Source organism: Opisthocomus hoazin, chromosome 18, assembly GCF_030867145.1.
Source record: "Opisthocomus hoazin isolate bOpiHoa1 chromosome 18, bOpiHoa1.hap1, whole genome shotgun sequence".
NCBI classification, from domain to species: Eukaryota; Metazoa; Chordata; class Aves; order Opisthocomiformes; family Opisthocomidae; genus Opisthocomus; species Opisthocomus hoazin.
In genome coordinates, this window is record NC_134431.1 from 897,788 (window position 1) to 1,028,247 (window position 130,460).

A 130,460-nucleotide genomic window follows, 5' to 3' on the forward strand; every position below is an offset into this window, starting at 1 on the left:
CGTCGGGGTGTGTTTGAGTTTCTGATGTTGCAAAACCAGCTTCCGCGGTGGCCGAAACTGGGCTGCTGCGGCTGGAGTTCGGGACGGGCTGGTGTGGGCTGGGAGCAGAGGTGCTGGGGAAGCAGCCGAGCTCCTGAGGGCAACGCTGTGGGGAGCGGCACCTCTCCCCGCGCCCCGTGCGCTGAGCCGGCTGCGTCAGACCTGCCTGGTGATGTATGTGTGCAGTTACCTAAAAACCCAGGAATTAGGTGCATCTCCCGGCATCAGCTGAGGAAGCCAGCCTCGTGCTCCAGGCGTGACTTTGATCCCAAAAAAGACCCCGCTGCCGCAGGCAAGGCTGCTTCCTGGCAGCTCGGACCTGCCACCGGCGCCGGGGCTGCCAGGACTCGCTCCGGCTGCAGTTCGTGAACCGCAAGGGCTTCAGAGGATCTTGGACCTTTTTCAAGGAGAATTTCCTATCTCGTTTCAAACAAACAGCAAGGCTTGGCCCTATCAGACACATTTTATGAGCTTCCTTCTGCCTTTGTCTCAGTTCTCATGATCAGGGGAGGGTTTTATTTAATCCCAGGAGCCGGTGACCAAAACTCACTGAATCTCAGAAGCACGCAGAGCTGCTGGAACCGCTTTGGTGCCCACCCAGAGCTCTGGAGACCTTCTCCTGGGAGAGCCTGGGGACCACCCGCGTGGGCGAAATTCCCTTCCTCCCCTCCTTCTGCCCACCGGTGCTCACCTCTGCTCCTCCCGGCCGTGCTTGTCCTCCGTGGCGACTTCTGTGCCCGAACGGCTCGGTCGCTCCCGCACCCCCGTGGGCCAGGAGATGGGGAAGCGGCATCCGCGTCGGGGTACGATGTCGGGGCTCTGGCAGGCTGCGGGAGGAAAAAGTGCCTCCGGGACCCGGCTCTAAAGCCCCAGGCAAGCAGAGAGCCACTGGGGACAACGCGACTGCAAAGTGCCTACGGCTGCAGAACGCTGGTGCAGATCCTCTGTGGAAACCTCTGGCACGGGGGACGTGTTCCCCAGCGCCCGCGGGTGCCCGTCGCCGGCTGGCTGCCTCTGCTCGGCGGGCGGGGTGCTCACCAGCAGCGTCTGCGGGGTGCTGATCCTGGTCACCCCGAGTGCCCGGAGAGCCGCGGCGGAGCGGTGCGGGGCTACGTCCAGCCGAGGTCTGACACGAACCGGCTCCGAGCGCGTCAGCTGGGACAGACACAGACCCGTCAAAAGCCCCTCTGTCTGCGAGCGGCACTTCGCCGCGCGCCGGGCTGGCCAGCGCTGCAGCCGGGGGCCAGCGCTTTTTTTGTCTATATTTAGTGCATTTTTCAGATAACCCTCGCATACTATTTTTGGGCCGTGTGCTGACTTAGGGGCCCTGCTTCCTCTTGTGCTCAGCTGTGTCACAGGTTCAAAGCCTTTCTGTTTTCGGGGTCCTCAGGTACCCAGCTGTTTAGGAGGGGTTTGAAGACAAGGCAGGCAAATGGGCTTTTTGGCTTCTTTATTAATATTCAGAAAAGGTGAGAATATTATTTTTTAAGCATTTTGACAGAGCAGCTAATGCTGGAAACCGTGAAAGGCCTTTGCCACCTCTCCCTCCTTCCGATGAGACTTTCAGAGGAGCAGAAACCTGGGCTTCACGTGTGAGAGAAGGGGCGAAGGTCATGGGGGCACCTTCTGCCTTGGGTGGGTTTCAAAAGCTTCGTCTCCGTCTGCATCACGGAGAGAGCAGAGGATCCGAGCCCGGTGTCAGTGACGGGTCCCTGTAGGGCTGCTGTGGCCGGGCTCGGTGGGAGCCACCGTCCCGGTGGGAAAGCGTGACCGGCAGGACCAGGGCACCTGCCGAGACCCGATGGAAATGCCCGAGAGCAGAAACCTTCACAGCAGCCCGTGTTCTGCTCTTTTTAAGGTCAGCTCCTTGGAAAGCGCCGTGCTCGGGCCGGCCAGCGTCCGAGGAGCAGACTGACAGGCACACGTGTCCCCAGCAGCCCGGTGCCGGCGCGACAGCCCAGCGCAGCGTCTCGACCCGAGTGCTGGGATCGCTTCACCCCTCTCCCCGTTACGCCAGAGCTCTCTAAGGTTTCCAGAAGCAGCGACGGCTCCTGAGGTCATGGGGAGCGGAGCCGCCGTGCTGTGATGTGGGGTCGGGCACAGCCAGTGCAGCGATCCCGCGAGACAAACCAGACCAGTGCCACCGCCGCGCGCGAGCCGTGTGTTGCTGCGTCCCCCACCGCGCTCCGCGTTCGATCTGCGACCAGGACCCGGACGGTGCGACCCAGAGGCACCAGGTGACCGGGTACTGTGTGTATTTTAAAACTCCTCTGTGTGTCCGAGGTCTTGGGATGAAGCCCAAAGAGCAAAGGAAAAACTTTCCCCTTGTCCTCCCCTGTCCTCAAATTTGGAGTCCCTTCTCCAACGTCGCCGTGGCCCTGCCTCCCCTCCCTGCTCCCGGGCAGGGTGACGGTTCCTCAGCGAGGTGCCAAGGTGCGCGCGGCGGGGCTCTGCCTTCCCTCTGTTGTCTGGAGGAGGATTTTCAAAATGCCGTGGAGTCTGTGGAGGCTTTCGGTCCCCCGTCACAGCTGCATGTGGTGTGGCCGGCTGTGCCCACAGAAGGGCAGAGCCACCATCTCTCGCCTGGCTTGGGGGTCACCTCGGTCCCAGCCTGCAGCTCACACAGCGTGGGCAGAACCCAGCTCATCCAGCACCCAGCTGTGGTGGGACCCCCTTCCTGGCCCCCCACGCTGGGGGGGCTCTGCCAGCACAACAGGGTGCAGGGCAGCACCTGGAGCAAACATGGCCATCAATGCTGCCCGTCCATGACTGCAGGCAAGGGGAGGTGGCTTCTCCTCAGGCTTCTGGGAGCCTGCTGCGGAGGGGCTTGGGGCTGCAAGGCAGTGGTGGCTGGGTGCCTGGGCAGGGGTGCAGCAGGAGGAGAACCAGAGCCAGGAGGAGACCAGGACTCCAGCCCTTCTGCTGCCCTGAACATCCTTGTCCCAGTCCACCTGGGACCTGTCAGCACCGCAGCCCGACGCCTATCAACTCATCTCGTGTCGGGCGCCAGACACCACGGTGGGGTGGGCAGATTCTCCACGATGGCCCTGACGTGGCTGCGCCCCGCGGTGCTGCCTGCCCCGGTCCCACGCACGTGGCCGCAGCTCGGACCGAGGGACGAACCAGAAACCCCGAACGTCCCCAGGAGCACCGAAAACGGAGCGTGGGTGCTCACAGCCCCTCTCTCCAGACACCCATCCCACGCCCGGCTCTCTGGAGCCGTGGTCCCAGATTTCACACCGCTCCCGTGTGGGAGCCGTGCTCCTTCCCCGGGCTGGGGCTGCGGCCGCGGCTCGGTCGCCGGTGCTGCCGCCACGCCGGGCTGCTGGCCTGGCTGAAAATAGCCCAGAGCTCGTTTCGACCTCGGCCGTGCGATGTTTTTCAGGTCGTTGGGGTGAGTGGTGGGGAGGACGGGGCCGGGGCAGGCTGGGGGCATGGTGTGCGCAGGGATGTGCGCACGCGGGCGTCTGCACAGGCGTTAAAACTCGGGGGAGGCACCCCAGGAATGGCAACCGGGGTTCTGTTCCCGTCGTCTCAGCACAAAACCAGACTGGGATTAGGAGAAGACTTTAGTGTTCCCTTCGTCCCCTCAATATAGCGGTTCTCGTGCAGGGCAGGACATTTATAGCTGCCCTCCCTTTTCGGGAGCTCTCTTGGGTTTCTCTGCTGGGTGACACCCATCAGCGTGCTCGGGTGCTGCTGCAGGCAGCGCAGAGGAGGTTGCAGCGTCCTCCTGCCCTGCGCAGGCTGCACAGCCCATGGTCCCTGCGCTCTGGAGCCGGTGCTGGGCAAAGCTGGGGGCGTAGCCGTGGCGTGGGGCATCTGCAGCACCCACCTCGTGCTCCTTGGAGCCACCCGCTGCCCTGAGCAGCTGGTCTCTTGGCCTGGTACCGTGCTATTTCTGTGGGCATCTGCTCCAAAGACTTTGCTCAGTGCTACTGTAGCCTTCGCCGCAGCACAGGAGCTCACAGGATCACGGAATGGCAGGGGGTTGGAAGGAACCTCTGGAGATCATCCAGTCCAACCCCTGCCGAAGCAGGGTCACCCAGAGCAGGCTGCACAGCACCGCGTCCAGGTGGGTCTGGAATATCTCCAGAGAAGGAGACTCCACAACCTCCCTGCGCAGCCTGGGCCAGGGCTCCGTCACCCGCAGAGTGAAGAAGTTCTTCCTCGTGTTCGGGTGGAACTTCACATGCTTTAGTTTGTGCCCGTTGCCCCCTTGTTTGGCAAGGAGGAAGATCCCTCCTTTGGAAAGATGCCACATGCAAACTGGTCAACCTCTTCCAGGCTCTCCATCAGCTCCCCGGGTCCCTCCTCTCCATTCTTCACACCTGGCTTTACAATCTTGGTTCAAAGTAGGAGATAAAGGGCTGCTCAACAGGGTCTTGAGAGAAAGGGACTCTTCAAGGAGAGACTCAAAGCCAAAATGCCAGATGGGCAGGGGGTTCTTGGGGGGGGCAGGAACCTTCCCAGCGTCATGGACAGCACTTGAGAAAAACTGCAGGCAGCGAGTCCCCATCACCCAGAGAGAGCCAGGCCGGGGCTTGGGGCTGCAGCAGCAGCGAGGTCTCCACTCGCTCTGGGTCAGCTGCAGAGAGAAGGTCCCTGCCTGGCTGCCCTCTAACCCCCCGGGGACAAGGAGTCGGGGGGCTGAGACTCCGTAGTGGGAGCTGCCCTCTCTCCTGGCCGGCACGTTGTAGTCTGAAGACACCTTAAAAAGTCAAGGTGACTCACTGCAAGGACAGCCATCAGCACAGCTGAGACACTGCCTGGAACAGATCCTCCAAGACTTATTTAAGGCTGAGGGTCACGCTGAGGGCTGGAAAAACCTATCTGTGTCCCAGGGATCCTACTCCAGCACGAAATCCTTAGATTCCTAAGAAGTCTAGGGAAAATGTGGGCTGTCTCTGGAAGGAAAGAGGGGACCTGGTAACCCAGGATATGGGGAAGGCTGAGGTACTCAATGACTTTTTTGCCTCAGTCTTCACTGTGAAGTGCTCCAGCCACACCACCCAAGTTGCAGAAGACAAAGGCAGGGGCTGGGAGAATGAAGAACCTCCCGCTGCAGGAGAAGATCAGGTTTGAGACCATCTAAGGAGCCTGAAAGTGCACAAGTCCATGGGACCTGATGAGATGCTTCCACAGGTCCTGAGGGAACTCGCTGATGAAGTTGCGAAGCCACCATCCATCATATCTGAGAGGTCGTGGCAGTCCAGTGAAGTTCCCACTGACTGGAAATGGGGAAACATAACGCCCGTTTTTGACAGGGGTGAAAAGAAAGACCCAGGGAACTACAGGCTGGTCAGCCTCTGTGTCTGGCAGGATCATGGAGCAGACCCTCCTGGAAACCCTGCTAAGGCACATGGAAAATGAGGAGGTGACTGGTGACAGCCAGCATGGCTTCACTAAGGGCAAATTGTGCCTGATAGATTTGGTGGCCTTCTTTGATGGGGTTACAGCGTTGGTGAACGGAAGAACAGCTGATGTCATTTATCTGGACTTGTGCAAAGCATTTGACACTGTCCCATACGACAGCCTTGTCTCTAAATTGGAGAGATATGGATTTGATGGATGGACCACTCGGTGGATAAGGAATTGGCTGGATGGTCGCACTCAAAAAGTTGTGGTCAATGGCTTGATGTCCAAGTGGAGACCAGTGATGAGTGGCGTTCCTCAGGGGTCAGTGTTGGGACCAGCACTGTTTAACATCTTTGTTGGCAACATGGTCGGTGGGATTGAGTGCATCTTCAGCTAGTTTGCAGATGACACCAAGCTCTGTGGTGCAGTTGACATGCTGGAGGGAAGGGTCACATGGGCTTGAGAGATGGGCCCACGTGAACTTCATGAAGTTCAACAAGGGCAAGTGTAAGGTCCTGCACATGGGTTGGGGCAATCCCAAGCACAAACACAGGCTGGGCAGAGAATGGATTGAGAGCAGCCCTGAGGAGAAGGCCTTGGGGCTGTTGGCTGATGAGAAGCTCAACATGAGCCAGCAATGTGCGCTGGCAGCCCAGCAGGCCAACCGAGGGAGCAGCTTTGTCTCTGTGCTAGAACTGGACCATGTCACTATGTCACCACGTTGCCGTGTCACCACGGTGGTGGCCAACAGTGATGTCCCCTGCAGACACCAGCTGCTGGGAAGGGTGTGGTGTGGCCCTGCACCATGAGGTACGGGGACCAAAGGGAAGGGGCATGGCTGGGTGGCACCAGCAAAGCGCAGGAGAACCAGTCCATCTGGGACATACCACCCTGACCACCCTCGGAAGAGCCTTGGCCGAGCAAGCAGGGCCGGGCACCAAGAGAAGAGTGACCTCCTCCCTTCTAATTTTCCCATCCCCTAAAACGGAAGACCCAGGCTTAGTTTTATTTGCTCATAATTGTCCTGGGTTTAATTTGAGTGTAAGAAGTTCCTGCCTCTTCTCCTGGGGAGTTATTTAAAATAAATTGCTACAGATAAATGGGACCGCGAGCAGAGGTAGCTGATGCAGGGTGAAGGCCAGCATGACCCCAGGCTCCACGACCACCGCTGCTGTGTGCCTCGGCCCAGCTGTAGTCACGCTGGAAAGTGTGCACTCCCAGGGCTCCAGCTCCAACAGGCAAGTGAGAAACAAATCCATGTCTCCACGGTCCTCGTCCAGACTGGCTGGAGTCAGGGGGACCATAGGAGGAGCAACCTTGAGCTGGGGTCCATTCCTCGCCTCCGCACCACGATGTGTCCTCTGGGGCACGACCCCTGCTGCACACTGACCCTATGGAGCACTCACACCCCATGGAGCACTCCCACCCCATGGAGAACACCCCATGGAGCACAGCCCCATGGAGCACATCCAACCCATGGAGAACACCCGCCCCATGGAGCACATCCACCCAACGGAGCACACCCAACCCTATGGAGCACACCCACCCCATGGAGCACACCCCATGGAGCACAGCCCTATGGAGCACAGCCCTATGGAGAACACCCCATGGAGAACACCCCATGGAGCACACCCCATGGAGCACACCCCATGGAGCACACCCCACCCCTGTGGCTCTTGGTGCGGGCCCTGCTGGGGGTGAGGCCGGGGGCCTGGGAGGTAACTGCTGCTGCTGGAAGCTACGCGTGGAGCCCATGCGGGGAAGGGCGAGCCCCGGGAGGTGCGAGGGCTGAGCTGCTGAGGGAGGAGGAAGGCCCAGCCTTGCCCCAGCAGCGGAGGGGCGCAGGGAGGCAGGGTGGACAGGCTCCTTCTTTCGGCGCCATGATGAAGGTGGAAGCTGGGTTTCAGCCGCATTTGAGGGAACCCCTCACTGAGACACCACCAAGGGTGAGATGACCCATGACCAGCGGCTGTTAGTGGGGCAGCAGATGGGTTCCCCCCTCCCTTGCTCTGCAGCGCAGGCAGGGAGAGGGCAAAGCCTCGCCTGCTCTCCTTGCCCGTGAAAGCTGCCTGCTCCTGGCTCTGGCAGAGGTGCTGAGGCTGCCGGGGAGGGGACGGTGGCAGGGGGTGACCGTCCTGCGCCAGCCCCTCGCTGCATGGGCAGTGACCCTGGCTGCCTGCACCCAAGGGTGCTCCACGCTGAGATGCACGCCCCAAAACCGCCCTGGGTCGGATTCCTGGGCTCATCTCGCCAGCTGCTGTTTCCTTCTGTCCCAAAGCCAAGCGAGAAGCTTGCAGAAAACAAGAACGTGTCAGTCAAAGGACAGACTGAGTCAGAGCGCTCCGGGGCTCGGGTCACGTGCGGCTGCGGAGGGCAGTGGGCTCTCGGCAGCGTCCCCGGCTGGGAGGGACACCCCACCCCGGCCGGGTGCTGCGGCCAGCTTCTCCCCTGATGGCTCCCCCCAAGCATCTGCCTCCCTGGGCAGCCTTCCCGACGGGACACCGCTGCCTGGCCGAAAGCCAGTTTGCAGCCCTGGTTTCAGAAGATGTTTTGGTATCTCCCGGCAGAAAGCTGCTGGTGACCCAAATTCTAAATATAGAAGCAAGTTCATTTTTTTTTGTAACGAAGGCAAAACATCCGCACCACGTTCATCTTTGGGAAACAGGTCTTTCTGTCAGAGAAGCGTAACTGTAACACCCAGATGTCTTTAAAGTGAGGTCACCTCCTGGCTGTGGCCATTCTCGGGGTGCTCTCATGGTTACTTGCTCTAGGTGAACTCTTTGGTGGCTCCTTCGCCGCTGGAAAGCCACGCTCAGAGCCTCTGGCAGATGCCAGGGCTGCAGCTCTTCATCTGATGGACCATGCCCATCTCGGTTGATGGGCAGATCCTCCAGGACGGAAGCATGGTGTGAAGCCTGCCCCGAGCCAGCCCCCCGCTCTCCCCAGCACCCTCGGGTGCCCTGCGGGCTGTGGGCATCTCTTGGTGGTACAATGAGGTGTCCTGAGCCTGGAGGGCTGTGGTTGCCCTGTCGGTGTGGTCAGCACCCATCAGGATGGTGTCTCTGGTCCAGCCCCAGCAGCAGAGCGCGTCGCTGGCCCTGTCCCGCAGCCACACGCGGTGTCCCCAGGGGAGGATCTGTCCCCTGAAATAATCACAGGTTGCCTGAGTGCCCGGCTGCCCGCTGAGCCCGAGGATCCTCACAGCTCTTCTCCAGCGTGGGCTGGCCGGGTGGGCAGAGGTCCCCGCGCCCGCTGGGCGCTGGGAGCTGGTGCCAGCAGCAGAGCAAGGGCAGGACCAGGCTGCAAAGCCCCGTGCTGGGAGCAGTGGGGTCCCAGCCACCAGGCAGCAAGTGACCAAGGGTCGTAACAGCTCCGATGTAACGAGCACCGGAGCCGCACCGTGCCCACACAGGCCTGGCTCGAGCAGGGGCTGGCTCGAAGCCTTCACCTCTGCGTGCGTGGCTGGCCAAGCACCGCTGGGTTCCCTGCCAGCGTCCCTGCAAGGCCGGCAGAGAGGAGAAGGGGGAGGCAGGAGGCACTGCCGTGGAGCCCCGTGGAGCTGGGACAGAGCCCACCCCTGCCAACCACGTCTTGGGCACCTCTGAGGGAGCAGGGCGGTGGGAGAGACCATGCTGGGCTTGTTACTGATGGGTCTTTCTCTGGCCACTAAACCCCAGCAAGGCTCCACTGGGATTTCTCAGGGTCTGGTAGTTTTGCCCAGTTTAAGTGAATTTTGAGAAGAGCAAGCGGAGGCAGAGCTGACACCCCTGGGTGCACCTCCTGTCCCTGGTGCCACCGCTGCAGGAGCCAGAGCTGCCACCCCCGGGCACACCTCCTGTCCCTGGTGCCACTGCTCCAGGAGCCAGAGCTGCCACCCCCGAGCACACCTCCTGTCCCTGGTGCCACCGCTGCAGGAGCCAGAGCTGCTCACAAGGAGAGCAATGAGGATTTTTAACGATGTAGAACAACGTGTGGTGCCTTTTCTTGATCTCGGACACAGAAAACCACCTTCAGGCAGGAGGTCCCAGGCGAATCCATCCCAAGGGGCAGGCAGCACCGAAACAGCCGCCTGGGGAGCTGAAGCACGGCAGACACCTGGAGATGCGGGTGGTGGGTGGCACCTCCCAGTCCACTTCACTGGGGCTGGACGGGTGTCAGGGTTTCTGGGCACACCCCCAGGTCCCAGAGTCGGTGCCCCAAGGGCTGGCAGTGGGATGGGGGTGGCAGGGACAGGGTGTCCTTCTGGGGAAGGAGAAGGAGCAGCTTCTGCTCCCCTCGTTTTCCTGTTCTCCATCGCTTCGTGCAGAGCGTGTGTTTGAGTCTCTGTACACCGTGCCCGTACCTCGCCCTTAACCGCCCTTCCCAGCCCCAACTGGTGAGCGCGCAGCTCACGAGATGGCACCAAGCCACGGGGCTCGGGTGGAGCATGGTCCCTGAAGACCTGAGACCTGCGAGGGCTTCAGCCTGCTGCAGACCCACAGCCCCAGGACATACAGGGCCACGGTTGTGAGACGCTGCTTCACGGTGCTCAGCAGCCACCTGTGTGACCCTGGCATCTCCAGGAGACACGACCGGGGCAGCGCTCCCCGGGCTCGGGGAACAACTCAGGCCGGGTGTGCCAGGACCAGCACCTGGTTGGGATGCAGCGAGGTGACCTTGGATGATGCAGGGAACCCGAAGCAGAGAGCTGGGGCTGGAGGGCCGCCCTGGGCCGTGCTTGCTCAGACAGAATCACAGAATCACAGAATGGTCGGGGTTGGCAGGGCCCTCTGTGGGTCACCCAGCCCAGCCCCCTGCCCAAGCAGGGTCACCCAGAGCAGGCTGCACAGCACCGCGGCCAGGCGGGGCTGGAATATCTCCAGAGAAGGAGACTCCACAGCCTCCCTGGGCAGCCTGGGCCAGGGCTCCGGCACCCTCAGAGGGAAGAAGTTCTTCCTCGGGTTCAGCTGGAGCTTCCTCTGCTTCAGTTTGTGCCCGTTGCCCCTTGTCCTGTCGCTGGGCACCACTGGAAAGAGTCTGGCCCCGTCCTCCTGACCCCCACCCTGCAGATATTTGGAGGCATTGATAAGGTCCCCTCTCAGCCTTCTCTTCTCCAGGCTGAACAAGCCCAGCTCCCTCAGCCTCTCCTTGCAGGAGAGATGCTCCCGTCCCCTCCTCATCCTCGCAGCCCTCCGCTGGACTCTCTCCAGTAGCTCCTCATCTTTCCCAAAGGCTGGGGACGTGTTCTTGGAGGGCTGCGCAAAGATCCGCTCATACCGTCATTTCCTGATCCCTTATTTTTGTAGAAGATTTGGGGAGCTGAATCCAGCATCCTTTGTTTTTTCCGGTAAAGGACGGTTAAATCGCGCGAGCCCTGGCTGATTTGCGCGCCATTTGTTGGGTTACGCGAAGCACGCGCGCTGCGTGCCAGCCCCGCGCCCTGCCGGGAGGTACCAGCACCACTCTCCAGCACCCCTTGGGTGAAGCAGCAGCCAGCGCTCCCACCATCCCGTTGTCAGCCGTCGCCCACAGACGCAGAGAGCCCCTGGCTACGCGCGGCAGAGCCCGAGGTGCCTGCCGGTGCAGCCTCACGCCGTGACGCACCGGGGCTGCCGCCAGCTCTCCATCACCCGCGGGCTGGCGACGTGCCGGCAGCCGCCTGCTCGCCCTCGCCCGGCGCAGCGCCCTGCAGCGTGACTTTCCTCGGCGACCCGATGGCCAGGGCCACCCGGGACCCTCTTTGCTAGGGTGGGTGTCCCTGCACCCCACCCCAGACGCCGCAGAGAAGTCGCTCTGGTTTTCTCTCCCTTATTGAGCGTCGAGAGCCACCGCTGTCCCCGGGGACCGAGCAGCCACTCCAGCACCCGCAGGCTCTCTGTGCTGGCCCCGCGGCCCAGCCAGCAGGCAGAACGACACGGGGCCCAGCTTGGCGTGGCAGCTCGGTCACCGCAGGCTTGTCGGCACACGAGGGCCCGGTGACCGCAGCTTCCTGACCGCTGCTCCCTGCGCTGGCGAGATTAAAGTCACCAGTTCCCACTGCCGCGCAGGCACGGCTGTCGATGGTCACTGGTGCCCACTGACCGCAGCGCCCAGCGCCGCTGCCGGCAGCCTCTGCCGACTGCTCCGGGCTGGGGCAGAGCTCGCTCCTCTGCGTTCTCGTGCTGGCAGCAGCTTCCCCCCAGCAATGCATCGCTGGAGGGGGGCTGTCTCCCTTCTTTTTGCAGCAAAAGGCCAGGGCAGGGTGCAGCAGAGACGGAAGCGCGACCCATCCCGGTTGGGAGAGAGGGTCATCCCCTTACAGCAGCCCTCCCGGGGACACGCCAGCAGGATGGGACAATTCACCCTGCGAGATTTTTAACCCTAGCCATGTTCTGATGCATTTCTTTCTATCCCCTGCTGCATGGCACTGGAGGTTACCTCTGCACGCCTGGTGCAGCATCGAGAGCCGCGCCGTAACCACTCCGTGCGGAACAAGCGCTAAGAAACGCAGCGAAACAAACCCCGCCGGGTGACAGGAGCTGTTGTCTTCGCACCGGGCCCGGGTTGGGGGTCAGGCGGGAGTTACGCCGTACCTTCGGGGGGTCTCCTGCAGACCCCTCCGCCGCTGCGCCCGGCCGCGCGGGGCACCGCCAGCTCCTCGGGGCATCCATCGGCCCTCCGCTGGGCGGCCCGAAGGAGCGGATTTTCTGCTTCAAAAGGTTTTCCGAGCTTCTGCTCCCCTCCCGGCGAAGCGGGGTGAGAGCTCTGCCAGGCGGCCGCTCTCCTCCTGCGGCGGTTTGCACCCCGCAGCAAGGTCCTGCAATTAGAGAAGACGAAGCGTTGTTTAATTTGCGACGGCGCGTTGAATAACTCAATTAAATTCTGCCTCTTGTGAATTTGCGACGGGGAATTCTCACCGGGGATGCCGGGTGAGTCCTCGCCGCACCGCGCGTGACTCGGGCCCTCCGGCTGCTCTGCTAATGAGTGGTTTTTAATAAATGTTCCATCTTTATGCAGACAATTTCCTGCCGTGTGACGAGCCTGGCGCGGTGACGAACCCAATCTCGGTCCCCTGATCGACGCGTGCTGAGGGTGAAGGTGGCATCTTGGGGCACCGGGTACCCCAACCTCGGGCTCCCATTCCTTCAGCCCCGCTCCTCTCCCCAGCCTCCCGCCGCCATCCCGGTACCCCAGCCCCGGGGGAAGCCACCCGGGGTGACCCCGCCTTGGCCACTCGTGTCCCGGGGGGGGGCTTGACGGGTCGCACGGGGCAGGACAGCCCCCCCCAACCCAGCGCTGTCCGCCCCTCCGGGGCCCGGAGCCGGTGTCCCGACCCCGGGGCTGAGCCCCCATCCCGTCCCCGTCCCCGTCCCCGGGAGCCGCCGTCTCTCCCCATCCCGGAGCCCCGCCCCCAACCCCGTAGCCCCGCCCCCTCCCGCGACCCCGCCCCCTCAAGTGGGCATCTCCCTCCCTTCCCTCCCCGCCCCCGCCCTCCCGGCTCCTCCTCCTATTGGCCGCTTCTCCCGCCGGCGGGCGGGGCCCGCCGCGGTGACGTCACGATCAGCTGTCGGGAAAGGGCCCCCCGATTTGTGCGGGGGAGCGGCGAGTCCTGGGCACAACCCGGCCATCGCCACCGGCCGCCGCTGCCGCTCCCGACGGGACCGGACCGGACGGGTGAGTCTCCCGCCCGCGGGCTTCGGGGGGTGCGAGGCGGGGGGGATGTCATCCTCACGGGGTCCTTCCGCGGGGGGGGGATGGGGGGGCCCGGCGGCGGGGGGGCCCCTCCGGGGCCCCCCCGCCGCCGGGCCCCCCCCCCCCCCCCCCGCCTGTTGTTTGTTTCTTCATCACCGGATTAAGATTCGAGGTTGATCTCCGCTCCCATTGGCTCCGCTACAGTGACGTCTGCGCTATTTGCATATGACATTGAGACGTCAGAAGCCCCCCTCCCCCGCTGTGTCCCCCCCCCCGCCGCGTTCCGGTCGCGTTGTCCTGCCGTGACCCGGCGGAGGGGGCTGCCGTTTGGGTGGGAAAAGGGGCTTTTTGGGAGGGGGGGTGTGAGGAATTAATGGGGAATGGGTGGAATGGAAGTGGGGGGATAGGTGGAATGAGCGGGGAAAGAAGTGGAATGAGTAGTGGGGGGGGGGGACTAGGTGGGCTAAAAGTGGGGGGATAGGTGGAATTAATGGGGAAATAGGGGGACAAAAAGTGTGGGGGGAGTAGGTGGACAAAGAGTAGGGGGGAATAGGTGGACAAAAAGTGGGGAGGATAGGTGGAATTAATGGGTAAATAGGTGGACTAAAAGTGGGGGGGGGGATAGGTGGAATTAATGGGGAAACACGTGGACTGAAAGTGGGGGGAGCAGATGGACTAAAAGTCAGGGGGGACTAGGTGGACTAAAAGTGGGGGGACTAGGTGGAAGTGGGGGGGATAGGTGGAATTGGGGGGACTAGGTGGACTAAAAGTGGGGGGACTAGGTGGAATTGGGGGGGGACTAGGTGGACTAAAAGTGGGGGGGAATAGGTGGAATTGGGGGGATAGGTGGAATTGGGGGGGACTAGGTGGACTAAAAGTGGGGAGGAACAGGTGGAATTAGTGGGGGACTAGGTGGACTAAAAGTGGGGGGATAGGTGGAATTAGTGGGGGACTAGGTGGACTAAAAGTGGGGGGGAATAGGTGGAATTAGTGGGGGACTAGGTGGACTAAAAGTGGGGGGGAATAGGTGGAATTAGTGTGGGACTAGGTGGACTAAAAGTGGGGGGGATAGGTGGAATTGGGGGGGACTAGGTGGACTAACAGCGGGGGGGGTAGGTGGAATTAATGTGGAAACAGGTGGACTAAAAGTGGGAGGGGGACAGGTGGACTAAAGAAATGTTATCGAGAAATGGCTCCACCAGTATTTCCTCCGTGCCCGACCGCTTCCCAGCGAGCCCTCGCTGCCGTCGGGTGCCTCCCACCCCTGGGTCCCGGGTTCCTTTGCCAGTCCCAGCCGTTTCGTGAGGTTTCGGGCGCGTGCCGAGGTGTTTGTAGGGAGGTTAGCGGCGACGGCCGGGAAGGAGCCGCGGGGCTGTCTGGAGGGTGCTGGCTGAGGCGCGTGCCGCGGCGTCGTGCCGTGCCGCCGGTGTGGCACCCGCGTGCCCCGGGATGCTGAGCCTGTGAGCGTGCCGGGCGTCGCGGCCGCTCTCGCTGCTCCTGCGCCGGGGCAGCTCGGGAATGTCCGAGGAGGTCGCGTTCCTCACGGGTCTCGTGCCTGTCGCCTCGGGACCTGGGCGGCTCGGCTGAGCCCGGGCACCAAACCCGCTCCCGTCTGAGCGGCTGCCAGCTGGGAAACTTGGGCTCCGCGGGGAGTAACTGTAGAAACATGTTTGAAAAGGGCATTATTGCTTTTGTAATTTTTTTTTTTTTATACATATATCGATATATTTCTGTCTCTTGTGCGCGGGGAAGCTGCAGCCCTGCTCAGGGAGCCCGAGCAAAGGCACCGTCGCCCCGGGGTCCCAAGCTGCTGGCTGCAGGTGCCACGCTCAGGCCCAGTAAGGCCCAGTGCTGGCAGCGGCACCGTCGAGGGCTGCGCTGGGTGGGTGCCAGGCGCTGGTTTGGCCAAGGCTTTGCTGGGGTGGGAAACCATCCCAGGCACAGGTGCTGGGCTCCGGCGCGGGGCTGCCCTGTGCCGCCTTTCCCCCCATGCTTAGCCAACAAAGTGCCAGGAACATTTTTTTTTTTTTTTTTTTTTTCCCCTCTAAGATAAACTTTTCCTCTCCTTTTAATTTGTTTTTCCCTCCCCCCAAAAAGTGACAACAGCTGTCTGCTGTGGCTCACTGTCACCATCAGGAACCCGCCGCGTCAAAGCGGCGCTGAGCTGGCTGAGCACGAAAGGAAAAACATCTCGGGAGTTTTTTTCCCCCTTGAGAATAAACCTGCTCGTAGCGAGACGGGGAAGACCCGAGGCGTGAACCCTTACCCAAGCGCTTTGCAGTGCTGACTGCAGTGGGCACGCTTCGCCCCAGCTCCGGGCTCCGGCGGTCTCGGAGCCCCGCGCCCGCGGAGGGTGCGACGCCGGGCAGCCCTCCCTCGCTGCGCCCGCTGCTCGGGCTGTTCCGCCGAGCGCCTCCCGGAGAGGGGGCTTGGAACATTTCACGAGACAGCTCGTGGCAAATCGAACGGTTTCCCACTTGCTCCGACCCTGCCGGCCACCGACAGATTTTTTGTGGCGATGTCAAATCGGAGAAGGTCGGGGTCGTCCTTGGGGCGAGGTCCTCCCTGCGGCGGTTGCCCGAGGGAACTGGTGCGGATGGGGACACCGGCTCCGGGAAGAGCACCCCCCTTTCTGCCACCCCCATGTCCTCCTCCCTGAGGTGGGGTCCGGAGGAGCACGTGGGGACTCCAGCCCACGCTGAGCCCCTCGGCTGGCTGAGGGACGCGCTGGCTTGCTCTGCCATTAAGAAGAGTCTCATGGTAAAGAGTTTTTTGGGGGATTTGTCTAACTACTAACTAGTACTTCCCCCCGCCCCCCTTCCCCACTCTGCAGCGGAAGAGGCTCTGGGTTGCCGCAGTCGGTCTGTCCGTGCCAGCAGCAGCCTTGGGGTGCAGCCCCCCGCGGGAAGCCCGTGAACGGGGCTGCGGGCGAAGCAGAGGGGTCAGCGGGAGCCGCGGTGCCGTTGTCGAGTGACCACATGCATTCATCCAGCCCGGGCAAGCGCTGCCCGCGCTGGGCCCTGCTGCCGTGGGGAGGGACGGGAGGACGGCGTGGGGATGAGCAGGGGCCCCCGGCCCGCGCTGCCAGGCTGACGGACCCCCTCTCCCCCGCTCTGCGTTTCCACACGAGGTTTAGGATTTTGGTACGTACAAGCGCGGCGAGAGCAGCCCGCGAAATGCATGTCTAATTTAGGTAAAATGAGTTGAAAATAACATTTCCCGAGTGGGTCGGAGGAAGGCACCTGATTCGTACCTCCAACGCCTGCCGTGATGACTGCGTGGGGTATTCTTAGCTCTGCCGAGGAAGGACGGCTTGTCAGCGGCGTCCCCCCCGCCGCCGGGTATTTATGGAAGGTTTCACGGAGCCCGTTGCCGTTTCCCAGCGGAGTGGCTGCTCTTCTTGTGCCTGGGCCTTTCGGGAGCTGCCAGCCCTGCGAGGCTGCGGCTCCCGCCCCGGCGAGCTCCTGGCACATCCCGGGGCTTTGCTGCCGACCCGTTGGCCTATTCTTAGCTCCCGGGGTTATTTGCAGTGATGGTGACTCAGAAAACTGATTATTGTCTCGAGGTTTCTGAAACGGGGAAAAAAAACCACCCAAACCCTCGATGCATTATGGCTTCCTTACTCCTTGCTTTAACTTTTAATATTTAATATGCTCCAGCTAGTTTCAGAAGGACTTTCTGGAAGGATGCTGATAAACTTCAGCCGTTCAGAAATGCGTCTCTCCCCAGATGAGTGTCGCCTGCGGGCTGTCCCCTCGTGCTGGCCGTGCCCGGGGACGGGGTTGGCGTGCCCACTAAGGGGCTGGTGGAGGCCTGGGAAGGGTGGCAGCTTCCCCTCCGTGGTGGCACCGGCTCTGGCAGGGGACAGGGGACGGGCACCGCGGTGTGCGCAGATGTGCATGTGGCTCCCGGGGCAGCTCAGCCCCGAGGTCGTGGTGCGCGGGCAGCCCCCTCGTGCCCCAGCGCTGGCCGTCCCTCTCCTCCTCCTCGGCTGTGGGACAGCTGGCAGATACGGCGGGCTGGCGGAGGGCACCAGAGGGGCAGAGAAGCCACCTCCCAGTCCGAACTGCTTCTGTGGGCACCGTCTCTGCCTGGTGACACAGCGCTGCTTGGGCAGCAGTGACTTAAATCCATTCCCAGGGACACCTTTGGGTGACCAGCCTGGCCTTGAACACTGCCAGGGAGGGGACAGCCACAGTTTCTCTGGGCAGCCTGGGCCAGTGTCTCAGCACCCTTACAGTAAAAAATTTCTTCCTTATATCCAGTCTAAATCTGCCCTCCCTTAGTTTAAAGCCGTTACCCCTTGTCCTATCACAACAAGCCCTGCTGAAAAGATTTTCCCCATCTTTCTTGTAATCCCTCTCCAGGCACTGGCAGCTGCTCTGAGGTCCCCCCGCAGCCTTCTCCTCCCCAGGCTGCCCAGCCCCAGCTCTCCCAGCCTTTCCTCCCAGCAGAGGGGTTCCAGCCCTCGGGTCATTGCTGGGGCCTCCTCTGGCCCCGCTCCCACAGCTCCAGCTCTGTCCTGTGCTGAGGGCTCCAGAGCTGGACGCAGGGCTCCCGGGGGGTCTCAGCAGAGCGGGGCAGAGGGGCAGAACCCCCTCCCTCGCCCTGTGCCCACGCTGCTGGGGATGCAGCCCAGGGCACGGTTGGCCTGCTGGGCTGCCAGCACACACTGCTGGGTCGTGTCCAGCTTTTCATCCCCCAGCACCCCCAGGTCCTTCTTGGCAGGGCTGCTCCCAACCCATCCCTCCCCCAGTTTGTGCTGGTACTGGGGATTGCCCAGACCCAGGTGCAGGACCTGGCACTGGCCCTTGTTGAACTTCATGAGGTTCACGTGGGCTCGCTCCTCCAGCCTGCCCTGGTCCCTCTGGGTGGCATCCCGTCCCTCTGGCTGGCATCCCGTCCCTGGGGCGAGGCAGCTTGGTGTCCTTCACAAACCCACTGAGAGGGCATCTCGAGATAGGGAGCTTGGTCCCGCCGCTGTACCACAGTGTTGCCAAGGATTTCAGAGCAGGCAGCGTAAAGCGAGGGTGAGGATTAAAGCTCGGTTTGGTCCTTGCTTGCCAGGCTCTAGCTCCTGCTGCCACCCTGCAGGTTTGGTCCCGAAGGCTTGGCCAGATGCGCTTGGCAGGATCTTCCCTGCAGCTCCCCGAGCACTGCCGGGCTGCTGCGACTCTCGGGAAGCCATGCTCTCTCCCCACGAGGCCTGTCCGATGGCGCTGCCTGTCCCTCTGCCCGGCTCCTGCTCCGGCCGGGACGGGCGGCCGAGGCAGAGTCTGGCCAAGCAGCGAGGATCAGGGCACGGCGCTGCGCCCCGGCTTTGCCGGCTCCGTCCGCGCTGCTGCCAGCCCATGGCTGCTCTCGCAGGTTTTCCCAGTGAACCGACCTCCCCAAGGTCCTCTCTAGGATCGTGGTGTCCCCAGGCAGCGGGAGCTCCTGGGGAGAGGCAGGCTGGCTGTGTGCGAGGGGCTGATCTGGGCAGCTCTGCCCTGCCCGCAGCCCCCCGCGGTGCAGCGCAGACCCCTCGCGCCAACGGGGGGCTCGGGGCCACCCCACGCTCCCTGGCGTGGAGCCCGGGACAGCTGGTGGGCTGTTAAAATTCTCTGGGGAGCGACTCTTTAAAACGATCCCTCTCCACTTTTGCTCTTGGGGGAGCTTTTAGCTCTTTCCTGCTGCCTGCGAGCCCCCCTTGCCCTGCCTGCGAGCCCCTTGCCCGTTGCCCCAGCCCTCCTGGCACGCCATGGGTTTGTCCTGGCGCAGGACGGCCCCTGGCAGCCCGTCATCCCGGGGCTGGCTGCGTGTGATGGGAGTGTGCTCATCCCAGGGCCTTTATTTATAGAGCTAAGGAAAATGATGTTAAATTCGGGAGAGTGGGCGACTGAAACAAATAGTGTCTGCTGTGTCTCGTGCCTTCAGGGAAGGAGAGTTCCCTTCGGGTTAGGGTGGGCGCCCGTGGGGTCCGGACCCTTCAGCTGCTGCCCTTCCCGTTGATGCACCCTGTGCTTGGCTGGGGACCTGTCTCTGAGCAGGCGGGCGCGGGGGGAACGAGTGCTGCTCCCGTGGCGGGGGCAGAGGGAGACTGGCTTTGCTACTGTCCGCTGAAAGCCACTGCCAAGCTTTCACAAAATAAACATAAAAGGTTTTCTGCTCTCTGTTTCGACTGTGTAATTTCTCACTTGGCTTTAGACTCGCTGGAGGATGGGCTCCGTGCTGGCGGCTCTCCCAGCCCAGCCCGCAGAGCGGGGGGCTCCGGTGCCGTCCGGGCACGGAGCGTCGGCAGCGCCGTCCAGCACCAAGCTCCTGGCAGCGGGGAAGGTCTCTGCCTTGGCTTGCGGGAGCTGCTTGGGTGCTTTTCTGGGCGAGGGCCACGGTGGGCTGGGGAGAGCGGAGCCCCCCGTGCCTGCCACGGGCTGCCGGGAGCCCCGAGACGTCACCAGTGGGTGCCTGGGAGCAGCGGGGCTTCTGCCGCCATTAGATACTTAATAAATGTACTAAATAATGTAATGTTCAGATAGATGTAATAAATAGGGAAGTGCTCCCGGCAGCTGCCAGATTTGCGGCTGCAGGCGGGGAGAGCTGGGGTGTCCCACAGCCCTCGGGGGTGTCCTCTGTGCCGGTCGGCCCCGGGGAGCCTGGGAGCGCACGCGGGTCCCGCGGGAGCGAAAGAATAGATTATCTGATCTTTCCTGACCTTGACCGCCCGGGAAGGGTCGGCCTTGCCATGGAAGAGAACGTTATCAGTGGGGTTCTGCTCCTTCATTCCATAATCCATATTGATAACCTTTGGGTGAGACAAAGAAAACGGCATTTGTTACGTTTGTCTTTAGTTTTCTCACAAGAAGCACAGAAGGATGCACACTGTACTTCTTTAAACGACGCTAATTGAACAGAACAATAATTAACAAAGGATTACTTAATAGAACAATCTGGTATTTGCATCAGCACGGAGCACACGGGAGGGCCCAGTGGGCCCCTTTCCATCCATCGCCCAGCTCGACGTCAGCCCCTCTCCACGTTGTTTCCCTAATTTATATTTTTATACTTTAAAGCTCCAGGAGAGGGAGGGGGTCTGGGTGGTCCAGTGGTGAGCGGATGGAGGATGACGGAAAGGCTGCGGCGCGGTGATGGGGGGCTGGGAGGCGAGAGCTGCCTTGGCTGAGGAGACGACTCTGTCACCTCTCGGTGCCCCAGAGCCCTCCGCGCCTTTCCAAGGTGCCGTCCCAGCTGGGCCCCAGCTCCTTCATCGGCAGCGTCTGCCCCCGGGCGCGGGGGGCGAGGGGAGGGGGTGAAGTGCTGGGGGGGAGCAGACCCCTGAGCAGCGGGGTCCGCAGCCAGGTGCCCTGCACCTCGGTGAAGTCGCTGGGGGCTTCGGCCCTGCTCACGGGGACAGGCGGTGGCGGGGAGGGAGGGCTGGGTGCTGGGGGGCCGCTTCGTGCTCCGGCATTCCCATCGGCGGGCGGCGGGGACCGGGACGAGCCCCCGCAGCCCGGGGGATCCCACCCAGGGGCGAAGGCTCCCTGTGATTTTTCATCCTCTGCCCTGCAGAGCGGACGTTGTCCCTCCCGAGGCACCGACGGGAAGGCGGAAGGCACGGCGATCCCACGAGCGTGCCTGAGCCCCGGGACCGCGGCGGGTGCCCAGGCCAGCTGCCCTGCCCAGGGGCCGCTGCGTTCGAGTGGGGTCTGAGCTGGAACTCGTTGGGGGACTGGGGGGTGTGTGGCCCAAGGCTCACGTTCTTGGCACCCTTCCCGTGCCGCGCCGCCCAGAGCTGACGGAGCTTCCCCAGGGTCCAGAACCCCTCGCAGGCTCCGCCAGGGTCCAGAACCCCTCGCAGGCTCCGCCAGGGTCCAGAACCCCTCGCAGGCTCCACCAAGGTCCAGAACCCCTCGCAGGCTCCGCCAGGGTCCAGAACCCCTCGCAGGCTCCGCCAGGGTCCAGAACCCCTTGCAGGCTCCGCCAGGGTCCAGAACCCCTTGCAGGCTCCGCCAGGGTCCAGAACCCCTTGCAGGCTCCGCCAGGGTCCAGAACCCCTTGCAGGCTCCACCAGGGTCCAGAACCCCTCGCAGGCTCCACCAAGGTCCAGAACCCCTCGCAGGCTCCGCCAGGGTCCAGAACCCCTCGCAGGCTGCACCAGGGTCCAGAACCCCTTGCAGGCTCCGCCAGGGTCCAGAACCCCTTGCAGGCTCCGCCAGGGTCCAGAACCCCTTGCAGGCTCCGCCAGGGTCCAGAACCCCTCGCAGGCTGCACCAGGGTCCAGAACCCCTTGCAGGCTCCGCACCGCCTTGGTTGACGGAGCCCTGCCCCGGGGGTTTGCCCTCGGGGACCACCCGCGGCGATGCGCCGAGCGAGGCAGCGCGCAGCTGTCCCTGCGCCCCACACCTCGCTCTTGAGGGCTTTTTAATGCCCTTGAAAGTCTCTGGACCGAAAAAGCGTCTTCTCTGTGCGAATATCGCTCTGCGCCTTGCGGCCGCCGGCCGTCTGCGCTGCTCCGAGAGCTTCGCGGTCATTCCTGAAACTGGGGAGTCCTAAGCTCCCCCCGAGCCGTGGGGAATTTACCCCCCGGGGGTAAACCAGCGGTGAGCCCGGCCGGAGCAGAGACTCGCCCAGGGCTGGGGTGACGCCGTCGTCACCCTGTCACTGGCTCCCGCGCGCTCAGGGCCGAGACACAGCCCGTAGCCGAGCGCGTCATCCTGTGGCTCCTGGTCAAGCGGCAGGGGTGACACGTGTGACAGTGTCATCTTCTGGGGCTGGAGGGCGGCAGTGAAACAGAGCCACGTTGGAAGAGCATCCCTGCAGATACACAGGGTGACAGTAACGACTTCCAAAATTCCACCAAGCTCAAGCAGGTATCGGCGTGGGCAGGGCCTGAGCAGGACACCAGCGAGGGCTTCTCGGGACCCAGCTCGAGGAGGGGTGGGCGGGCTCGCTGGCATGGCCGTCAGTGGATCAGCGGTGGGTTTTGGGGACAGCTCGTGCCGTCGGTCCTCGGATAGGACAGCAGCGTCGCACCCCGTGCTTGGTGCCACCCGCTGCGCTCGACGCTCGTTCAGTGCCAGGCAGGCAGGTCCCAGCCTGTCTTGGGGACAGTGTTCGGCTCTGTCCCTGCCAGCTCCGGCAGCTGGCTCCCCGGGACACGCCGCCTGTGAGGAAGGGGACACGACGTGGGGCTCGGTGTGGGCGGGGGGCTGCGGAGCACGGGCACCCAGCCCTTCCCTGCTGCCTTCAGACACCGTGCCAGATGCCCTTGGAGATACCAGCAGCTGGGACAGCCCATGGCAGAAACCAGCGCCAAGACCACCTTTCCACCAGCCCCTCCGGCCTGTCGGAGCCCCCGGGACGCGGGAGGCCCACGCTGCCCACCAGTCCGACCGCGTTATTCCTTGTTCTTTCCCTCTTACAGGCTTTTGCACTGAAGCCAAGTGAGGAACCTCAGGACTGCACTACAGCCGTTTAGCTCGGCTGCGATTTCGCTAGCAGCGAAGCACCTCGGCCGCCACCGAGACCTCGAGTGCTGGGTTTTTCCCCTCGCTGCCCATCGCTCTCACCTCCGCGTCTGGAAGCCGGTGCTCAGCGGTAGCCCCAACTCACGACCTGTCCCGCTGGACCACTCCCCACCATGTTTCAGCGTCTCACCAGCCTCTTCTTCAGCGACAGCAGCACACCGGAGGGCTTGGAGGAGCCCAAACCCATTGTCGAGGAGGAGGAGGAGGAGGATGGCTGGCTCATCATTGATCTCGCAGGTGAGCAAAGCAGAGGGGACTGGTTTCCCGCGGCCTCGGCTGCACCTTGTCTCTCCAGAGCTGGGCAAACCCCTTGAGATGACAGGAGATGAGCTTCTGCCACGTGTGAGCAGCTCTGCCCTTCACCCCTCCACCCCTGGTCCCCTCGCCCTGCCCGCGTCGCCCAGCCCCGTGGTCACTGCGGTGGCCCCCGACCAGCTCCTCTTTTGTCCCTTTCCTCTCCCGATGGTGGTTCCCAACTTTCCGCCAGCGTGGAAGCAGCAGCGGCAGCGTCCCCAGCCAGGGCGGCTACTGCCCGGGACCCCCCGGGTGCCACCGTGTCAGGACAGGACCCTGGCACGGCACCAGCCCAGGGGGGTCACCCAGGGTTTCGGTGGCTTGGTGGGGGATGCCAGCCCACGAGGGCTGCGAGCTGCGGCAGTGCCGTGGCCTCGGCTGAGCTGTGCCGTGGGCAGCGCCTTGCCCGGAGGAGCTGGGCTCGGCCGCTCCCCGCGATGCCCCTGCCGAAAGCAAGCCAGGACCCCGTCCCCCTGGGGGACCCCCTGTTTCCCTGGGGGAACCCCCAGTCCCTGGGTGCTGGTGGGGGCCGGGGCTTGCCCCAGGCGAGGGCAGGCAGCTGGGGCTGTGCTGCCAGCGGTCTGGCCGTGTCGGGGTCGTCCGAGTCCATCAAACCTCCATTCCAGAGGGGTCTTCCCAAACCGTTCCCAGTGCCCGTGCCCGCAGCGCTCAGACAAGGTGGGTTTGGCGCAAGGTCCCCGTACCCAGAGGTCCCTTGAGGGCTCTCCGTTCCCCGGGACGGCGACAACCATCCGGAGCCCCGTTTGACACGGAGCAGGCGGGTCAAATTCCTCGTGTGCCGAGAGCTTCTCCGGCCCCATGAAGACCTTGGCGTTGCTATTGTAGGGTCGATGACTCACCCAACTGCAACGATGATTTTATGACCTTTTGCTTGCAAAGAGAGCAGCCAGCGCAGACAAACGAGCCTCCCCGTGCCGGAGCTGCTGGGCGGCCGTGGTCTGCTTTCGCAGCCGCTCCTTAGCTGTGCTGCCCCAGCCCAGCAGGTCTGGGGTGCCCCAGCCCAGATGCTCCCTGCAGCTTTGGGAGGAGGGCTCCGTCCTCCCTCCTGCAGCCGTCTCTTCTCGGAGCAGATGCTCCCTGCCTGTCCCCCACGCCCTGAGCGAGTCGTTCATTAGGTTTTTCCCCCCGACACGGAGAGCTGGAGAGGGGCCCGGCGCGTGGCCAAGCCTGGGACGGGGCACTGGGACAGCCCCGTGCCTGGGGGGAGAGCTGGCAGAGGTGGGTGGGTGACGTGGGCAGGGGCAGCCGTGGCGGATTCCCTGTCCTCTGGGCTCTCTGGTGGCTGTCCCCGGGGTCACAGAGGTCCCGGGAGCAGCGGGCACGCAGCTGCCACGTGTTGGGGCCGGCTGGCAGCGGCCGCAGCACGCCTGAAGCACGCCCGGGGAGCCAGGAGTTTCCCCAGCAGAGAAACGCCGCGCTGTGCCCTGATCCCCCGGGTCTGAGACTGCAGCCGGCTCCAAGGGCACCCAGGGATGACTTGGGTGCAAAAGGCTCCCATTTTTTTTCCAGTCCAAGGGCCGGGCTTTTGGTGCCGAGCCGGCTTTCAGCAGCGTGTCTGCTTGCAAGCTGCCACCCCACTGCTGATCCCCCCTGGTGCTGCCTTTTCCCGTAGCATTCCCCGCCCAGTGAGGGCCCAATTTATTTCAGTCAGATTTCTCAGATTTCACAGAATCACAGACTGGCAGGGGTTGGCAGGGCCCTCTGTGGTCACCCAGCCCCACCCCCTGCCCAAGCAGGGTCACCCAGAGCAGGCTGCACAGCACCGCGGCCAGGCGGGGCTGGAATATCTCCAGAGAAGGAGACTCCACAGCCTCCCTGGGCAGCCTGGGCCAGGGCTCCGGCACCCTCAGAGGGAAGAAGTTCTTCCTCGGGTTCAGCTGGAGCTTCCTCTGCTTCAGTTTGTGCCCGTTGCCCCTTGTCCTGCCGCTGGGCACCACTGGAAAGAGTCTGGCCCCATCCTCCTGACCCCCACCCTGCAGATATTTGTAGGCATTTCTAAGGTCCCCTCTCAGCCTTCTCTTCTCCAGGCTGAACAAGCCCAGCTCCCTCAGCCTCTCCTCATAGGAGAGATGCTCCAGTCCCCTCTTCATCCTCGTAGCCCTCTGCTGGACTCTCTCCAGTAGCTCCTCATCTTTCTTGGACTGGGGAGCCCAGCACTGGACGCAGCGCTCCAGATGGGGCCTCACCAGGGCAGAGCAGAGGGGGAGGAGAACCTCCCTCGTCCTGCTGCCCACACTCCTCTTGATGCACCCCAGGATCCCATTGGCCTTCTTGGCACCCAGGGCACACTGCTGGCTCATGGTCACCCTGTCGTCCCCCAGCACTCCCAGTCCCTCTCCGCAGAGCTGCTCTCCAGCAGGTCAGCCCCAGCCTGTACTGGTGCCTGGGGTTGTTCCTCCCCAGGGGCAGGACCCTGCACTTGCCCTGGTTGAACCTCATCAGGTTCCTCTCTGCCCAACTCTCCAGCCTGTCCAGGTCACACTGAATGGCAGCACAGCCTGCCGGTGTGTCCACCACTCCTCCCAGTTTGGTGTCATCAGCAGACTTGCTGAGGGTACATTCTAACTCTTCATCCAGGTCATTGATGAAGAAGTTAAACAAGACTGGGCCGAGTCTGACCCCTGGGGGACACCACTAGGCTGGGCTTATGCAAATCTTATGCAAAACACTTTAAAAACTGAACCCACTGGCTCCAGCCCCCACCCTTCACCTTCGAGCCGCAGCAAGCATCCCAGAGCCTGGCTGCCTGCCGGCCGCGGGGCAGCCTGACGAGCCTCCAGGTCCACTCCGTCTCAGCCAGCTCTTTGACCCACAGGTTGCAAAATGCGCTGGGCTTCACCAGTTCGCCCCGGGGCGTTTCAGGTGCCGCTCTCGCCCCGCCGCCCCGCCTGCCTCCGCTCCGCACCCGCTGAGGGAGCAAAGAGCGTTTCCCAGTGCTTAGCTCTACGGCCACGAGTCACCCGAGGATTCGGGGACCCCGAAATATTCCTTGTGACGTTAAAACCCACCTTGGCGAAGGGTGGGGACAGGTAGCCGTGGGTGGCCGGGGCAGGGGTCAGGCACCCTGAGTCCCCTGCTCACCGTGCTGCCGGACCGGGAATGCTCCAGCCGGGCTCAGTGGCTGTCTCCAGGCTGACAAATCATCTCCAGCCCGGCATGGCAGCAGCTATTAATAGCTTGATCTCCACTGACCTGAAGAAAGACGCTCTCGTGTGCGCAAGGCCAAGTGTGGGCTGCCCTGAGCGCCGAGCTGGGGCACTGTCTGCCGGAGGAGCCGGGGATGCGCCGGGGGGCAAACGCCAGCCCCGTGCTTCGTGGGCTGCGTTCCTCCACTGCAAGACCGCGTTCACGTCTGATCTCTGCTTCACCCTCACGCAGCCGCGGGGTCACCATCCGGCACCGCATCCCCCCCGAGACCCGAATCCCGCCGACGGGGCCGGGAAGGGGTCTGGGTATCCCGACGAGCCCGCCGTTAGGCGCAGGCTCCCTTCCCGTCAGACAAGCGGTAATTCCCAGTACGGGCAGCCCGGAAAAGCCCCGGCCCAAGCGCTTGGCCGGGTGGAGGTGAGGAAGGGAGGGCAAGGAAGGCTGGGGTGTCGGAGGGGTGCGGGGGGCAGCTCCTGGATCAGCCTCCCAAAACTCGGCCGCTAACGGACTGAAGCTGAAGGCGTGGCGAAAACCGCCGCTGAAGAATTTATTCCCCTGGTTTCTTCCAGAAAAAAAGGTGTGAACTGGGTTTTTCCCCCTGTGCGTGCTTGGTTTCGATGTCAGCAAAGTGCCGACGGCGTCTGCAGGCGCGCGGGGCCGGCGTTCCCCCGGCGCGGCACGGCTCGGGCGCCGTAAGACCAGGCAAAAGCAGCATTCCTTGCTGGCTGACCGTCTTCCTTCGATTTGGGAAGGAAAAAAAAGAATTGCCGTGGTCAACCCTGCCGGTCCCCCCCCACTTTTTGGTCCAACTGCCTGACCAGAACCATTTCCATTGCTTTTTGGCTCAGTGAAGCAGCCCCCGTGGCACCGGCAGCCGCCCCGGAGCGGCCGGCGCTGGCGGGGCTGCGGCGCGGGGCACGGCCGGCGTCTCCCTCCCCACGCGGTCCCCTCGACGCCGGGCCCGTCGCTAGCGGTGCTGACGGTGGTGGGGTGTCTCTTGCACTAACGATGCCCCTTTCTCTCCCCCCTCCCCTCCCCACTGTACATGGTCTGTGTGTGTGTCCCCGCTGCGCCCCGCATGGCTCTGCACCCCCGCCACCCCAGGCAGCCGGGCCCGAGCCGGCGCAGCCCGGCGAGCGGCTGCCGGCGGGACCGGGCGCTCGGCACGATCCCGCCCGGCACCCCCCGGTCCGCCGCCGCTGCCGGACGCTTCCCCGGCTCCGGCCGGTCCCTGCTTGATGGACGAGAGTTGGTTTGTCACCCCTCCCCCCTGTTTTACTGCAGAGGAGCCCGGCCCCGGCGGCATGGGGAGCAGCCCCATGGAGGACCTGCTCATCGAGCACCCCAGCATGTCCGTCTACGTCACCAGCACCCTCGAGGTGGACGGGGAGGGCCCCGAGGACGATGCTGCAGGGTGAGTGCGGCTGGAGGGTGCTCGCCGGGCGCTGGCAGCCCCAGCACCCGCTGCGGGACCGGGGTGGATGGTCAGTCCCGGCGTCCCGGATCACCGCGTACGCCCGGGAGCGTTTCGCCCGCGCTGCCCACGGACGGAGCGGGGCTGTGAGGGACCTTGGTCTCCCCCCAGAATGTTCGGGGTTGGCAGGGCCCTCTGTGGGTCCCCCAGCCCAGCCCCCTGCCCAAGCAGGGTCACCCAGAGCAGGCTGCACAGCACCGCGGCCAGGGGGGGCTGGAATATCTCCAGAGAAGGAGACTCCAGAACCTCCCCGTCCTGCCTCAGGGTGCCCCGGCCAGCACCGCGCAAGACGGCAGCTTCCACGTCCCGGAATACGCTGCTGAGAGGATCTCAGCGCCGTGTTGGGGTGGCCATGGGTGCAGCACTGAGCTTGCCCCTGGGCTGTGGCGGGAGGGGGCTGCGTCCCGCTCCCCTGCCCTGAGCAGAGTCTCCTGGCACGGCCGCCCATGCCGACGCTGCCTGTCCCCCCACCGCCCAGCCAGCGGGGTTTGCCAGGCTGGGCTTACACGTGGGGTTTTGCACAGGTATGGCAGGAGCAAAGCAAACCCAACGGTACAAGGTGGCCTTTGGGTGCAGTGGTCCCCCCAAGACCCCCGGCTCCCCCAGGCAGGAAGGGGCTACACCCCCCCCGACCCCGTGCTGGCCTGGCACAGGGCTGTCCCACTGCCGCGGGGGAGCGGGGTGCCACCAGCCATGGGTGCAGGCGTTTCTCCCTGCCCCAAAGTCCGGCTTAGCGGGGGGGGAAGGTTAGACAGAGACGCCTCAGATGGCCCCACCGCCCTCTTCTGCCCCATGAGCCATGGGCTGGAGCCCCCCAACCTCGCTGCAGACCCTGCGAGCTCTGCCCTTGCCCCGTAGCTGCCCTCCATGGCACCAGGGAACCTCTGACCATGGGCCCGGGGTCCCAGCTGCCCCTCAGCCTTCCAGTGTCTCCCCCGGGAGCCCCTCGCCAGGGCCGGGGTGGAGGACTCCTGTGGCACAGGGATTCGGGATGAACCCCCACCCGGGCTGGGGGACGCCGTTCCCCCAGGGCTGCTCCCTCTGCAGACCCTCCCTGAGGGCCACAGCTGGATCTCAGTAGCTTCCGAGGAACCTCAGCGTGGAGGGTATGGAAGGGGTGGCCAAGGGGCTCAAGATGGGCCAGGAGACCAACCGAGTCGCAGGCGGGATGAGACAGAATCCCAGCATGGCAGGGGTTGGCAGGGCCCTCTGTGGGTCACCCAGCCCCACCCCCTGCCCAAGCAGGGTCACCCAGAGCAGGCTGCACAGGACCCCGTCCAGGCGGGGCTGGAATATCTCCAGAGAAGGAGACTCCACAGCCTCCCTGGGCAGCCTGGGCCAGGGCTCTGTCACCCTCAGAGGGAAGAAGTTCTTCCTCGGGTTCAGCTGGAGCTTCCTCTGCTTCAGTTTGTGCCCGTTGCCCCTTGTCCTGTCGCTGGGCACCGCTGGAAAGAGTCTGGCCCCATCCTCCTGACCCCCACCCTGCAGATATTTAGAGGCATTTCTAAGGTCCCCTCTCAGCCTTCTCTTCTCCAGGCTGAACAAGCCCAGCTCCCTCAGCCTCTCCTCGTAGGAGAGATGTTCCAGTCCCCTCATCATCCTCGTAGCCCTCCACTGGACTCTCTCCAGTAGCTCCTCATCTTTCTTGAAGTGGGGAGCCCAGCACTGGACGCAGTGCTCCAGATGGGGCCTCACCAGGGCAGAGTAGAGGGGGAGGAGAACCTGCCTGACCTGCTGGGCCTCCCTCCACAGGGTGAAGGGACTCAGCCGCTGTGGGGACGTTCCTGGTGGCGTCTGGGTTCACCCGGGGTGTCCCAGCGCCGGGGGCACGGCATGTCGGGGAGGGGGTTGGAGACCCCGCTCTCCTTCTTGCCGGGGTGGCGAGGGCCGGGTGCCGGCAGCCGCTGACGGCCCCTTTCTCCGCAGGGAGGTGCCGGAGCGGCGGCTGGAGCGGCACGTGCCGCGCCACAGCGGGTCCCTCGCGGTGACGGCCGCCATCTTGGAGAAGGTTGGGCAGGCGCGGCGGGTGCAGCGGGCCAGGCAGCTGGCGGAGAAGCAGCGGCTCAGCCAGAAGGCCCTGCAGCGGCAGAACCGCGCCCGCCAGCGCCCGCCGGGCCGGGCCGAGCGGCGCGCCGGGACCTTCCTCCATCAGCCCTGCCAGCGCCGCTGCAACTACTGACATCGCCGGGACGCCCGCGCCGCCGCCGTCACCCCCGCCCCGATGCCAGCCGCCCCGGGGACGAACACCGGCGACGCCGGGCTGCGGTTTCACCCCACACCCCCCCGCACGCCGGACCCCCGCTCCTCGTCTTCCTCCCGCCGCCCTCCGCCGCTCCCCTCGCCCTTCGCCCCGACGCCGGCCCGCGGCCGCCGGCATGGAGGGCTGCGCCGCCCCTCTCCCCTCGCAGCCACGCCAGCCTGCACGCCGGAAATTCCCGGTGGAATCACCCGTTCCCAAACTCCGCGGCGCAGCCCGTTTGTCCTGACGAGCCCGGGACGTCAGTGCCTTCTCCGTGATGTCCTGGCTCCGCGTGGAGCCGGGCTGGGCTGTCACAAGCCGAGACAGCGAGCGGGAGCGAAAAGAGCAACAAAGGAACAAGATTTGGGATTTTTTAGGAAATTCTCATCAATGACGCTAATTAATGCTTCCTCCCCCCAGACCAGCAAATACCCCCCCGCCCTCCTGGATTTCTTAATTACGTTTTTACCGTGACAAAACCCCACTGCCAGTCCCCCAAGGGCTTGTTGTGGGGAAGAGCTGGTGGAAACCTTCGTGGCGGGGTCGGCCGGGCAGCTCGTGGTGTTTTTTTATTTAAAGACAACCTTAAAAGCAATCTCAGGAAACCTCGCCGGAGCCTTGGCCGCCGCGCTGGGACGGGGTGTCCAGCCCGGGGCCAGCGGCGGCATCGCCATGACCGGTGGTCCCGCCGCGCTGCTGGCCACCTCGTCCCAGCGAGCCCCCTCCGGCTGGCCCCGCTCGGCTGCCCACGGCGCGCCCGGACACACACGTGTACACATACGTGTGTCTGCGCGTACCGGTACACGTGGAGGAGGCACCGCGTGAACCAAGCAGCCCCACGGCGTGAAGCCCCGGGAGGGGAGCGGAGGCAGGGACCCGCGCGGCGTCCCCGAGGTGGCAACAGCACGTCGAAGCTGGTGGTGAGCGGATGCCGAAGAGGAGGCCGAGGGGAAGAGGCTGAAGTCAGGGCAGAGATGGAGCTGGGAGCAGCTGCGGAGGAACAGGATGGGGCCGGGCGAGGGGGTTGCTGCAGGGCAGCCGGAACGGGAACGCCGCCTCCCCCCGCTGAAAACTGCGTCCTTGCCCGCGAAGGGCCAGGTTCTGTCATGGGCAACACCTCCCCGCGCCGGGCTCGTTCTGCCACGCGAAGGACCCGGGCCAGGCTTGTCACCGGCTCCAGCGCCAGCGGAGATGGCTCCAAGCCCAGCAGACGTTTACTGACCCCCCCTCTCCCAGCTTCCCTCCCTTTAGGGACTGGTTTTGCACCCTGTGCCCCGGGGAAGGTCTGGCCATCGCGTCCTGCCTGTGGTCAGCTCACAGCCTGGATTCCCACCCTCTGAGATGAGAAATACCCCCACGACCCACCCCCCAAAATGTGGATTTCACAAGCGTTTCTTCCATTCACCGGGTTCCATCACTCAGTGTCAGCGTGGGACCTAGGCTGAAGGACTTGTGGTAAGCCCAAACTCAGACAGCTGAAATTTATTAATTTTTTTTAATGAGACAATTGAAAAACACACGAACCCTCTTAGAAGGAGCAGCCCCCGCTCTGCCCGTGGGAGCCTGGACGGCGGGTGACCCGGCCGATACCTGCAGCGTCATCTTCTGCTCCGACAACACGGCGTTCCCAAAAGCACAGAAAGAACAAAAAACATCACTTCAAGTCTCTTTTCATCCTTCCAGTTCTTCCAGGCCAGTTTCTTGTTTCAAGTCCTCCCGAGCCCCGGCACTCTCGTCACACGAGTGAGGTGATGGTGCTGCGCCGGCGGAGAGGCCGGGCCGTGTTGTGGTTTGGTCCGCTGCGGTGTCAGCCCCTCCGGTACGCACAGCAGCGCCGGAGCCGATTGTCACAGCCAGTGGTTTATCAGCAGAGGAGGAGCGGGCTGGGGAACCCGGCGTCGCCCCCGGCCCTCGCCATCGCCCGCCGCTCCTTGGGCCTTGCCGCCATCACCATCCCTTGCCATCGACCCTAAGGCCACGCCGGAGGTGTTGCTGGTGTCATCTCTGGCGTCTTCTCAGTGAAGAGACGGGCAGATGCTTGGCTTGAGGACAACGTTTACAGCCTTTGGCTTCCTGGGCTTCACACTAAAGGCCTTTTTTTAATTTTTTCCCCCTCCTGAAGGGGGTCATGCCTGGCATGACCCAGGAGCGTGGCCCTCGTGGGGATGCCAGCACAGGTGCTCATGGGGACAAGCAAGGGCTGCGCCCGATCTCTCGGGTGGCCGGCGTGTGTCCGACAAGGTGCGGCCGTCCCCGCGCCGCTCTTCCCCGCGTCGCTGGGTGAGGTGCTCAACAGCGGTAGAAGCAGCGTTTTCTCTGTAAGCCCAACTACACCTCCAGAAGCGGATGAGCCAAGGGCTGTCCTGCCCGTCCTCCACGGCAGATTGTCCGAGCTCAGCGGCCGGCGGCGACTCCGTCACCCGGGGCGGCCGGGCTGGGGCAGCGAGGCTGGCTGGGAGCGGCGTCCCGGGGCGCATCCCGCCACGTCTGCCCTCCAGGCCGGTGCAAGCGGTACCCCGGCGGATGGAACCCCCCACCGAAACCTTCCTCTGCGTCGTGAGCCAGAGGCCCCTGGCCGTGCTCCCGGGGGGCTCGGCGCGGCGGTGGCGGCCGGCTCCCAGCACCCATTTCACACGGCCGACGCCGTTACTCCGTCCTGCTTTTCAGAAGCGAATGCAAACCGTTGTCTTTTCCCTTCTTCTTTCCGTGCCAGTCTGAGACATCCTTCGTCACACTGTGCCCAGCCAGCACAGGAAACGAAGCAGAACTATTATCACACTTTATATCAAGAGTATGTTTATAAGGGATTAATAAATTATTAATAATGTTTTCATGAAGAGGTGAATCCGGAGTCCTAGCATCCTGCAGGCCGACGGAGCGCGCTTACCACGGCATCTACGGGCTCCTGCACCCCCCGCCCCGTCGTTTGCACACTTGCTGGTGTGTCAACACCTAACGATCACCTCCTAACCCCTGCGAGGTGACCCTCGATCCAGCGGTGTGACCAGCCCTGCTTACACCGCGGCGAAGCTCTGTCCAAACCGCGCTCCGCAGAAGCCCTGCGCTGCTCCTCTCCGCCGCAGCGCCGAGCACGAGCCTGGCCCTGGTACCGCAGCTCCTGCCCGGTGCTGCCGGGGCAAGAAAACCCCCGGACACTGAGGTCACGGCACGGGTCTCCTCGACTCTTCAAACAAACGAAAGGTGCTTAAAAACTGCGAACTCCTCCACGTGCGCTGTAGATGGCTCACAGCACGGCGTGGGCGCGCGGTGGGTTGTTGTGGGTTTTAGTTTTTTAGAGGTTTGTTGGTTGTTTGGGTCGTGTTTTGTTTTTTTTTTTGCACCCGGTATTTTCGATTTGTGCCCAGCTGCGCGACGCTCCCGACGGGGCGGCGAAGCCAGCGCGGCGCTGGCCGGCGGGGAGGACGAGTCTGCCTTGCTTTTCTTCACTCGCGTGGCGAGAAACTACAGCATGGCCTCAGGGACGAACAAATACGCTGGGGTCTCCAGAATGGTGGGTTTTCCGGGCTGCTCTGCTCAGACACGGTGCTGGTGTCTGCCCACGAGGCCTTTGGCTGCGCGGTCGCTGCGGGGACGCTGCGGGGACGCTGCGGGGATGCGGCCGAAGCCTTTGGCGGCAGGCGTCGGGGCGAGGCGGCGCTGCCCGCCGCGCCTTGGAAGAGCTGCGGGGTTTGGTGCTCCGGCGTCGTGCCTGCGTGGAAAAGGAGCTGTGGCCACTGGTGGCGAAACCATCCCTGAGCAGCAGCCCCGCTTCGTTCACCCACGTCCCCAGAGCTGACCTGGCAGCTGCTGGAACGCGGCCGGTCCCTCCCGGGGCTCGTCTGGGGACAGCCGGGTGCGGATTCGAAGCAAGGAGCCCGCGAGGATTCGGGGAGTGAAGCGGAGCCGTGCCTTCTGCGTCCGCTGCAGCTGGCCCGGCTCCCACCGCGTCCCGGGGATCCGAAGGAGCGATCCCGTGGAGGAACGCTGAGGCAGGCAGCGGGCAGGTTGGCGGGAAGAAATTTTTGCATTTCTTGCAACGAAAGCAGAAAAAAAAGAAAATTCCCTGGTGGAGGGTCCCGGGCAGATCTCTGCTCAGGAGCTGCGGCTTTGCCGGGCTGCAGGGCTCCGGTGGGCGAGCTGGCTCTGGCTCCCAGCCAGCGCCGGCATCACAGCGAGGAGCGGGCACGGACGGGCAGGCTGGGAGCATCGGGACGCGGTGGACGGATCCCTTCCACCACTCTAAGTCCCTGTGGAAGGGATGTTCTCCACGCCAGGCAGGAGAGATTCACATCTCAGTTGCCTTCTTTCGGTACGGGGCAGGGCACCCTGCCTCCAGACCAGCGCAGCGGGTGGACGAATCCCCCGAAGCGAGCGGCGAGGCTCCCGCAGCCATCAGGACACGGCCGGGAGAAGCAGCTCTCCTGGAGGAACCCAGGTCACACCAGGACACATCTGAACCCCTGCACCGCTCCTGGAGGAACCCAGGCCACACCAGGACACGTCTGAACCCCTGCACCGCTCCTGGAGGAACCCAGGTCACGCCAGGACACGTCTGAACCCCCGCACCTCTCCTGGAGGAACCCAGGTCACGCCAGGACACGTCTGAACCCCCGCACCCCTCCTGGAGGAACCCAGGTCACGCCAGGACACGTCTGAACCCCTGCACCCCTCCTGGAGGAACCCAGGTCATGCCAGGACACGTCTGAACCCCCACACCCCTCCTGGAGGAACCCAGGTCACACCAGGACACGTCTGAACCCCCGCACCCCTCCTAGAGGAACCCAGGTCACACCAGGACACGTCTGAACCCCTGCACCCCTCCTGGAGGAACCCAGGTCACGCCAGGACACGTCTGAACCCCTGCACCCCTCCTGGAGGAACCCAGGTCACGCCAGGAGACTTCTGAACCCCTGCACCCCTCCTGGAGGAACCCAGGTCACACCAGGACACGTCTGAACCCCTGCACCGCTCCTGGAGGAACCCAGGTCACGCCAGGACACGTCTGAACCCCTGCACCCCTCCTGGAGGAACCCAGGTCACACCAGGACACGTCTGAACCCCTGCACCCCTCCTGGAGGAACCCAGGTCACGCCAGGAGACTTCTGAACCCCTGCACCCCTCCTGGAGGAACCCAGGTCACACCAGGACACGTCTGAACCCCTGCACCGCTCCTGGAGGAACCCAGGTCACGCCAGGACACGTCTGAACCCCTGCACCCCTCCTGGAGGAACCCAGGTCACGCCAGGACACGTCTGAACCCCTGCACCCCTCCTGGAGGAACCCAGGTCACACCAGGACACGTCTGAACCCCTGCACCGCTCCTGGAGGAACCCAGGTCACGCCAGGACACGTCTGAACCCCCGCACCTCTCCTGGAGGAACCCAGGTCACGCCAGGACACGTCTGAACCCCCGCACCCCTCCTGGAGGAACCCAGGTCACGCCAGGACACGTCTGAACCCCTGCACCCCTCCTGGAGGAACCCAGGTCATGCCAGGACACGTCTGAACCCCCACACCCCTCCTGGAGGAACCCAGGTCACACCAGGACACGTCTGAACCCCCGCACCCCTCCTAGAGGAACCCAGGTCACACCAGGACACGTCTGAACCCCTGCACCCCTCCTGGAGGAACCCAGGTCACGCCAGGACACGTCTGAACCCCTGCACCCCTCCTGGAGGAACCCAGGTCACGCCAGGAGACTTCTGAACCCCTGCACCCCTCCTGGAGGAACCCAGGTCACACCAGGACACGTCTGAACCCCTGCACCGCTCCTGGAGGAACCCAGGTCACGCCAGGACACGTCTGAACCCCTGCACCCCTCCTGGAGGAACCCAGGTCACACCAGGACACGTCTGAACCCCTGCACCCCTCCTGGAGGAACCCAGGTCACGCCAGGAGACTTCTGAACCCCTGCACCCCTCCTGGAGGAACCCAGGTCACACCAGGACACGTCTGAACCCCTGCACCGCTCCTGGAGGAACCCAGGTCACGCCAGGACACGTCTGAACCCCTGCACCCCTCCTGGAGGAACCCAGGTCACACCAGGACACGTCTGAACCCCTGCACCCCTCCTGGAGGAACCCAGGTCACGCCAGGCCACGTCTGAACCCCTGCACCCCTCCTGGAGGAACCCAGGTCACGCCAGGAGACTTCTGAACCCCTGCACCCCTCCTGGAGGAACCCAGGTCACACCAGGACACGTCTGAACCCCTGCACCGCTCCTGGAGGAACCCAGGTCACGCCAGGACACGTCTGAACCCCTGCACCCCTCCTGGAGGAACCCAGGTCACACCAGGACACGTCTGAACCCCTGCACCCCTCCTGGAGGAACCCAGGTCACGCCAGGCCACGTCTGAACCCCTGCACCCCTCCTGGAGGAACCCAGGTCACGCCAGGCCACGTCTGAACCCCTGCACCCCTCCTGGAGGAACCCAGGTCACGCCAGGCCACGTCTGAACCCCTGCACCCCTCCTGGAGGAACCCAGGTCAGGCCAGGACACGTCTGAACCCGCGCCCGCCCCGTGCGTCCCACCTCCCGGGGCAGCTCCCCGTGTGGCTCCACGTACTGCGGCGTGCGAAGGCAGGCGAGTGGCCACGGCACGGCCACGGCACACGCCGGGCACCTCGCCGGCAGCCACAGCAGCTGCCACGAAGTCCTCTCACCCCCTTCGGGCTCTCAGCTGAGCTCCAAGGCTGGGGGGAGCTGCTGGAGGCCGTGGGGCAAAAGTCCTCGTCACTCGATGCTCTGAAACTTGCACTCGGAAACGCGCTTTCCAAAATACTCCGCTGTGAAAGCCCAGTCTGGGAGGAAAACGATTCTTTCCACGGGAATCAGTGTTTCTTCATCATGGATCACGTAAATGCGTGGCTCATCCCGAAGATCCACTGCTGGGCGGAGCTTCACCCTTCCTTTCGTCACGCTTCTTGTCAATAGATAATTTTACATCTTACCGATAGCTTTTCCGCTTCCATCCAGCCCCACTGGGGAGGAGAAAACCCACCAGATGTCTTGTCGTACCAGTCAGAACAAAGAAAAAGATGAAAAAATACCCCCGTGAGGTTCTAGACTTAGAATCACAGAATCACAGAATCGTAGGGGTTGGAAGGGACCTCTGTGGGTCATCTAGCCCAACCCTCCTGCCGAAGCAGGGTCACCCAGAGCAGGCTGCACAGGACCTTGTCCAGGCGGGGCTGGAATATCTCCAGAGAAGGAGACTCCACAGCCTCCCTGGGCAGCCTGGGCCAGGGCTCCGTCACCCTCAGAGGGAAGAAGTTCTTCCTCGGGTTCAGCTGGAGCTTCCTCTGCTTCAGTTTGTGCCCGTTGCCCCTTGTCCTGTCGCTGGGCACCACTGGAAAGAGTCTGGCCCCATCCTCCTGACCCCCACCCTTCAGATATTTGTAGGCATTTCTAAGGTCCCCTCGCAGCCTTCTCTTCTTCAGGCTGAACAAGCCCAGCTCCCTCAGCCTCTCCTCGTAGCAGAGATGCTCCAGTCCCCTCCTCATCCTTGTAGCCCTCCGCTGGACTCTCTCCAGTAGCTCCTCATCTTTCTTGAACTGGGGAGCCCAGAACTGGACACAGGACTCCAGATGAGGCCTCACTAGGGCAGTGTAGAGGGGAAGGAGAACCTCCCTCGTCCTGCTGGCCACACTGCTCTTGATGCAATCGAATCACACAGCTTTGCAGTCGCTCCCGTAGAGCACAAATATCAGTTCCAGTGCTCTGTAAATTAAATTTCAGGTGAATTTACTGAAAAGCAAGCAAGCCCCCAAAGATTAAACCCTATAATAATTAGCAAACAGCCAGTAAAATGCGACAGGACACCTCAAGGCAAGGAGAATGGTTCTCAGCCCCTGCCTGTTGTGCCTGCCAGAAGGCAGCGCCGAGCCCCGCTCCCTGTGCTGGGGTGACGGCCGTCCCCGCGCCATCCCCCATCTCCGGGTTTAAAGCAAGAGGCCACCGGTGCCCAGCTGGTGCTGCGGGGACTCCCTGGCCACCGGGGATTGCCACCAGCCGCCGTTGCCACCCGTGGCACGGACGTGCCTCCAGCTCGCTGCACCGCCTTCGCTGCCTGCACTCAGAAGTAGCTGCTGGTGGTGGGAGGGACGCGCCGCACCCCAGCATCCCCCCAGTCCTCCCAGCTTCCCCCAGGTCCTTCTCCAGCACGGGACTGCACCTGGTGACCTCCTCGGCACAGCTGCTTGCAGGGACCCGGGCTCGAGGGCAGACACCCAGCATGCTCACAGCCTCTCCATCCCAGGGGACTCCCACCGCCAGACCAGCTGGGGACATGCAAGGGCCTCCAGTGGGGCTGAGCGCCTCAGGGCTCGTCTTCTTCAAGGTGGAGCTTTCCATCTCCACCCACCTCTCTCAGATCTGCTCAATACAATGTCAAAGAAGTCACGAACAGTTTCCCGGCGTCCTCAAGGGCTCAGTCCTCGTCCTGTTACCGTGACCAGAGCGGCAGTCACAGGTTGCGTGAACGTGGCTGCAGAAGCTGGATGAGGTGGTGGGAGCGGCTCTGCGTGGTTGGCAGGAGAGGTGTCCTCAAACCCACCGGAGATGCTGCCTTCTCCGCTCAACTCCAGGATGCCAGCAGCGGTGGGGGCTCTCGTCGCCCACAGGCTTGGACAAGCAGACACGCTCGGGCAGGCGGTCTCCCCATGGCCTCCCGTTTCACGCCGTTCATCGATCCTCGTCAAACAGCCTTTCTTTTTGGTTCCGAAAAGAGCTCTGCAGCTCCATTTATTACAGAGTCGGCTCTCACGTGTGGTCCTGGTTTAAATTCCGTTCCCCGGAGAGCTGTCCCCCGCTTACGCCCGCTCTGAGCTAACAGCTCCTGGGCTGGCTGGGCGTTGCTGCTCCAGCCCCGGGCTCCGGGCCCGCGCAGAGCTCCGTTAGAGGGATGCTACCGCCCGCCCCGGAGCGGGAAAACGCTGCCGCAGAGCGTTGGCTCCGGTACAGCTAACCACGAAAACCCGCTCTGACTGCGTTTTGTCGCCTGGGGGGAGAGGAAGTTTTTATTCCTTGCAAACGGAGGGGAAACCAGCAGAGTAAATTGTCAGTGTAGCTGAAAAATGGGTTGCACAGGGGAGCCCAAAGCTCCTCGGCTCTGTCACGTTCACCTCGTGTATCCACGTCAGGGAAGCCGGGAGCAGCTGTGCCCGAGTCTCACTGAAATCTTATCCTCAGCTTTGTACCGACACAATTACGCTTCGGGAAACCTGGGGGTGAGGGAACAGCACAAGGCACAACAGTAAAGCAGTAATAATTTCTCTTGTATCATGAATATATCCGCACAGAGCCACTGAGCACTGCAGTGTTTTATTTGTACGTATCCACCCCGGTATCCGCCTGTAGAACTCATCGTCCATCTCCACGCCGGGCTGACCGTACCTGTGCCTTTCACCCTTTGTCATTGTTTGTCACCTTTTTTTAACACAACTGCAGAACTTGAATCAATCGGTGAACTACAGCTAAAAGTCCTATGCAAGAGATGACTGGGGAGTCCGTTTTCGATATTTCTGTGTTTCTATGGTGTTTTAAAAGCTGGGATTTTCAGAGCAGCCGAACAGAATTAACGCCCTAAAAAGCATTTAGCTTTTTTTTTTTTTTAGCTAAAAAGCATTTAGCATTTTGGAAGCTCAGTCTCTCCGGCGGCTTTGAAAATCTCAGCCTGACCCCCAGTTCCTCACGGGTCTGTGCGTGGAGAGCGAGCGGCAGCGGCAGCAAGCACCAGCGCTTCGCCGGGCCGGCGCGTGCAGTAGCCAGCGTTTCCTTCCAAGGGGAAGGAGAAGAAAGCGCTGTTTGCTTGGAAAAGGTTGCCTTAAGCCTTCCCGGAAACGCGTCGGGAGCATTCCCGTCCCCGCCGGGGCACAGCGGCTGGGTCGAGCCGGGCCGGGGGCCGCAGTGGAGCCGTGCTCTGCCAGCCCCGCGCTGCCCGGTGCCTTACAACTGCGCGACGGCTTCCGCACCGGGATCCTGAGAAGAGGAGCTAAAAAAAAAAAAGCCCCACGTTTTTCTACATCACCTGTGCTGTAGGACTGAAACCTCGTCCAAAACTCGAAGCTAACAACATACGTCCTCTTTGTGCGTTACGTGTTAGACCGGTGTAAGCAAGGTTCGTAGAGGAAGGGAGGGTGTCTGCTTCTCGTAGGACACTGCTGAAATATTCGCCGTGTGTCAGCGGAGTGGAGGACACGGCTGCCTGGGGTCCGTGACATGGTGTGCCTGCGTGTGTGTAACCGGATTTGGGTTGTTAGGTTGTAGCGCTGTCTTTTGACTGAACAAAAAAAATCTAATATAAAGAAAAAACACAAGAAATAAAAAAAATATATATTTAAACTCTATTTTATGTGCATTCCTCTAAAGCCTGCAAGTAAACCTGCTTGCAAAAAGCTTTGGTCTTTAAAATGAGCTTTTAAAAGTCGCTGCCGCAGCTACCAGAGACAGGTCGATGGAAAAGCGTCCCCGTGGAAGACACGGCTGCGCGGGGGCAGGGCTGGCGCAGGCCGCGTCACCCCAGGGGGGGTTCCCCTCCCCGCTAACGAACCCCGGGGCTCGGCAGATGGTCGCAAGGGCTCAAGCAGACGCTGGTTGCCCTCAGAAAGAGTCCTGCACCAGCCCAGCTCCGCGGCATCGGCTGCTCCTCCGAGCACTCAACGTGTCGGAGTTCCCACCTCGAGCACTCAGCGTGTCGGAGTTCCCACCTCGAGCACTCAACGTGTCGGAGTTCCCACCTCGAGCACTCAACGTGTCGGAGTTCCCACCTCGAGCACTCAGCGTGTCGGAGTTCCCACCTCGAGCACTCAACGTGTCGGAGTTCCCACCTCCTGCCGTAGGACCGAGAGGCAGCGAGGTGCCTCCGAGGCGATGCGGCTTGGGGCGCCCGGCGGCTGAGGAGAGGCCGAGAGCCGCAGGGAAGGCTCAGGGGGTTCCCACCACACCTGCAGATACCTGATGGGGGGAGGACAGACGCCAGCGCCACGCTCTGCTCAGCCCAGGGCCAGGAGGAGAGACAAAAAATGAAATGAAAGAGAAATTCCACTTAAACATAAGAAAACCGTTTCTTACTGCAAGGGCGGTTGTCCACAGGAGCGGGTTGCCCCGTGAGGTTGAGGAGACTCCATCCTCGGAGATACCCAAAATGGCCCCGAGCGACCTGCCCGCGCCGGCTGGGACGGGGCTCTCCGAGCCCGGAGCCCGGCCGCTCGGCCGGCACAGCACAGCCATGGGCTGCCCCGGTCTGGCAGCCGCCAGCCCCCAGCTGCTGTGAGCAGCCCTTCGGGGAACTCTGTGCTTCAGTGTCGGGGGTGAAAAAATAGGTAAGAGCGAGCTTGGGTAAACCTGCACGTGGGAAAACCGCATCTGGCAGTGGGAGACGCAGCACAGGGTCGCTGGGGCTGGGCTGGGCTCGGGAGGTCTCGGTCCAACCTCCTGCTCGCGGCAGGGTAAATTCTGAGCTCACCTTGTGCGGAGCCTTGTCCAGCTGATTGGTGACAACCTCCAAAGAGAGAGACCCTGACACCTCTCGCAGCCCTGGCCCAGTGCCCAGCTGTCCCCAGGGAGAATTCTTTGCTCCATCCAGCCAGAACCTCCTCTCTTTCCTCTTATTCTGGTGGTGACCCCTCCTCCCGGCAGCCACCTCCGGAAGAGCCTGACTCCATCTTCTTCTCCAGTACAGGAAAGGGTGACACAGCCCATCTCCACCTCTCCTCTTTGGCCAGGTGTTCCCAGCCCCGGCCATCTCGGTGGCCCTCTGTTGTGTCCCCTCTACATTACCACCATCTTCCTTGGGTGTGTGTGGCGGGGGGGTGGTGGAAACCGGGTGATAATATTCCAGATGTGGTCCAACAAGTGCCCAGAACAGGGGAACCATCGCTCCACTTACCCACTGGCTACACTTCTGCTAGCACAGCCTGAAGACGACCTTCCATTTTGTGGACCTTCTCCAGCTCCTCATTCTCCAAAACACGTGTATGTATGGATCTGTGAGGCTGAAGGAGTAGATACTCGTTGTGGAAACCAACTTCAGTGTCCCATGTCCCCGCCTCAATGCAGGAGGAGGGCGAGCCCCTCGGGGACAGCGGGGTACGCAGAGCGGGGGCTCTCGGGGCGCGGGGGCAGGCAGCCCTCCCATACCCGCACCCAACATTTCCCACCCAAAAGACACAGAGCATCCCGACTCAAGAGCGAGGACCGGAGACGTTATCCTCGCTCGGTGTCCATGCCCTTGTGCACAAATAGGTAATTTCTGTCGATATAAAAGGTGACAAGTTACATTGAATGATAATTTATATTTAATCGGCCTTTTGATATATATACATCTATTTTCAAAATTCTTTAAAAGAAAAAAGGTGAAAGTATCCATTTGTGCACAAAGCAACAGGCAGCGTGGAAAGCCTGGCTTCTCCGTTTCTCCCCCGAGCGGGTCCCGGCGCGGAGGCTGACCTGCTTGCTGCGGCAGCGCCTACAAGCGCGTCACCCCTGACGGCAGCACGGGGATCCAGAGAGCTCGGCTGCCGCCGCTCCGACAGCTGCCGACCCTTTCACACGGCGCCGTGCTGGGCCGCGTCTTCCTGCCCAGCAGCTTCACTGGTGGGGAGCGCTGTCCTCTGGGTCTCCTCGCGTGGCCTCACCACGCACGTCCCGGGGCGGGGGGGGGGGGCGGAACAGCTGCAGCAGTTAATTCGCTTGTGGTTAAAAAAATTCCTTTCTAAATCTCCATATAAGGAGCTTGCAGGCCTGGAGCTCTACATAATCCCTTCAGTCTTCCTGGGTGGAACGATGCTGCCGCTGCTGCTAACAATAATACAGCCCAAATGATAGGACAATAACATTTATTTAGAGCATGAGGGATTCCACATTGTACAAACCCTTAAATTTACTTTTTTGTCTCACTGGTCCATTTCTACAACAAATACATCAGATCTACTATATAATAAAATTATTTACATTTCCAAACAAGATCGGGTTTGTTTATAAACCCTCTTACTGCTATTCACATACAGTACTTAAACAACAGCACAATACATTATTTTAATACCTAAAAATGACAACCCTGTATTCTAATTCGCTTATGAAAAGTGGAAACAAATAAATTTACAGTTGTCTTCCCCTCCCCTTCCATTTCATACAAACACGTTAACCTAATGTGCTAACCCTGGACTTCACTTTGGAAATCCAGGGGGTTTGAGAAGAACCCCGTTTTTATATCTATTTATCTGTTTTTTAGAAAAAAAAAATCATTTATTGGGAACAGTATAATATTAAAATGACTTACTGTACAGAATTTTATTTAAAAAAGAAAAATCACAGCTCAAAATCGCTATTGGGAAATTCACACTCATTTACAAGTTTCATGTTTCCATGCAGTAATTTACTTGGATTTTCTTCTTTTTGACTGCATTGCACTGGCACTCGTTTCTGAAATCAAGAGAAGAAAAAAAGCATGGATACGCAGTCGGTAAGCCACTCACCAGAGGCGCACAGACCGCCCTGTTATTTTTCCGGGATCACACCGGAGCGGGACCCTCGGGAGAGCGGGATTTCCACCGCACCGGGACGGGCTCCTGGCACGCCGCGACGCCACCGGCCCCTCCACCCCGGCGACGGCTGCCAGCAGCCTCGCACCACCGAGCTTCCCCCCGGCACCGCTTACGCCGCCGCCGCCGCGTCTCGGCAGCTGAACATTTGCTAAGTCCTAACATAACTGCCTGAAAAAGGAGACTCGTGTATTTTTAACTGTTCTTGGCCTCGGGTTTCCCCACCGTGCCGCACAGAGAACGCCGTGAAGCAGCGGCGCCGGGCACAAGCTGCGCCCGTCAGACCCCAGCACCCTGGGGACGGCATCAGGGGAAATCTGGGGACGGTGTCTGGGAGCCCGGCACGCCAGCGCAGGATCCCTGGAAAGCCGGGGGGTTACAGAACAAGTCTCTTCAGTGCCCGTGACGACGGAGGGGAAAGCAGCACGCGGCAGAACACCTCGCGGCCCCGCGGCCGCCCAGCCGGCCACGCGTGCAGAAGCGCCAGCGGAGGACGTGTCCAGCACACCTACCGAGGCACCAAGGCTCCATTTCAAAACAAAAGAAGAAAAGAGTAAGGACCGAGGGCTATCGCACCTTTAGAATTTTCAAAATGTGGTTTTAAACATTGGCAGCGTACCTTTGGCTCTTTACGATGTTTTCCTAAAGCTGTTAGAGCTGTCTGTATTTTAAGAGTCAAAAGGGAAAAAAATTTCCAAGACATGCAAAACCAGAAGAGCAACAGTACGACTCCAGGGCTGGCAAATGTTGCATTTAAAAAAAAAAAATTTCAAAACTTAACAAACTGGAAGCTACAGTAAACGCTGAAACAGCCCTGCTGGAAAGGTACCCCAAGAAGTGGAAAGAGCAGCACAGCCCTTGGTGGGAAGCCACCCCAGAAGTGGCAGCAGCCGTTTGCGGCAGCGGCACGTCTCCGCGGGCACACGGCCAGCCCCCGAGCTCCCTCTCCGCGCAGCCCGGGCCGCGCAGCACCGGCCGCAGCCGTCCCTGCTGCGGGAGCCTCCGTGCCCGGAGAGCGGCCAGCCCGGCCCCAGGTCTCGGGAGCGACCCCGGCACCCTGTCGCCCACCCCAGCCCGGCACCCCGCAGCGGGCCGTGGGCGTGCGGACGAGGGCTGGCTCCTGCCCGACGCGCAGCACGGGAATTCCTGCGCCAACTGCGCCAAGTCTGTCTCTCTCCCCCTGCTATATTGAAGCTTTTCCTAATTGCTGTGTTTATAATGACCTTAACCAGCCGCCATTGCAAAAGGTGACTTCTCCTGCTCTCTTCAACACGGGTTAGCGAGTTTCTGGGGCCACAACGCAACCGTAGATGCCTGGGAGGAGGCCAGGAGCACACAAACCAAATACGCTTTCTCAAGCTACGACTCACTAATACAAATGTACAACTGAGTAGGCACAAGCGGCAAACCTCGTTACACCTCTTCAGCCACCTCACTGACCCTCCAGCCTCCCCTCCCCCACGAGACAGTCTTGTCTGGACCATTTTCGCCGCAGCTTGGAAGCAGGCAGCCGCTCGCGGGGAGGGAAGGTAAGCAAAGCCCAGGGAAGCTGCGCCTACGCTCTCAAGCAAAACCCTCAGACACCGCGGCAGCTTCGGAGGAACATTTTAAAAACAACAATTTTACTCGCAGAGGTAAATGAATCAGTCGGTGCCAAACTCCTAAGTGAGTTCTGGTATTATTTAAATCTGATGTATGCTCATGTTCCCACGTTTCCAGAATTCGACGTGCCACCGGTTGTCATCTTTAGGCGTACCCATTACAGCACGCGGGGCAGGTCCCACGCCTCGGAGCCCCTCCCACTCGGGGAGGCGTCACCAAATCGATTTTACATCGGCTTCACATTTTTCAAACTTTTCTTCACACTCAGGAAAGATAATTTATTTTTTACAATACAGACTTCAGACTCTTCTGCACAATCCTGCCAGTAGTAAATTTAATTAAATTCAGCAGCCACGACGTGCAGAACACACAGGTCCCTCCGTGTAATCCTTGAGTCATTGCACAGTTACGTACAGCTGGATGTCTTCTCTGAAACTCTTAGAATGCAAATATTCTGAGCAAATATTCTTACCACCAGACTTTAGTATCTTCAGTACAGAAAATGGTTGGTGAATTCAACTTGACTTCCTTTTATAATAATTTTATATTAACACCTCTATGTTCTGTATATTAGCTTTAAAATATTGGTTGAATGTTGCCTCTTGACGGGCTCTCTCTACCCTCTCGCACAACTTTCGTCCATCAGAATTTTTCTGACCCTTAAACAAAAGGGGCTGACCCAGTTAGCTTCCGAAATGCCGAAGGGCACCGTGGAGCGTGCCTCCCGGTAACGACCGTGTGCCTCACACCACTGCCGCACGCTCTGGTAACGCTGTGACCTGTGTACAAATGCGGCACGCCAGCAGCTGCTAACGCCGGCGGTTAGGATCTGGGACCGCGGGATTTCGCGTGTTCTTGGAAAGAGCAGCCGAGGCTCCGTGCGCCAGCACACAGCACTCCTCGATGCTCCAGGCTGCCAGCCAGGCAGCGTTCTGAGCGTGCCTGAACCGCGGCATTTGGCTTCGCAAGAGCTGACCGTGCACTTGGGAAGACTTAAGCATTCGCCTCCTGTCTTTCAGACTTCAGGAAAAAAAAAAAAAGTCACTTTTTTACTTGAGTTCAGTCCTTTTAATGGCAACACACTTCTGCCAAGAGAATGCAGCTCCAGCTAGGCAAGCTTGCTAAACACTACGTTGATGAGTACTGCAGAAAACAAGTTCCACAAATTTAACCATGGGAAATTCAGACAAGATTTACTGCCAGTACAGACGTCAGCAAATACTTCAACACCAACCTGTGTCTAAATCATTGAAACTCGAATTAAAAGCACGCAACGTTCACACGCTGAAAAGCACCGTCACGAGCCGGTTACTGACAGGGTTATTACTTGGGGCAGGACGTTACCTCCTGCCCTCTCCAGAGAAATGACGGCTGTGCATTTTACCTTTTGCAGTGCTGGATGCAGACGCTGGTCTGGAGGACCTCTTGCGCTGGCCATTCTCTACAGTTTCCTGTGAAGCGGCAGAATCCTCTGTTCTTGAATTTCTTCTACTTGGAGTTTTAGACTTTTCACAATTCTCTTTTGTCTCATTACTATTAAAGTGGGACAAAATATTTCTGATGAAGTGTAAGAAGAATTATGTTTTTCTATGCAACTCAGACAAGCTGGAGGATGGACCGACACGGGTACCAGTTCCGGACTATTAGCACTGAAGATATGAAATGCTAGAGATACCAGAAGTTTTATCAGATGAAGAATGACCTGCGTAAGCCAGAGTATAGTCCATTTCTATTAAAAATTATCAGAGGATACAGAACTGAGAAGTCCTCAAAGAGAATAGTTTCAACATTAGAAGACCAAGAAATTAGATGCATTATAAATTGTCTGCTCTGTTTTCCACAGGTGCCACCATTACTGAAGTCTAGGAAAAGCAAACAAGTTACATTAGAGACTGCTACGGTATGGGAACACAGAGTTGAAATTGCAGATGAACAGAAGGAGGAATTATGAGCTCCTCAGTGAGTACGCCAGCTTGTGTTTCTACTGAAAAGACTCAGTCCATTGATCCAAGGGATTTCTGCGCATATTAAAAAGCTTAAGGTTTATTTTACACTTCCTTCAAGCTTTAAAGCTTGACGTTAAAATCTTTTTTTTTATAGCAGAAAGCTTTTTCTGCTATAAAAAAATAACTGTAGGTAGTATGGATATCTGTGTTTCTTGTCACTGAGAGAGTAAATGGAGTGCTACACTTTGTAATCAAACTCCTCTGTTATTTTATCACTCTTAACCCTGCAAACTCGTCCTGAGGTCTGGGTGTTTTCTCCTTAACGCATTAATGCCAGATGAGTTCTGGTGACCAAGTGGCTTCTGAAGACTAAGCTAAACTTATCTCCTGTGAATTCAAAAGCAAGCAATTAATCAAATAAATTGTTCTGCCAATAACGGAAGAGGAGAAGGAAAGCTCATTTCATGCCCTTTGGGTGATCTTCGCAAGATTTCAAGAACGGCTGCCTTCATCAGCGAGCTGACGGAAGACACCCAGAGCAGACCTGTGCGTGGTTACAGAGCTTCCACTACGGTGTCAGGGTTTCACAGGAAGCCCTGCTTTGAGGGGCAACACTACTACAAATACTTTTTTAAGACCTGTTTTAAGTAACAGATATCTGAAATAAAACACAGTTTAGTCAATGAAAGGAGAGACAAACATTCTCAAGCAAGGAAACACACAGCAGAGGAGAATATGGAAGCACACGGACTGTCTCAGATACAAAATAAATACTGAAATCTGTTCCCCTGTAAGTCAGCATTATGGGCAATCTACAAACTGAATCCCCCAAACTGGTCACAAACTGGTCTTCTCCAAAGTACCCCGGGCAGCTGAAACAACAGCCACCTACTTCAGAGGATAACGGGAGGTAAGCAGACAGGCAGCGTCAGCTGAAATTCGGTTATTAGAGACTCCAGTGACTAATCCATCGTTGGGATTGTCTCACAGGAACCAACACATCACTTCTCTCCTTCTATAGGAGGAAATCAAGTTGGCCCAAGTAAAAATATTTTTGTGCTTTGTAGGTCGCAGGGTTCCTCTAAGGTTTGTACCGCACGGCGTTTAACTCCGGCAGCTCCAAGCTGACCGCCGTGAGTATCAGCCATCACCGGATTCAGAGTTTGCCTGAAAACTTCCCTTCCTTTCCGGTCTTGCTCAGAAAAGCAGCAGCGCAGAAAAATCCAAACAGAAATGCACTTGCAGTAATCTGATGTGCTGAATGAGTCTGGAGAATGGTCACGCAAGGACACCTCATTTGGAGGATTCACTCGTCTGCCAAGTGTCGCACCTTCAGCTTTTCAGAAAAATTCTACCCTAAAAAAAACCACTTACCACGAAATTTCAGTTTGTCTTTGATATGACTATGAAGACCCCAATCCATGTGAAGGTAAATACAGTCAAATATTCAGTCTGGAGTCATTCCTGATCTAAGACAGCGTACTGCGTCACGACCCTTACAAAAGATGACACTGCCTTATTCCCTGACGACCCCAATGATGCAGCTGCACCTCTTCTCCCGGCTCGGGATCGCTCCACCGACGAGGGCAGCACCGTTCCCCAAAACCCTTACGGAGCCCTGTCATTACAGCTGCCGAGACTGAGTTTGAGAGCCTAGTGGGTTTAGAATCTAACAGAAACAGATCTCGGAAACCATATTTTCTTCTGACAGAAGACAACCATTTGAAATTTATCTTTTAATTACTGAATGTCTTAACTGGGACAAGATGAAGTTTCTACCTGCCTTTCCTATCAGGTTTTGATAAAGGGTCAACAAGCAAACACAGAGGAAATCCGGAGAAAACGGTCACAAAGGCAGAAGAAGAACAAACTTTTGAAAGACCTACTTTCAGAAAACAAAAATTCACATGACAGCTAAGCTACAGGCTTTGGGGGTTATAGTTTTGATTTTTTTTTCAGAAAATACTGAACAGTGAAACCATCGAGACCCTTCCAGGACGTGAAACACTCCGTCCTGCAGGGACAAGAGGAAACACTGCCCAAAGCACGAGGACAGACTCGGGAAACAGTTACCTTACATTCTGCATCTCAGCAATGTTTTGAAACATTCAACTAGCCCAATCTCTGAGCAGGACAGAAAGGGTATGGACAAGAAAATGAAAGGCAGTAGCAGAAGTCGTGCAATTGAAGTGAAGAGAAAGGGACTTCCTCCCATGAAAGCTATATCTATTCTGAATCTACACAAACTATCTCCTTACCTTTGACCAGCAACTACTGGAGCATTTGTTTCAAGTTCTACGAGAGAAAAAGATAATTTTTAAGTCTGCTGTAGAAGTACGTACCTGCTGACAAGGCATGACTATCTCACATTTTTCTCATTATGTATTAGGTCTGAAGAATACACTTCCCTCTTCTATCGTTACTCTCAAAGCAAAGCAAGCTAACACCTCAACGTACCACGCCAGCCAGGTGCTCTTTCTGATTATCACCTGCACCAGCTAAGACAGAGAAAAGTTAAAAGGAACCCTGCAGAAGAAAACTGTAGAGAAGCTTCCTGACAAGGGCTACAGTCCTCTCCCTTTTTTAACTTCCATTTTAGACAGTATATTCCTTCTAAAACTTCTGGGTTTGTTAGTTTTAAACCTTAAAAATACTAATCTGTATCTAATATACATGTAAAATTTTGCCTTAACCCAACCACCTCTCACAGCAATGCAAAGGAAGACAACTTCCTGAAGCCCAATTATACTTCTACTGAATTGGAAAAAGCTCTCAGGAGATGTGTAAAGGGAAGTCTGACCTGCCTGCTCTCTCTCCCTCTCATACTGATTTTATATAGACAGATCAGGCTTCCTTTTGAGTCTTCACCACAATAAACAGCTCTCCTTCTCCTCGTATCAGATTTCTAACCTTTTTACTGTCCGTCTTTTAATTCTCCCTATAGCCACCAGATCCTTTGCTCAGAGGGAGTATCTGTACCTGAACACCTCTGGTGAGAAACTGCCGCTGGCGTAGGGACTGCCACTGCCGTGTAAAGCATTAACTCCCTGCTCGTTTGCCGCATCGCCTCCACCTCACCCTGAAACACCCTGCCACCTCTGGGACAGTGGTGCACAAAACTGTGGCTTTGCCTTTAAGAGCAATTCTGTACCCAAAGTTGCTAGTGTGTGCCCAAGGAGTAAAGGTGTCAAAAAAGTCAGAAAACAGATAACCTCCGTCCCCTCACAGTAAACAGCCCTTACAAAGTGTATTGCTGGAACATCAGTGCAAGTGTGCACAGCACCATCTGGGAAAAACAGATGTCTTGGTAACAAAAGAAAAACACACTAAGATTTACTTTTCTTCCTACCCAAAATCTGAACAGGGAGCCTATCCAACAGTAAAAATCGATACTCTCAGTGCTTCCCTCCCCAGCAGGAACTCCCTAACGCAGCCACGTCAGCACTGGGGCAGAGAGTCAGATGTAACTCGTCGGGGTGCATGAACGTTTTTCAGTGGATTTTTATAGAAAGCAATTTAGTACAATTTTTACTTTCTGAAAGCTCTACTTCTTAATCATATTAGAGACGGCAAATCGATGGAGAGAGGCACTTCCCATGGGCAAGTCCACATCTATCCATTTTCCCTACTCGTCCTGGAAAGCACTTTTTTAAGACACTACGGAATTCATGGTGAAACACCACGATCATAGCTGGCAACAACACAAAGTCATCTGCCAGGGCTCCATCCTTGAAACACTGCCGAGGGTTCATTAAAAGCTGAACAGAAAAAAAAAGATTACAAGTCTAAAACTTACATTCCCAGCAGGGCTTTTGAACATATTTTCAGAAGTGTCCTATATAAAAGAAAAACTCCTATGTACTCTTAACAAAACTTCAAAGCTCAAACACAACGTATCATTACAAATCCAGTCCCTCCAGCTTACGACAAAACATCTAAAAACTGCCCTGGTGATTTCTTCCATTTGTTTTACTTGATCCCATACTGAATCTCCAGTGAGGCTTTGGAGACTTCTAAAGCACCATCTACCCCACAAAGAAAAGCAGTCCCAAAAGCACAAATAATAAAACCCCCACAACCCCCAAGCAGCCAGGCATGTTAGTGATCATTAAACACGCACTAAAAGAAATGCATTTTCAGTTACAAACTAAAAGAGTTTAGTTCACCTATATTCTGCTTTCCCAAAGTAAGATTTACCTGTTCTTTGAACAGTACTTTCTGATGTTGCAACTGAACTTTTTTTCTGTGTTAAATGTTGCGAAGATGCTAGAATAAAAGCGGAGGGAGAAAGCGTTATTTTCAAAGGGAGTCACAAGAATTTTCTGTTGTGTGATCGGGCTGCTTTTACAAAATGCTGTATCTGCCAGCCTACTGCATGTTTTCATTTACAAATGCAGTTTTTTTAACCCCCCCCCTCTACTTCCCCCCCACACACCACACACACCTCCCCAGTTTTAAAAAAAACTTTAGCAAAACTATCCCAAGCAAGTTTCTCAAACTAGAATAAGTCATAAAATTAAGTACCATAAACCACATTTTTAAAATTAAGTACCATAAGCCACATTTTTAAAGGTAACAGTTTTTCAGACTGAGAAATTAAAGAAAGTCCTAGAAATGAAAGAGTTTAGTCTCTCTCGGTTTAATGCTCATTTCAACAGATGTTCTGTGGAAAAACAGCATCTTTGTTAATGAATCAATGCTCTCACTCTTTCAATTAAATTGCCAGAGTGCAAAATATGCTCCCTTGAAGTCCTCTGGCAATAAGATGATGTGACTTCACATTTCTTAGGCTTCCAAATTAAAAAAGAAAATCAAAAACCAATTCTTGTTGGGCTAATGCTTTCTAGTCTTCTCTCCCATGTGATAATGAACTTACGAAGAAGATGAAGACAAAAAGTTAAACATTCCTGTTCAAATAAAGCATATCCACTCCCATTTTTCCCCTAACAAACCAGAACTCCCTCTCTGAAGCTCAAAGCAAACATTTCCATTTTCTAGTGGCGTACACCTCCGACATACATCTAACAGCCACAGGCAAAGTCACTCCCCAGCGGAAGTTCTCCGTTCCACTGAATTGACTGCATTTTTTTCTTCCATGATTTTATCTGCTGTGTCCAAATTCACCACGTAAAGCACAGTGGCTATTCAGACAGCTTGCTTCAAGAGAGATGGTTCTTTTCCACACCATTTTCAATAGATTGAAAATGGCACTAAGAAACAGCAGCCGTGTCATAAATAAATTCTGTCAGATGCTCAAATTAAAAGAGCAAAGGAGAAAACAGTTCGATGTCAAGGTATTTTATGTTTTTGAACTGGGTGCAATGCGCTTATAATCACTTTTTCAGGTATTTCTCTGAAATGAGCATTTTAATTTTTCCTTAGACATAAGGGGTTTTGGTTTGATTTTTTTTTTCTTCTGGAGGTTATTCAGCTATTTCCCTACAGGCTTAAGGTTATTCAAAGAGGGAACAAGTATTATTAGGATTAACTCAAAGTATCATAATTAAGTCAATAAATTGAAATAATTTACCAAAATACAAGGTCTCTGGCAAGACTGAAGCAGAATACCAGTATCCTACCAGTATAAAAGGCACCTTAAGTTATTATTTTTGTCATTACTGATACATCCACTTTTTCTCCCCACTTCTAACAGTTACCTGAAGTCACTCCTCTGTTACTGCATCACGTGTTCATGGCAAATACCCCATTTAAGCAGTAAATGGAAACGGAAATAAAACATCTGAAACGTGAATCTTAGTGAAATACAAGCCTGTGTATCACACAGATACTACAAACAAAAAAGCAGCTGTCAGCCTTGGCTGCAGCGTCTGAATTTCATCATGTTCATGGAAAAAAAGCACCTAGGAAGTTTACACAAGCCAATCTCATTTTCTCCATTTATGCAGGACTTACCTGCACTTTGTGGCAGCTCCTGATGTGCTCCTGCTTTTTCCTCGGCCACACCAACCCCGGTCTGCTCAGCCGGTAAACCGCTGTGGTTACCCCCGTTAGTGCTCGGTGCTGCAGGCGCCAGCTCCGGGGCTGCGGGAGCGGGTACGGCCGAGAGCGCGCTCGTCGGAGGAGTGCTCGCGGGTACGCCTGGCGACGCGGAGGCAGGAGCAGCCGCCGCCGTGCTGACACTCGAGCTGCCGGGCCCAGAAGTGCTCTGTTTTGTAAGACTGGGTGCTGGAGGCGTCACAGTTTTGTTATCTAGTTCTGCTGGTGATTGCTCTGTCCCTAAACTATTTGGGACCGACGTTTCTAATCCCTGACCTTCTGCTTCCCCATCCAAAGCGTACTGCTCTTCCCCTTTCTCCAGGGAGCCAGTGACCTTCTTGCACGCTTTAGTCAGCAAAAGTTGGCCAATCTTGTCCACTTTGCCCTTCCCCTTACTCGATGAAACAGGACTGCGTCTGTTCCCAGATCCTGGGCTACTCGTAAGAAGAGGTGAAACAACAGGTCCAGACTGCGTTGCTGTAACAGAGCACTGGTCACTCGACCCACTTTGAGAAGAAGGCTCCTCTGGGCTGAAGTCCTTGACTTGCTGAGCGGGAAGGTGTGAAGGAACACTGGAAGAAGTTGTAGCAGGAGAAGGCAGCTGAACAGGAGGTGCCAAGGGATTAAGAACCAGTGGCCTGCTGGTGGGAATACTAGAAACAGGACTGGTGGATGATGTGCTGGGAGGAGGGGGCCCGGAGGAGAACTTGATATTCTGCGGTATATGCAAAGGCCCAACGACCGCGACCGACTGAGGCATTAGACTAGAGTTAGAAGTCATTGGGGCTGCTGGAATTGTACTTGATTGAGAGCCCTTCATAACCTGAATTATTGACGATGAGTTTATAAAAACAGGTGTAATAAACTGTGGCCGGGTGTTAGACTGAGCTGCTGACTGTCCCTCAGAAACCACGACTTTGTTCCCTACGTTGGGCATTGTGACTACAGTCGACACTAACGCAGGCTGCAAGTGAGATGGCAACGGTGCTGATGTATTAGCAGCAGAGGTAATAGGGTTTGAAGTTACAAAAACTGTTATCTGGTTGGGGGGTAAAGGACCTGAAATAGAAGAAGAGCTGACAGGCCTTGGCATTACTGAAGGAACACTCTGTGCAGCGTTTGAGTTTATTTCTCCCAGTTCCTGGTGCCCTGGATTTGAACAGGGCTCATTATTTTGAGGCAAGCTAAGTGAATTAGATGGGTCTTTGCTCGAGGACGAATCTTGCAGCGGAGGAATGACAGCTATCTTCTTTAGCTCCTCACCAGTGGTGACCATCGGTGCCATTTCAAGACCAGTCAGCCCCGGGGGCTTAATGGTTACATTGGGAGCTCCAGAATTATCAAGAAGTTGACTTAAAGAAGTTGGTGCCTCCCTCAAAGCTGGAGATACCATTGTTTTACTTTCCTCCAAGACTGGAAGCTTACTGGTGTCTACGGCTTGCCCGTCTTTTTTTGACTGTTCTTCTGGAACCACCATTTTCATTTCTGGAGTAGAGATACCTTTTAGTTCAATACTGAGCTGGTCTTTGTTACCTTGGACACCTTGTGCACTTTGACACTCATTGTCTTGAGGCACACTAAGGCTCTCTTTATTGTCTTCAGGAATGCCAGCCATAGCAGGTACAGTAATTGCAGGGTTCTGATTACTTAGCGTGTTGTTATTTTGAAAACTTGTAGTCACAGGTGTTGGCAAAGAAGAGGGACCAGCCATCATATTCCTTTGTAATTCCATGTTCTGCAAGAGAGATGGATTCTGCTGAGGTGTCAATGATAATTTAGCTGCTTTTGAATTCTGTCTTCCAGGGCTTGGTGTAGTTTTCCTACTGGATCCAGGACTGGACCTTCGACTATTGCTCGGACTTGCTCTCTTTGTTCCTCCAGTGTTGGTTTGTTTTCCTGAATTAATGACCACACCTTCCAATTTGTGTGACTGTGGAGCAGCAAAACTAGACTGATTGTTAATTGTGAGATTTGATGGGGCTTGTCCAATGGCCTTCAAAGTAGTGGGATTAAGACCCTGCTGATCAAATCCTCTATTGAGATTAGGCCTAGGAGGTAAAGGAATATTAATTTGGGGAGGGAACAGACCAGCTATAGAAGCATTGAGTCTCTCTGGAGACAAGCTAATTTCTGATGGTTCTGTGCTAGGTGGACGGTTGTTAGGAGTCTGAGGGTAGTATGGCCTTGGGCTTGCTCTGTTTGGGGTTTTAGGCCTTGAAGTTTGCGACGGGGTGCCAACATTTGGAAAATGGTGTGTAAGAGCACTAGGCAGAGAACTAGATTGCTGCTGGGGACTTGCACCTTGGGCAGCTGAAAGTGGGGATGGTCCAGGTTTGGGTCCCGTCATCATTAATTGATTCTGTGAAACTACTAAATGAGACGTCAAATTATTCTGAGCTCCTGATGCTGGAGGGCCTTCAGCTCCACCTCCTTCTGGAAGGGAGGATACTGATGACACCTCTCTGAGGGGTGAGCTGGAAGGATTCTGTACATTATCCTGATAAACCATTTTTCTTGCATTATTTCCCAGAGGAGGATTGCCTGGCAAGGAAATTCTTTGTTTATCAGGAGATGGAGGCACTGATCCAGGACCTTGGAGGTTAACCATTACTGGCATGTTACCACTCTGCTGCATGGGCATTCGTTGAGCATCTGGATTCAGAGGGCCTCTGGGTGGGTGAACGCCTTGTGGTACAGGAAGCCTGACCGATTTGGGATCCTGCTGCATCATAAGCATCATCATCATCTGCTGCTGCTGCGGTGTCTGTGGTGCTGTCTGGGCTGGCTGCGGTGGTGGCTGCGGCTGCTGCTGCTGCGGCGGCGGCTGTGGCTGCTGCGGATGTGGCATGAGTTGAGGTGGCATCTGCTGAAGTGGTCTTTGTTCCACTGGCTGAGATGGATAACCTAAGATGACAAGACGATACGTTCATTAAAACCAAAGAAAGGTCAGAGAAAGCAGAATTTCTGAAATGAACAGGATCGGATAGAAAATACAGCCAGGAGCCTGTTTATCCCAGGCAACAGACACATTAATGAAAGCGGCTTTACAAATAAGGACAAATATTTTACTTAGTTCTTAAAAATAATTTTACTTAAAGTGTGAGTGACTTGCAAGACCTTTAACTGGAGATCTCTTAGTATATCATATCAGCTACTAGCTATTACTCCAGATTCATGCCACCTGAAAAGCCTCTGCAACTGTCCACGGGCTTGCTTTCACTTACAAATGCAGTCCGGGACTTTCACAAACTTATACATCTTAAAACAAACTTAAGAGTTTGACAGGCCCTGTGGGACGTGGACTAGCACGCCTACTACAGATCTGGCATTTTCTAGTGTACAGAACAGAAGCTGCCATATATTACTTGGCCAAAAATGGTGCTAAGAACCACCCGTGTGGCTTGTAATATAAATTCCTTTGCAGATTTTGGATTTAATCCTCGCTACGTGCAAAGGATAATTCCAGTTGCAACCTCTATGACTTAATTATGAAAAATCGGCTATTGATTAATGCTAGATTTTTAAGGCATCAGCCCGTGCTACAGCTAGAAATACAGAATTTTTCATCAGTTATGTTACTGACGAATAACTCTACAGTATTCAACATGATACCTGCAGGATGAAACACGAGAATGTGGCCACCTCTTCATTTTCAGCTAATTCAAAGAAAACACTTGAACAATGGTACTAATTAGCTACTAGGAGGAAAAAAAGCTTTGGACTTCGATATGTGATAACACAAATAAAACAGAACTGTCACAAATATCAGTTAAAATCTCTCCTACAATTATTACAATTCAACAGAAAAATCCTACTACCTGGTGGTCTACTTGCAAAATCTGAAAGCTTAGGGCCTGAATTATCCAAATTAATCCCTTGTTCTCCAGACATCGAAGACTGATCACTCTCCTCCAGGCCAGCTGGACGCGGTTCTGAAGAACTGAAAGAAAAATAATTGCAATTAAGATCCAGCCCTCACATCGGTGTTTTACTTCTGCTTCCACAACCAAGTACTAAAGTAATTCATTCCTAGCACCACTCACAGACCTGCAGGTAACTCCCTGAAGCGCACCACTGCCGCTGGTGTAGCACGACAGCCCTGAGCACAGAGCGCAGCTCTGCTGACAGTCACTCCTGTGCCTTAACCACCACTGAAAAGGAAACAAGTTGCCTCACGCTCTATTGATCTTAAACATTTCTTTCCTTTCTTTCTACCTGGAATCTGAGCTTTATAACTAAGAATGCCAAAGGATCATAGAACCATGGAATGGGTTGGGTTGGAAGGGACTTTACAGATAATCCAGTTCCACCCCCCTGCCATGGGCAGGGACCCCTTCCACCAGCCCAGGGTGCTCAAAGCCCCGTCCAGCCTGGCCTTGAACGCTGCCAGGGAGGGGGCAGCCACAGCTTCTCTGGGCAACCTGGGCCAGGGCCTCACCACCCTTACGGTAAAAAATTTCTGCCTTATATCCAGTCTGAGTATCTCCTCTTTTAGTTTAAAACCATTACCCCTTTTCCTAATGCAACAGGCCCTACTAAAAAGTTTGTCCACATCTTTCTTGTAATCCCTCTCCAGGCACTGGCAGCTGCTCTGAGGTCTCCCCACAGCCTTCTCCTCCCCAGGCTGCCCAGCCCCAGCTCTCCCAGCCTCTCCTCCCAGCAGAGGGGTTCCAGCCCTCGCATCATTGCTGGGGCCTCCTCTGGCCCCGCTCCCCCAGCTCCAGCTCTGTCCTGGGCTGAGGGCTCCAGAGCTGGACGCAGGACTCCTGGGGGTCTCAGCAGAGCGGGGCAGAGGGGCAGAACCCCCTCCCTCGCCCTGTGCCCATGCTGCTGGGGATGCAGCCCAGGGCACGGTTGGCCTGCTGGGCTGCCAGCGCACACTGCTGGGTCGTGTCCAGCTTTTCATCCCCCAGCACCCCCAGGTACTTCTCCTCACGGGTACCTGATGCTCCAGGAGACTCTCTAGGACACTGTAAAATTGTTCAGATTCAGTGCCCAATACTTCACACTGAGTCAAGACAGCTTTCGCAGACTTCGAAAAAACAAGTTTCTATAGCTACCAATATATACGGTCAGAGGATGTCAGCTAAAGAGGGATGCAGAGTAAAAGACCTTAATTGCTTATCAGCTTCATGAATATATGAAGGCTGTAGGGGAGATCTACGTAATAAAAGCTCTGAGTTAAAAATAAAGACATCAAAATAAGCCCGCTGTTAACAAAGAGAGGCAGAATCATGCAGAAATACCAAGGACAAAAGAAATTTTCTGCAAAATAATGATTTGAAGTATATAAAGGTGGAGAGATCTATCTTACTTAATTTCACTTGAGAGTAAGAGTTTCTGGCACCTGTACAGCTGACACCGAGACCCAGGTCTCTCCTAATGACCCAACCAACATTCAAAAAGCAGTGTGTGACTTGAAAGTCCCTGAACGTTCACAGGTCGAAACTGGGGAGAAGATAAACCAAGAGAGAAGAAAGGTAAGAAATGGGGCAGACAGAACCGTGCCAAGCACTGCTGCTGAGCAGGCAGAGCGTTTGGAGTCCAACCTTTCGTCTGGTCCAGCACAGCACCAACTTCTGCGATGCAGCTGTTGCAGGCTTATGTACCTCCACCAAGAAATTCGATTAAAATTGCCAAAATGCATACACCTGGCTCCAGAAGCATTATGTTAACAGCCACAAATAAACAAAAATCCTGGCAGCAAAATCACCCAGGGGAGCTGCAGCCTTTGATACAGGTGCCAGCAACGTGAACTGGAGTAACTGCCCAAACTTGTGAGTACAATCTTAAACTTCTAATTTTGCCATTTATGATTTCTTTACAATGGTAGGAGATTAAAAATGCTACAGTTAAAGATTAGATATAAAGCCGATGGAGAGCATCACTGCACAAACAGGTTTAACCCAGAAAACCATCACGGTGCAAAATCGATTCTTGGAAAACATCTCCTGCCAGATGGGTCTGATCAGGCAAGCTGTACAAACCCTGCAGAACAGACACGAGCTTTGTTTGCCAGCAAAGAGCAGCAGTTGTTGTGGGAAAGACTCTTAATTGCTGGAAAATTTAAACATAACTTGGATTTTGCATGTAGCTGAAATTCACTGGGCATATTTAACAACTACCACTCATCCAAAAGCCCAAATTCTGCATACAAACAACAAGCAAGAGGAGAAGTTTGTGTGAGAGGGACAAATGTTCTGTATTTGTTCTTCTTCCCTATTGCTCTGGATGTGGAAAAAAAAAAGAACAACAGAACGACTGCACGTCAGGTACGGTATGGATTGTGAACCCTCTTCTCCACCCGCTGCCTTCTTAAGCACAACCTTCAGATCCAAAACCCTTCATGAGTGGAGAGAGAACCCTAGAAAACAAAACCACCCCCAAACAAACAAAACCAATACGGGCTGCAGATGCTGAAATAAGGTGTGTGGAAATAAAAGTACAGCACAGATGCAAGCAGAACCAGCCCTGCCCCCTGCCAAGATGCTAAAATGCTCTGCAACAGCTTTTGCTTTTACAGCAAGGCTCTCGTCCTGATGCTAGCTGGGTTTCATCTCCCACGTGTACAGGGGGACTGTCACCTCCAGGCCTACGGTGAAAAGCTCTCCGAGTCTGGTGGAGAAAAACTTCTTCATCCTGCAGTGTGGTTCGCCATCCGCCCATCAGCTCTGCACATCCCAGTTCACACTGGACACTGCAAACCCGCCCGCCAGCACCGATTTTGTGTTACTTCTGTTCTGCCAGCACAGAGGGTGCTTCTGGTCCGTGCACAGGGTTACATTTAACAACTGATCGTTGTGCCTGCATTTAATAGAATTCACTAACACATTTTATCTACAATCACATTTCAGCTAGCACCTTTTCCTCAGTTTACGTCCCATTACCTGCAGCCTTCGGGTTCAGCAAACAGAAGCGATCACTTTTAAACAACCCACTTTTCCAAAACATCTTGGTTTCCATTCCAATGCCGAGTCGCTCAATCAAGCAAACCCTTCAAACTATTATAGACTCAGCCGAATAAACTCTTTCAATAGCTCACTTATTCTATTTATGTTCCAATATGGCTCAATCTACAAACCATATTACTCATGGTGCTTTTGTTACTATATTATTACATCTCAGAAATTATTTCTAAGAAAAAACCAGAATTGTTTTTAGCGTATTTATCAAATTCGCTGCATTTCCACACGCGGTCTGCTGCTCCAAATGCTAACATTTCCGAGGAAGGGTGACAGATGAAAGGCACACTATTCGCTTCTGGAGCAGAAGAAAGTGATCCAAATCAGATTTGAAAGAATCAGCAATTCCAAGGCAGGAAAATGCTGAGCTGGCCTACTGATGCTCGGGGAGCTGAGAGCAAACGAGGCAGCAAGGTATTGCAGCCAGGTTCCACTGCAGCCGCCCTCCTTTTGCTGGGGAATAATCTCAAAAACATTTATAAGGATAGCTCCCTTCTTAATGCCCCTGCAAGGATGGAGTGATTAATATACAGCGCATTACAAAACAAAATGCTGCTCCACATCAGGTGCCAGAACAGCATTCTGCAGGTAGCAGTGGCAAGAGAACGTTCACTGAAAATTTAAGTGTCAGAATAAGAACAAAAGAAATACCACTCTGTAAAGTACACAGAAATCTGATTAAAAACCTTATTTAATAGCTAGGAATTCTTTTGAGTTGCCATAGCTCACCAGCAATGCTGTAATTTAGGTTTCTTTTATTGTGAAAACTTATCAACGAGCAAATAATCTTGCCGGGCTTTGTAAGCTCAGAAGAGAGCTTTTCATGTCCATTTACTGATTTCCCAGGCCACACTGAAGCTGGGTGGTCACCAGTAACACCAATGAAGACAAAAACCTAACAAGGCTTTTCTTTAACGATGGACGGATTTTCTTTTCAGAAGAGAGTGCCAACTCGCCTGCTCCCTCTGAATCCCTTGGCATTCCCAGGGCAAGACAGCTCGCTGCAGTGGTGGTTACTGTTCTTTTATTGGAATCTATTTAGAATTGAAGTGGGTTGGGTGGTTTTCGTTTGGTTGGTTTATTTTGGGGTGTTTTTGTGTGGGTGGGTTTTTTGTTTTTATTTTGTTTGTTTGGGTCTTTTGTTTGTTTTGTTTTGGTTATTTTTTTTTTTTTAACATGTAGCACCAGACCTTTCCCACCTCGAAATACAAGGCCATTTTTGTCTTTGATTTGGGGCAAAAAATCACCCCCACGACTTTCCATGAAAGATGCAGATGACGAATAGTGACACAAGGTTTGCACATTTTACTTTGCTGCCAGTTCTCAGCAGTGCCCACCAGTACCACCCAAACTGTTGTCGGGTAGCGGCTGTGCAACATGAGTGTGTTTGAGACAAAGAAAAAGGCGGCGTGGTTTTGGTTTGAAAGACTTCTGGATAGCTTTGAATGTCAGGTGAACAACAAACAGGAAAATACCTGCTTGCTATTTATTTGAGACTCCCTGCAGGGTTTAGGGTGTCAAAAGCAGCAAGACAACTCACACACACTCTTACAACTCACTCCTGCCAAATTACTTTCACTTGCAATTTCTGGAGTGGCAAAATGAAGACATGTACGTGCCCTCATACACCTCCCTTCCATGTAGCCAAAGACCACCAGAGCTAGAAAGCCCGGCACCTTGTCCTCTCCAGGCTTGCTCCTCAGGGCAGTCCGGTAGCCAGCCGGGCCCGGGCCCGAAGCAGCCCTGCCAACGCACTGCCGAAGCCGGCAAGGCCCAACGCGTCCGGCAATGGCAAGAGACGAGCTGGTATCTCAGTTATGGCTTCCAAGTCACCCCGAAGTTGCATTCTACCCCCACGCTGGGCGCTTGGCTCTAGCCGACTTACTTCAGCCAGGCTCTCACAGCTGGCCAGGGACTGCGTACTCCTTCAAATTTAATCTGAAATCACGCAGCCCGTTTTGCAGCAGCATTGAGCTGACAGGCCATACCATGACCATATGTAATGCTATAGCAGGTATTTCAAAGACTTTTTTCAAGGCCTATTAGAGTGCGTTGCTTTACCTTTGCTATGCAGCATTTCTGCACCTGTAAAATGCACGTAACCCCTCACGCATTTTATTTTAGTACTACTTAAGCCAATTAACGATCATCACAAAAGGTCACTTGCTACAGACGATGCGAGTCATTTCAGTCCAGAACCAAAATGTCTACGAGAAAATTAATTCCATCTTCACAAAGGAATCTTGACATCATGCAGAAAATGCAGGCTAGGGCTACGCACTGAATAACCAAGGGAAAAATAAAATATTAAAGTCGCTTAGTACTTGAATGCCATCCACTCTGTGCACTGAACTGGACATCTGTCTCTGGAAAAGGCAGCATAGACTTCAGGTTAAAGACTTGTAATTATTATTCAGAGGAAGGGGACTGGCAGAACCAGAGCCACATCAGTAGCTTAATGTGCTCTTGCTACCTTTTTGTTTGTTTCTTTGTTTTTAAGAATTTAACTTTGAAATTTGGACATTCCTGTGTTACAATTTTCTGTGCAAAGTTTTTCCATTTTTTTCTAAGGCAAATTGGAAACAGTCCCCAGATTTCCATCAGGAGGACTCCTGTCAACGCCCCTGGGGCTCATCTGCAGCATGAGAATAATCAGCTATCACACATCTGCCTTTACCATCTTAGCTGAGTAATGGTACAGCAGCAGCAGCCTACCACCCTGTGCTGGTATTGGTAGACTGTCAACAGCACAAGATTACAGGATAGTTGGCCAATGAAGAATATGCTGGCCAAAGCAGAATGAAGAGATTCAGCAATCTCCTATTTCCATTACAAGGGTACATTTGTTCATTATCTCCCAATATTATCCACTTGCCTCCTCCCTCTCAAGAGCTGTGCACTTCTTTCCTTCCTAATCTCTCCTTGGCCAGGAAGACCAGCACTGCATGGGCTTGTCATCCTCACACCCAGACAGTACCAGATTCCTCCCTTTAAATTCCAGCTGCAGCTTCAACTAAGAGAGAAGTCCAGCCCAATTCCAGGCAGAAGTATGTCAGGACATACATATAATTCAGGAAACAAAAATCTCTACCGCACTTGTTATAGGGAGGCTTCTAATTCTTCTGAAAGTACTTCCCAACCTTTGACCGTGGCTGTCTTAAAAAAAGGCAGCCTTCTCTTCCAAGGGCTGTGGCACCACGTGCCACACTCTACACTTCCTTTACCCAATAAACGTAAGGAACGGTGCTGTTTAATCGGGTTTATAACCGAGCTGGGATGTTTGCATGGGGTTTTTTTTTAATCTTGAACGAACTTTCCAGTGGCAGACTTGCCAGCGGGTTATCATTTCACTCTCGAGAGAAATTGCTAGAATATGAAATAACACAGGTCCTTTCTCACCCCATTCTTGCTGAAAAAATATTGACAAGCTGCCTGCGGAGCTTCCCCTTGCCCCTTATAAAAACAATGTAATATTGAACCTACGTCGTTTGTTCCAGTTGTTGATTATTTTTCTTCTTCCTTGGAGGCTTCTTCTTCTTCGGCTTGTTGGCATTCTGATTATTTTGTTTGTTGTTCACACCAAAGTGTCCTGCTGATATATCGCTTTGCAGAAGGTTAACCAAGAGTGGACTTGTGAGCGTAACATCTTTATTGACAGGAAAAACAGGATTCTGCCCACAGGAAATCTGATTCCCATTCGGCGTTCCACTAAACCCCGTATTGAAAGGCAGCCCATGGCCAGAGAAATGACCCCCTGAAGCACTGCTGTTTCCTTGCATTGTTTGCATATGAGAAGGCACCATGTTTGGCTGCTGCACAGGAACATCAGGTAACATCTGCGTCAAGTTCACGTCATTATTTGTTGTAGTAGCAGCATCCCCAAGTTGCTGAGATATGTGAGGACCAGGCCCAGCGGGTCTTAAAACTTGCCCTTGAATTCCCATAACCTGAGAAGGATTACCATTCACAGGGCCTTGCTGTGCCATCATCTGCCCAGTGAACTGCACCATGTTTCCTTGCACATTTGGGGTTGGTCCTCTCATCAGCTGAGCTGGCCCCGTCATAACATTGGACTGGTTTTGAGTACTAAAAGGCTGTTTATTTCCTTGCATCTGAGTGGTCATCATCTGTTCCATCATCGAGTTTTGCTGTAACAAGACCTGGCCCTGAGGTCCCATCATCTGATTGTGTGTAGGCATCATCTGTTGTCCCTGCTGGGGAATCATCTGTTTGGGTGGGGTCATCCTTTGGGGAGAAGGACCAAGATTTTGGTTTTGTGGCGTCACCATCATTTGGCCTTGCGGCATGAGCTGAGTTCGAGAAAGTATCATCTGGTTTTGAGGGTTCAGTGATCCCTGAGCCTGAATGTTTACCATCTGTCCTTGAGAGGACACAATTTGCTGATGCATTCCCATAAGCTGAGACTGTGGTCCTTGCTGAGGCTGTCCCTGTATGTTGCCCATGTTAACTTGTGGCACCCCACTAGCACCAGCCTGCTGGTTGTTCATGTTGCCATGAAGTCCCATTAGATTGGTCTGCATCATATTTGGTGGGCCATGTGGTGCTTGCATCTGATTTTGAGGAGGTCCAGATCCTTGGCCACCTTAAACAAAAAATTGCCAGTAAGAAACTGATAGGAGTTGTATAAGAATTTCCACAACTTTTGATGCTAAGTACTCCAAAACTGTTTTCCTCCCTTTTCCAGTGAACTGGAATATCTGACCTATTTGCGGTCCTGTGATGCAATGTTTGATCCTACAGATACACGTTAGTTGCCAAAACAGAACATCATATTTCTCAAAATAAACACTTAGACTGGTACTTCCCATGTACCCCACCGCAGGAGACGCACCAGAAATTTCGTTTCAGTTGTTACCTCTAAGTAAGTTTGAAAATCTTCCATAATATCACCTAACTCAACAGAATAATTCCTAACCAACACAAGCGTCAAAGCTTGAGGTTATTTTATGATGGGCTATAAAACACACACATGTAGAGTACTGATGAAATGACATTATCGGGGTATCCATAATCCAGACAAAAGACTAATCAAATTGTTAAATGGAGACATTTGTGAACTAAAGATTGAATTTTTACAGTACTGACTGTAAGTAGACTTCCACAGCTTTCAAAGGAACTAATATTTTTTTTTTATTTTGTTGTTCTGCTTCTAAGATAACAATGCTCTTTTTTTTTTTTTTCCCCTCTGGACAAGAAGTTCCTTTTGTGTTGTATCTTTAGCTTCCTTAGACTCCAAATTTCCATGCTACTTCCACTCAGCTTCTTAACAGATACTTCTGGATCCTAGTACCACAGTCCTAATCAGTAATAGCTGGGTTGTCTGAAAAATATGAGCAGCTTCCTGCTTTTCTTTTCCTCGTTTTGCAAAACACACAGAATGGCCCTACAGCCCCAGCTAGCTAACTCCCTACGAACGCCGAGAGTTTAATGTTTTGGTATCTCTGTTACGCAAGTAAAGGTGTAACCTTCTACAAAAAAGCAAAAACTGAGGAACAGCCCATTCCAGACAGACCTGTGTGCTGCACGTTTTGGCTGGTTTGCAGCTGCGGCGCTCCGCTGTTCACCGGTGTTCCTGGAGCTGTGGAAGGCACCTGACCTTGCATGAAGTTCTGGCTGGCCTGGCCTGCAGGGAACCCTGGCGGAAGGCGCTTGGGCATTCCTGAACACAAGAATTTTCTTATTAGTAAGTATGGAAAACAGGAAGGGAAAAGAGAGAAAATCGATAACTGGAGTATGATAGGAAGAATCCTTCTGGGTCTGTACTGCCACTTGACAGGTTTAGGCAGAAAGGGGTTTTTGCCAACATACGAAACCCAGTGGAGGCATTTGTGGTTCTGACCTGTGCAATATTCTGCCTAACAAGCTACTATGACTCAGTACAAACTAATTTAAGTGCAAAACTTGCCCTGTAGAGAAGGCGGAAAGTCCGTGTTTGAGTTTTCAGAAGCCAGAAATTAAAGTATCATAGTTTGCTGTTTTCTCCTCTACTGCATGCCGACTCTAAGCAGGGCCTTAACTTACTCCACGTACTCAAACACAAACAACTTGCATTTTTGTTACAGCAATATGCTTCTCTCAACAACAACTCTCACGGCACCACACCAGGTGCACACTCCCTAGCACTCCTTTGCACTGCTGCTGTGCGTACGCGCACTCCGAATAACGTCTCAACCCAAAGTGGGCTGAGTAACCTCGTGAGACAGCACGTCCGGGGCTCCGAACGGCTGCTCATTCAGCTGACCCTGCTATTCCCACTGCAAGAGCAAGCAGGTCTGTCAGGCCCCTACCTGGCACACTGTTCACGCTTTGACATATCAACACATCACCGCTGCCCTGGGACAGAGAACAAAACCTTCCCTACCACCGTGAGTAGCGGCAGCGGCTTTTTAACTCACGGTCAAACAGACGGTGCCACAGACCTAGAAGCAACGCCGTCCTCCCTTCGTTTCCTGACCCACAACACACAGCCAGAATTTGACCTCAGTTCCTTGTCCGGTTACAGCTTTCTTGCACACTTAATTGTATTGCTTCTCTTAATTAATCTGGTCTTAGGTTTGTAATTAACATTCAAAGATAATCAAGTTTACAGGTCAAACAATAAAATACATCTGCAAATACAGAACACAGACGTCTTGAAACACCACATCACCGGACTCCAGTTTTAGTTCTGCTAAACTTTTAGGAAAGTTTTGCATGTAGGACTGTTTGAACTGAGAAAAAAGAAGTGTCAGCTTGACCTATTCCAAATCTAATACACATTCTGATTTGCTAAATTAACTAGGTGAAACGGAAAGCGTTTGAATGTATTCATTTACACTAAACCTTTAAATGCGAATGCCTCAAAAATGAAAAAATCTGTAATTGCAACTTAGTTAACATCATGCAAGATGGCTTCAAAACTGAAAGACCCATACTTACAACTTCATTAACATATAAATTGCAGCAAAGAATAAGCATGCACAGAAGCCAGGCAAAAATCTCAGCAAGCGGAAGCAACACAGCTTGGCTGAAACCAACGGAACCCGGTCTTCTGAAACGAGCTGAGGAAGCAGCTCACGGCAGGATTACTGATTTCAGCAGTAAGGTCTACAGCGAGTCCAAATAACGTATTTTGATAGTTTATTTGAGGTGTCATTTTTAACTCTAAAAAAAGGAGGGTTTTGTTTGTAGTAGGTTTACTTAGAAAAGAAGAACACAGAGGTTATACTATGTAGAGGTCACAGCTATGCTACCTAAAGGAAATGCTTCCCAGTGGGGACATATGGCTGGTGAGGCAAAACTGTAGGAAAATGTCATTATAATAAACAACATACAACTGCTTCCAGATGGAGACAAGGTAAGACACACCACATACAGGGCACTGGCAGATCCTAAGAACAGTCTGGAAGACGAGAACCTTGAAACTGAGACAATCCATCGGAATCAAATTCATCTGAATTCAAATGAGACCCATGGTACAAACAGTGAAAACAAGAAGCTCGTCCAGATCAGCAGACCAAGAAATGGGTATTCCTTACAGCTTTTTTGACAGGTTACAGACGTACAACATCAGAACGCAAGAAACTACAATATATATATATATATATATGTGCTTGTAGGTGGACAAAGAATATGGCTTATATTTTACAAGTACAGAAAGAAAGTATTTCACAGCCTTAAGCAAGGGCTTGTGTACGGGTATCTGAGAGCAGCCTTTCAAGAGAAAGATGAACAAATGAGGGAGCAGAGAGAAGTGCTACAAGTCTGGCACAGAACTACAACAAAAGGCTCAAAGGGAAAAAACACCAAGGACAAAAGAGATCTTGGGATGGACAAATGAAAGTCCTTCACTGTTGGAGAAGAATTCTAGGAGTAGTAAGTAAAAGATGTGAGTGAGGAGGTCTGAGGAGAAACCTAAGACAACACAGCCAAAGAGGAAGTTAAAACATCCCTTCACCTCTTAATTTTAGAATAGGAAGTACGATGGCATGACAATAATAGCTCTTTCATCTTTCATATGGGAAGAAGCTGATGACAAATAAAGACAGGGTCAAGAACAGACATCCACAACTTAGAAAGGAAGATGCAGAATAACATCTCACTTCTGTAGTAGAAAATAGAAATGGTGACAGAGGAAGCTGAAGAGAGAAAGAAAATGTTCATTTGTTTTTATTACACTCTCTTTCTCAACAAAAATCCTACCCCCTTCCCAAAAAGAACAATCCCAAACCAAAACAAAAACCCCACACCATCTCTGAATATCCTGAACTTGCAACAGAAGAATCGGGAAGAGGACAACTGGCAGTCATAACCAGCAACTGCATACAGCGCTTGCTTTCTGCAGCGGCCCAGAGCCTACCCTTCGGTTGTCACTGTGACACTGCAGGTCAGAGACAGGTAGCAGAAATGAAGCGACGCCGATGCTAATTCACCCGTACCCCCTTTACACTCAATCTATGCCTTTATTCCATCTTTTAAAGGACCTTTTCAAAACTAACAGCAACATTAGTTCTAGCCATTTTATGTTTCTTCTCTTGTTAAAATAAAAGAAGGTCTCAGTACTTCTTACCTCCTAAACCAGGGTGTAAACCTTGAGGACCTTGGTTTTGCTGCTGCATCACCATGAAGCTGGGGGGCACGTTCCCCTGCTGCACCATAGGATTACGACTAGGAGAACTGACAGGCTGCTGAAATCCCTGGGGAAGCGTGCTACTCTGGGGAGGCCTTGGTCCCATCTGCTGCTGCGTCTGGTTAACTGTTGGAGATGATGCAGGAGATCCCTGCTGGAAGGAGGAGGGAGAGGAAGCAGGAGACTTGTTGGTCAGGTGGGGTTGCTGTAGTGGTGCGGGAACCCGTGAGGGCCCTCCCTGAAGGCTTTTCATTTGAGGAGCAGTAAACTGGCCAGGATTGCTCATTTGGGGAAAGTTTGAGTGAGCCTGGGAAGCTTGCTGGCTTCCAAAAGGATATGGAGGTGGAGGATGAGTAGGAGTTTGTACTGTTGCTAGAGACGGTCTTGCTTGAAGCTGCTGCTGCATTTGTCCAGGCAACGGGGCCTTTTTCCAACCCTGGTTTACTGTCAATGTACCCAGTGCTCCCTGGGTTGGAGGAGGCTGAAGTGCTCCAGAAGGAAGCTGGTTCCAGCCAGGGGGAACTGGAACCTGTGCTGGTGAAGTAAATGAAGGTCGAATACCCTGCTGTGGCTGCTGATGTGGCTGGGGAGGACGTGTCTGCAACTGCGTCTGCTGCTGTAGCTGCTGAAAGTTGGCTGAGTTCATCTGCCTGTTTACAGGAACTGACTGCATTGAATGGAGCTGGGGAGCTAAAGATCCAGATGGATGATTTTGCTGCTGGATATTTAGCCCAGATAAGAGTGGGTCCATTGCATCTATTAAAATAGTAAAGAAAAGTAAAAAAAAAAAAAACTACTGTAGACAAAACCCACCCCAAAACAAGAAAGTGTAAATTGTTTGCTTGCATTTGCATAAAAATTCATGTTCCAGAGTTCCAATTTCTCCAACAGACAGAACAGGCAATGTACTAAAAGTTTTCACAATGTTTGGGAATCCTGAGAAGCCAGGTCTTATCCATTTACAACCTCTACAATTAAGCACAATAGCTCCACAGCTCTTGCTGCTACAGGCTAATGTAAGCCTTCTACAGTTAGAATCATAGAATCACAGAGTGTCTCGGGTTGGAAGGGACCCACAAGGACCACCGAGTCCAACTCCCTGCTCCTCGCAGGACTACCTGACACTAAACCCTATCACTGAGAACGTCGTCCAGATGCTCCTTCAGCTCTGACCGGCTGGGTGGAATCACCGCTTCCCTGGGGAGCCTGTTCCAGGGACTGGCCACCCTCTCCGTGAAGAACCTTTTCCTCCTGTCCAATCTGAACTGCCCCTGACGCAGCTTCGTTCCCTCTCCTCGTGTCCTGTCGCTGGTCACCAGAGAGCGGAGATCAGCACCTCCCCCCAGTGCCCCCCTTGAGGAAGGTGCAGACGGCGATGGGGTCACCCCTCAGCCTTCTCTTCTCCAAGCTGAACCAGCCCAGTGACCTCAGCCGCTCCTCCCGAGTCCTGCCCTCGAGACCCTTCCCCATCCTGGCCACCCTCCCCTGGACACGCTCCCATAGCTTGATGCCCTTCGTGTCCTGAGGCCCCCAAAGCTGCACCCAGTGCTGGCGGTGGGGCCACACCAGTGCAGTGCGGAGCGGGACGATCCCCTGCCCCGACCGGCGGGCGATGCTGGGCTTGGTGCACCCCGGACACGGCCGGCCCTTTGGCTGCCAGGGCACGCTGGGGACTCCTGGTCAGCTGGCCATCGACCCAGACCCCCAGAGCTCCTTCCGCGGGGCTGCTCCCCAGCTTCTTGCCCCCCAGTTTGTACATATAACCCACTTGTTGGGGCTATTATCCCTAGCAGTTAAAAAAGTGGCATAACAAGGAATTAAGGTAGTATAATAAACTAATATTGCCAGAATACTTAAAATATTTATGAAAAATTCTGTCCATAAGAATAAATACTGCAGAGATCTACAGAAGTTGGCAAGTACTACCACCATCTTATGGAGGGACAAGTAATAAACTCCTCTGTCTTTCTGTAGTCCCAAAATGCAAGTAACTTGTACTGGCAGAACTGTGAAGAATAAACCCCTAAAAACTCACCCCCCCCAGATCCTCAGTCCTTAAACTCCCAGGCTACCTACCCCTCCCGAAGCGCACTCGTGCTCAGTCTGGTGCATGTGCTTCCTGCCAGCGACACCCGCCTCCTCCACCCAACCCCCCTCTGACTGCACCTGAACACCAAGCTCAGTCACAACAGTTCTACTGCAAAAATACCACTGCCGCTGCTCAACACATCTGAACAAAGCACCAAGCAAGCTGATGACTTGTTAGGCACCCAAGTTATCTGAAAAGTTTTGCCAGCCTAACAGGGGCAGGGAGGGTTCCACAGAAAGAGCAACTCCCAGAAAGGGCAGGGGAAATGCGCCAGAACCATTCCCGAGTACTCTTACGAGCACACGGTCAAGCCTGTGAGCTGGAGAATAAAAACTGAAGCACATTTTCAGGTTAGTACTGTGACTAAGTGTTACCACCTGGCTGTGAGGAAGGCCGAGGTGTTCTTGGCTGCAGCTCAGCACTAGCACCACTCGCCACCATAGAGGAGGGCACATTTCCACTCTGGGACATCATGACAGCCGCAGCATTGCTCATTCTTATTAAACCTTCAAAAATAAAAATGAATATTATCAAGTGTTGCAGTCTTTACACAGAGAAGAATTTTAGATTATTTTTTTTTACAAGAAAAAATTGTATTTGTTAATAAAAAATTGCGTTAGACTAAGAATTGTTCATCCGAAATGACCTGAGGACACATATCTCTGCCTGAAAGGTTGGATTCCCTGTTAGAAAGCAAACAAGGTCATGCTGAAGCTTTTCCTGTAGCACCAAACCTTTAAAAAGGCTACAGAAGGAAACATCACCGACTCCTGACTTCTTTGTGCCTGACTTGCCACTACAGTCCCCGAGTGCCAAGACTATATCAAGGCTCTACAGGTACTCAGATTTTTACAAAATCTGATAGAAAGTAACTGAGGTGTTGTAGGAGAGAAACATTTCCATGTTGCACTTCCACGGGCTGCTGTTTTATAAAATGGCTTATACTGTTGAGCTGTTGGTGATGTTGCAATATTTATACTGTTTACCTGCAGAGAGGAAACGAAGCTCACGATCGTCACAGTGCAGATTAGAGCAGCCACTTTCAGAGTAAACTTTTCTTTAAATGTTTTACATTCCTTGTTAAACACAATGGTTTAATTACAGTTTAATCAGGGTTCTACAGAGGTGAAATGTTCCCTCCATTCCTTCTCACCAACAGCCACACACGCATGTTACATGAACTATGACAAAAAACGCTCCCGGTTTTTTAAATTGCTTTAAATCCTGTTTACTCAGATAATAATTAGTTTATTTTGCCTTAGGATTCAGCTATTAAAATAGATTACGTAGTAGCTTTCTTTTAACTCTTCATAAAATCTGACTTTTATAGTTAAACATTACTTACCATGCACACACAATGCTGTAAAACGCAGAGTTTCATAAAACTACACCTCTCCACAAAAATTAATTCCTATGATGATATCTCAAACGTTTCTCAGAAAATAGAGACTAACAATGACAGTGTCCTGTCCTTCCCCTAATTATAATGGATTTAAACTAAAACAGTTTATTATTGTACACTGAATAAAGGCTCACGCTCTTTTTCGTAAATGTAGCCAAACAGAAAACTGTGATGATCTGCGCACGTCAAAGTGAATTCACTATACCACACTCATCTGCTTTAAGTGTTTATGTAAAAAAAAAAAAATAAAGATCCAAAGCACCAAAATGAAACAAAGCCCCAAACCACCTCAAATCCCCCAAAAAACCCCAAACCAAACCAGTCTGCCCCACCCAAACCACTCAAACGTTTGTGGGACAAAATGCAGCCAACTATTCAGTTTACATAATATGAGGCACAGTCTGGCAGTACAGAAACACAAACACACATTAACCAAAATGGCAAATGTAATTCTGCAAACAATAGTTGCTATCATCAGTGAAATTTTATGATTAGCTTAGCAACAGATTTCAAAGTGTATAAAGCTAAAGCAATAAAATCCGGAGGGATTTACCTTGTCCCCCCTGCATGGGAAACGCTGTTTCCATTCGCACTGAGCTGCCCGCTCCCAGGGGCCCATTGATTCGGACATCCTGGCTTCTGTTCTGAGCTAACGCTAAATTGATAGCGCCTTCCCCTGCAAGTAAGGCACAGTGTGGGTGAACGGAACCATACACAGAAAAGCAGAACACAGAGATTTTCAGAAGGACATTTAAAAGATGTCAAGGAAGGAACAACAAATTTTACCTATAATGCCCCCTTTTGAAGGACAGTTCTGCACCACACTACCCGTATCTTCTGGATTTCAATTTTAAGAAGAGCAAATACCATGACAAGCATTAAATGCCCTTGGTTTCATCCTGACTGTGCTCTTGGACAGTTGTCCAGAACAGATATCTTAAATCGTGAAATCCACTGAAAACTTGTTTTTAAGAAAGCCTCACAAGAAACATGTAGGGGGAAAAAAACAAACTTACAGCACACTTTGCTAGCTAACACTCAAAAAACATTTTTCAGGGGGTTTTCTGATGCTCAGAGGATTTTCAGCTATCATTTCTATTAAATGTATTCTTGAAAGAATAAAAGTCTTGAGCTACCTTTTCACTGAAGTCATTCTCCAAATTACTAAATTAGAAGATTTACAACATTAACCAAGTACACAAAATCACTTGCTGAGTATACTTAAATTTAGCTTAGGGCCTTTGGAGGCAAATTAGGTGTGAAATACCTTCAATCTGAACTGAGAGAATTCCCAGGTCACGAAGCTGTTGGTTGTTATTCTGAGCCAGAATTCGCAGCCGCTCAGCAGCTTCACGGGGTATGTTGAAGGTGACGCGGACACTGTTCCAAGGCTCTATCTTCTGCAGTTTTAACTTGTCAGATTCTTAAAAGAAAAATGGTCAGAGTCAGCACAAAGGCAGTTTTCAAACACATGTGATGAAATGACTTGGTAAAAAAACACAGCTGAAAAAACTGAAACAATTATTTGTCTCTGAAAATCACCAGTGGTTAGTCTCAGGTACCAGCTTCTCCAGCACCAGCGTACACTGATGGATACCACCAAACCACTTCAGGTATTTTCCAAAAATTAGCAATATAAAAACTAGCCAACCGATAACCAACACAACAGCCAACACAATCACTTGATAGTATTACTCAAAAATTGAAATATTCCATGGATAAACTACTTTGGAAAGATAGGAAAATATCTAATGAACCAGATTTAGTAAATCTGTTCGTGAACCAGAAGGACGCGTGAAAAAAAATGACTACAAGAATTAAACCCTCATTCTTGAAATATTTACTCTACAAATGCTTGTCACACCATCTTTTTTGCTTTTTTAGGCCAGTGCCAACAGAGTCCTTGCAGTATTTCATTAATTTCCACCATATTATTTACTTTTTCTGAATATCCATGTTCAATCCACTGCAAAAAAGCATATTAAAATTGTGCAAAATATTTAATTGCAGGTTTTCTGAAAACCTACTCTGCATAAGAGTGTTTCTATATAGATCAGTTGTTTTAAAAGTAATAGATGTGAATTAGCAAAAAGGTAGGGCAGTCATGTTGGACATATTTAGCTGAAGCGGTACCTAACTAAATTATTGCTGCAAAAAGCATTTAAGGATAATTAAAAATATGTTCCTTATAAAGGTTTATAAGCTTCCAGTTTCTAGCTTTCAGAAAAGGAAGTCCCTTTGAAAACAGTCAACATTGGCCCAAATTATCACAGCCAGTTCTTCCACCATAACATCAGATTTACTAAAAGTTTGCTAACTTGTTAACTCCGAAGTACGTGTCATTTAAGAATGCCAATAACCCATTCCTATTTCGGAATCTCTTGTCCTTAACTAAATCACCAAGTCCCTTCTGCTGCTACAGTAATGGTACTATTAAATTCATCCTCTTTCTACCTATAAACATATTTTTGGCTGGAAACGTGACAGGAGTAGTTTTAAAACCTCCTTTTGTGTAGGTTTGAACAGCCCTATATTTACTGTTATTAGTGTTCCAACATTCTACAGATAAAAATTGCACTATCAGTTTCAGTATTTCCAGGTACCCGAGTACCTGAGCCTCTCATTTTTCAGACATTGCATCTGCTAAGTCTAAACCAGTGTTATTTACTAACTCGACATTCTGAGTATCATATTTTACTCTGAATCAGTTTAAAAAACTTGTCACGCTGATAATTTTCAAATTAATTTGACATTGATTTTTAAAAGTTGCTTTCTGCTTTCTCAGTTGAGCTCTGCATCATGTTTATTAATCCTGCCATTAATATTTATAACAAACCCAGCATGCACATGCCCCCATATAACAAAGGCAGCTCCGTACAGCTACAGATCAGACTTCTTTCCATTCAAAAACTATGCAAGCCATCTACGGTATCAACACACACCCTTTTACACCAGTAACTATCTGTTAGTTTTATGTCTGCTTCCAAATGCTCATAAGATACAGCTCAAAGCAGTGGTCATTCTTCACAGCATTTTTGTCTTATCCCAGCATTTCATCTCCCCAGGGGATAACGACAAGGGCCCCAACAACGGACGTCAGACTCAACTGACTACGGCTGGACAAAATGGGAAGAAAAGAACAAAGTGACAAAGAAATTCAGCCTGGGTATTCAGAAACCATAGGTTATTTTTCTGAAAAGGTATTTTACATTCTTAAAAATCAAGCAATGCAATCAACATTTTGAAGTGTAACCTAGAAAATTAGTTTTGTTTAAACACAAAGACTACCCGCCTGACGAAGAAAGGTGGGTTCTGCATCGTACGGTGCGATTTCAAAAGCCCATGCAACAGAAGAGGAGTGTGCTAGCAGGGTGCCCTATAGCTGTCAGGAAAAGCTTGGTTCACCACCAGCAGAAAGAGGGAGAGGGAGAGCGTACGGGCAGTTATGGTGCTTTTAGACTGCAGTTACATGACACCAGGCCAAGTCAGACCAGTGCTGCTGCAGTCCCAGTCTCCAAGGCTCTTCTGCTTATGTGTTCCTGCCACCACACTTACGGCAACCACCTGGCTTTACCTGTTTCTATAGCAAACGGCACTAATGGCGAGAAGCGAAGCCGTTACCCTGACCGTTCAGGTACCACCAGATGAGGGGCATTGCTGGGGAAACTGGCAGTGGGGAGGGAGTGTGTCGCTGACCCAACACACTGACCCAAACCATCACAACGCCGCACCCCCAGCAAGGGAGGGCCGTCTGTGGACAACGATTGTGCTTGTAGAAGCAGGACTACGTAACGGAGCAGCTACAAGTAATCACCGTCAGACCCTCTGCAAAGACGCTCAGCCAGTGGGCAGATGTCTTTTTCCAGATCTAGACGTACTGGTAAATACGTTATTGTCCCCAAAGCCGTTATCACTCGCTAGCTCCACAGCTGTCCCCAGACCTTGGTGGGCATACAGGGGTACGTGAGCGCACTCCATGTCCTCCATCAGAAAAAAAAATTAAAAATCAGGTAGGGCAGGTCAACGTAGCGGCAACCAGGCAGTAACACCTTGAACTGACACAGTTTCTTGAGAGTGAACCTATTCTCAGATGAACTGCAGTGGCTGAAACTGGATGGGTTTGGCAGTAAAACACCTTCTGTGTGGACAACCCTGGTTTCCTTTTGATGTAAGAGAGCGGCGTGTAATGGAGGGAAATGAAACAGAAAAAACCAAGTAAAACATGGGAACTGAGTAGGAATAAATGAACTCACTAATGAAATCAGTTTTAAACAGTAACACAACTGCAGAAACTTGTACTCCGTGTCTCTGAGAAGAACTCCCAAGTTCACTACGAATAACCCCACCAAATCTCATTACAAACAACGTAACTCGAAAACAATATAACCTATTTCTTTCTACAAGCACCCTGACTACATAAACAAACATTTTAAGGACAACTGAAAAATGACAAGAAGGTACATTACCCATGTGTAGCAGGCCAGGCACATTCTCCAATATGACGTCTAGTTTCTGCTCAAAGTCTCTGTCACCTATATTTCCCTTAAAAGCTAGAAAGATCGTGGAATCCTCAGGAGCAGCCTCCTGTTTCAGTTCATCTTCCTCCAGTCCTGAATCAAAATCCACCTCTAAGTCTTCCATAGCTGAGGAGTACAAGGAGGCACATGTATCCTTTAAGTTCGGTAGGTCATCCAAAACCATTGTTTCCAACAATGGGAGCCTGTCAGACGTTAAGATGATGCTTGGAAGGGAAAAAAAGAATCATACTAAGTATAGTAGTAAGTGTGTAAAGACATTATCAACTGTTTTCAACGGCACATTAGATGATTGACAGAAAAACCTACCAGGTGACCCAATGCTAGGGTCTGTGTGACAAACTGGGTGACTTTGCAAACCATGGCCATTGCAGTCTCCAAGCTGTTGGGCCACTAGAACAAACAGAATTGGTTTCCTGACAGAATCCTCCTGCACGTGACTTGAGAAGTATTCCAGCTGACCTAAATGATAGTCGGGTAGAAAGGAAGGTAGAGGGGAGAGACAAAAAAAAAAAAAAAAAAAGAAAGAAAAGAAAATCAATTACATTCATTTCCATATCGTGCAGACGCCAAGCAAGCACCCAGTAACCCAGGACCAATTCTGCAGTGCCGGACTGCCAGGAAATTATAAGACTTACAGCAGCACTTTAATTATAGAAAGAGGAAAACCCACCAAATTTAGTTCTAGCGACTGCAGATGCAGTAGGCACTCCTCTGTCCAGCAAAGCAGTTGGAAAGCCATAGCACATTTTTACCAGGAGAAATTTAGCATTTGACAAATATTTTACTGGCATCCAGGGAAATCTCAGGCATACTATGCCTCCTTTCTCAAAGTCTTGTAAAGATCTAGGTGTTTTCAGTTGCTTATGCACGTTACGACCTGAAATTTGCCCCCCCTGTGCTGCTCCACAACTCCCCCCATGTCCCCGTAGAGCTTGGATAAGAATTCATTCAGTATATCGAGTCACACACCTGGTGTTTTTTAACTTTATAAAACATCTAGGCTTTGCGATACATTTTACTTGACATTAGGACAGTAATCTAAGCTGTCATCTGTACAGAAGTACAGCCTACCATAAAAGTCACCCCTACAACTACGGTGAACAATACCAATATTTAGTTCAGATACACATTTTTCGAAGCCAACACAAGACGTCACGAGGGCTACGGTGCCAACTCCTCCAGGCGAGACCTCCATTCTCACACTCAGCGCTTTGCAAGTGTTGCTAAATGACTAAAACCGTCTACACCAAGAACCAAAGCTGCTGTCATACCCAAGCAGGGGACCTGTTCCTGACCACCGCTGCCAGAAACAAATCTATTCAACAGCCAGGACTATCAAGACCTCGTAACTCCAAAGCTGTTGGTATTCAGAACAAACCACCAAAAATGTTTTGTTTGGGACAACGTATCCTTGAATAAAATACAGATTGGGGTTTTGGCCGAGGTTCAAGTTCCCAACACAAATTAAAAGCACAGCTCTGAGATTAAAGGTGAGCTGCAGATACTGGCCAGAGAACAGCCTTTTCTAATAAAAAAGGTAACGATGTTAGACAAGCTTAGATTCAGCTCTATGTTGTTTGCACGCTCTCACAACTCTGCTGAAAGGACAGTATTACACATGGAAAAACAAGGACTCGGCAGTCACAAAATGCCCGCAGCTTTTGGTCAGGTCTCTACGGGCACACTCACTGTCTGTGATTTCACAAAATATGATTTTTTTTTTCCTCCCTTGCAACCCTACATCACGCTAGGCAGGCTAAATGGCATTAATGAATAATCACCTATTTCACATATAGTTAATCCCTTCGTACTGCAGCGCCAGCCCTTCGTTCTCACACACGACTCAAATCTCAGATTAAAACCAAAGCTACTTTTGTCTCACAAGCTCTTCTGCAGTCCTGCAACAGGAACTAAGTAAAAATGTTGCACGGTCACAGATCTATTTTCATAGTGCTTGCATAAGTTACTTATTATTACCATGAAAATTTTAAAGATGGGGAATAGGGACAAAAATTTTAAAAATTCATTACCAGGTGAACATGGAGGCAACTAAATCTTCTTTTTTTTCCCCAGACTCCTTGCTGCTCAGCTCCGTATCTAAATTGCAGGTCTGAGTGTTGAGCACTTCCATTAAGTCAAACTACTCAGTTTCACTTCAGGTGCCCAGAAAACGAGAATGACAATTAATAACCACCTGTGAAAAGCTGTTTTAATTGATTTTCACACACAATTTCTTGGACAGGGAACTTCCTTACCAGAGCTGGCTTTACACCAACCAGGAGAGACTCCCTTCTCCTTCTGCATTCCTACCTCCTTCGTTACCCATACACTGGGTTCAGGGAGAAAAGAGCTTGGAGCCCTACACAAGTAATCTTTCTAATGATCAAGCACAGTCATTCTGTGCACTGAATGAGGTAAGCATCCTGTGAAATATAAGCACTATATTTTGAAGAAAATTACATGGAGAATTATTTATCTGAAAATCTTGAGTCAGTTTTTCAGGGAGAGAGATCTCATCTCAAGATGCAGGCTCTGACGTATTGAAAACCCACAATTCCTTGGAGGGGACAGTGTGTTCCACATGCAGCAAGAAACATGAGTATTTCTGACAATCCCTGCCACCAAAGACAGATATTTCTTCTGTAAGAACACAAACTTTTCAAATCTTTCTTTTTAATGGAGATGTCTGAAGCACCCATCTCCTCCACGTAAGAGCAGAAGACCCCCAGACTGCTCAAACCGCGGTTTTAAAGACTTCCTGAAAACGCTGCAGCTTGGACCAGGTTCCACGAACCTTGCCTCAACATGCCAAAATCCAACAGGATTTGTTGAAAAAATGGCCCTTCATGAACACTACTAAAACATAGATCGCTAAATCACAAAGGGCCACAGGCCTTTTTTTATTTGACTCAGAAAATCATAGGACTGCAGGGAAAGCTTGAGATAAGAAAAAACAAAACAGGATTGAGCTTTAATTTTTACTTTCTGGATAAGAACGTGTAGCTACAGCTCCCTTTGTAATTTTTCTTCACGTTATGCTCCCCAATGATCTCCCCTCTCTCCCTCTCACACAGGCAGTTTAGTCCGTTCCTATATTCAGGTATAATTCATCTCAAGCACGACAGGAGGAAGTAATGATTTGCGAAATGCTCCTCTTCAGGCAGAGCACAGCACGCCGTCCATCTCAAAACAAATGAATCCCAGCTGCATCCCTCGTCCTAACAGATTCTGTAATCTCCTGTTATAGGGTTGACTTCCATAAATCACGAGCCAGCACGTGACCACAATTAGCACTCAACACTCTTCCACAGACACACAAAAGGCCTTTAGCACAAGCACACACAGGTAAAACTCTGGCTGTTCAACAATGCCTGTAAACTAACCGAACCCCCAGCAGGCTACAGGGTATCTCTGACACGCAAGAGCCGTACCTGAACCGATCTGCACAACCACAGCAGATGTCATGAACTTGAACATTCACGCTCTCCCGGCAGCACAAAGAGGTCTCTGAATGTCATCCTCCGTGCAAAGAACACGCGTGGCCTCCTTCCTGCCCCTGCACCCTGCTGTTCTAGAGCTTCCAATTTAGTATTTCCCATTACACAATTGTTTCTGGGAAGTCAGAGCAAGTCCAGTGCTACCACGTGGCAACCATCTACCCATGAGCCTGGCCTGGGATGGGCTACAGCAGCATGACAAGTATTACACCTGTTTCTAATAAAGTTAGTCTTATTCAGTATACTCTAATTATTAAAAATACATAACTGAAGTATGAAAGGCAGGGATAAACAGCCAGATAACAGACAAATAATGAAAATGCACCTGTAGTGTTGTGTTGGGGTAGGTGGTGGCAGGGGACAGCCCATGAAGACCAAAATGTCCAAAGTGAAGGACACAGGGCACACCCAGGGCCTGCTGGGGACTGGAGCTCCCGGGTACACTTAGCATGAAACAACTGATCGACCAAAACGTGCAAGACTGAGGCTATCCAGAGGAAAATTCCCGTAGGATACAGCGATGCCACAGTCTAGAGCTGGGCTGACAGACAGCTGGGTCCCACCGCACACCACGGGGAACACAGCAGGCAGTCTGTCATGCCATGCACTGTCCTCACCCACGGCCCCGACAGCGAGAGGAAGCCGGCACGACAAATGCTTAGAAAATCCCGTCCAGTCCCTGGGAGAGACGGGATTAGAGCAAAATCCGAAACAGCCAGTTGTCGCTGGCTGGGGAGCAGCTGAGCGCCAGACAGCCAGCAGGCCCTGCCGTGCCGGCACCGCCCGATGAAGTGCTGGTCTTGGGAGCTGAAAAAATACAGAGAAAGCAAAAAATCCAACCCCTTGTATATTTGTATCCTCATCCCAAGACCTGCTCAGCTGCTCCAAACTTAAGGCTAGGTCAATCTGTTTCTTGAACAGAAGCTGAAACCTCTTGTGTTGCTTTACTCGAACCAACGCACTTCACAAAGCGAGTAAACCAAAGCCAAGCTTCGTCCGAGGTTCGCTGCCGCACAGCCTATTGATTTACACGCTGTTTATACATTTCAGGCAACTCCGAATAAACACTTTCACAGCTGATGTCACACCAGAACACGCACCCTCTCAAAACAAATACACAGGGAGCCCAATTAAATAAGAAGTACTAAAATCCTGCTCCATGTCTGAAAAAGTACTCTTCCAAATGACACAAAAGATTGGAAAGGGTAAGAGCAGAAGGAAGGACGGACCGATATCCTTCACCAGCCGACAGCAGTGAGCACTGAGCAGGGTTCTCATCCTCACACTGACCATTATTTAAAGCTGCAGTAGGGAAGAGGAAGAAAAATCAGTCCAGAAGTGAGACTACAATCAAGTGCCTTAGGGAATCCAGAACTGAGAGTGAGGAGAAAAAGTCTTTGAAAGCAGCAGCAACATAATTTCCGTAGGACACAGAACCCTCACTGCTTCTGCCCTCATTGAAAAATGGTTTTCAAGCAACTTAATGGGGGGGGGAGGGGGGAAGGGAATTAGAAAAAAAAAAGCATGTCTTGAATAATACACTTGAAAGCTTTTTTGTTTCCTTTGGTTTAGGTCCCAGTGAGAAAATATGTAAAGGTATTTATACTAAGTTTTTCAGGATGGGGACGGAGGAGGTTCAGCATTGCCAGAATACTGTGGAGAAGACGGCTTTCTCTGAATACAGAACATACACACACGTGCACCCACACAGGCACACTTTTAGTGTAGCACCTGTAAAACCCAGAAACACTCTCATCATAACACTGGTTTTGTTGCAGATTTGTGAACAGTGTATTATCCTCCTACAACTGTTCCAACCCTTTTCTTGCCTAGCATAGTGATCTTGGAGCTTGTTAAATCTGACCAGCAAATAAACCTATATATATACAACCATTCTATGATACAAAGATTAAAATGACATCATTGTTTTTGGCAAAAATACACACACACAAAAAGAGACTTAAATTCTAGACAAGTTTCATATTGCTACACAAGGAGATTAAACAAGGCTAAGAATCACTGTTAAAATATGAAAGAATACCTAAAAATAAACATGTAGTAAAGTTCTCTCTGAAACAACTTAGCTAGGGGTAGTTCCACTCATCTGGAACTTCAGACTTTGGCATTAAAGAGGGATAACACCACAAAAGTGTCCCAGCCGTCCTCTCTGGGAGGAAGGTCTAAGAGCCACGAGTCTGATGGCAAATGCCCACAGCCCTCTGTGGCAGACTGAAAAGTCAGCTCTGGGACAGCCCAGCCCTGCAAACACGCAAACACCAGAGGCAAGGACATACTAGTTGGACGGTTAGGAGGAGAGTATCTAAGAACCAGAGATATCTGAATGCTTATTTTACCCACCAAAACAAATTCCAAAACTTCAGTATTCTGTGGCGTGCAACAGGTCTTCAGGTAATTCCAGACGTGCAAACATGGTGAAACAGCAACTCCCCAAAATGTAATCCTGAAAGAAAACCATCATGTTTCATCAGACAGTGATGCAAAGTGACAAAAATACTGAATATAACACAGTGAACACCTTGATTTTTAATAAGCAGTTTGGCACCAAATCCAACTCTCTCCTTAGCAATATAAAAAGCACGTGTTACTATAGCCAACTATTAACAGCAGAACTGAGGATCTACAAAAATCAACCTTTCACTTGAGGCAAAAAAGGGAATACTCCCTTCAGCTGGAAATAACATTATATTCTTCTAAGCAGGACAAGTCTCATCTAGAATAATGTATTTAAGTCTTAAGACAAACTCATCTAGATTAAATTAATCTTCAGAAAAGAGAAACTGGCACAGCTAGGATGCACTTGAGCTCACCCTAAGCAGGCACCCAAACTGGCTGAGGGTAAGCTCGTTCCAGAAACGCATTACAAGCCCACCCAACCACCTCAGGGGGACGTTTTTATTGCAGGTGGCCATGAAAGCGAGGTGAATCCGTCCCCAGAACCCACTCCTGTTCATGGTCTCACCAAGCTGCACTCCAGCTTCTCAGGGTACTGAAAACGCAGCAGTAAAGCCAATGTGTTCAGTGAAAACAACACACCTCCCCTCAAACCAAGATGGTTTCTACTAACATCCCAGTGCTGTTGTTCAAGCAAATTTTCTGCTTACATGCCTGCCTGCTCATCAGTGGGGAAGGGCACCAGCCAAAAACAAACTGGGGAAGCAGAAGAGGGAAGAAGACTCTGAAAGACACAGCAGAAATTTGCTAGTAAAATCGCTTTGAAAGCCTTAGTATTGTGCCATAGCCCTTGCACTGCTGCCAGTCCAGCAACTTGAAGGGAAGGAGAGAGTACTCACATTAAATCAGATCATATATGCTTTGCAGCACTTCTCATAGTCATCTAACACTTTTCAACCTCTGGTATCTTCTTGTATTTCTAAATCAGTGTTGTAATTCAAGCAGTAGCAGGGTACCAAGTAGAAGACCTGAGTGGCTAAAACATAAGCAGTAACTTTGCTGCTCCCAGCTATATGCAAACCTGCCTGAATCCCACGACCAGACACCAAGCTGACAAGCAAAACCAAAGCCTGAAATTTAAACATAAGCCAACACGAAAAAAACTTCCCAGGTTCTACAGCAGAAACTGCCTTAGTTCTGTTTTATTCACCCTTTTTATACAGGGATGTTCCACTGACTACTTCAGACGGCCTAGAATTGAGTCACGTAACAAACTGGCCGGTTGCCTCCCGAGCCGTGCTGAGAGTCCACGCGAGAGGACAGTCCTCACTCGCCCAGCCAACGCTGGCTTCCAGGCAGCCTCAGAACCGCCACAGGGCAGCCCCCACTCACTCTGTCCGTGCTTCAGCGAGCCAGGGCTAAGGGTCGACGTTTGGCTAGAGGGTGGTGAACTGGAGGGAAAATCAGGGAAAATCATCTGAACTCCCTGGTGCAGGGAACAGAAGGGCTTTTTGTGCCTCCAGTTCTGCCTTCTGAGGGGAAGGGCAACCCTCCCTCATCACGGGTGGAGGGTACGAGGTGGGCTGCGGACACCCAGCTGCTCCAGCAGAGAAAGGACTGGGAAAGACGGGCTGCCCTAGCAAGCTCCAGTAAGAAACCGAGGAGGGTCAGCCCGAGCTATGGGAAGAGGAGCAATTCACTGCTGCTGCCTCCATTCCCATTGTACACATCAGATGATACCATATTTGGTTAAGGAAACCAACTAATCAACATTAGCTCATTAACGTCAACCTTCATTACAGTACGTTATCTGACAGAGACCTTGGCAATGCCCAGAGACTGAACATGTACCTCGCGGACACCAAGGAATGCATCAAAACAGCCCTGCGGCGCGTTCCACCTACAGAAGGAGTTTTGTTTAGAGCTTATGCTGTCCCAAACATCAGGCAAACAAACCACTCGAGTCTACAGGAAGGCAGGCTCCATTCACTCCTTCCGATACAGAACTCCTCGCCGCTGTCCATTCTGCTCCGCGGTGCTCCCACATCTCAGCTGAGCCATTAATTTTTATTTCAACAGAATTTGACTGACGAGATCATCAGGTTTGCTTTAAAAAGCCAGCTGATAACTCCAGAGTGAGTTTTACCCACAGCTAAGTTAGCCATGCAGAAACTCCCACTTTCGGCAGCTGAGGTACCAAGGCAAGAGGGCTGCCAGTCTTCTCCCCAAGTCTCAAGTTAACTCGGAATCAGCAATTTTCTCAGAAGCTGTAATATTTGATCAATCAATTCCCATTAGCTGAATTATTAATTTCACATGTTAAGAATATTTTCATTTGGAAGAAATACACCATAGCTTGTAACTGATGAATACTACAACAGAGCTTTGCAGTAGGTAACTTCCGGCAAAGATCCACCAGCGCAACCAGCAAACCAGTAAAATGAGACGCTATTTGAAGTCAGACACATCTTGACAAGACACTGTATTCTGTCTGGCCTTCCCAAGGCTATGAGACAGCTCCTTTTCAAGCAGCAATCTATTCATTGTTTCTCTTGCGGACAAGCTTTCCATTTAAAGTTGAATTTAACTGCTACCAAACCTTTCCGGGCTCACACACCCCACAGCCACTCCTTTATCACCAAATTCTCACTAAGCTTCACAAATGCTGATACAACCAGCCCAGGTATTCTGGTGACTACTGATCCCGAGCTCAGGTTTGACCGAAAAGGGCACCTCGTGTTTACTGAAGAATATTCTTCATTCTTACATGTAATGAAAGCCTAGGGAACTTCATTCAAGTTTTTAAATTCTGAAATGTTATAAAATAGGAGGAGAAGATTTAAGTTAAAACAATAACAAGGAGACTGTTTTACCTGACCAAAAAATGCCTTCATACAACAGAGGCAGGTACAGCTTCTGTCAAAACCAAGATTGTTCTGAGAGTTTCCTGACTGTATAAAAGCTTCCAGCATATTTTATGCTGCTCTGGGCTTGTGGAAAAATCAGATTTCAATAGTGTTATTTATTGTCACTACTGCTATTAAGAACCAGGTAATCACGGCTCAACCTTGCACCTTCTGGTAAAACCAGGGTGCAAAAGAACTAGACAGCACAGCATTCCAGCAGGGACGGGCAGAGCAGCCCAAAAAACCCGAAGCAGGAACACTGCCCCATGCTGCACCCAGAAGACAAGGCACTATTTCTTGTCCAGTATTATTCTTGACTGAGCCTCACTAAAAAAACCTGGCAATGCTTCTGCCTTGGGAGGTTCAGCTCCTACAGCCACAGTCCTGAGACTGCAGCTGCTAACTCCTCAGCTTCTCTGGGCAAGAGACCCATGAGAATTGCCAACACGAGCCGTGCATCTCAGCTCTCACATGCTCCCCACTCACTGCCAGGAAAAACGACGTTATTAGACGTGAAAACTTGCAATTCGTCAGGAAGCAAGGCAGAAATAACTCCTCACATTTTCCTCTTACCATCCAGGAAGGAGGGCGGCTTGCGAGAGCGTGCCTGCACACATGTACACAGAGCACAGAGCCTTACATCCAGTTCGGTCTCTGAAGCGCTACCCAGCAACGTGCTCTCATACCAGCTGTGCAGTCTCAGTAGGTACTCCCAGTTTTGAAAGAGTAAAAATTATAAAATTAAAATGAATGCATAGGACCTGGAGAACTTTATAGCATGCATCTTTTGGTGGGAATAACAAGAGCTTCCCCTTTCATACATCAAACCTAACACTCAGGCTCTCAGAAATGCAACTTGGTAGCAGCAACTTCCAGTCCCAAGTTACCAGTTCACATGAAGACAAATGCATTCAGACACGGCATCATTCATCTCCTGTATTTTTCAATCTCCGTACAAATCCAGTCCAAACCCCTGCACGGGACTATGCTTCAAGACTGCTCTCATTCAAGCTGGAGAAGCGGGCAACAGTCCTCTCAGTTCCAAAAAGACGATGGCTCTCAGGAGCGGTGGAGACCACCGCGCCTCCCTCCTTCACCCCAGCTCCCCAACAGCTGCACTGGGACGTGCACTGCTCGCCTTTCTATAAAGCAAGGTTACTTTCTGTGACACAACCTCAAGGCCGCAGTATACACAGGACAGAGTTCACTTCTTGTTTCCCTTTTTAATGACGACAACAGCAATTGTTGGTGTGCTATTGAGAGCGCAGGTGGGATGCTGTGAACAGCACCAACTGACAACAGAGGACACACTGGATGAAAACTGACCCCCAGTGCCCAAGGGACTGAGAAAAATCCCAGGCTCCTGGACCGCTAGAAAACTTCCACGACTATCCTTCCATGTAAGGCAAAGCTTAGATGAATTCTCAGCTCCAGCAGCATCACTGAGAAGACTTTTCTCCTCCCTTCTCATCAGTCAGCACCCTGGACCACCTGAGTTTCATACACCACCTTGAGCCAAACCTTCAACTATCAATGCGTATGGACTACGGAACATGCTGACTACGCAGCTGAAACGCTCAGCTCCCCGCAGCAGGTAGTTCCTGCTGAAAAACACCACTGATCCGCTCTGGAGAGGACAGCAGAGCACGCAAGAGCGTCAGGACAAAACACAAAACATCCTTGGCTTCCCTGAAGCCCAGGTGAGCTGCTCACCTGGCTAACAGATGGGAGCCATCTCACCAGGGGGCTGGCGAGGCCTCACTCCTGTCAGAGGTCTGGGCCATCGAGGGTTATTTCTCCTCCTGCTTCTGCCCCTCAACTCTTCGCAATGCTACACGTTCTCTCCCATCACTCCTGCTCTAGCCCAGTGTTAAGCAACCAGTTTATTTCTGCCTGAGCACAGCCTTTGCAAAGCACAGCGTCTGCCTTGCTGTTCGGCGGCTACACACCAACGGCGTTCCGCTCACACGCATTCTCTCTGCGCCGCAGCGTCCGTGTTTCTCAACAGAGACCACACGATTTTGAAACAGACGCCGTCATCACGCCTTCTGCCCTTCGGAGGTACGCTACCGACCTATAAAATGTCACCATTTCCAACACAATCGAACTGTTACTGCCACATTAACTCTTCAGTATCTTCAGCAGCAAACCCTTTGCCACTGCAAATCTGTTACATTTAGTATGTCTGTGTAACTCAGCTGTAACTCCAGCTTCCATCCAAAGGCAATCAATAGGGTATTAGAAAATAAACAATCTGCTGTAAATCTGTTCAGTGGTTATCAGTTTGAAATATTTAACGTCTACTACAAAGGCACGCAACCCTTGACAGCATCATACTTTAACAGAACAAAGAGCGGCATTACGATTGTTCAGCAGAATCTACCCCTACACCCCCAGATTTTCAGGTATTTAAGCCACTGAAAAATTAAAAGACCCACACTTAGTTTGGAGATGCACGGGATGGGGGGGCTGGATTTCTCAGGTGTCCACACACGGAGATGTTTTTTAGTTTAAGGAAGCAGCTATTTTGTCACTAGAATAGTGTAAAGTCGCTGCATCTGTTGGAAGCCTGTTGGAAACAACTCCTCCGGCAAGTCCTACAGAAGGACAGGCCTCCTGGAGAGCGCTGCAGTGAGTGCTCCCAGCCGAACCCCGCAGCCTAACAGAATACCCTTCTGGAGGCTTAAGAGGTTTAAGAAGCGTAATTTCTCAGCAGAAGTGCAGGTCTACGTGCAGCCTCCCCTCATTTTCATTTTATTTTCTCTCACAGGAGAGTCAGGATACAGCATCCCTGTGAAAAATCTCCTGGTAAAGCCAGCAAACTTCCAGCGGAAGCCCCGCAGCTCAGGGAGCGTTTGAAGAGCAGACGAATTTCCAGCGAACACCCCGACGTCTCGCTGCAGGCAGCGCGTTCAGCTTGGTGGCTCGGTAGCTCGCAGCCCCGGCCATTCCGGATACAGGCCTTGAGACCTTCGTTTCTGTCTCCATGAGACGCACAGGAAAGCTGGGAACGCTTGCTACAATTGGGACAGAGCTGCTAAAGCCAAGAGCTGTGGTTATTGCGCTTGCTGACCTTTTTTGAAAACGCCGGATTTGTTCTCTGTGGTTGTTTTGTCATATGGGAAATACTGAAAGTGGCTTTAGCTAAAGGACCAGCCAGAAAGACCACAACGGATAAGAAAGATGAATACCAACAAGAGGCACTGCCCTTCCTCTGCTAAAATTCACTGTTTACCACACGAGAAAGGTTTTACTTTAGTTTTCAGTCGGGGGAATGACCTCAAAGGTGCGCGTTGGAAGCAGCGGGGTTATAAAATGACCGAGCTCACAAAGCCAGGACTCGCAGCCAGCTTTCAGAACCGCGCCGAGGCGAGCGACAGAGCAGCTCCCCGCCGCCCGCTCCCCAACGCGGCCGGGAGCAACCAGCACCCCCGAGTTCTCCGAGCCGCCCGAAAAGCGGGTGAAACACAGCGAAGCTCAGAACCCAGACCGCGGGAGTCCGAAGCCACAGGGCCAGCGAGGCTCTCAGACAAAAGCCTGGGCTCACAGCAGCGCCCGCGCAGCCCCGCCGACACCCCCCGGCGCGGCCCGCGCCCGCAGGAGGTCGGGCAGCCCGAAGCCCCGTCCCGAGTCGGGCCTGACAGCACCCGGCCGGCCCGGGCGCGGCGGGGCAGAGCCCAGCGACCCCCGGCTCAGCCCCGGAAGGCTGAGATTTGAGCGGCGCGGAGCAACGGGGCCGGTTCGGCGGGCGGCCCGGCCCGGCGGGGCGGGGGCAGGCCGCGGGCGGGCGGGCTCAGCCGGCGCCGGGCCCAGGCCGCGGCCCCCCCCCGCTGCACGCTGACAGGCTCCCGCCGAGCCAGCCCCGCGGGGCCCGGCACCCCGCGGCCTGGGCGGCCCGGAGCGCTCCGCCGGCGGCGGGCCCAGGCCCCGCTCTGCGCCCCGCCAGGCCCCGCCGCGCCGCGGGCCCGGCCCGTTCCCGGCGCCGGCCCTGACACCGCCGGGGCGCAGCTTCCGCCCCGCGCCCCCGCGGAAAGGCCCGGCCAAGGGCCCGCCCCGCCCTGCCCTCACCTGGCGCCGCCGCCGCTGCCTCCGCCGCCGCCGCGCCCGCGCGCAGGAAGGCGGGGGCCGCCCGCGCCCGGGGGCGCGCGCGCGGGGGCCCGCAGGCTGAGGGGAGTGGGGGGGGGTGTGGGAAGGGGGGGGGGGGGGGGACACGGGGACGCGCGGGGACACCCCGCGCAAGGCCGGCGCCGCTCCGCCGCCTCCCTCCGCCGCCGCGGCACGTGACCCGGCCCGCCCCGCGCCGCCCGCGCGCGCCTGCGTCCGAGCGCGCGGAGCCCGCGGCGTTGAAGGGGGGGCCGGGGGGGGGCGCGCGCCTCGCCTCGCGTGGGCCGCCGCCCGCTGCTGCCCGCGCGGGAAGCGTGAGGTAAAATGACAACGAGGCCCCTGAAGGGAAATGGGCGGGAAACCGGGTGGAGAAGCTCGGTGCGGGGGGGGGGGGGGGGGGGGGGGGGACGACGGCCCTCTGACCCCACGAGCACCAGTGGGTCCCCCGTGAAGCCGTCCCGCTTCACGGGGGACCCACTGGTGTTGGTGGGGGCTCAGCGGGGCCTGTCTGCCCAGTGCAGGCCGCAGTGGGCGATGCCCAGGCAGGCGGGCCTTTGCGGCAGGGGAGACCCCCCCCAACGCTGGGGGCACGGAGCCCTCCCGCCGGCCTGCAAACCATCACCGACACCAGAAACGATAAATCCGCGCAGAAATACAGCGCCGCCGCAGAAATGTCAGCATTGCAGTCATCGCTCGGAGCGGAACGCTGTTACCTGGCGGGGGTGAGGGGCAGAAACACGTGGCGGTGGCTGTGTCGCGCCAGTAGAATAATCAGAAGTCTTTTGTGGGGAAAAATGGAGAATTTGGGCCTTCGGAAATCCCGGCGGTTGGTGGATGTTAGCGCCTGGGGTGGGCTCGGCTGGCTGCAGGAGCGCGGCGCAGGCCTGTGGGGTCACAGGGCCCCTGCAGACCCCCAGCGGTGTCTCTCCGCAGGATACATGGCATGAAAAGAGGAAAACGCTCTTTCATTTTGCAAAACCTTTCAAATACCATAATCCCACATGACCCACAGAGGTCCCTTCCAACCCCGAACATTCTGTGATTCTGTTTGTCATGATAGCTCACAACACAGACAAAAAACCCCTCATTTTGTAAATTGACATACAAATACATTCCATAAATAAAAAAACCTAAACAAAATACTGAACATCACGGTTAGCACGTGACTTATCTTAATAATTAAATACTGTTGGTGCGTGGAAAGCCACCAGCAGATTGCTTGTTTCCTTCGTGTTCGCAGCCCTGAAGCTCCCTGTCGGCAGAGGAGCGTGGCGTGATGCTTCACTAGAGGATTGCTCTGCTCATGCTTTTGTCTGTCGGTGTCTCCTCTGGGTGCTGGGACAGGGCACCCCACCTCCAGCAGCTCTCCGGTGTGCCACACGGACACATGGAAAGCCCTTCCCTGAGCCCCGGGAGATGCCTGCAGAGGCGTCAGGAGAGGAGACGGGTCACAGGGTGGTAACGAGGAGCGTTGGCTACAGCAGATTGTCTGCCCGTGCGTTTCTGTTCACATCAGTGTGGCTGTTGCCCATGCTTCGCCTCGCTCTGCTCTGCCTCTGCGGCAGGCTGGAGACATGCAGAAGCTGAGAGAAGACTTCCTCCACACCCAAGAATCATCTTTCTTCCCTGTTTGTCTTCGTACTTTCCTCTGTTTCAGGAGACGCTCCTTAACCCCACTGCATTTGACTTCTTCCTCCAGCCTGATCTTCCCCAAAAGGCTCGTACATTCCCTGCTCTGGCGCAGTTAGATCAGAGTGCTGCTTCCAAAAAATCCCCGTGTTTCCCGCCGGTGCTGCTGTGCTTGTGTCGCAAGATTGTCCTTCAGGTTTTTGTGTTTGCTTGGGTTTGTCTGTATGAGCTACATTAATACCGGGCACATCTCATATACTGTAGCACACAAGAACAAGCAGAACACTGTTTTCTGAGACGCGAGTTTCCTGGAAGCACAACATTGAGGTGTCTCACTAGGATCTGCTCAAGCCATCGAAGTGCTTGGCTTTCAGATCTGGGCTCGAGAGGTCCCACACGGATAACTCTCGTGTGCCTCATCATGCACAGAGTCTGCAAACAAGCACTTGCTTCGTTAGGAGCCTGCTGCCTCGTCCATCCGCTTAGCACTTTGTAGCACACTGCTTTTCCTTGTGCTTCTTCTCACGGCTGGGAAAGACTATAACCGGCACAGCCTCTGTGTGATTAAAATTGATCCCCATTGTCTCAAAATAGCTTTCCCAGAAGCATGAGGAAGTGAAGGGGATGTGGAGCTGAAGGGACCCCAGGCTGGCAGGACATGACTGAGGACCCTTCTGAGGCATCTCTGCTTCAGACCGGCCGCTGGCGGGACCTGAGGTGGGTCTGTGGTCCTGCCTGTTGTGGCTGGCGAAAGGCCGGAGACCAGCGGGCACCTGGCAGTGCTGAGAAGGGAATGACGTGACGTGGGGGACTGCGACGGGGGAAACACGGGGCAGCTCAGGCACTGCCGCCCTGCGCCGGCGCGGCTCTGCAGCGAGATGCACTGCAGGCAGATCTCCAGGTTATTGCACAGCCTGTGTCCATGCTGCGTAGCTGAAACATTTCCATATCTCACCTGGCCTCTGTACACCATAACCAAGATTTTCTGGGGCTAGATCTGGGCCTTCATTCTGCGTTTGTGGAGCCCCTCCATGAGCAGACCCTCATTTTGATTTGCATTCTGAAACTTTGCTGCAAAACAAATGATAGATGCTAATACGACGTCACCTGCAGCGTGGACACCGTGAAGAAGGAGGGCTACGCACAGCACAGCACAGCACACAGAGCCGGCTGTTCCAGCTGCTTCGCTGTCCGCAAATAAAACAGAAATGCATCTGAGATCACGACAGTCAAGACCGTGGTTGTATTTACATGCGTTTTCACAGGACAGTATTTTCAAAGGAAAGGAATTATACAGAAAAAGTAGGTGGACTCATGAGCAGCTTTAGATTTTCCAAACTTTGTTATCATACAATGACTTGAACAAAATAATTTCTCCTCAAATACTGGTACGATGCTCACTTAGAGGGAAGGAAGGGAGAAGACCTGCTGCATTGCAGTCACAATCCCTTTTGATCTGGGATTTTTGTTAAACTGTGAGTGTGGTGAGAGAGGTGGGCAGTTAGCTAAAGACGTGACAGATGGGGTGGGGGTACAGAGGTGTCACCCTCTCCTCAGCTCCGAGGAGATGGGGAGGCGAGAGCCGCTGGGCCGTGCTGGGGACGGTCCTGCCAATGGAGGCTCACGGCTGCCGGGTAGCTGCTGTGAAATGGGATTTTCCCCGGGCAGCAGGGTCAGCTCGGCGAGGACAACCTGCCTCTGAAAGAGCTGTGGCCGCTGGAGGGCCTGTTGTGGGCAGCGCGTTTCGCCGCCCGAGTGCTCCGACTGCACAGGCTCTGCTGCCCTGCACACGGATGTGTTGAGCCATCGTGCCCTGCCTCTCCGAAAGCCAGCTCTGCCCCTCAGAGCTCTCCTTTCCCTGGCCAGCTTGCAGATGCCCCGCACTGAAGTACGGAAGAGCTTTCCACAACCACTGTGATGAAAATGCCTGGGTGCTACGGGAGCTCTTCCCGCCCCACCGGATTCTTTGTGGAACCTTACAAAATATTCAGTGGTTTTAATGTATTCATGAAGGAGGTGCAGGTTAATCTCACGGTGCTTACCGAGGCCTGACTCCCCTTTCTCTCCAATGAGTCAGAGCCCGGGATCAGCCCGTGGAAGCCTGTCGAGTGCGTGCAGCGGGTGGAAGGAGGCTCTGACCCGGCACCAGCAGCAGCCTGCAGCATCCACCCCGGCCCAGCAGCCAGCCGACCGGCTGACCCGAACAGGCACTGCCAGACTCACTGCCCCAGCCGAGGAATCCCTCAGCGAGATGCTGGCGGGGCCACAGCCGAGCTGCAGGACACTGGTCATCACCCCTGCAGACTGGGGACCCGAGCCTGCCACCCTGGCCACGGTGGCTGCTCTCTGCCCTCCCTGCCCCGGCAGCCCCTGGTCCCAAGGCACAGAGGGAGGCACACGCTTGAGCTGCTCGCTGCACTGCCGCAGCACCCAGGGTGCCCAGGGCAGCCCTTGGGCTGCTCTCGCTGCCTCTGACCACCCCAACCACCCCAGCAGCGCCTGCCCACGTCCAGACCAGGCGATAAGGCAGGCTCCAGCCCCTCTCAGTGTCCGCGCACAGAACGGGTCAGTGAGGGGAACACAATGGCACAGCCAAGGGGCCGGAGCACCCTTGTCCCCAGGCGCTGACTTCCGCCTCATCCCTCCTTCAGGCTTTTCTGTGCAGCCATCGGTGCTCGATGCACGCAGGCGAACAGTGGCATCTAAAGCTAGCAAAGCACTGCTTGTTAACTGTGCTCACGAACGGCGTCGAGCCTTCGCAGCAACACTGATAAACTGAGCTAATGCTTGATGGCACAGCCCGTCTCCAGCTTATCCCGATGGTAAAAACCAGAATACATTGATGGGGAGCAATGCAAACATGGGCAGAGACAAGCTGATCCCGTTCCAGATCTCAATAGTCACATTTAGCAAAGGTTTTTTTTTTCAATTTATTTTGTTTGGTTTTCTTCTGTTAAAAATTTTCTTTATTGTTTTTCTCAGCCACTTTGCCACTTTATATTTTGTATTTTGTGTTCTGAGCTCCTCACTGACACGTTCATTGAAAAGTTTCAGACAAATTCTGCTTCAGAGCTGTTAAGACGTCTGCAATAGCTGGGCTGAAATCAATGCAGTTACTCTGCACACACGTCTCCAGAATACGGCCCTTTATTTCACAATATCTACCTATACAGAAGGAAACATCGGGTATTCCTTGGTACCACACATTAAATTAATCAGATCTTATCACAACAGATGGACTCAAAGTATCAGAGACACTGGGCCAATTAGCAGATTAAAGGTTTCCGTATCAAATACATCTGTGCTATACCGATGCCATTTCTAAACAGAGAAAATGGGAAATCATTCAAAATATCTTTACTTCTCTTAGTGATGACCTAGGGGCCTAAGTCCCATCTTCCAATTATTTTAAATTTTCTCTTTTTTGCAACATAGGCCATGATCCAGTGGAGCACTTAGGAACATGCTTTATTTTAACATTCTGAATCACAGCTGTGAAATTGTACCTCGGGGCGTGTAAGTGCCCTTTTGTATCAAGACCAGAGTCTTTAAGTCCCAAATAATACACAGTTTCCAGCATCAGAAGTGAGTTGGTGAATCCAGTTAATAAGGAGGAATTTTATCTTTCAAAGTGTTTTGTGATATTCCATGCGAAGTACTGCAGTGACGATGACTTGACCACTTATTTTGCAGCTGTGCTCAGTAAACCGCCACGCCCAAGGGACAGATCCCTGCTGCACCGTACCAGAAACCTCCAAATTTCCACCAGTGAGATTCTATGCAAAAAAACGCATCCTTCCCTTCCTGTGAAACCTGACGAGGTCTGCGTCAAGATACATAAAGTTTTATGAACTCTCTGACTTTGGGCAGTGACCAACTCTAGTGCTGATGACAGAAAAATAGAGATTTGATGTCCCTACCGTGAAGAAAGTCTCTTCTTGCCTTACAGGCAGCGTGGTGGTACAGTAGACAACTTCCCAAAGACCACCTTGTGCCTCCCCCACCTCTCAGCTGAGGCCACTGACACATTTGCAACAGAAAATACCATCGGCGTTCCCGTCTGCTAGGTAGCTGCTGTGCTATTCTCACGGGTGGCTGCGCTTCAGCAGAACATAAAAGCATCTCTTCTGCCTCGGTGCAACATGCAAGGCTTCACGTAAGATGCTTTGAGATCCTCAGCTGGCAGGTGGCAGGAACGATTAGTCCGATTATCAGCTGTGGAGCCCCGACCGGCCCACAACGACCCGCGCGCTCCCCCCATCAAACGGCAGCGAGTGTCACCAGGCACGAGACAGATGGGTGCTGCAGGATCCCTCAGGAGGAAGGCTGGGGTGACTGGAGTAATCATCAAATGAAAGACCAGGACAACCATAAGTGGACATACATATATAATATGTACTGTGGCCATAGACGCATTTGCGCCATGAAGGAACATCAATTTTAGACCACAGAAAATGATCAAATCCCAGAATTTTTTAGTGCCCGGAGTCTGTCTACCTTGCTGGTAAAAAGAGAAGGAAACATTCAAATCTGGGTTGAATGAAGTGGTGCAGTTGTCAGATGTGCTATTATGTCTTCACTCTATTTCAGACAAGAAATGCAGAAGTATTCTTATATTTTGCACTATATGCTGCAGACAGAAAATTCTCCCAGAAGCGTTTTCTTGGTTTTGTACCCTTTCCCTCACTCTCTTCAGCTTCTCCAGTAGAGCCACCAGCATCAAAACACGGAGCTGAAGTACAGGCATGAATTTAGCAAGCAGAAAATCTCAAGCCCCCACAGGGATGGCACAATTCAGGCTTTCAGAGCAGATTGAGATAAGGCAGTGTAAGGAAAGCCCTGAACCTACCTAAATGCTCTCCATGTGGTTTTCAGTCCGTGGTCTGTAGATTTTTACAAGTCTGTGGATTTTTTTACTAGTCTGCAGAGTACTGCTAAGATATCGCCAAAAAGTACCTAAGAAAGTTAAGCCTGTTACCACTAAGCTTAAATTCACTACGGAGGAGGCTGAACGTCTGTAAGAAAACTACTGGGGGGTCCGCAAGTTGTTAGAAGTTGAAAACGATTGCTCCGGTTACAAAACCGGACTGCCAGTCGGTCTGCGCCGCGACTCAGTTCAAAATATTTACTCCCAAAATTCAAAGTATGTAGTGGTGTAAGAAAAGGAACCAACACGGGAGGGTGCACACCAGCAAAAATCAGCTGGCCCGTACGGAGTATGGAAGGGCTCCCTGATACTCCAGCTACAGGCACCCACAAACACTACATTAGGCTGTATTAATTATTGGCTTACTCAAGAGGCAAAGAATGAACCTGGGAAAGACAGGCAGATGAAGATGACAGTATCATCACCAGCTGGTTTTTCCTTTGCTAATGTTCCTGCTCACTAAAATTAAGATGCCGGCTAGAACTGGGCTTTTGAAAAGACTGAAATTATTAGCAAGACTCTGACAAAAGAAAAGTGTGCTCCCTGCATGCCTGTAATAAGGACTGGGCTGCTTGCAATTCAAATAATTTAAAAATAAAAGAAAAAAAAATCAGAGCACTATAAGACGGTGCTGCTGACCCCTCTGGTGTCGTCCCGGGTGGGGAATGCAGAAGGTCTACTCAGCAGTGTGCACGCAGGGCTCCCGCCCTGGGGATGGAGAAGGGGCCGTTTCAGAGCATGCATGTCACTCGGGTTGATTCGTTCAAGCCTTGTTCAGTGAGAACATCATCGGGGAGGTCCTACAATATTGTGGCTCCAGCAGCATCCGCACTCCTGGGGTCCTTCAGGCCAATGATGAAACTGTTGGTTCTCCTGGCCCCGTGGACAAGGGAGACCACTTTGACTCTATCCACTTGATGGCCCCTGGCTACAAGACACTCAATATCTTCTTCAGAAAACTCACCTGTAGGGATTTGAAAAGAGGAGTTTGTAGCTGAAACCACTGTTGCCTTTGATGCAAAGCTCTGTCCTAGCCCTGATGGGACCTCCAGTGTGAAGGAAGCTGCCCGCAGCCACTTCAGGTGTCCCAGCTAGGGCGAGCCAAGCTGCCGAGGAGGACCAGCACTTGCTGCTCCAAGGAGCCACCTCCCAGCTCTCGTCAGCAAAGGCCTTTCAGAGCTGGGCAGTGCCCTGCATGGTGGGGGAAATGAGAGGATCCAGAAGGCCGTTTAAAGATGTGGAAGATCCTCCTCTTTGGAAAAAGGGGAAAATATGTTGTTGGCACCTACTGTAGTTATTCTGCTTACAGAACACAAGGCAGTCCTCGCTCTTAAGAGCTTAATCACAAATAATAGTATTAACAGTTATCAATCAAAATAAGATGCAAGGCCATGATCAAAACAAACGATAGTAAAACAAGTTGCCAAATGACAAACTTTGTGATAAGCCTTCCAACTTCCCCTTCACGTATTTCTTAACCTTCCAGCCATCTACCTTAGGTTGCTTGCTTTTCTGCTTTTATTTTGTTTATTTGATGTTTTGTAATTTCTGCATGAACAGAAGTGCCTGAGGAGACAAAGCTGGGGATGCAGCTGGATAAACCGAACAGGCACACAAAACCCCCACAGTTATTTAAGCTATACACATTGCAGAAGTGTCTTAACACTGATCTTATTGATGCCAAATGTCCAAACCCACCAATTAGGATCTTTTGAAGTTTTGGATTTGTTTCAATCACATTCTATTTTCCAAGTCTGCAGGTCGCACTCGACAGACATTTTTAGATTTTCCGCTGGGAAGGCCTAGAAACTTTGGCTATTTTGTGTGAAATGAGAACTAAATTTCACTTACGGTTCACTCTGGTAAGGTATGGGGCTGTGTGAAAAACATCAAATAGACCAAGACTTGTAATGACAAGGACACGAGCTGGCAGCACATTCTCCAGAGTGTCAGCACTGATGCTGCATTTCCAGCACGCCAAGCTACAAGCCCTGTCATAAGCCTTGTCTTCTCCCCAGCTGGTGGAGTTACAGGACCCGGACTGGGAAGTGGAAGCATATCATTTATGGCAGTGGTAATAAAGCCTAGGAAGATCTGCTAGCTTTCAGGACCTGTCTGGGTGAAGCTGTGGTTGCAATCTTGTTTCTTTGGATAGCCTCAATGGCACCAGATCGCCAACAGGTTTTAACGACAGGATAAGGCTGCTACCAGGAGGTGAGCGGGGACAGAGGGAGAGCTGGGGAGCAGCACCTGGAGCAGCTTGGACAGGCGGTGTTGGAGGGGCTGCAGCGCATCCCCAAGACAAGAGGGAGAGGGCACGGTGCAGCAAGGGCTCCAAGCTCTGAAGAAGCTAGGCTGCTGCTTTTTATCTTCCCCAAAGCCCTCCGGACCCACTGGGGACCCTAGAACATGGTGAGCTGTGCGCTGGGCTGTCGCACTTCCACAGCAATGTGCTAAGAAAATCCTGCTCCTTTTCTAAACGTGCTCGATCTGTAGGCTGCACCACACCCAGTGTCCATACTCACTGTCAACCTGCAAGGTGTTGGACTGAAGCTGTGGGTGAAGTCGACCAAGTGACAAACTTTCACTCAGATTCTTGTTAAATGTTAAAACATTTACCAAAACCTGCAAGAGAATAAAAGATCTTCAATAATAAAAAAAAGTAAAGAGAATAGGAGCCAGCTTCCCAAGCATCCCTCTAATTGGTGGCTCCAACATCTGCAGATGCAGCAGGCAAAGAAGATTTTGAGCCGTTCACCAAACTGCATGAACTAATGCAGGGTTTTGCACACAGAGACCCTGGAAATACGGCCTGTATATTGCTGGTGGAAAAGCAGGACCTTTTCAGGCTTACATGGGCATTTTGTCACACAGTTCCAGCTAAATTAGGAGAGTTGTGTGTCTGGAACATGATGTCATCTCTAAATATATGCTTGTTACGGCCAAAAGCTCAGCACGTGACTTCTCCAAACAAAGCATTAGGAAGCCATGGCTGGCTTCAGTTTTACTCTGAATAATGCCTTCCAAAGGTAAGGAAAATGGGAGCCAATTTCAGCTGTGCCTTTCTTTTTAGCAATCCATTTCTGTTGTGCATGCAATCAAGCTATTGGCAAGTACTTCACCTCATTACAAATCACAGGTTAGGAGGAGCTGCCCAATTTACAGCAAGAGCTGAGCAGGGAGGATTTCAGTCGGGAATGCACTGAACGGAGCTTTTCATAGGGAAAAGGGCTACAGGGCTGCTGGTCTCCCTCAATTCTCTGAATACAAAATGCTCATATTTTTTCCCCAATGATCCTTAAGACTAGCTTTGAACAGGTATTAAAATGACACAAAACCATTACAGATTTTGCCAAGATGCTTTTCCTCTGCAATTATAAGCGGTGTCACCAGGAAAGGTGCAAAAGCAGTAAACCAGTAGGTCTTAGAGATCTGTAAAACTGAACGTGTGGAAGCGGTGATGTCAAAGACTGAACTGGTAATCCTGTGCCCACCGGTTTCTACACAGCCTGGGATGTTAGGGGGGGCAAGACTGCTCTGCAGCAGGGGACCCTACTCAGTGCTGAGCCCAACAGCTGCTCTGAGAGGGTGGTTGCCCGGACATGGCACCCACCTGAACGATGCCGCTCAAGGCTCTGTCCCCGTTGTTAGCTCCCAGACATAGGTACGTCCCGCACAGCCCCTCGGACGGTCTCACGATGGTGGGCAACAGGAAAGACAGCGGCCGTTTCCGAGGCTGAATGAGGTTTTGCTGCAGTTGAAGAAAACACACACGGAAGAATTTCAACAAGCCAGCTAAAGCTTTGCTGGTGCTCAGGCTGCACAGGTTAACTTCTTACTCTTTATGCTTCAGCCAGTAATTGCACTTGTGCAGTTTTACAAGGCTGACATCCTCACTGCTGTGATAATGCTCTCTGGTATTAGCAGGATCCATCCCGTCTCACGCTGTGGCTCTTTTACAGGAGGTATACAGGGCCTTTACCCACTTCTGAAGCACCAACCCAGCAAAGTGGGATGCTTTTACAATACATGGCAAGAAGAAACAACAAGGCAGCACTGGAAGCCACCAGTACTCATCTGTAATTATTTCTTTCCAAGACCTGAAGTTTTTTTTTTCCACTGTTACTTTAAACCTGCAGACCAGCAATTCATAAAGTGAGCCCTTAATTCAAGTCCACAGAAAAGGATGGTTCCTTTAAAGTGCATCTGGACTGCAGGGAAAACAGGTAGCCGAGACGTTCAGCCTCGTTGGATAAAACCGCATTACACTGATAACTGATATACATGAAGCCTTCTGTTTACTGTGTTGCAGGGACTCATATAATGAAAAAATAGGAGCTTTCTACAGACTGCTGTCTCTCGGTTATTAATAAGGCATAAAATAGCCTCCCTGTTGTGGAGATGAGAATAAAATTGGGAAAAAATGGTACAGACAGCTCAAATAAAGAATTTGTCATGTCATTCATTACCGGCCTGGGAATGGAGTGGTTTGTTGTTTTATTTTGCCAGGAGAAGTCCAACATCTGGCTGTTCAGGAGGACTCCAGAGGGTGTTATTATTCCACTGCCAAAGGGACGATTCAAAGAACTGAAAAGAAACACGAAGAAATCCCATAAAAACCCTCCCAGCGATTTTTGTACACCTTGAGGCTTTCAGGGCTCCAATTTTCTGTCCCATCTTGGCTTGACAGAGACTCTTCGGTAGTTCTTTAGGACCGGTTAGGTGTAAGGAGTGGAAGTCTCCCTGCACTTAGGAGCAGGAACCATGTGGGTGACAGCAGCTCTGTCCCTCCCTGTGTTTAAGGATTCCCCTCTAGGCGATGGATCTGTCTCCATAAGCCCCATCAGTCCTCAAATCTGGCCATCAGCTCTGGGAGCAGATTCAGGCCATTTCAGACATGTGGCACTGTGAGAAGGCTGTAGGATTGCACGGGGCAGAGCAGCACCAGCTCACACACCTCCACCTCGTCCTCCCCATTCCTCCTGTTGCAGCACTAATGGACACAGAGTAGCCCAACTGCACCAGGTCTGGTCCCATCCTGTCCTGCTGAACCTGCATTCTTCTCCCTGCTCCCACCCTCTGAGTACATTATGGAGGGAAGAAGTAAATCCTTTACCTTACAACCGCAACAATGAAGTCATCGGGTCCCATGACAAGGACCTGGCTAGCGGCGGGTCCACTCTCCACGGAGAAGTGAGGCATGCGGAGATCAGACGAGAAGGACTGGGAGTCATTGATCAGCTGGCGCAGAGAATTAGCTTCTGATTTACTTCAACAACAAGGGAGGGAAAGAGGAAAGAAAGCCATGAGCCTAGGAAGACGAGCATCTCTGGGTCTCTCTTTTAGATTGGATATTAAGAAAAATTTCTTTACTAAAAGAGTTGTGAAGCATTGGAACGGGCTGCCCAGGGCAGTGGTGGAGTCCCCATCCCTCAAGGCGTTCAAAAAACGTGTGGATGTGGCACTTGCGGACATGGTTTAGCAGGCATGGAGGCGTTGGGGTGACGGTTGGACTTGATGATCTTAGAGGTCTTTTCCAACCTTAATGATTCTATGATTCTCTGTGGGGGTACATCTACACAGCTACTGGCGGTGCCTCCCTGAGGGGGCTGGCACTGCGGACAGGGAGCTCCTTCGGTTCACCCAATGGAAGGAGACAAGATGGCTTGGTCCGCACAGAGCAGCAACGCCGTGGACCTCCCAGGCTCTGTCTGCAGTGGTGAACCCAAGCCTGGCCTCTTCCGCGTGCCTGGGTGTGCTGCAAAGACACCGAGCCCCACGGTGCGGACAGGAGAGCCAGAAACTGCATGTGTGGTCATGGCCATGTGGATGGCCATTCATCTGTCCTGCTGAGAAGGAATACTTAGAGGGGTGAGAAAGTGGAAGGAACCCTCAAGATCAAGGTGGCTCCAGGAAACCTCTGTGTCAGGACATCCCATGACTCATCCCTGGAGCCCTGCAGTATCAGCTGTGATCCTTGTAGAAGAGTGAGCCCTAGGAGGACACTCAAGAACTGACCTTTCCTCAGTAAAACAGAGGTAGAAAAACCTCAGGTTTCCCTGTGCACTGAAAAGAGCAAATCCAGGAATGATATCCAACCATGCATCTTGCAATTGTCAGCGTGCCTGTCAGCCTCAGACCTACCTCACCATGTCTTCTGCAGCGTGAGTGACGGACACATCATCAGACGGGTCTCCCAGGTTGCTAGCTAGACTCAGGGCTATTTTTAACGTCTAAATTGAACACACAAAGAAAAAACGAAAGAAAGCAGGAAAGAAAGAAAGAAAGAAAGAAAGAAAAACATTTAGGTAGCCCTGGAAATACAACTTTTGCTAGTCCAAACTGGAGGAGGTATTTGGTCTCCGGGCATGTTGGCTAAAGCCTATGAAGAAAAATGTATAAAAACCTGGTCCTGGGAATACCTCAGTGCCAAGGGCTGCCACATGTGGGTATGGGGACCAAAGGGCATCGGTCTGGCACAGCAAACAGTGTGCTGGGGGAGCTGAGCGCATCCAGCAGTGTTTGTACAAGGTGGAACACGCCTGGCAGGAGCCGACCAGCTGGCTCAGCCCAGCTCAGCGGCTCAGCTGCGTTGCCAGCTGGCAGGCAGGGTCACCACGATGCCACTTACTTTCTTCTTCTACTTCAGTACCTGAAGATGAATATAACAGTACCAGAAGAATACATTCAGGGTTTTACACAAGCCAATAATAACTTCCTGTATCAGTTAGTCTTTGATCCTATCAACAAAAAATTAGTTCCTCTGAATGCATATGGTGATGATATCGATCCAGAAACACTCATTTTTGCAGGATGACATTTTGGTGATGGTACTGCTTTTCAAATTGCCATTGGCAACACTGATGTCAATACGATGGAACAAATTGATAACTATAACAATGACACTGCACAGCCTGCGCAGCAGAGAAGTCACGGCTGGGATGACAGACATGCTAATCATGTAAACAGCATTTGGAGCAGAGACTACAAGCTTGGCCCTAATGCAGATACCGTTAATCATAAAATGCATTTACCAGAGAAACCAACCACCAGAGGCATGGAGAAGATAATTAGTGTTAAAGGGCTAAAACTTCCAGGCAGAGAGCTCTTGGCAAAAAGGCCAAGGAGTGATTTAGGAGAAATCTCAGATGGAGACCTGTTGAACCAATAGTCATTTTCAAAAGCAAAAAAATTCAAGAAGGAGAATGATGATGATGGTCAAGCACAAAAGAACGTCTCAACAATACAAAGCCTTGATTCTTCAGGGAATTTTGTCACTCAAGAAAGCTCTAACTCCCTGCCTAGAGTTAGAAATAAATTTGCTTCCTTTCTACAAAGGAAAAAAAAAGACAAGGATGCTGTAATTGTTCCAGGAACAAAAAGCAGGTTTTTCTGCAATGATGTAATTATGTTTGATGGTAGAGCAAAGAAGGATGACAGTGATCTAACTCAAGATGCTGAGCGGGACTGCCAGCAACAGGAAGTAAAACATGCAGCAGAATATGTTTCTCGATTTTCAGAAACTGAAAAATCAACAAGGACTATCTTTACACCTCCTGGAGAAACGCAGAAAAGTTGCTTCCAGTGGTTTAGCAGCCTCATAAATAATTCAGGAAATCCTGGTCCATCTCATACTGTATTTTCACAGCAACACCAACAGAGAAACAACTGTGTGGTATCCCAGGAAGATCTGATTAATGGGGTACAAACAGAGAGTGGGGCAGTATGTGGCGAACTGGAGGACGAATCCTCTCCCTTAACAGAACTGGAACAGTCATCACATTCTCAAAGGTCTTGTGAGCCATCAGAATGCAGTTTGGAGTCTTCAGAAGTACCTCAAGAGTCTAACATCAGTTCAGATGAAGAATCGGGCTCCAATTCAAAACTGACTGATGTTCAATGTACTCGGTCTGCAGTATTTTCTGCTGTTCAAACTGACAGGAAAAACGCTAACATAAAGACCAAAGTTCCTGGTTTATGTAAATCCAGTTACATAGGGTCACGTATTGTAACAAAGCTCAAGCCATTGATACCAGCTAAAGTAAGCAGATTCAGCAGGAAAATGTCACCTGTGCAGAAGAGAAATCACTGTGATGCTGAAAATACGCTGGGACTGCAAGCCACCATTAGTGAACTCCGGAAGAACTTCCACTTCAAAAGAGAGTATGAAAAACTTCCTTCTTGTAAAAAGTCAGATCTGTTGTCTCCAATCAAAGATAATATACAGCTCACTCCAGAAACAGAAGAAGAAATCTTCAATCATTTGGAACGTAGTCATGTTCAGAGAGCTGTATTTCCAATGAACCGTACAATGTGCACAAGACGATGCAGTTTTAATCACTGTCAAAATTTACCTTCTGGATATTTCATCAATATAGAAAAGATGCTTTGAAAATGGACTATATATTTTAGTCTGAGTGATTGATCATCTGTTTTATAAAAGCGTGAATTGAAAGGTACAGTTCTATACTAATGAATAAAAATCCTTCAGATACAAAAAAAAAAAAAAACACCCAAACGTGGCCAGCAGGTTGAGGGAAGTGATTCTGCCCCTTTACTCCGCTCTCGCAAGACCCCACCTGGAGTCCTACATCCAGCTCTGGAGCCCCCAACATAAGGAGGACATGGATGTGTTGGAGCGGGTCCAGAGAAGGGCCACGAAGATGATCCAAGGGCTGGAGCATCTCTCCTATGAGGACAGGCTGAGGGAGTTGGGGCTGTTCAGCCTGGAGAAGAGAAGGCTCCGGGGTGACCTTAGAGCAGCTGTCAGTGCCTGAAGGGGCCTCCAGGAAGGATGGAGAGGGGCTTTTCACAAGGGGGTGTAGTGACAGGACAAGGGGGAACGGCTGTAAACTAACAGAGGGCAGATTTAGATTAGATATTGGGAAGAAATTCTTCCCCATAAGGGTGGTGAGGCCCTGGCCCAGGTTGCCCAGAGAAGCTGTGGCTGCCCCCTCCCTGGCAGGGTTCAAGGCCAGGCTGGATGGAGCTCTGAGCACCCTGGGCTGGTGGAAGATGTTCCTGCTCATAGCAGGGGGGTTGGAACCAGATGAGCTTTAAGGTCCCTTCCAAACTTTACCATTCTATGATTCAATGAACTTCTAAGTCACTACCCTTTATCTGGAGGTTGCTGTTCCTAGCTGGGACTTGACAACCAACTCTTGGCCTGGTGCAAACACAGAGCAAACAGATTCATCCAAAACTTCCTGCAGAGAGCTCAGAAATAACGTAAATGAGTCAATCTTCTCTGCCTCGACTCAGGCCTAGCAGCGTGTAACACCTCCAGTTCTTGCGTTTTTGCTGAGAGGCAATAAATTCCAAGCACCCACTGTCCTGTCTGCTACAAGGTTACAGCCTTGCTTAAAACTCTGAACTCGTGAAACCCAGCTGTGGATCTGCTAAGCATCTAAGAACACAACTCTGCTTACACAGCAGGAAGCAGAGCACTCACTTGACTTCCTGGGAAGCTGCAATATTTTGGTAGGGCTGACAGCCCTAAATACTGGAAAAATCATGATCCAGACCACTGAGATCATGAGGTGGGCTAAAATGATTTAAAAAAATTATAAAGTGCTGGGTCAGTTCTCCTTGTCATCACCACGTCTAGGCTCTTGCTTGCAGCATCACATTGCTCACTCGCCTCGCGGTGCCCTAGCAATGCTCCGGTACGGCCAGGGCCACCGTAGCGTGAGAGGTGGAGGAAACAGATGGGACCACCCTCAGCTGCTGTGGGGTCATTCGGAAGAGATGATCGCACACAAGAGACGGGCAAAAGCCACAGTCTCTTCTTCTGAAAAGCTCTGCCTAAGCAAGAAAGAGCTCAGCTGAGCAGGAGCATCTGCACCTACCTGAGGCAGCAGCACAGCTGAGCAGTCTATTTGCTCATTCTCCTCCCGGAATTATCTACAAACATTTTTGTACAACCAAGGAATATACAAATTACTCTCCAGCAGCATAATAAATTCAGCCAAATGTCAAACCTCTTCTTACCTCTGCCATCCAGTGCAATGTATTTCCCCTGGATGCTTGACTCGTGATGTTAAAGCCCTCAAGGATGTTCAGCGCTGTGATCAGTGCAGGACCTGCATGTGGAGGTGGGGGGCTGAAAACAAGATGACCTGTGAAGGGAGGAAGAGAGGAATGAAGCTGCTTTTGTCAGATACTGTCCAGTTATAGTACCTTCCCATAAGGTAGTGTCCTTAGGGACAGGGAAACCTTTCCAGATTTGAGGGGAAATAAAAGAAAGCAACATGATTTGAAAAAAGATTTCCCCAAACAGTCCTGTTGTATCTTCCTGTTTCTTTACAACGCATGAAGGAAGCCCAAACAGGGATTGGTTTTTTACATCTGAAATTCAGGTCTTGTTGGTTGGCTGGTTGGTTTCTGGACTGCAGTATGGAAGGACTGAGACAAAATGGGTTTGCAACACTACAGCTATGAGGAGAGTAAATGCACGGATTTCTAGACAAGAACAACATTTTAGAAACTTTCTGCATACAGTAAGATGTCCTCCCTTGTAGTTCAACTTTGGGAACTGGCTTCAGACGTAGACGCTAGCCTATAGTCCAGCTTCTATCTAGACAGTGCATCAGTACGTGATCATGTTGCATCTTTGCACTCTAACGCTATCAAAATACCATCAGTCACCACCAAGGAAAAACCAGGCCCATTTCAAAGCGCATAAAACCCCCTGAACTGCCTACAAGGCATTAGTGTCAGCAGGCAACAGCAGGAAACCCCCTGGAGGGCTCTTCTGCAGACACCTCAGCGCAGCTTTGACTCCATCTCCTGTTAAACGCTGCTGCCACCTCTCGCCAGGTGAAGCAAACTTTTACCTGGAGTCGCCTGGCAACGGGTCAGGCGCTCACCTCGATAGACCGTATGGACGGGGTTCTCCACTGTGACACTGTAGTTGCTGAAGTCTTCCTCCACCAAGACTCCTCCGTAGCTGTGAACCTGCGTGGGAAGGCAAAGCAGTGCATGCTGAGCAAGCCGAGCCAAGGCTTTCTGCATTCCTCATGCTGGTCCAGGTGAACACATGCTGCATTCTCAAACAAATACCATTGAGGTCCCCGAGCCAAGTGCCAGGTTCCCCAGGATACCCCCAAAATCCGTGCTGTCGTGGCGTGGGTGGCCTGGCTCACCATTCGCCACTGCTGCAAGGCTCTGCAGTTCACCTCCGAAAGCTCACCCACCCCATGGGTGCTCTGAAGTCACTCTGCCTAGCCATGAGGACGGGGACTGGCACTGCCTCGCAGCCTCCCCTCCCCTGTGTGGCAAGGATAAGTACATTAAAGGTCACGAAGCATGTGAATACTACCAGGAAAAAAGATATATATGGATCCAGAATAGAAGGCACCTGGGTGTAGCAGGTTGCCATCACCAGAAATCTTTAGCATACAGTTCCCACCCTATTTCTAATTATTTCAGGTGATAGTGGGTCTGCTGTAGCCTTAGTCTTTCCATAAGACTCTCCTAGAAGTACAATTTACTGGGCTTGGTAACTTCCACGAACACAGTAAAGATGGGCAGTTCCCTCCACGGCAGGTCTTCTGTGGTTCAGTCTTGGTGGAGACAAGGTAGGACCGCCACAACTGCACTCTGCTGATCTTGAAATCCCCTGAGGCAGGTAATACTCTCAGGCAGTGTACAGGTGGTACTGTGCTCGTGGGTCAACTCCTTCCTTCCACCCAGGAGAAGCCACACAACCTGCTGAGAGGTTCTGCTGGGGCGAGTTGCTGCTATGAGCCCTCTGGATTTCCATCCAAAAATGGCCAAGAACAAATAACCTGTGCATGCTCTGATTTTTAAACTAGCCAGCGAACTTGGTAAGAAAACTTCTTCTCTGGCAGAAACGGATGAATCGCTGGAGCAGGAAAGCTAGAGCAGGGCGCGTTGTGGGAGGCAGCATGGCAAACCCCTCCAAAGCTGCAAAAGAAGATGCAGCCCCTACTTCAGATCCTTGTCCCCTTCCCAAAGCAGTCCAGGCCAGGCTGAACCCAGCAGCCGAGATGAGCAGACAGGATGAGATGAAAGCCCGGGAGAAGCAGCCGGGAGCGGGGCAGGAGGAGCCTGATGGCACAGAAAGGGGAGAAGCCCTGCTCAGCCACACGCTGCAGACACCATCTCACATTCCCCAGTGAGCACATTTTTGCACCTATGCCTCCCTGCCGCGGGACGGAAACAAAGCGTAGGGTGTTTTGGAGCTTGACTTGATTTCACCACGTCGACAGCCTCCCTTTGCTGGCACAATAAACACTATGGGAAGGCAGCACTTTGCACTGCAGCCGAAGCTGGAACTGCGCACTTCATCCCAGAGCTTGCCAAGGTCTTTGGTGTTGCAGCCCTGGGCCTTGCTCCTCCGTAGGGAGTTTGTGCTTCCCTGCGGCAGCCCTCAGGTCAGGGGAACAGGGTGATAAAGCAGGGTTTAGCTGAGGAGATGAATCACAAGCTTGGCACTTGTCCTGTTCCTCATTCTCCACCTCTGCTGTGGTCCGGGTGAACCGCAGGAGAAGATTTCCGAATACAGGGCTCACAAATGTCTCAGGCTTGAGCTGAATGAGCCCATTCCAGATTGCTGGTGACATGCTGAAGGTGCATCACTTGAACCAAATGGTAAGGACAAATGGTGCCACCAACCGCCGTGACGGCAGCTACACAGGTATAAAAGTTTTGGATTTTTTTACCAGAATAATTACTTTGTTTGTCGTTGCTATTTTTTTCCAGAGCACCTCTAACAACAGGAGTTAAACCAGGGCAACGCTAGGGGGGACCAAGCCTGTCTGATCCTCTGCTCACAAGGCTCACGGTTTTATTTTTAAACCATTTTCCTGGAGTCTGTATCTTAGTCCCATTAACAACAAAAACTTGCTTCTCAATGCACCTCTTGTTACGAGGAAGAAGGGGTTGTCGCTAATATTAACAAAGCCTGAGGGGAGGGTCTTGAAATTGAGATTTGTCTTCGACAAAACAGTCTGTCCTGGTTCCAGAGGAAATGGAGGTTTCACTTCTGCAGGCTGTGGAAGTGACCTGCGTGTCACTTATACCACTGCAGTGACAGGGGCAGGAAAGAAAAAGGAGGCTCCATGCATTTGTCCCCACCATTGTGCTGACACTTGGCTATGGCTGATCTCCAGGCTGTCACCTTAGGCAGGTGACATGGCAGGCGACCCCTGGCCCGGGCTGTGCCGTGTGGCCTGGGGCAGAGACAGGGACAGACGTGGCTCACCTCGGAGATGATCTCCTGGGTCAAGTTCCCGCTGTAGAAAGCTGACAGGCCTTCCACTCCCACCAACTCCAGGACGGCCGCGAGGTCCGGGCGCCTGACAAACATGCCAGGCAGTAAGGGCTGGCCGTCCGGCAGGAAGATCTCCCGGAATTTGTCAGAGTAGTTCAGCTCCTTCAGCTCGCTTACGGCTTTGGCTGTGGGTGAGAAGGGGAAGGACGTCCAGAAAAGCCAGGCTGCAGGAACGCGCAGGGGACCCGCAGTCACTGTGCGCCCGGCGGCGATGCTGGAGGCTTGGTGCTGCCTCTTGTCCCATTTCAGAACTGGAGGGAGGCTGGAGCGTGCGCCCATCAGAGCTGGGCAGGAAACCCACGGAAACCCCAGCACCCTTCCCTGGCTGGCCCTGGGCGGCTGCCCAGTGCGGGCTGCTCCAGCCTGTCCCAGACCAGCCCTGGGGAAGGGCTCCAGTTTCACTGCCACCACGCTCTCCCCTCGCAGACTGCGGCTCCCAACCCCATCCATCGCCAGGTCCGAAGAGCCCTAATTTCCCATGAATAACGACCTACCCCCCAGCTGCCTCGCACCCCAGCACAGTTGCCAGCATGCTCCTCCGTGCCGAGGAGCCACCCTTGGCTCCCCTTCGGGCACTCACCCAAATCACGTGTGACGTTAAAGCCCTCCTGGGCGACACCGGCCACGAGGCCCAGCAGCTCAGACCACGGGAGTCTGCCAAAGGAGAAAGGACAAGGAGAAACGTGCCTTGGGGGAGGGTGTTGCAGCAGGGCAGAGTCGGGGGAGAAAGCGCAGGGCTCTGCGGTCAGGGGGCTCCTGGAAGACCAGGCTGTGGGGCTGGAGGTGGCCAAAAGGAGCACCGAGCCTTCAGGGGGGGTTGTTTCTTTTTAGCAGGATCATCTCAGTGCTCCACGATGTGCACCAGAGAGGAATGTCACTGCAAGGACAGGGGATCGGGCATCTCTGCAGCACAATCTCAAGCCAGGCCCCGGCCCCAGGCACGTCATTCGGACCCCTCCCTCCCAGTCCCAACAGGGCACCAGACAGCCACAATTTGTAGGGTCCAGCTAAAGAGAGAGCGAAAATGCAGACAAGCATGAAAATGTTCTGCGCCTATTTCTAAGAGAACATTTGTCGTCCGTCCTGTTAGCCAAAATTTTGCTTGGCAGAAAACCTGACCAAGCTGAATTCTTTCTTTTGTTAAACAAAGTACCACAAAAATGAACATATTTTTCAACACAAGCCTCCAAGCACCCCTTAGCTAATGGTTTCAACTGGTGGCTGAGAACGTGGTCTGATGGCGAGGGCCCGTGTGCTCCCAGCTCGCCCGTGGGGACTCCAGGGCACAGCCTGCTCAGCACGAGGACAGCCCGCCTGCGCCAGCCTCGTGTCTTACCTCCCGTGCAACTGGTGCGCCTGGTGCACGCCTTGTATCATGCCTGGCACCCCCACGAGCAGACCTGGCTGTAAGATAGGAAGGACAAAAAGGAAGAGTAGTCTCCTTCCCGTGAGGACACGGGACATGGTCCCCAGCTGCAAATCAAGGAGATGCAAGTCATGGGAAGTGTCTGCATGGTCTTTAGGAGAGGGGAAGAGGTCTGTAGCAACACACTAAATTAGGGAATAAAAGTTTTTGAAAGGAAAGAGGCAAGTTCAATCCTGGTCTCTACCCTGTTTGGTCAGGAGAAATAACTCAGCAGAATGACGCGGGGTTGCGCTCCCTCCTGGCACTCTTGTTCTCCCGGCTCCCCACTGCCGGAGGGACATATGTCTCTGCCCCCCAAGCCTTGCAGGCTCCAGGCGTTTTGGGGCTGCCAAAGAAGTGTTTTCCCTGGACTCCCCACGTCTGTAGGACCTGGGATCTCCCATGGCAGGAGAGTCCTCCTGTCACTTCCCCCTCAGCCAGAGAGTTGCGGGGAGAGGAGAGCTGGAGCCATCAGCCAGCTACAGCCCTGGAGGGGTCAGCGTGGGATGCTGGTCCTCACCTTGGTGTCCTTCTGCAGGTCCCTCTCCAGCGGGATGCCCAGGGGAGCCACCTCACGGAAGTCGATCACCCAGCTCCTGTTCTTGCGGATGTCGTGGACCAGCATCACCCCACCCCTGCAGCGAGACGCGGGTCAGGGCACGGCTGTCCCCGCACCAGCCGCTGCTGCAAAGCCGAAGTGCAGAGCGTGGGTGCCACTGGGGCCGAGGCCAGTCCTGGCATGATGCCCCATCACAGCAGGTCACCGGCCTCAGCGGTGACCCAGGACAGGCCAGCAGTGCAGGGGAACGCTGCTGCCCTTCCCCGGAGAGCAGCTCAGGACAACCGAGCCAGGGCCGGCGTGGGACGCAGGCAGCCCCGGTGTTGAGCCTGCAGCGAGGCTGGATCTGTCCCTGCCAGCCCAGCTGAAGGGCCGCTGGCTCTGTTCCACTGCCAGGCTGGGGCTTTCTGGGTTTTTTTTTTTTAATCCGAGCAGTTTTGCAACAAAACAAGGTTTCTGCTTACAAGAGCAATCCATGGCACAGCCTGGAGAAGCTATCAGGTGTCAGTGTTTTATGCAACGCTCTCGAGACCTCCTGCAGAGCCGAGAGCACCAGGCTCCGGTGGCTGTCACCGCGGGGACAAGGGCTGGGAGGAGGCCACCCCTCACTGCCATGCCTCCCTGCCCGCTGCCCGGAGCCCGGCTCGGACCTCAGCCTCCTGCTGCAGCGGGAGCAGAGCTGACAGGGGGAAGCACTCAACCTCTGAAAGCATCGGGACTGAGCCCAGGGTGTGGCAAGCTCCTGGCGCACTCGCAGAGGGGCTTGGCAGCCTGTGGTCCCTTTTTCAACCCTCTCCAGACTGAGGTTTGGACTTTCTGGCAGCCACTATGGCAGACGCAGCTTTTCCCTCCCTGGGGGTCTCTGTCCCTCGCACAGGAAGGTTCCCCGTGGGACCGCCTGATGTCAGAGACAGAATCACAGAATCACAGAATGGCAGGGGTTGGCAGGGCCCTCTGTGGGTCACCCAGCCCAACCCCCTGCCCAAGCAGGGTCACCCAGAGCAGGCTGCACAGCACCGCGGCCAGGCGGGGCTGGAATATCTCCAGAGAAGGAGACTCCACAGCCTCCCTGGGCAGCCTGGGCCAGGGCTCCGGCACCCTCAGAGGGAAGAAGTTCTTCCTCGGGTTCAGCTGGAGCTTCCTCTGCCTCAGTTTGTGCCCATTGCCCCTTGTCCTGTCGCTGGGCACCACTGAAAAGAGTCTGGCCCCATCCTCCTGACCCCCACCCTGCAGATATTTAGAGGCATTTCTAAGGTCCCCTCTCAGCCTTCTCTTCTCCAGGCTGAACAAGCCCAGCTCCCTCAGCCTCTCCTCATAGGAGAGATGCTCCAGTCCCCTCACCATCCTCGCAGCCCTCCACTGGACTCTCTCCAGTAGCTCCTCATCTTTCTTGAAGTGGGGAGCCCAGAACTGGACACAGCACTGCAGATGAGGCCTCACTAGGGCAGAGCAGAGGGGAAGGAGAACCTCCCTCGACCTGCTGGCCACACTCCTCTTGATGCACCCCAGGACTCGGGCTACCATGAAGGCATGTCCCAGCTGGTGGGGAACCCACCTGCCTGGGGACAACAGCACGGTGGTGAGCCCTCGACACTTACCCGCCGATCCCTGACGTGTGGGGGTTGACGATTCCCGCGCAGAGGGCCGAGGCGATGGCTGCGTCTACCGAGGAGCCCTGCTTGTTGAGCACCTCTATGCCCAGCGCCGTGCAGCGGGCAGCGTCCGTGACCACGGCGCCGCGGTGGAAGATCTGCCGAGAGAGGAGAGCGGCTGTGCCCGGGCAGGGGTGCTGGGGCCGCCCAGATCTTCACCCAGCTCTAAGGGACCTGAAGCCCGAGGCCAGCGCCGAGGCTGTGGCTGGTCTGCATTTTCAGGTGCCTCCAAACGCCGGGGGGAGTCATGCGTCCCTTGGCACGTCCCTGCACCAGGGCAGCTGTGGCCACTCTGCGTGTAGCTGTGGCCATCAGCTCAGCCGGCTTTCAACGGCAGACATGCTAAGCTGGTGGGCCACATCTCACCCTGTCCTCTGCAACCCCAGAGCAGGGTCAGGCTAATCCTCAAGAGCAACGGGCGACGGCATGCTGCCCCTGCGCTGCAGCAACGCGGTCACTGGAAACGGGAGGCCGGCTGCCAAGCACGCAGCGTCCTCCCCAGTACCACGGCTTGGTTCCCATCCTTCCCTGGCGCCAGCGCTAACGCAGTCACAGGAAGTTATTCAAGGTTCACTTTAACCCCACGGTACAAATGGCAGCATCTCAGCACGAGCCAGCGCGGCCTCGGGAAGTGCAAGGCTGGAAGGGCTGCGGCAGGCTGTCGGGCAGGACTGGCCCTTCCAGCGGTGCCGCGGAAGGGGCTGCGTCGCACAGCCTCCTCCCAGCGCCAGCCGCAGGGCCAAGCTGCTCCGCTCCCAACGGCTGCGTTTCGCATGCCAGTGAGAGAGCAATAAATTAAAAAAAAAAAAAAAGAAATCTCTTTCAATCTCTTTCACGTGGACCCGCAGGCAGCTCTGCCCTGCTGGGTGGCACATGGAGAAGCTGATGGTGGCTACCGGCTGCCCCTCGGCCCTTCGCAGGCTGCAGCACTTGAGAGATGTCCTGCAGGAAGGTACGACCCCATGGCCACGCTGCCTTTGCTCTGCAATTTAGCACTGGTCTGTGGGGCAGGTTAGCAGCAGGTTCAGCTCTGGTTTTGGCTGTTTTCCTGCTTGGTGCTGGACGGACCCCTCCAGACGCGAGCCCGGGCATACAGATCCATAAAACTCTCTTCAAGGGAGAAGTACGAAAGACTTCTACTGCTTAACTACGAATTGCTTTCAGAAAGCATTCACATCTGGCTCAAACCACAGCTGGAGACTCAGCAGCGGGGCTGCCCGTTTGCCTCCAGCAACACCCCCAACCCTGCCAGGCACGGCCACGCGGGCAGGCGCTGAGAGCCCCGCTCGCCTCCCTGAGCACAACCCCCAGCCGCAGCAGAAGGCTTCTGAGACAATTTGGGGTGGAATCACACCTATTTTTGGAGCCGAAGCCTGACTGCAAAGCCATGTTTTGTCTTACCTGAGGGTCCCCAAAATAGATCTGCATGATCAGGGCCACCGTGACCCCCATGGCGAAGGTCAGGCAGGCAGTGATGATGACGGTCAGCCCATCCTGCCGGCAGCTGCAGTCTCCAGAAAAAGGGTCCTTGCTGGTCTCCCGGAGAGGGGACACGTCCCGGCTTCCCATCTCGGACGAGGACGAGGGCAGGCGCTGGAGACGTGCGGACTTCAGGAAGGAGTCCGGGTCTTTGTGGGCAGCAGGGAGAAAACAAGCGTTAGTGATTGAGCAACACGGGGCTCTTGTTGCAGTGTTTACCCAGTGCTAACGTTACACCGAGCCCCTTCCAGCAAGGCTATTACCTTCCTATTGATCCCAGCTCTCCAGAGACTTTCTGGCTCAGATGCTGCTTTAGGGCATTTTACTGATCCCTTCCTTTAGTTATTCCAAACTGACTTCCCTGGAGATTGAGAGGGGCAAAAAAACCTGAATTTTGCTCCATTTCAGTCCATTCGTCAGTCTTCGGTGATGGACCCACAGTTACTGCTCCGTTTGTTGGGGTTCTCAACACAGCACTGACTTGCAAACAGGTCTCTGAAATGCAGCAGGACTGAGGAAGAGGAAGTTAAGATATTAAAAAAATCCAGCAGCCTTATTTGGAGCTATGCTTGAGCTAAAGCACCTGAGCAATACAGAGGCGAAGCAAAACGTGTGGCCTGGGCACAGGAGATGCCTCTACGGAAGCAAGGCAAAGCGAGGGCAGAGAGGAGCAAACCTACAAACCGGAGGGCCTCGGGGCGTCCACCCGCTCTGATGGCACGAAAGGCTCGGCTTTAATTTCTTGCTTCCCCCATCCAGCTGACGAGGCCCACAGTGAAATCAAGCGGCTCGCCAAACGCCCAGCTCCGAGGTGGCAAACGCAACGGGGCAGGGTTTTGCTGGGCACCCGCCAGCCGGCCAGCAGCGCGCAGCAGGAGGAAGAAGTCTCTCTTCTGCTCTGAAAGATGCCTTGAATCTCTGCTTGCGTCAGCTGCCGCCTTGGCGGCGGGGACGACGCCGGCTGAGCGTGCTCTGCCTGTGCACGGGCGCTGCCGGGCACACGGAGCTGCCGGTGCAGCTGTGGGGACGTGCCCGTCCCTGGCGGGCACTGAACGGGACCAAGCGGCTCAGGGCATCATCCAGGACTCCGGGACGCATCTTTCCAGGGGCTGCCGAGAGCCGGCGGCTGCACTGCCCCACGCATCCATGGTGGGCAGAAGACGAGCACCAAGCGGGAAAGACAAGAAGCTGGTCCCTCCGCAGAGGGGGTGACCCCTGCGTTTGGGGGAAGGGAGCGAGCAGGCAGCCCCGCGTCCCCTGTCACCCCGCCGTGCCTCTCCGCCTGCTCGGGCTGGCAGCATCTCCCTGGGGACCGCCAGCCCCGTCCTCGCCATGGCATCACACAGACCTCCAGGGTGCAGCCGTCCTGGGGCCAGGCCGGGGGTTCATTCTAAGTTCACAGAATCACACAACCGCTAAGGTTGGGAAGGACCTCTAAGATCATCAGGTCCAACCGTCAGATCTCAGCGATGCTGCAACCAGGAGTAAACCCCCTGCAGCCAGGGAAGCCCCGTCGGGTGAACTGACTCTCACCCGTGCTGCGGCGATTTGGGAGCGCGACCGGGAACGGCTCAGCCCTCCCAGCCCGCGCCTCTGCGCCGCACAGAGCCCCTCACCGGCACGTCTGGTCTGCGGGAGCCCGGCCTGCAGCGTGCAGGAGGCCTGGCAGGGGGGCAATGGCTGGGGTGCTGCGGCGGGGGCCGCGACTGCCCTGGGAGGGAATGCTGGTTGGGGGGGGGGATGTCACACACAGCCCCCGGCATCCCCCCAGCGGGGCACCAGTGAGGAGAGCTGGGCTCCTCCGGCCGACCCCTCCAGGACGCCTGGTGACAGGCCAGCCCAGCGCCAGGGGACTCGAGCATCCAGGGAGCAGCCCTGGGAGGGGACAGGCCACAGCCCTCCGGGGTGGCCTCTCCCACCCACACAGCTGTCCCTTTGCCCTCCACCACCGAGAGCCCGCACGGCCTTGGGCACGTCCCCCGGTCTGCGACCACCGGTGCTGCACGGGGACAGCGGGGCCGTGCTCTGGGGACGGGAGCGGCTGGAAGGGCTCAGCTGGGAGCACAGAGGGCAAGGAGCCCATCCCACCACCACGGTCCACGCTTGAAAGGGACGCCACCAAACCCTACTTGGTGTCTGTGGGAGCTGTGAAGGAGACGTGGCTTCACGGAGAAACCTGTGCTTTGGGGAACCAGGGCCACCTCAGCTCTGGAGCCGTCGTGGAGGGGACAGCAGAGCCCAGAGCCGCTCGCGGGCTTGGGCAGGCGCTGCGCCGCGGGACTGATCAGCCCTTCGGGGGTCTGTCCCCAGCACCCACAGCACAACAGCAGCTTCCTCCTTTCAACGGCATCTTCTAGGTGGTAGAAACCAAACGTCCCAGTTCCCTCTGTTGCCGGTCTAGCAGTCTTGTTTAACTTCTTCATCAATGACCTGGATGAAGGGACAGAGTGTACCCTCAGCAAGTCAGCTGATGACACCAAACTGGGAGGAGTGGTGGACACACCGGCAGGCTGTGCTGCCATCCAGCGTGACCTGGACAGGCTGGAGAGTTGGGCAGAGAGGAACCTGATGAGGTTCAACAAGGGCAAGGGCAGGGTCCTGCACCTGGGGAGGAACAACCCCAGGCATCAGTACAGGCTGGGGCGGACCTGCTGGAGAGCAGCTCTGCGGAGAGGGACTGGGAGTGCTGGGGGACGACAGGGTGACCATGAGCCAGCAGCGTGCCCTGGCTGCCAAGAAGGCCAATGAGATCCCTGGGTGCATCAAGAGGAGTGGGGCCAGCAGGAAGAGGGAGGTTCTCCTTCCCCTCTACTCTGCCCTAGTGAGGCCCCATCTGCAGTGCTGTGTCCAGTGCTGGGCTCCCCAGTTCAAGAAAGATGAGGAGCTGCTGGAGAGAGTCCAGCGAAGGGCTACGAGGATGAGGAGGGGACTGGAGCATCTCTCCTATGAGGAGAGGCTGAGGGAGCTGGGCTTGTTCAGCCTGGAGAAGAGAAGGCTGAGAGGGGACCTTAGAAATGCCTCTAAATATCTGCAGGGTGGGTGTCAGGAGGACGGGGCCAGACTCTTTCCAGTGGTGCCCAGCGACAGGACAAGGGGCAACGGGCACAAACTGAAGCAGAGGAAGTTCCAGCTGAACATGAGGAAGAACTTCTTCCCTCTGAGGGTGACGGAGCCCTGGCCCAGGCTGCCCAGGGAGGCTGTGGAGTCTCCTTCTCTGGAGATATTCCAGCCCCGCCTGGCCGCGGTGCTGTGCAGCCTGCTCTGGGTGACCCTGCTTGGGCAGGGGGTTGGACTGGGTGACCCACAGAGGGCCCTGCCAACCCCGACCATTCTGGGGTTCTGTGAGACCCCGCAGCCAGAACCGCACCGAACCCTGCTCTCACGCGAGCTGAGCGCCTGTTCCCGCACGGAGCAGCTCGGCCCCGACACCGCGGGACGGCACCGGACGAGACGGGGCAGCGGGTCCGCGCCCGGCGCTGGCAGCGGGACGGGGCAGAGGGAGCGGGGCCCGCTGCGGCGCGGGTTTCGGGGCGACGGGGCAGAGACCTGTGAAGGGCAGCGTCGCTCGGAGAAACACAACGCGGGGAAAGCCAGAAACGTCCCCGCGAAGCGCTGCGGGGGGGAGCGATCAGCGGAGGGGGGGTGGCCCTCAAGGACCAAAGCACCCCCTCACTCCATGCCCGCCCCGCAAGGCCGGCGAGGGCCCGGGGAAGCCGAGGCCCGGCGTGGGGGCCGGGGGTCCGCGTCCCTCACCCGTGTCCTGCTCGCCCAGGAACGCGTCCTCCTCCCTCCGGGCGCGGGGGCCGCCCTCGGCCGCGCCGCCCGCCTCCTCCTCCGGCAGCCGCGGGAAGCTGGTGATGCTCATGTAGTCCACGGGCGAGCCGGCGGCCAGGGCCCGCTGCCGGCCGCCCGCTCCCCCCGCCTCCGCCGCCGCCATCGCCGCTGCCGAGCCGGAAGGGGCCGGGCCGGAGGAGCGGGCGGGGGCCGGGCCGGGGTCCCCCCAGCTCCACACGCTGGGCCGGAGCCGATGGAGGGGATCAGCCCTGGTCCCCTCAGACCCGGGGGGGGGATCAGCCCTGGTCCCCTCAGCCCTGGCCCCCTCAGCCCTGGTCCCCTCAGACCCGGGGGAGGGGGATCAGCCCTGGTCCCCTCAGCCCTGGCCCGCTCAGACCCGGGGGGGGGATCAGCCCTGGCCCCCTCAGCCCTGGCCCCCTCAGCCCAGGGGCGGCCGCTCTCCGTGATGGTCGGGCCCAGCCCCGTCCCGGGCGGCTGGAAGGGCTCTGCTGAGGGACCTACGTGGGCTCCAGCCAGGAGGCTCCCGGCCGCCCCTTGGCCCCTCACCACGGCGGCCAGGGGGGCCCAGCGCCCGTGGGACCCTGTCGCAGGGCGGCCGGGTGCGTCCTCCCTCCCCCCCAGCCAGCTCGGCCTCCCAACATGGGCCTGGTGCGTGGCCGGCCGGAGGGGACGGCTGGTGGCCATGGCATCCCTGCGGCACGGCAGGCTCCGGTCGATGTGCGGGTGACACCGGCCAGGCTCAGCCCCGGCCCAGTGGCACCGGCACATGTGTTGGGACGTAGCAGAGCCTAGGGCAGGCAGAGCCTGAGCTGGGGCCGCAGAACCGGCCGTGCTTGGGGCAAACCTGAGCCATGGTTCCCATCAGCTCCCATTTGGCAGAGTTCTGACTGAAATGCATGTAGGCCTGGACATTTCTGAAATGAGCCTGGCTGAAACATTTCATTTTTTCCCCCGACAGTTCTTTCATAGGTTGACCTAGAGAACGCCAGGAAAGTAACTGGGAGATGGAAGAGGTGGTTTCATTCTGGGCTGCACAAAATGCTTCCGCCTCCCCCCAGCAGCAGCACTGGCCTCTCGCTCTCAGCCTGGCACACGTGCTTGGCCGTTCGGCTGCCAGCTCTGAAAAACCTCACCTGTCCTGGACGTCTGTTGCTTTGGGAGAGGGAGCGTGTTGAGCGCGGGGCTGTTTGGCTCTGGGGAGGTCACCTGAGAGGTGTGTGTCCTGCTTTCTTGTCCTCCAAGGAGCCAGCTCATGCCCTCTGTTTCTCCCTGCGTGAGAAGCTCCAGCAGCTCGCTCAGTGCTACCTAACGCAGGGCGATGGAAACCTTCCTTTGCTGTGGCAGCGGAAGGTGTCACGAGTGCCCTCCAGCAGCCAAAGGGCATAACGGGTGCTGCCAGCTGTTAACCAAATGCTCGTGGGAGGACAGCACGGCTTCTGCAAGCCAGGCTCAGCCTGCTCCGCTTTCAGACACCTCTCCAGCCTTCCCATCCGCAGCGGTTGGAGGTGGGCCCTTCCCCACCAAGGCAGCTCCTCGGCGGCCAGGAGCGCTGTGCATACTGCATCCTCTTCCACCCATTGCCTGGCGGACTATTAACAGACGTCCTCGAAATGAAACACCCTAGGAAGCACGGGCAAGGACACTGCTGTCCCAGGAGGTCTCGGCAAACACTATCCCCAGTTGTCAGACAGACGTAGGACTCAGCAGTGCTTGAAGACAAGGCTCCACTTCCCGCTTCTTGGGTTTTGGAGACCCTGCTTGCCCCAGACCAAGCCAGCCGCTGCTGCTCCCGTGTTTCTGAGAAACCAAAACCGACCCGCTGTCCCGCTCTGTCACTTGCAGGCAGCTGAACCCCAGCAACCGTGAGCAGAGACTTTGCAAGCCTGGAAATTGAGCTGGGGAGATGCAGAGATGATGACACCTCCACGGAAGGGACAGAGGCTCCTCAGCGGCGCGCTCCCAGCCCCAACAGGCACCACTCACTTTCAGGACACCCCAAGCACCATTAAAGAGAAGTGACATCAGCAACGTTCCCTTGCTGGACCAAAACCACAGGTGACAAACGTGTACCGTGCTGCACGCTCAGCCGTCGCCGCTGCAGAGCTGCCCTGCGGCAGGCAGCAGCTGTCCTAGCTGGGGTCCGACAGCTCCTGCTGCCAAGTATCAGATGCCCAGCCGCCTCTCAACGCCTGTCCGCACATCTTCGCACCCACTTCGCACCACGTTCCCTTTAACACCAAGAATAACTGGCATTAAAGTTTTGACAGATACTAGCTTGAAGCCTAAGAAACACCACAAGAAACTTCTCTGCCGGTTCCATACCAGAAAACACTTGCTCCTCTCTTCACGATGAGGTTAGGCCAGGGAATACCTCACTCTCCTTCCTGCCAGGAACTGGCTGCTTTTTCTGAAAGCCTAAGCGCAGTTCGTCCAGGCCCGCAGCTCGTGGGGAGCTTCACAGAGCCTGCAGGCAGTACAGCCTCTTCCCTGCACCATCACGTAGACCCCCTTAGGGAGCAGCCTCCTGGAGGAACTCTGTCCCGACAGCAGAGGCTCGCACAGCCCAGCTCTCCAATGCAGGAAAGACCTTTTCCTCCCGGAGTCACTGCTCTGCAGCAGCACAGACCCCCCCACCAGCCATTGGTTTATTCTCCTGCCCTTCACAGGGATGCGAGTGCCAAGCAGGCATGCTCATTGTGCCACTACCCTGAGGACAGAGGTGCTGCCCAAGCCCCTGCTCCCCCCACTGCAGTCCCTACTCCTGTCAGCTGCTGTTCTTCTGTCCTCCTAGCACTCAACTTCATGATCTCTGCTAGATCATCCCTCTGTCATTTCTCAAGTCTCTGCAAAACCCCCTTGTTTCTACAGGGCTCATCACTGCTTAGCTCCATTCTACAGGCTGCCACATCCCCTCGAGCTTCTTAAAATTAACTTTCTTTTTTCAGGGGCAGAGGCCACAGCTTTAGTTCTCTTGGTGATCAGCACTGAGGCACCCCTTTAAACAGAAACCTTAAGAGATTAAAAGCTTTCAACTGAGCAGCTGCCATCACCAGCTGATTTACTAGGAGCCTCAAGGAGATCCAGAGACCAATGTCTCTTCTGCATGGTCACGATCCTCCTCAACTCGGGTTCTGTCTCAGCTTCCAGCCCCTACAACTGCAGAGACCAAGAAACTCAGCTGGTGGGGCTGCAGGCAAGCAAGGAATAAAGCAAAGGGGCAGGCAAGCAACTCTCTAGCCCCTGGCTTTCTCACTCTGCACGTTTTCCAGCAGTGCTTGAAGCCCTGCCCTGGACAGCAGTGGCTCAGCCGTGACTGCATGTCACAGGGCAGGCACAGCTGCTGAAGGAGCAGAAACACTTGGCTTAGCCTGCTTAATCACCCCTTAAAGCATAGATCTAAGCATTAGCTACTACTGCCACTACAAACGCTTCCAGCCCCTGCTAAAAGGGCAGGACTCGAGCCTGCAGCACAGGAGACCCGAGAACCCCAAAGAGCTGCTGGCTTAGATACTTATCGAGAAACAAACTCTTACAGGAACCCCACACTCCCACCATTTCACAAAACTTCAAAGACCAGCGGATACTGCAGCTGCACAGTGGCTTATCCAGGCGACATTTATTAGAGCATTTCAAGTATACATGATTTTATTGATGGCTGTGAGCAGCTAAGATGCAAACAGATGCCGGTAGGAAAGGGTGACCTAGAACCAGCAGGCTATGCAATTCTTGTGGGAAATTAATGCTTTCAGCTGAAAGAAGAGGAAAAGAAAGACTAAAAGACTGAGCAAGTTTGGGGATGGCATGGAGAAAATATGGAAGGTTTTGTTTGAGATCACTTAAATTGGCAACTCACAAGTGGCAGAAGCTGTCTGCTATTGCACTCTCCCCTTGGCATCCCAAGGATCTAAAATAGCCAAGTGTGTTGCTTCCACCAAGAACAGACAGCATTTTCCCTGGTAAGAGTGGAGCCCTGCACCAGTGGGCAATTCTGGAGCCCCAGCTCAGCACTTAAGAGACTTAGATCCCTGGCTTTGCATACTTACAGGCGAGGACCAGGCTGTTGGACTTCCACCAGCGAGGAAGCAATGCAGACTTCCAGCAAGAGCACACTAAAACGATCAGCTCCTCGCTATAAGGCAGCTTTAGGTCAGGGCTCTTTTTGGGTGCCTGAGCTGTTGTTTAGAAAAGCAAGGACTGCATGGCAACAAGACTACCAGGTCCTCTGGCAAGAACAAGGACTGTGCGTGTTTCCCAAGAACAATTTCTGAAAGACACATCCTTAAAAATACCTTAAAGCAGAGACTCCCCCACTGATGCGCAAAAAGGGCATGACGAGGGAGGAACTGAGCTATGAAGTGATCAACTCGTAAAAAGCACCTCACAAACAGAGGCTGTGTACTTTGCCTGATTTGCAAGTTAGTAATTCTGCATTTAAGATAATAGCTGCCTCAACTGTGTCTTGGTCTCCTGCATTTATTAACAAGGAGCAGTTGAATTCAAGAGCTTAAAAACCAAAAAGAATTTCAATGCTTAACATTTAAAAGGGTATCTCCAGCATGACTGTCCTTCAAGACTACTAAGCTCTGAGGTATGCGATGGCAACTTAGTAGTCAGGCTAGCAGAAGGCAGCAGAGTTTCTAAGCCCCCTGAATACACCTTCGTTAACCAAACGAATCACAATTCTTTCTAGCAAAATTGCTTAAAAATGTGGCTTCAGCAAAGACCATTTAAAAATTCTGGTCGACAACTGATTGGCAAGTAAAACAAAAAATACTAGAAGTGGTAACAACACCGTCTTGTTTCATCAGATCAGATCCGATTACTACAAAAACAGGCCAAGGACAGCCACTCAACTCGTACCCTGGATGCTGCAGCGCCTTCCTCCCACGCACCCTACAACTGCTTTTTAAAAACCGTTTGTCCGAAGGACGACAATGGAAGACGAGTCCGGATTTAATGACAGATTTCAAACAGAAGGGCATACATACATTAAATTAACAGATTCGACCTTCAGCACACAGGAGTTTGATAGAGTTACTGGCTAGCGTCACAGAAAGTTCCAAATTTGAACAGTCTTGAACCACTTCCAAAAATTCCAATGGCTTTTTAATAGTTCCAACAATTAGCGGGTCTACAAAACGGAGAGGGACTTCTCTGGCAGAAGAGCTGGGGCTCCTCCAGGCTAATCAGACCGCTGGTACAGAAGGGAGTTGATTTGACTTCCCCCACCTTCCCACCAGTCCACTAAAGACTATGATTTATTAAAACCTTCTCAATTTACTGACGGCTGATTGAACAGGCAAAAGCTGCCGACCGAGTCAATCGTAGTGGATGGCAGTGTAGAAGATTATCCAAACAACCTGCGGAGAGGAAAGGAAGCGGAGGTTACTTTGCTGCCTCCGCACAGGGTTCCGACACAGAAAACAAGCCTCACGCCTTGCTCTCAGCAGGGGACTGGGGACCGAATGCCAGCTTCCAGACGGTCTCGGCGAGGTGTCGGGGTCACCACGTGCCATGAACAGTGGCACTCCACTCGCCTGCCTCCTGGGGCAACCAGCCCCTCCACAGGAACATCCCCCCAGAGTCCCTCCAGCGGTGCAAACACAACCACGCCATGTGCCGAGCCTGTTCGGAGACTTGGGGGAGGGGAGTAAGGGAAAAGCAGAGACACCCAAACCAGCAGTTTGGGCGCAACCAGCTCTAGATGAAACTCCACCGGGATATCTGGGACAGAGGAGGGCAAGACAGAAACGTGACAGATGCAGAAGTATAGCAGCCTGTTCCTACGTCCTCTCCTGCAGAGGAATCCCAGGCATTAATACTGTATTTCACAGCCAGCAGCCATCCAGTTTTGGGATATTCTTTCCCAATCAACTCCACTTACTACAGGACGTTAAGACATCTCTATTCTACCAGCACACCACCTCACCTGCTTTTCTTCCATGTCTTTTCACTCGGCACGTGCACCACCACAATCCACTAATCAACTTACAGGAAGCAAGAGGCCTTACCAGGAACAGTGCAAAAGATGTCATGAATCCTTCCTTTGTCAGCTCCCACGTCCCACCATACTCCTCCTCATCTATCTGCTGGAAGCTACTGAAGTAGAGGTACAGAACGCCAGCGTTGATCAGGCAGAATCTGGAAGAAAGGGATCGGGAACCGTCATTCTGGTGGCGCAGGTATCCAGCACGCCACACAGCAAGGCGGCAGCGAAACGCCTTTCACCCGCGGCAGCGGGAGGCGAAGAGGAACGCTGCTCCTGCAACGCGTCCCAGGCAGCTCAGACACTTCCTCAAAAGAGCACCTCCAGGTCCGCTCGCCGCAGCGTGCCGGGCTGGGATGAAGATCACCTCACAAGGCATGCCCTGCTCCTAGCAAGGCTCAACAGACAGGAGGCCAAAGCTGGCAGCATCAGCAGATCCACAAACCCTGCCTTTTCCTATCCTGCAGGCCAGCAGTGCTCCTGTTCCCACACTGAATCCAATTTCCTTGTGCGTGCTGCTTGATTTTGAGGCTGCTAAGAGGGAAGACTGTCAGAGCCCACGCTTGGTGTCAGATCCCTGCTGGCGTCCGCTGGCCAAACGCAGCGACTCGCAGACCAGGGCCAGGGAAGGCTCGGTAGCGCCCTCAGAGCCCCAGCACTGGGCTTCACCTTGAGACAACTCGGTGCTCTCCAGTCCACACCAGCAGTTACGCTGCAACGGAGAGCAAAAACGTGACCTCCTGCTTGTCCTTAGACACGTTTGGCTCAACGCCACTCCAGCTGGGGGCTGGGGCAACCTGGGAAGCACCAGGCACATTTCCTGGAAGGAAGGCTGGGTGGGAAGGGCAATACGGGAAGACACATGCGCCAGTGCGGTGACTGGCAGCAGGCTGTGAGCAGCTGTGCGACTGCAGCCCACAGAGAAACCACACAGACAGTTCTAGAAGCTTTCCGTTTTTCCACTCTACACCAAATCACTTTTCTTTCTTACTAACGTTTAGCACAGGAATTGGCTTCGGTGCCTGACGGTTCCTTGTCAATGGGTGACTAAGGAAGAACAACGCTTCCCAGCTACTCCCCATCTGCTACTGGGAGCACTTTAGATTTAACTGTTTGCATGCAGCTGTCAAGTTCCTGTGGGAGCATCACTGCCTTACAGTCCCCTTCTCCTAAATTTCAAACTTTTTTTTTTTTCCCTCTTCTTACAGACACTTGCTGCTCCTCCCTCCACGTTCCTGCCACAGCCAGGACGCTCCGCAGGAGGGACGAGACGACAAGGCAATTTTGCCTGCGAAAAGCTGCGAGGCTGTGAGATTGCTTAGGCAAACGGAGGCTCCCCAGAGCAGGCACAGCGTCTTCCCACACCCGCTGTCCAGAGAGCAGGGCTGTGCTTCCCATCTCTGGTGTCCCTCCAGAGGCTTTCAGGCACCAGGGCCAACGCAATTTTCATTTCATAACTCAGAGTGCTCACTGCAGCCTTCGGATGCCTGCTGGGAGGCGACCCGAATCCGACGTCTCGGTGGGGATCCGCTGCGGACACGCCCTCCGAGGCACTGCCTTCCCCCCACGCCACGGCTGGGAGCCCAGCAGGAGCGCTGGTGGTGGTGCCGCTCCGCCTGCTTCCAACCTACAGTCTTTGGTGCCTTGAAGAAAACTTTTCCAAAGAGAAGCTGCACCTCTTGCCTACTTCCAGCATCTCCTCTCTGAGGAGGGCTCCTGACCCAAAGCGAAGGACGGCCACACCTCCCCCTCTGCGGAGGCCACACGAGGCACCAGCCTCACAGTGCAGACCACACACGCAGGAACAGGCCACGTCGCAAGTCAACTGAACTTCTCGTTCCCTTCTTCCACCCCTGCCCCCTTTAATAATAATAATAAAATAAATAATAATTTTGAAAAGCATTCATCAGGCTGAGGAGAGAGAAAGAGGCCGATGAAGACACGCTGCGATTCGTACGGTTTTCATGATGAGTGACAGTCTGGGAGGCAATGCCGGCTCCGAGACGCGTGGCGGACAGGGACTGCGGCCGGCCAGCCCATCGATTGCAGCACAACTGTAAACCAGGCACCGAGTGGAGTCCAAACGTGGGAAAGTACAGGAGACAGAAAAGGAAATAAACCTTACACTGCTATTCCCACGAATCCCTTCAGCGGAACTACTCCCCAGATGATTCCCAAAATAACTGCAATGATCTGCCGGAACCAGTAGATCACATCTAAAAACTCGTCCTGAGGAGACAAAGCACAAGAAACATTTTGGCATTTATTACGTTTCCTTTCTTTAAAGCATCACACAATCGAGAGGTGACAGTTTAACACACTGAACACTCAGTTTGTCACTCAACGTGTAAGCAGCTGCGCTCGGAGCAGACGGAAGCAGCTCACGGTGTCACGCACCCCGTGCTCGTCCGCTTCCAAATTAAACACACGGCTTTGTCCTCCGCCGGGCCAACCGCGGAGGCGGACGCGCGTCTAGTCCCCTCGCTCACTGAAGCACCAGTTCTGCAAACACTCACCGGAGCACAAGCTGAAAGAACTGTTCCTGCTGTCAGACTGTTCTGGCCGCTCTCGGTGCCCCAGCCCTCCCCTACCCAGTGCTGCTCACGCCAACCCCACAGCGCAACGGGCTACGAGGATGAGCAGGGGACTGGAGCATCTCTCCTACGAGGAGAGGCTGAGGGAGCTGGGCTTGTTCAGCCTGGAGAACAGAAGGCTGAGAGGGGACCTTAGAAATGCCTCTAAATATCTGCAGGGTGGGGGTCAGGAGGACGGGGCCAGACTCTTTGCAGTGGTGCCCAGCGACAGGACAAGGGGCAACGGGCACAAACTGAAGCAGAGGAAGCTCCAGCTGAACACGAGGAAGAACTTCTTCCCTCTGAGGGTGCCGGAGCCCTGGCCCAGGCTGCCCAGGGAGGCTGTGGAGTCTCCTTCTCTGGAGATATTCCAGCCCCGCCTGGCCGCGGTGCTGTGCCCCCTGCTCTGGGTGACCCTGCTTGGGCAGGGGGTGGGCTGGGTGACCCACAGAGGGCCCTGCCAACCCCAACATTCTGGGATTCTGTGAAAGCACCTCTCCACACGCCACCAGCGCCTCGGCATTCCTCCCGAGCAGCTCCTGGCCTGGCCGCAGGGACGACGCAGCTGCCAGTGCTGCAGCCGGCCGCCGCCGACTCACGCGTTAAGTAAAATCCGCACCCCCGCGTACCTTTCCCCCTTCCCAGCCGCCCCAAGGACGGGACTGCCCCAGCGCACCCCCAAACACCAACGGCCTTCACGATTTCACTGCGGGGTGCGGAGAGCTGCTTGGCTCCGCGTGGAGTCCGTGTCAGATATGGCCGTTTCTCTTGGCACTACATTTCTCAGTCACCTAAGGCTTCAGTTCACACCCGATTATTGCACAAAAATATCGGGGCAGCCTGGCATCGCCCCCTCACCAGCTCTGAGGCTCCTGCCCAGTTTGCCAGAGGGGCAGTGAGGTCGAGCACGGGAGAGTCCCACCAGCTCTGTGAGCAAAGCAACCGGTAAGAACAAAGCAACGCAGGTTCCTGTCTGTCTCCGAGGAAAAGCGGGGCAGAGTCCACACCAAGCGGCAAAGCTGGCAAGCGGCCGTCCCCTCGCCCGCTCGGTCGCACGGCCCGGGATGCTCTGAGCACCTCGCGGGCACGCACCGGGATGCACTGACCGGGAGCATCGTGGCACACGCACGGGGAAAAGCCTTCCCCGTCGCGCAAACCGCCGGGAGGCCTGCGGCGGGCGGGCGGTCACCCGCGCTGGGAAGGTTCACTGACAGCCACGAGCGAGACGTGGAAGCTGAGCACACGGGTGCGGGTTTTCTGGAAACTGAGCCTCGTTCAGCCGGGAATGGCCGGGCCGGGAGCGGCAAGGCCGGGCCGGGAGGGGCAAGGCCGGGCTGACCACCACAGCTGGACCCCGGCCGCGCCGTGGCTCTCCGGCGAGCGCGCCCCCAGGCCGCGACACGCGGCGGGGACCCCTCGCCAGCCCGGCCCCGCTGCAGCCCCCTCCCCTCAGCCCCCCCGGGGCCCGCAGACTCGCTTTCCCCAGGCTCCCCGGGCCGGGCCCGGCGCAGGCCGCGCTCTCCGGGCGGGGCGGGCACGCAGCCGCGGCGGAACTCGCGGGGGTCGCCAGGGCGCGGCGGGCCGCGGCCGCTCCAGGTGTCCCCCCGGCCCGGTGTGCAGGGGGGGGGGGCCGGGCCCACCTTGTCGTGCCAGGCCGAGTCGCTGCGCAGCGCCTTCCCCCACACCGAGCCGCGCGCCGCCGCCCCGCCGTTGGCCACCGCGTGCTGCTGCGCGTGCGGCGGCTCCTCCCTGCGCCGCGCGCCGCTCATCCTCCCGCCCGGCCCCGGTCCCCGGTCCCGGCCCGGAAGCGGCCGCCGCGTTACGTCACCCGCCCGCGCCCCCCGCTCCGCCAATCGCGGCGGCGGATCGCGCCGCACGTGACGCAGGGGAGCGCCCGCTGCCCCTACGGCAGGGGAGAGGGGCCAGGCCGCAGCGCGGCGCTCGGGGGGCGGGGACGCGGCGGGGGGGGCGGGGCCCGGGAGGGGCCCGGTCCCCGTCACCCGCGGCGCGCTCCCACCGGACGGGGGGGGGACCGGGATGGGGGGAGCCGGGTCGGGTCGCAGGGCCGGGGCTGGCGGGGCCAGGGGGGACAGGCCCGGCGCTGTGCCGGGCGCTGCGGCCCGTTCCCGGTGTGCCGGGGCAGGCGGTGCGGCAGCGGGCACGGGATCGTTAGGGCTGGAAAAGCCCTCTGAGGTCACCAAGTCCAACCGTCACCCCAACACCCCCACGCCTGCTGAACCACGTCCCCAAGTGCCACATCCCCACGGTGTCTGAACCCCTCCAGGGATGGGGACTCCCCCACTGCCCTGGGCAGCCTGGGCCAAGGCCTGACCACTCTTCCAGTAAAGACATTTTCCCCAATATCCAACCTGAACCTCCCCTGACACAACCTGAGGCCATCGCCTCTCGTCCTGTCGCTGGGTCCTGGGGAGCAGAGCCCAACCCCCCCTCCCTGCACCCTCCTGTCAGGAGCTGGAGAGAGCGAGAAGGTCCCCCCTCAGCCTCCTCTTCTCCAGCCTGAGCAGCCCCAGCTCCCTCAGCCGCTCCTCATGGGACTTGTTCTCCAGCCCCTCCCCAGCCTCGCTGCCCTTCTCTGGACACGCTCCAGCCCCTCAATGTCCTTCTGGCAGTGAGGGGCCCAGAACTGAGCACAGCACTCGAGGTGCAGCCTCACCAGTGCCAGCACAGGGGCCCGATCCCTGCCCTGCTCCTGCTGGCCACACCATTCCTGATCCAAGCCAGGATGCCGCTGGCCTGCTTGGCCACCTGGGCACACTGCTGGCTCCTGGTCAGCCGGCCGTCGACCAGCACCCCCAGGTCCTTTTCCGCCAGGCAGCTCTCCAGCCGCTCCTCCCCATGCCTGGAGCGTTGCGTGGGGTTGTCACACCCCCTGCGGAAATCACCCTCTTGGACGTGTATGTGAATAATCCCATGCGGAGTCCTAAAGGTTTGCGTGTCGGTTTATGTTCTCGACGTACCAGAGGAATGGCACTCAGCTTAAACCAGCAGCATTCCCCATGCTGGGAGCCACGTCCCCAGCGCGGGCGGGCAGGGCGCTTGGCTAGGACTGACTGACCCATCCCCGTCAGGGCGGGTGGGCAGCGAGGGGCCCGGCTCTGTGGCGGCGAGCGGTGGGCTCTGCTGTGCCCGCCTCGGGGTGGGTCTGGGCAGCTCCTGGCTCGGCTCGGCGCCGCGGGGGATGCTCACGGCGTCACCGGGAGATCCCGATCTCACACCGAGCCTGGCTGGTGGTGCTGAGTCCTGAGCCCCGCGGCCGCTGTGCATGGGGACATCCCCTCCTCGCTCGCCCGTGCGCATCCCCGCTGCCGGTTCGCTGTTTCATTGCCCAGCGACAGGACAAGGGGCAACGGGCACAACCTGAAGCAGAGGAAGCTCCAGCTGAACCCGAGGAAGAACTTCTTCCCTCTGAGGGTGCCGGAGCCCTGGCCCAGGCTGCCCAGGGAGGTTGTGGAGTCTCCTTCTCTGGAGAGATTCCAGCCCCGCCTGGCCGCGGTGCTGTGCCCCCTGCTCTGGGTGACCCTGCTTGGGCAGGGGGTTGGACTGGAGGACCCACAGAGGGCCCTGCCAACCCCTGCCATGCTGGGATCCTGTGATTCTGTGATTAACGAACCCCGGGCCCAAGGTCCCATGTTTCTTCCCATTGCACAGAAAGCGTGACACACGGAGCGTCCCTGACGGCTCTCCGTTTGTAGCACCGGGTGCTTCAGTGGCAGCCACCCCGCTGATGATTTCAGCAGGACCTGGGGACCGTCAGGGGCCGGCTGGACCCACCTGAGCGGTGCGTGG

At 54.3% G+C, this 130,460-nt stretch overlaps 4 protein-coding genes and 1 pseudogene across 17 annotated transcripts; 2 read left to right on the forward strand and 3 right to left on the reverse strand.

The window, feature by feature from the left end:
• Nucleotides 1-12,884: 12,884 nt before the first annotated feature.
• TP53INP2 (tumor protein p53 inducible nuclear protein 2) lies at nt 12,885-40,066 on the forward strand. Of its 5 annotated transcripts, none has more exons than XR_012765769.1 (5): nt 12,885-13,029; nt 22,448-22,787; nt 27,117-27,426; nt 29,413-35,410; nt 35,461-40,066. XR_012765769.1 is itself a non-coding variant. In XM_075438333.1 (4 exons), exons 2-4 carry the CDS (start codon nt 22,664-22,666, stop codon nt 29,663-29,665), a joined length of 687 nt encoding a protein of 228 aa, XP_075294448.1. In that variant the 5' UTR covers nt 12,885-13,029; nt 22,448-22,663; the 3' UTR covers nt 29,666-40,066. The 5 variants fall into 5 exon arrangements, 1 of the variants encoding a protein (XP_075294448.1); XR_012765771.1 differs by having other exon boundaries at nt 29,413-35,210; nt 35,261-40,066; XR_012765768.1 differs by having other exon boundaries at nt 29,413-34,610; nt 34,661-40,066.
• Nucleotides 40,067-41,689: 1,623 nt separating this feature from the next.
• On the reverse strand, nt 41,690-89,385 carry NCOA6 (nuclear receptor coactivator 6). Of its 8 annotated transcripts, XR_012765819.1 has the most exons (18): nt 83,241-88,780; nt 83,052-83,125; nt 82,288-82,390; nt 76,739-76,891; nt 76,361-76,635; nt 73,162-73,317; nt 72,448-72,570; nt 70,870-70,998; nt 68,344-69,159; nt 65,308-65,454; nt 63,258-64,377; nt 56,631-56,752; nt 52,729-55,716; nt 51,013-51,081; nt 49,074-49,110; nt 46,254-46,402; nt 42,174-43,148; nt 41,690-41,719 (listed from the first exon to the last, which is right to left on the reverse strand). XR_012765819.1 is itself a non-coding variant. In XM_075438966.1 (17 exons), the coding sequence occupies exons 5-17, from the start codon at nt 76,593-76,595 to the stop codon at nt 43,102-43,104; spliced, it is 6,138 nt and encodes a 2,045-aa protein (XP_075295081.1). In that variant the 5' UTR covers nt 76,596-76,635; nt 76,739-76,891; nt 82,288-82,390; nt 83,052-83,125; nt 83,241-88,780; the 3' UTR covers nt 42,005-43,101. The 8 variants fall into 8 exon arrangements, 6 of the variants coding, with proteins under 6 accessions (XP_075295081.1, XP_075295086.1, XP_075295082.1 ...); XR_012765820.1 differs by lacking the exons at nt 41,690-41,719; nt 46,254-46,402 and having other exon boundaries at nt 42,005-42,521; nt 43,006-43,148; nt 83,241-88,781; XM_075438966.1 differs by lacking the exon at nt 41,690-41,719 and having other exon boundaries at nt 42,005-43,148.
• Nucleotides 89,386-94,111: 4,726 nt separating this feature from the next.
• GGT7 (gamma-glutamyltransferase 7) lies at nt 94,112-118,236 on the reverse strand. Of its 3 annotated transcripts, XM_075438759.1 has the most exons (16): nt 114,984-116,505; nt 114,687-114,810; nt 114,222-114,448; nt 112,767-112,918; nt 111,130-111,244; nt 110,541-110,608; nt 109,785-109,858; nt 109,136-109,329; nt 106,776-106,863; nt 105,898-106,025; nt 102,052-102,140; nt 101,024-101,176; nt 100,377-100,494; nt 99,521-99,658; nt 98,433-98,532; nt 94,112-96,871 (listed from the first exon to the last, which is right to left on the reverse strand). In XM_075438759.1, exons 2-16 carry the CDS (start codon nt 114,700-114,702, stop codon nt 96,708-96,710), a joined length of 1,824 nt encoding a protein of 607 aa, XP_075294874.1. In that variant the 5' UTR covers nt 114,703-114,810; nt 114,984-116,505; the 3' UTR covers nt 94,112-96,707. The 3 variants fall into 3 exon arrangements, with proteins under 3 accessions (XP_075294874.1, XP_075294873.1, XP_075294875.1); XM_075438758.1 differs by lacking the exons at nt 114,687-114,810; nt 114,984-116,505 and adding an exon at nt 118,053-118,236; XM_075438760.1 differs by lacking the exons at nt 114,687-114,810; nt 114,984-116,505 and adding an exon at nt 114,563-114,663.
• Nucleotides 102,359-104,299, forward strand: LOC142363542 (exonuclease 1 pseudogene; annotated as a pseudogene).
• A 3,455-nt stretch (nt 118,237-121,691) lies between the features above and the next one.
• Nucleotides 121,692-128,452, reverse strand: RAB5IF (RAB5 interacting factor). Its single transcript, XM_075438850.1, has 4 exons — nt 128,294-128,452; nt 126,206-126,309; nt 124,106-124,235; nt 121,692-123,454 (listed from the first exon to the last, which is right to left on the reverse strand). The coding sequence occupies exons 1-4, from the start codon at nt 128,420-128,422 to the stop codon at nt 123,413-123,415; spliced, it is 405 nt and encodes a 134-aa protein (XP_075294965.1). The 5' UTR covers nt 128,423-128,452; the 3' UTR covers nt 121,692-123,412.
• Nucleotides 128,453-130,460: the final 2,008 nt, after the last annotated feature.

What these genes read in the sequence shown, in the direction of transcription:
- TP53INP2 (XM_075438333.1), top strand. Translation starts at nt 22,664, where the DNA reads ATGTTTCAGCGTCTCACCAGCCTCTTCTTCAGCGACAGCAGCACACCG. An exon ending in GCTCATCATTGATCTCGCAG is followed by an intron (nt 22,788 to 27,116) that starts GTGAGCAAAGCA and finishes CCGCCACCCCAG; the next exon opens with GCAGCCGGGCCCGAGCCGGC. An exon ending in CCCGAGGACGATGCTGCAGG is followed by an intron (nt 27,427 to 29,412) that starts GTGAGTGCGGCT and finishes CTTTCTCCGCAG; the next exon opens with GGAGGTGCCGGAGCGGCGGC.
- RAB5IF (XM_075438850.1), bottom strand. Translation starts at nt 128,422, where the DNA reads ATGAGCGGCGCGCGGCGCAGGGAGGAGCCGCCGCACGCGCAGCAGCAC. An exon ending in ACTCGGCCTGGCACGACAAG is followed by an intron (nt 126,310 to 128,293) that starts GTGGGCCCGGCC and finishes TTGTCTCCTCAG; the next exon opens with GACGAGTTTTTAGATGTGAT. An exon ending in CATCTTTTGCACTGTTCCTG is followed by an intron (nt 123,455 to 124,105) that starts GTAAGGCCTCTT and finishes TCCTCTCCGCAG; the next exon opens with GTTGTTTGGATAATCTTCTA.
- GGT7 (XM_075438758.1), bottom strand. Translation starts at nt 118,236, where the DNA reads ATGGCGGCGGCGGAGGCGGGGGGAGCGGGCGGCCGGCAGCGGGCCCTG. An exon ending in CCCAGGAGATCATCTCCGAG is followed by an intron (nt 106,864 to 109,135) that starts GTGAGCCACGTC and finishes CTTCCCACGCAG; the next exon opens with GTTCACAGCTACGGAGGAGT. An exon ending in CATTGCACTGGATGGCAGAG is followed by an intron (nt 102,141 to 105,897) that starts GTAAGAAGAGGT and finishes TGTTCAATTTAG; the next exon opens with ACGTTAAAAATAGCCCTGAG.
- NCOA6 (XM_075438971.1), bottom strand. Translation starts at nt 76,595, where the DNA reads ATGGTTTTGGATGACCTACCGAACTTAAAGGATACATGTGCCTCCTTG. An exon ending in CCAAAACGTGCAGCACACAG is followed by an intron (nt 64,378 to 65,307) that starts GTCTGTCTGGAA and finishes TTTTTGTTTAAG; the next exon opens with GTGGCCAAGGATCTGGACCT. An exon ending in TGCATCCAGCACTGCAAAAG is followed by an intron (nt 43,149 to 46,253) that starts GTAAAATGCACA and finishes TCTTGATTTCAG; the next exon opens with AAACGAGTGCCAGTGCAATG.